This window comes from Anopheles ziemanni, chromosome 3 (genome assembly GCF_943734765.1).
Source record: "Anopheles ziemanni chromosome 3, idAnoZiCoDA_A2_x.2, whole genome shotgun sequence".
Lineage (NCBI taxonomy): Eukaryota > Metazoa > Arthropoda > Insecta > Diptera > Culicidae > Anopheles > Anopheles ziemanni.
The window spans coordinates 68476105-68595017 of NC_080706.1; the positions used below are offsets into that span (position 1 = coordinate 68476105).

Consider the following 118913-nt stretch of genomic DNA (forward strand, 5'->3'; position numbering starts at 1 on the left):
ACTACGTTCACCAAAAAACTGGCAGCGAAAATGGATACTGGCTGTTCGTGAACAAGCGCAACACGGCACAGCAGAACCGGGACATCGCGCGCCAGCTATCCTCCGCCAGGGAGACGGAGGTTGTGGCGAAAGATCTATCGAAGGTGGCGCAAGTGGAAACTCATGACCAGCTGCCTCCTCAAGATCCGAGCGTCTGCCGGTGCGACGTCTTCGAGTGGTACATCCGTGCGGTCAAACGCTGCCAGCGCCCATTCCTGACACCCGATAAGTTCAGCTCAAAGGTCGGCAATGTGAGCATGACTCGCTACAACGATCCGCCGGAAATTGGGCACATCGAAAATAGTGCCGCGGACATTGCGAACCGGATGGCAGACGAGCGGTTCCGCTGGTTCGTGATCAAATGCATCGTGTTTTCCGTCGTCCTCGGACTCCTCTTCTACACCGTATGGCTACAGTTGGAGCGCAAAACGGAAGAATCGTTATCGAACAACAATGAACAGTAGGCTTTAATTAAAAGTCATATTCCTTATTCCTGCACTGCCGCTAGTCTTATACACACAAAAACACTCTCATGATCACAAAACCTTTAAGGCTGCCAATTGATGATCTCTCCCTCAACATCGTGTTTCGATTGGTCTACAAAAATGAGCAAATCACATAATATGCTAGTTTGTTAATGTCAGTTAGGGTTTTCATATGCATTTTATTCCTCTATTGGTAAATTACAAGCGCTCCATTAATCGTGATGAACAAAGCACATCTGTAAAACCCTTATCAAAATAAAATAAAATGGATATTTTTGTTTTCATTCAGGCAAAGGAAGCAAGAAGAATTTATTTGCAATTATAATTTCCCATACGATACTTAACAAATTGTTACTGCTAAGTGTTTAAACGGAGCTTAGGAGTTTTACGTTGTTGTGGCTGATAGATCCTCAACATTCAAAAAGCTTGGTATAGAGCGTCCATACGTACTTTCAGCAGCTTATGAAAGAAAAGCAAGGACATATAAAATTTTATAAAACCTGAAATAGGCACTGTTTTTTTAATTTAGTATTTTAATTTTTTCTCACAGTAATAAAAATGGTTTTTTCTCTGATCCATATGTGATTTTTAAGAAGAATAATGGAGATACAAAAAATATTTACAGTGCATTTGCTTGGATTTGATAAACATAAAACAAAAAAAACTTCGTGGTGGGGTCTTCATCATGCCGGTCACTTTCGTTTCCTAACAAAATTTTAGCAACAAAATTGAAACAATGATCAAATAGGACAGTTGTTGATCAGGTCGTGCATGTAAATGCTATAAGTGGAAACATACATATCATATTCAACGATTTGTTTTGAAGTTTAATTACCTTTTCTTTACTTTCAGATATTGTTTATTGGTTTGACGTAGCAATATAGAATCAATTATTAATATCGTTCAATCGTATCGTATACGTCTGTGGCTTCGTTGGTTAATACTTTTAACCTCAGTTGGTCGAGAATGGAATGCGGTATGGAATGCGAATATAAGCAATCGGTTGTTATTAGCTACCTTCCAACGGCAAAGCTTGCGGTTCTTATCGCAAAACGATATTACGTTATAACCTTTCAAACTCATGTCTATGGGACACACATGCACGTGTTGTAAGCACATAAATGCACCAACATTTACTGAATGATAAATAGGTTGGATTATGGTCGTGTACATGTTTTTGTCCTCTCGTATCGTTGCAGGATCTGGTGCTTGAAGCGTGATTGAACCTCCGTGGTACGCAGTTGGGCCGGAATTCCTCGAACTCTCTTGTGGACGCCGAAGTGATCAATGTCGTCGTGTCCTCCCGTGCGGCTGCCGGTTGTAATCTAGTCGTCGTGGTGGTTTTCGGGAAGCACACGCAACTCATAGACCCGTCCGGGAAGACATGCTGACGTCCGCAATGATGCTGATGCTGGAAGATCGCACCGGGACGGACAATGGAGAGAACGACTCGACGTCTTCGGCCACCGCTTTCGACGACGACGAAGTGTTTGGCAATGTGGTGTACGAGGAAGCGGCGTCCGCCTTCACTTCCCTGCCACCGCCGGACTACCCGCCCGTACATCACCACGCTCCAAGCGTCGCGTTGAGCGATTTTGAGCTGCTGGAAGTGCTCCTCAACACAAGCTCCAACGGACCGCTCGGATCGCTCTGGAACGGCACGGGGGCGGCGGCGGCGGGGTCCACCGAAACGCCCTACACGCCGTACGAGATGCGACCGGAAACGTACATCGTGCCGATCCTGTTCGCTGCCATCTTCATCATCGGCGTGCTTGGCAACGGGACGCTCGTCATCGTGTTCCTGCGCCACCGGGCGATGCGCAACGTCCCGAACACGTGAGTGTTGTGTTTGATTTCAATTAACAGCGAGTCCCACGGAGCTGCTTACTAAGGAGTTAAGCCGTTCGGTAGGCTTGGAAGACTTGTGCAGAACATGTCTGCCAGATGGGAAGCCGGATCAGCATATTGGTTTCAACAAGAAATTCGCGGAACGCTCTATTCGCGATTTTTAATTAGCCTTCAAAAGGCTGTTGTGTTTCCATTCCAAAAGGCAATACAACAAGAAGGCATCCTTTTTGCATGTTACAGGAGATCCAATAATGTACTCCGAAGAATCCTTCCATTGCCGATCGCATGTATTTGAGTTTACATAAAACCTCCCAAAATGTTCGGAACATCTATCCACACACTCCCAAAATATTCGGTTGTTCGTAAAATGGTTGTATGTGTTCCTTTAAATATCAGTCTCTCGAAAGATTACGATTTGTTACATATTCCGTTTGCTTGTACATGCCCTTTAAGTCTCATTTTTAATGAACTCTTGGTCCACCGAAAAGATGATTGAATAGCATTAGGAATTTCAAAAATCCTCTTTATAATAATTTATGAAGTAGAGGCAAACGAGGCCGAATGCTTAGAACCTTAAAACTCAAATGGAATATTATAAAGAGACGTGTTCTAAATCCTAAATAAGTAAGTTTTAGTGAATTATGAAAAGGATTTGACTCTGCAAAACTTTTCTACATTAACACCAACAGAGTCAAAATAAATTAGGTAAAATAGTACAGTATCGTTTTAGTAAGTTTCAAATTTCTTGTCTATTTTTAGAGCGGCTTTAGAGCGAAATCCAAAAGTAGAACAAACATCTGAAAAGGTTCTAAAATTGTTGTAAGCAATTCTTCTCCAATATCCGTCGAAAGATGGTAACTCATTAGATAATTTATAGGATGGAGAAATGGAAATGCAAAACTAAAATTGAGCAAGCAATCTTAAAGACAAACTTCGATACTTTTTGCTCATCGATTTGCTTACAGTGAACTTCCATCCGCAATCTGATTGATGCGTACGTCGCCCAAGCCAAAGAATGAACAGGCAACAGCTGGTCGAAAGCATCTTTCTGTCAAAAATGGATCTTAATTGATCCAGACAAAACCTTTACCCTACGTGATAAATGAATGTCCCTCGGTGGGTGAGAAATGAATTCGTCGGTAGGCAACGAAACCGTTGAAAGCAATCTTTTATTTTGGGCACGTGCCGGCAGCTTGATTGAAATGGCTGAAATCGTTGAATTCAATCATGTCAAATACAGCTGATTCGATGGTTTGCCGCAAAATGAGCAAAATCTCATTTGATTGAAACGCCGCCTTGTGCCATTTAATTTTAATCGCAATTATTTTTGGCCCTGCTGGGTACGATTTCGCATTGGGTTTTTACTTCATAACTTTCCACTTGACTTGGTGGGAGATTCGAAAAATCATTCCACCATATTCAAGAGCGGAAGCGAAAGACCTTTACTAAAACATGCGAACATTTCACCTTCCGTCACGAACAATTGAGCTTCGAGCCCGCTGGGACAACAGGAAGTTGTTGAAGTTCGAGTGATGTAATGCCAGCTTCCGTCGTCCCATTCCCATCATCGTTAATTAGAATCCGTCTGGTTAGTTGGATAGTTGCCAGGAAAAGTTATTCGTGCAATGTTGCCCCATGGCTGCTCTTGTCACGACATGATTTACATGAACTTTCATGCTTCGGAGTTCATTAATGTGAACCATTGGAGGACGATAATTAAAACGCTCACAGCACGAGTTGAGGAAGGTGCTTCGTAAAAAAAGGGTCCGGATTCGAAGTTTTGGATGTTTTCGTGAGTGCTTTGACACTTGTAACCTGAAACTCTTTTTTGAAAAGCAAATTGCTTTAAAGGACCAACTAGTTTTAGTGTTTTTAACTGTCTTTTAACCTTATCAGGCATGATTACTTTTTTTTTAAATGTACAGCTTTTATGAAGTACTAACGGTTTTTCTTTTCTTTCTCAAAAGCACACACATATTTCGGAATCCCAAAATAGAATAAAATACCTGTTGAGGCGATATGCATCAACAAACACTCCTTGCGTCACACTGAGATTATCCGCGAGTGGGGGAAAATAAGAACGATGGTTCTTTCGAGTATGCTCCAAACCAACGTTTCCATCTGCATCCGTGACGAACGTCGACCTTCACTTCATTATCCTCCGGGGCAGATTTTTCGACCGTGCCGAAAGAGAAAAATGAGCGCCGAGTAGCAAAAGGTTGACGCCGTCATGTTAAACTTCCCGACAGCTCAATGAAGCCTATAAATATCAACTTTGCTTCGCTTATTTCGTTTCGCCAGTAATGTGTTTCCTTTTTGCCGCCAGAGGGCGGAGGGCCCTCCATCCATCTTCGGGTGAAGGGCCATATTTCCACCGAAAAAAACCACGTAAGTGCCATTCACACCGCCAGCGAAGCGTCCAAGAATCGGCGCAAGTTCTCGACCGGGAAAGTACGATAAATCAACAAATTTTCTGCACCATTTTTTCCGGCTTACGCAGTGAGTGTTCCGTGGTGGACAGAGGGAAAGTCAACAATGGGCGTCGCGGGTCAATCATACGAAAGCCGAAGGAGGGAAACTTTGGGAATTTTGATTACCTTTGTGTGGTAATTTAGCGACGTTCATCTTTTACTTAATTTAAAGTACCTCCCACTGGTTAGGCGAAAATTGATAGCACAGATACGTACTTTATTTCTCTTGAACGGTTTGTTATGTTATGTCCATATAATGTAAAATAATTCATTCAAGCACGTTTATTACTTTTTATATTTATTTTAGTTCTATTTTATTATTCATATTTTATTTATTTTTATTTTATTATTTACTAAATTTTGTTGATGTTTGTCTTATTTTAAAATGACTTATTTTTTATGATAAGAAAGCACAAATCAATTGATTCTCAATCAAAGTGATATTCGTATTCGCTTTCGTATACAAGCTGGCTTCTTCATAATTTTCCACTTTCATTTTCTTGTCAATATGTTGCATCTATTCACGTATTCGATCTCCTATATGAGCCGTTTTCCGCACTTCCACAACATTTGCTACGTGTTAAAGAAAATTACGCTCACAATTATTTAATCTCACCGAGTACAGCTTCCACGAAAAAGCCCTTTTCAAGGTTAAAGCTGAACCGATTCATCGACGAAAATCGGTGGCGTCGAAGATCCCGTCCACCCACCTTTCATCCCGCTTGGGTGCCGTTGCCTTGCGCTCAATCAACAAATTACATCTTCCTGCCAAAATCACGCACTCCCTACCACGGGGTCCCTTCCCGCACTTCATTACGCTGAACAATGCTTCATTATCTCGGCGAGGCCGCTTTGGTTGATTTCGCTCGCCCTCGAGCTATGAAGAGAAGCTTTTGTAGTTTTCCCCCCTGCATTTCCTACGGTATGCGGAATATTGTGACAAGTGTTTGTGGGAACATGAATCTCTGGTGTTATTTATTTGGGCGAAGTTTCACCAGTTTTCCGAGCGATGCGGCTACTTGTTATGGAAAAGTTTGCTAAGAAACTCTCGGCCGAGCTCCATGTGGGCATGTCCTGTGATGCACAAATTTCAGTCAGAAAATTGCCGGTAGATCAAAAAGAAGAAGTGCTTAAATAAATTTAACATAAGATCGTTCATTTCGATTGTTCAAGTTTGACGCACATCTGTTTGACCACAGTTACTTTCTTGTGCATTCTAACGGTAGTATTTCTATTCATCTCTATCCGATGTGTTCAGTTTTTCTTTTGTATATTTTTGTAAACTTGTGGAAAGTTATTTTGTTAAAACTTGTTGAAAGTTGTGGACGTTCGAAGAGATCATGCACGATGATGTTCGATTATCACAGAATTAGAGTGAGCATCTTGAGAAATGTCTTTCGATTATTTTTATTAACATGAAAGCAAACCATAACGCGAAACTGTTCCAAATTCAATTAGGAATTGATATCGAAAAATACCAGCAACATACAAATAACTTTCAGATATCACTTACACACGTTATCCACAAACGAACCTCAAACCGGCGCCTAACTGATTCACAAACAAACTAAGAGTGATATGCTACGTGGTCTTGTTCTGCGTGTGAAACAAGAACAAATTAATGATAAACACTTGGATTTTTGGTTTGCAAGCGTGTCCGGAAGAGAGAAATTCAAACAAAGTGGTTAACTCTCTTTCAGAAAGGAAAATGAATCATTCCACCCACAGTCTAGCTGAAGACCAGCCAAAATTAAGTCTCGGTGTTATCGGGACAATTGCTCATGTTCAAGCGGGGCCCAAATCTGCTTTCGCTTGTTGTGATCGGTCAAATAATTTTTTTTTTTTGGCACGCAAACAAGTTGTTCTCATCAGTTGTCGTTTTCCCACGCTCCGATAATGAGCTGATGAGACAGTTTCTATTCTCTTTTCAAATGATCCGCATCCGAATGTTGCTAATGAAGCGCGAATCGTTATTATCAACGAAAACAAAAATAAACCTTATGCCAAACAGTTCATTCAATGCAGACAACCCCAGCACTCACTTATCTAAAACCACATCCTCGAATAAAAAAACATCCGTTTTGCAAACCATCTTAAGCAATTATTGCTCACAACAAGAGGGAGCTAGTCTTGCTCCAGATTAAGAAGGAACAAGTCGAGCGATAAAAAATTTGCTTTCGGGTTTTATCGAATGCCTGCATAAAGAGTTTCGCTTTATGGAACATTGCGGTCACCTTAGCCGCTCAAACTAGGCGTGTTGTAAGCAGTCGCATTCGAGATAGGGGCAACATTTAGGGAGAACGTTCGCTTAATGTTACCAGAATGGAAGTCCACATGTCCATAGTGTTGCAGTTGCAGTCACTAGCTTCATTGTCGTTTTGGTCGTCATCAAGGTTTGACACCACTGACTTGTTTCATATAAAAGCGAAACTATCCTTCAGCGATCTCAGTTGCATTTGGTTGTTCTTCATAGCTACACAAGTTAGCAGGGAATTTTGTAACCATGGTGCGTTCGATCGCCCGGTTGGCGATAGTTTGTGGAAGTTTTTTGTTATTTTGTCAAATGTCATCGAATGCTGCAGACAGCCTCCCAGCCAACTCTAGTGAGCAGTCGACTGCTGGTTATGGATTCGAGGTGATGATGGCCAAGCTAGACTACCTTCAGTATAAGCTGCACGAAATGGAGCTCGACCGGAAGGAGCGTGACGAAGAGGTGACGGAGAAGCTGACCAAACTGGAGAACTCGCTCACCGGGGTTCAGTGGGCGATAAATCGGCTCGATCGGGATGCTGGATACAACCTTACTGTGTTGAGTGCACAGTCTCGCAAGATGATGGCTCAGCAAACGGCGTGTGCAAACCACGAACAGATGCGGAAGGAAATCGCACAATTCGCGTTAAATACAACGGACCCTGCCAAGTATCTGAACTGGTACAAACAACAACAATTGGAAATTGATCAACTGCCATCCAATACAACGAACTCTGCCAACGATACAGTTTGGCAAGCGCAATTAACCTCGGTGTTGGAAATGGTTCAACTCCTCTCAAATAAAACCTCGTTATACTTCCAAATGAAAGGACCTTACAAATCATGTAAGGAAGCACCTGCAGGCAAAACTGGAGTCTATTGGATCCAACTGGATGAGAACCAACCCCCATTCGAAGCATTTTGCGAGCAGAACAGCTTTGGTGGCGGATGGCTGGTCATTCAATACCGGTTCAATGGAGCGTTGGACTTCAATCGCGATTGGACAGAGTATGAAAACGGATTCGGGAGTTTGAATCAGGAGTTCTGGTTCGGATTGGAAAAGATTCATCAGCTGACTACGCAAAAACCGCATGAGTTGATAGTGGAAATGAGAGATTTCAGTCAAAATTACATATATGCTCGTTACAAGGAGTTTGAGGTAGGAAATTCAACTGAGCAATATGTTCTGCAAAAGGTGGGGAGCTATAGTGGCACAGTAGGAGACTCATTGAAACCAGAAATGGGTGGAAAATTTTATACTAAAGATCGAGACTCTTCTGGTGGTGCCTCAATCGGACAAGGAGGTCGGTGGTACGCAGGCAATCATTTTAATTTGAATGGGAGATATATAAACAAAGACGACCAATCTTCTATGTATTGGTACTATTACAAAAAATCATTCCAGGGACTTGCATACTCCAAGATGATGGTTCGTGAAATTCAGACATAATTTGGTTTGTTAGTGTTAGTTGACACAATCTTTATTTATCTGTTCTATTTTTCAGTTCACTTTTATTATTACACTTTTTATTTTCCAGTTTGTTTGAAACTATAATATACTTATGTATAAGTTGATAAACATGTTAAACATAGTCGATTCAATCTGCCAACATAAGTTTGCTCCATTAAGAATGTTTAAGGTCATCCTGTTTAAATTTTATTTGATAAAAAGTTGCATGTTTTATTGCATAAAAAATACTTACAATGGTATTTATTTTGTATATCACAAACCTGGCTCAACATTATTTATGATACGAATTTGCAACGAATAAATTAAGATTCCTTGTTCAGCTTCATTGTCCCAGTCAAATCCGGCTAGTTTATATTTGATCGATTAAATCTAATCCTTTGGAATACTTAAAAAAAATGTTTTATGTACAACTTTTTCTGTATCAACTTGATTGCAATAAGTTTATGTTTGCTCAATTTAAGTGTATTTTTACTATTGTTATTTTGATGTTTAGCCACATTTTTCATTTCCTTTTCCTCAAGACATCATGAAATCAAAGTTCGCCAATGCTGTGCCGCTTGTTTGACTAACATTCCTAACGTTTGGTAGCTTCCGCTAGCATGCAACAAGAAAAACAAAGAATGTTGCGGACGGACGATAGGTCTCGTTCGAGTTGAAAAATCGGTTCTCAAATTGGCATGTCAAAATATAAAATTTATACACAAACCACACAGACAAGAATTAAAGTAAAGGAAGGAACAAATAGCCAACAAAGATGGCCATAAAATGCTTGGATTGGCCAGAAAAGGTTGTTGGTTTAACACAGAACAACCACGAGTAAAGTTTAGGACAAACGCAAAAGCATAAAAACAGCGATTACCGCTGTCGTTGCACCAATGCAAACTCGCATGTAGATAACGGTAAAGGAAACGATTGTTACTTTCGGTACCAAGTACAATCGTGGATCAAAATACACATGACTTCCCGGATACGATTCATCGGGAACGAGATGTGTAAGCATACGTGCAACGACAGCGCTAAACGTATGGCGCGACAAACATTAATAATTAAATCAAAACATGGCTTGCTCAACGCGTGGGAGCAAAGACCGGGAAAGCGGGATCGCTTAAGACTACAAAGTCAAGACGCCACACGTGTGCGTACGCGAAACAAATTTCACATAAACAAAATCCAACAATAACATTGTAGAACGAACGATCGCGAGCGGACGCGATCTAACAATGTTTTAACAAGTACAAAATTCAGCTAACCGAATTTCAACAAAATAACATTGTAGAAAGAATCGCGAGCGTGCACGATCTAACAATGTTTTATCCAGTACAAAATCCAGATAACCGAATTCCAACGATACAACATTGTAGAAGGAACGATCGAACGTAGCGAGAGCGCGTTGACGAACGTTGCGCTCCGATCGACCTCGTAAACAATCTTCAATTGTTTACGCGATCGACATAAGTTCAAGTACATGGCCAGCATAAGATTCGAATACGTGACCAAATCATGCGAAAGTCAGTGAGTCAGGCCAAAACATAAGCATCTAAACCAAAACAACAATGTAGTTACAAAGGCCAATGTTCGATTTCAAGTTCAACAGAAAAACTGCGAATATGTTCGAACGAACATGAATGAACAAGTTGGAACAGGAATTTACGTTAGTTCAACGCAATTCAAACAAATCTGGATTCTGAAGCGAGATCTTCTAACTCGCTCGCGCTCTTTAGTCCATAGAAACCATTTAGGTATATAAGACGCAGAAATTCGGAATAAAATCAGACTTTCATGGGAATCCATCCGAGGCGGTCACCTTGACCGTCTTGGTACGAGGCTCGTGGATGTTCTCATCATCTTAACCTCGACGTTTTAGAGGAAAGGAAGTCCGGTCTAATTATTTTTTACCCTTTCAGCAACCTTACCCTAAGAACTTGGGAAATCTTGAGAGCGTCCCCTCCGGCGTCGGCATAGTCACGGCACGGACCAAACTCTCGGGAAATCCACAAGTTCAATTTCCTCCTTACCCCAAGGGCTTAGGAAATTTCGAGAGCGTCCCCTCCGGCGTCGGCGTAGTCACGGCACGGACCAAACTCTCGAAAAATCCGTAAGTCCAATTCCAACCGGTTACGATTTCTCCGTTGTCGGCGTAGTCACGGCGCGGACCGATCGTACCAAATCAACCTTTCTATCCCAGTCCGAAAGACTTAGGAAAATTCGAGAGCGTCTCCTCCGGCGTCGGCGTAGTCACGGCACGGACCAAACTCTCGAAAGATCCAAAGTTCTATCCCATCCTCGGTCGCGATTTCTCCGTTGTCGGCGTAGTCACGGCGCGGACCGATCGTACCGAAAAGCCAACTTCCTAACCCTATCCGAAAGACTTAACGATAATTCGCCAGAATCTCTCTCCGTTGGCGGCGTAGTCACGTCGCGGACCGAATTCTCGGTTATCGTCAAGTCAAGGTTTTAGTATCACACGTTGTTTTCTCCGGTGTCGGCATAGTCACGGCCCGGACCGAACACGTTGATACTAAAGCCGAAGGAGTCGAGCGCATTAAAAGGTGTTCGCGTTGGAGACGACCAACGCACACGGTCAAGCTACCTTCGCGCTTGATCGGACAATTCCACGTCGTTACAAAGAAGATAACATAAACCCAACCCGATAAGTCCTTGTAACACACCGATAGTGTGGTTGAGGGCACTTTTTTCCGCCCATCCATTTTCCAGACACGGCAAGCGCCGATCGGATGTGCGGTAGCCACAATGGGAATTAATGTGCAGTGGTTTTAGCCACCAACACCGCCAACCGGTTCGTCCCACACCCGCCAAACCCGACGCTAATGTGAGCGTTTCGTATAAACAAGCGCGATAAATGCAATTTACGACCTCTCCCGTTTGTGACACTTTTTCCTAGCGGTCCGTTTTTCAACCGCTTTCCCGGTCGCTTTCCGTCCTACCGCCAGCATTATGCGATGTTTAATTTTATTATTCCTTTTGTTACCACCGCAGAGCTTCAGGACAGTTCGGTTGGCCCAGCTCGATTTGGACGAGCTTTTTTGCTATTCTGCCGTGTGATTAGATTACAACAGCGTGTCCCGTTGGGTGGCAACTACGACACGACATTATTTTCCCCCTTTGCCTCGTTTCGATGGAAAAACAAACGGACTGTCACTAATGAGCCCAGATGTACGGTGAAACATTTCTTGGGGAAAATGCATTTTAACTGCTGTTTTCCTCTTCAAACTTTATGTAACATTCACGAACAGGTTTTGGTCGTTGGTTGCCAAAAACAAACTCACAAATTTACAGATGTTTTCTTTCGGTTTTAAAGTATGTATGGAATTATGTTTATATCAGTACCAATTCTGCGCACTGCAAGAGTTGATTGAGAAAACAATACAAGTAGCAAACTAATGTTGATGATATTTTTTAACGTAACTGTTGTATTATTTTTAACACGTTTTTTTAATACAACCCCCTAAAGTGGGTGACAGCAGCAACTAGTTCTAAAAAGTTTGTGACCCATAAATAAATGAAAATGCAACATAAAGATTATAGTAATATTAAAAATAAGTTATTTGGGAAGTTAAGTTTTTGCTTGGCCTTCGAAAACCATCGGTTTAACAAATTTTATAAACAAATTTTAATTAAAAAGATTATACTAAAAATTGTGCTTAAAGCGTACTAAACGTAAACAAAGTAGTTTAGACCATCCAAAGATATAGATATAGATCAAAACATTAAAAAATACAAACTCGTTTTCTTTTCCTACGTCTTATGAAATTCTGCTATTTTCTTAAAATTAACTGGAAATGGAACTTTGTTGCAATGATATATTTAAAATTCGCTGAGCAAACATGTTTACAATTTGAATTTGAATCACGTGCTAGAAGCGAAACTAATTTAAATTAATTTGATCGATATATTATCGATACAATGAATTGTTCATACAGTTTATCTTCGTTAGAGCAAAACATTCTCGGCTCAAAAATATGTGAAAAATAATTGTTCAAATTGAATATATCGATTAAATTGGCATTTTAACATCTAGAACCGCGTTCTATAGTAATGCATGTAGAACTAAGACAGACTTACCTAATTCGAAGTTTGAAGGAAGTACGTTTTACGAAACGAACGTTCATCATCTACGTTACGATTACGAGGAACCCATCACACATTGCTGAAAATGAAACGCAACCGAACCGTGTCCGCGACGGAAATCCTTAACTTTTCCTTCGTCAGATAGGATCTTTCCGGTTGTCTCGTTCCGGTTCGAATGACGGCGTCACCTCGTAATTTCATCAATTATCTACGGCATCAAGCCGTAGTCATCCGTGACCGCAGGCAGACGACCGCGAACCGGTGTGCCCTCGCTCGGTGGATTGTTGTGTTTGCCCCCCGGATGTTGTAAATGATGCTATCCGTGTCACGTAACGCCCATCGGAAGGTGGGCGATTTCCGCCACCATTTCCCCAAACCGGTTTGCGCTCCGGTGCAATCGCACGCCATCGCATATCCTCACACCGTTTGATGTTTGTATTCAATTAATTAATTTTCTCCTCTTTTTATTTCATCGTCTCTTTTTCTTGCGCCTCTACTTCTCAACCGGATGTCCATCGCTGCTGCAGCTACATCCTTTCGCTCGCCCTGGCCGACCTGTTGCTGATCGTGACGACCGTGCCGTTCACGTCCATCGTCTACACGGTCGACTCGTGGCCCTGGGGCAGCCTGCTCTGCACGTCGTCCGAGTTCATCAAGGACGTGTCGATCGGCGTGTCCGTCTTTACGCTCGTCGCCCTGTCCGGCGATCGCTTCTTCGCCATCGTGGACCCGCTGCGAAAGTTTCACGCGCACGGTAGGGTGTTTTGTTTATTGCCTTTCTTGTCTGGGTTTACCTTTAGCTGTGTGCCCAATGTATCTGCCATGAAATTGGTTGCTTTTACTTTGGCTTTTCAAATTTTTCGTTTGGATTCAATTGGAAAGCTCTATAATGTTATTTATAATGTTATATATATTTATTTTGATACGGTTTATTTTCTGTAAACTTTCAAAAATAGATAAAAATTGCAAAGCAATGGTTCGTTAGTGCTTTTAAAGTAAGAAACACTGAATAACTGTTTATATTAGTCAATCTTTTCGCCATCCACAAAGCAGTTTAAGTTTATATATATATATAGTTTATATATATATATATATATATATCTTTTTTTTTTTTTAAAAGCTTACATTGTAAGGATTCTCTTGGATAATTCATTCTTTCGTATCTGCTATCGCTGTCAATGTTTTGTTTTTGTACATTATACTCTACTATTATCGATTATCTGCCCTTCACGAGGGAGCACTTTGTTTGAACTTTCTTTCTTTTTCACAACTGTTCTGTATTGTTCACGCACACACCCACAAACACCCACACACTCATAACAGTAGATCCTTTTCTAGGGGGAGGAAGGCGGGCCACACGGATGACCATCGCCACGGCCATTCTGATCTGGCTGCTGGCCATCGCGTTCGCCATTCCGGCTATTATTGGTTCGCACATTAAGGTACGTACATTGGCTCGCTGCCAACGCTGGCCAACAAACAATCCCGGCTGTCATGGTTTACAATAACTAGCTGTTTATGGAATCATTACGATACATTGCTGCGAAATATTTATAAACTGTATGAAGGAAAAGACTTGAATAATTGTTTTTATTGTCGGCAAACTAGTCCTTCGAATAATTCGTGAATTTCTTCAATCCATGTTGTTGAAAATCATCTTATTAGAAAATCATATTTTAGAAATTTTCATTTTATTATTCTTTATGATATATCTTTTTTTCTCATTCTACTTCTAAAACTTTCCAATTTCATAACGTTTGATCAAATCCTTTGAGTGATGTCAATAAAGATAGGGATGTTTCCCATGTTTTTTTCCAAACTTCATTTTCAAAAAACTCCACACTATAATAAGTACCCTATACTCAGCAACATCATTTTTCCCCTTTTCATCCTTTTTTTCCATTTTTCTATCTTTCACCTGAATGGATACTGCAGGCGATCAACGTCAACAAGGATGTGTCGTTTTACTTCTGCTATCCGTTCCCGGACGAGTGGGGACCGGAGTACGCCCGGGGGATGGTGTTGGGCAAGTTTCTGATCTACTACGCCGTGCCACTGTTCATCATCGGCATCTTCTACGCACTGATCGCGCGCCATCTCATCCACAGCGCCAAGCACGTGCCGGGCGAGATGCAGGGCACCGTACGGCAGGTAAGTGTGGCGAAATGGCGTCGGTATGGACGTGGCCCTAGCTCACATCCGACACTGATTCGTGATCCGTCCGCTAATGCGACGGCGAGTAACGTGAGAAAATTGTTTACGTAGGGGAAAGTTCAGGCTTATGCAACGATGGGGCCAAACGGCACAACTACGATTTAAGTAGAATGTTACCATAGTAAATAAAATGAATTAAAGGTATTTTTCAAGTAAGAATAATCAACGCAATTGGCTCAGGAAATCCAGAACATATGCAATGCTTGTTTTTTGCCTTCAAGAAGAAATTTGGAACAAACAGCAACCAAAGTTACATCAAGAAAAAACAACTAAAACTTGTTTATGTTTTGTCTAAAATGCTGTTTTAAAAATTCCGTATTGCAGAGTGAATCATAACAAAATTGATTAGTGCAAAAAAGGTTCCAAAACGAATACAGATTATAGGTTTTGCAAGCATTGGTTTTAGAATTTACATCGCCTTGTTTGAGAAATAAAAAAATCATATTTCATATATTCTGTTGAGAGTACATTTTAGAACACTTTTCCCTACACACTACATTCTAAGGGCAATAGAGGTGTCAAAAGATTAAATAAAAAATAAACTCCTCTTCCATCTAACGGCACGTAAGAAGATTTCATTCTTCGCCTCGATAAACCTCCGACATCAAACCACAGCCGGGCCACGGCTTACAGCAAATAGGAAAGCGAGAATGAAGGAAATCTTATTAAAAACTAAATCAAAGAGACATTGCAACTTACCGGAAGCAAGCAGTTTACTCCAAAGCGCACAGTCGCTTTCCGCACTGCAACCACCGGCATGGCGTGCAAAGGTGGGGAGAAATAATTTATACTACGACAAAGAACCACCGGAGATTGCATAAAGCGTGGGAAATAAGGTTTTTATATTAAATTAATTTTTACTACCATTTTGCCGTATTCCATTATCGTTCCGGTTGCATGGTTGCGCCGGGGAGATGGAGATGAATGCAAAAGTGTGTCTCGCACGTTACGTAAGCGAATGGAAATGTAAGGCAGCAGCTCCTTTTAAATGCATCAGTAAAATTAAACGAAGAGGAAAAGAATTTAATCTGTTTTCTTATGCATGGCAAAATGTTTGATAAAAAGAAACCGTAGAGAAAATGGTACAATAAATTTATACTCAATTATATTTTTAACTAATGCTTTTCGCTTTTTAAAAAAATACGTATAAAATCAAAAGCATGCTGGAAATGTTATCAATAGCTCTTGGAGAAAATCAAATTCACATGTTTATGGGCTGACCTTTCTCTTGTCTTTGTCTTTTCGAATTTACTTTTCTTTGAAAATTGAAACATCAGCAGAAAAGCACAATCATCGTTTGATTAAAGTGCATCGCAGTAGGCACAAAGAAATCGATTACTTTTGCCACCATTAACTTAAAACATTCTACGGAACCTTAGTGCTTTTCTCTTTTCACTCTCTTCATCCATTCCTTTGCGCACAAAACGGAAACGGAAGCGTTGACCCGGTTTCCAGTTGTACAATAAACGATAAACATTTGCAATTTTATGGATCCGTCCCAGCTGGAAAGAGTCCTGGAGAAAGTTGAACCTTCAGCTATCCAACTCTGAAAGTGGAAGATTGTGATGGGACCGTTTGAAAAGAAAACTAAACTTTGTAATTTATTAGCGGCGATATCTGGTGACTTTTTTTTCGAATTTGTTAAAATATAAAACCTTAAGGGTAGTTTGCGAAAACAAAGTTTATTGGTTTGTTTACATAAAAGTTTTCCGTAATGTTTAAAAGTAGCCTCATCTATTTCAATTGTTTTTCTCATCAGCTCATCTAATGTATTGTTTTTCTTTGTTCTCATTTCATGTATCGTGAAATATTTCGAATTCTCCGACGTTGGGGACATCAATTCAACATAACAAAACTGAATAAAAATTACTTCCAACAAAATTCTACGACTCACGAAGATCAAAGCACGGCGGAAAGTGGCGATCACCGTGCTGGCGTTCGTCGTAATATTCGGCATCTGCTTCCTGCCTTCGCATCTATTCATGTTGTGGTTTTACTACAAGTAAGTACAAAATAAGTTCTTCTCAGTGCACCCGAAGGATTGCCATGTTTCGGTTCCCGTTTGTTTTACTCTTACATCTTACGTTCCACTGCGAATTAGGTTTGGCGATTCCGCATGATGATTTTTCCATTTCGAAGATAATCTACATCGTCTTGGAAAAAACAAGAGCAGGTTGCATTAAATAATGCATTCGTTACGTTACTTTTGGTTTATTTCAATCAAGAGAATTTATTTTTTTCAAATTCAGAACTGTTTATGACAAGTACTAACTTTTTTACTTTTCTTTTTAATACGAACAAGTATTATACTTTGTTTTCAGAAATGAGATGAGATCATACAATTTCGTATTTTAATAGTTCTACTGTAGTTGACTAGAGTAACTAACACTTGTGGTCATAGACCGAGAAATAATGATGCAGGAAAACTGTAAACTTTCGTTTAGCTATGCAGTTATCTGAACGTTTTTATTTCTCTTTGTCTGCGCTGAGATTTGTTCGTTTCCAAACCACCGCATGGGACATTTGGTCTATTTTAATGACCACTCAAAACCACAACTGGACTGGTACGACTTCCGTTTTCCAGAGTAGAAAACCCCGTTCTTCGGTGGCACATTCGAAACCTACAACAAGGGCGAGGATTTCGAGAGGAGTTTGTTAGACACTGGGGAACGATTTACATTCTCGCGTTACGGATTCTGGGAACGTCTCAGCAGAAGTGAAAGTTCCATTAAATATTATTGCTAATTACATTAAACCCCGCAGGGAGGCTGGACCCAAAGGGGTGGCGGGAGTCTTCCCATTTGTTTGTTCCGCTTTAACCTGTCTTTTTCCTAATTCGGTTGAAGATAATTCAAGATGATTTCAATATTATGCAAAATAATTGCATGTAATATGTTTGCCAACGGTTTTACATAAAAAAAATCAACTGTTATAAGATTGTTTGGACTACTCATTGTCTTTTTTGTTTTGCATCAATCTCAAGCCTCTTGAAAAGATTTTTTTTCATAAATTACGCCACTCGTATGGTTTTGAACGTTTAAATAATGTCATGTCATGAACATAATTTCCACACACAACACGTGGAAACGTATGACAGAAGGAAAAGCATGTAAACGTTATGGCCCATCAGCATAATTACATTTCACTTCGTCCCTCTTCGTCGACGGGCACGTAGCATGTTTGTTATCTATCTCGTTCGGTGCCGTAAAGCTTTATTATAAACCCGGGAGGAATCATATCCTTCTTTCTCCGGTTCCCAAAAATACACCACAAAAGCAGCATCACGGCATGATGGATGCGCTTCAAACGGTCCTCCTGGGCGTGATTTGGCGGATTCCGGCCAGATTGTGCTGCGCTTACTTGGAGTGCGATCAAACGAACCGTACCGATGGAGCAGTTCCGCTTCGCAGTCTCTTCTCCGTTGCGTAAATCCGACCCCGTAAAATCCCAGCCAAAGCGTTTCCGCTTTCCCGGAAAGGGGTTGATGAATACGTTTGCGCGACCTTTCAACAATGACATTTTCTTAATGTTTCCTTTACCGAAAACCGGCGACGGAACGCAAGGAAACGGTTTTTGACGGTGATGATGAAGAGGGCTTAAACGACGGTGTACTTCGCCGTGCTTTTTTTCTCGTCTCTTGCGTGGGGATAACCGCAGTCTAATGATTTTACGGCACGAGCACCTTTTTGACGAGGAGTTGACGGGGTTTTAAGGAGGTTTTTGGAGGGGGCTACAATTTATGGTTGCATTCAATTTCAGGCGCGTGACAAGCAAAGTGCGCAATGTCATGATGATTTCGATTGGATCGAAACTGCCTCGCGCTTAGCGAACGAGAAAAATGGGACTAATTATGTTTACAAGCTGTAATGCGAATCGAAATTCAAATGGGCTTGGTTGTTTTAAAGAAAAACAATCGAAAAGAGCATGAGAAGGTATTTAATTAAACTGCTGTAAAGTATTATAGCACCTGTGTTTTAGCTCAAATGAATTAGATTGAATGAATTCATCAAGCATAATGGAATTTGTGAAATATTGTTCCAAGAATGAAGGAATTTATATTCTCTGATAGCCGCGCATCGCGTTATCTGCAGCTTCTGGTTGAGTTTTGAGGCGAGATTTATTTTTCATGCTTCATCCTAATGATGGGTAATTGAAGAATTTTCTGCAGAGCACAAAGTGCTCATTAATCTAACGCACTTTTCCAAATTACTCCGCCCCCCTGGGTCTTCTATAATTCATGCACCACTCATAAACGTTTCTTATTTATTTAAATTCACCAACCTCGTAAATATTCTCCGCCCATTTTATGTCGGAATTGTTTTAGTGTAGGATTTTTAGTTGCTTTGAACTTTTTACCAATACGTTACCATCTTTTGGGCATTTTAATTAATTGGTAAAAGAAGCCATGCTAAGCATTCTGAAAATCAATCTTATTTTGTTTCTATAGAACTATTAATTAATTGTAAAAACAAGCCTTGATAAGCGTTCTGAAAATCAATCTTAATTTATTTCTATCGAACCGACGTTTTTATCTGGTGAATTGGAACATAAATTATTAGTGTGACTTTTATGTGGGTTTTATTGGTTTCCGATAAAACCTTTTCTATTCCAACACATAAAAGCGTCTGCCTAAAATTTTATCTACAAACCGGTGTTGAATTGCAAACAGGTCAACGTTTGCCATCAATTTCACAATGTTTACTGTGGCAAACAAATTCCAGCCCTGTTTCTTATCCATCATTTTTATTGGGTTTCGAATGGTTTCTTTTTGCTTTCTGGTGATAGACATAGACCCTACCATGGCTTTTATTTCATTGGTCGTCCGTTTCCTTTTTCTCGCTTTTCAATCTCCTTCCAGCCCAAACTTCAACGAGGACTATAACGGTTTCTGGCACGTTCTGCGAATAGTTGGCTTCTGCCTGTCGTTCGCGAACAGCTGCGCCAATCCGGTCGCGCTGTACTGCGTCAGTGGCGCATTTCGGAAGCACTTCAACCGGTACGTATTCTTCGGAGAAAAGGCTCGAAAGAAAATGGTTCCCACTCGTGGCAGCATGGGTTTTTTTTTCGGCGACCGTTAACAACACAAAAGACCCATCGGCCCATTAAGTAACCTGGTTTCCGCCGAACTCCGGGGACCAATTTTTAGCCATCGCATGCTTGATAGTTTTCAGCGAATCTATTACTTTGGGCGTTTAGTAAAATCCATTCTAACGGTTTTAATTTTGTTTCCTTCTTCAGTTATCTGTTGTGCGAAGGTTCTTCGAGCAGCCGACGGCGGCACGGGGACAATCTCGCACCGAGAGACACCTCCCTCACCAGCACCATGTCCCGCCGGTATACCAGCAAACGGATGCAGTCGTTGCGGATGTAAGTATGTGTGCGTTTTTCCACGAGCTTTTTATCTGTGGTGGTCCAGTTTGCAAAAACTAAAAGGGTTTTGCTAACGCCTCATACTAGCTAGCATAAAAACACACATGACTTTAACTTTGGAACCTATTTTCGAATGGCCCAAAAATGGATCGGTAAGAGGAATTACCGGTTTGACTTTCTCCAAAATGAAAGTCCAACATTCTTTGACCCTTGCGAGCCGATTTTTTTTCGATCGAATAGGATAAGCTTTGTCTTGCAAACCCCAAAGCCTAGCATGGAGATGGTCGGCACCACCCTAAGGGTGCTTTTTCAGATCCCACTCGGGGAGGATCCCTTCACGTATCATTGCACATCATGGAATCTCAAGCAAGGTGGAAAAAAAGTTCCCCCGAAAGGAACGGTGAGAATGTAAAACATATGATTGCACTTTCGAACCAACAGTGCGTAGGTCGCAACAAAAATAACCCATGTCCGTTTTGCAAATAAAACTGGAATGAAACAAATGTTACGGACATTGGTCGGCCAGAGTAATATTTCATTGATTTATTATAGGGCTTCACAAGACCCGCTCGACCCACTCTAGCTCATTAGGGGGTTATTTATTGCATATACAATTTTCTCTCTGTACACAAACTATTCTCAGAAGTTGTGAGAGTTGTTATAATTGGATTGCTGCTTTCCCTTTATTTTTGTTTTATGGGCGTAATAGGCTTTTTAGGAAATAAAATAAATGTAATGTACCAATGAGGAAATTTGAAAAACGTTGTTTACATTATAATTGGTATTTTAAAATGTCAGGGAAATTTATCATTGCATATGTGATTGAAAATTTCCATCTGAAGGCTTGAGATACTTTCCAAGAATCTACCCATTTACATTCGAAAGCAGTGAAACACCAGGCGCCTCCATTGCACTCTTCTTTACCGGTGATTACTGAATAATCTCTTCATGTTTCACATTCCAAACATGTTTTTGCTGTTCTGGAATACTTCGCTTAACCACATTTGCTTGCTTTTACAACACGCTGAAGTCTTCATCATACGCAATGATGATAAATTAGTTTACCAAATCACAGACGCCCCCCGGAAAAGCTCCAACGACACGCGAAAGAGGGAAATCACTCCAATTTGCGAACGACCTACAATAAACCAGCATGATGACATCATCGTTTCGAGTCGCTGAACATGCCAGTTCGCACTTTTGTTCTCTCTTTAATTTTCCCTGCCAACGTTGTAGTTTCACGATCGTCACAAGTTATGGTTTTGAAACCATAGGTTTCATCTCCGACCGACAAAACGGAAAACTGCTAGAAAGTGGGTGGGAAAGAGAGCAGCTGGGAGGCTGTATTTGGGAGAATTTGCTTAAGTAATGGGGTATGGAACGAAACGTACCATCATTAATTTAGTCCCGGCGTCCGGCGATGCTGTTGTTGCCGGCGTCTTTCGGCCGAAACTCTAATCCCTAATGGTATCTGTCACTTTTATGTGTGTGTGCGCATCGTTCTAGGGTGGTGGCCTTGATTTGCCTCCTCACCGCTTTACCCTGCCGTGTGTATTATTATTCGGTATGGTAGAAAAAATGAGTGATGTCGTTTCCATTCCGGTTGAGGCTCGCTATCGCTTCGCCATCCACCCGCTCACATCGGATGGATGTAATTCATTACAACCCCACCCACCTCGACCACCACCGCAGGGTGGGTGAAAGCCTAGAAATAAAGAAATGCAACCAGGACCGGAGCTTCTGTGGAGGCACGATTTTTCACCGACCTGCCGGCGAAGGATCATCCTTACGAGGGTTTGTGGAACGTGACAATTCACACCGACGAAGAAAATGGTGAAAGGAAAAATCACACCGACATTTGCCATAAGTCTGCACGACCCGACACACTCAGCCTTGGACGGTCATAGTGTGAGCATATTTTGTGGGACAAATAAAAATTGCCAGCTTTTCCCTATCGGATGTGAGCTAGATACACATCTGCAGACATATATGGCATCGATTTTTCCACAGGATTTTTGTTTTTCATTAAATTTCTGCCTTGGGCTTTGCAAGAGGCACGAATGTTAGGCAAATCTATATTTCACAAATGCATCAGAAAATAGGACCGTTATTATTTAAATTTTCGTATTCTTATATGCTTGATAATTTATTAAATAAATTTGGTTTTCTGTGGACTTTAAGTGAACGCTACAGCCCTCATGTCTTGACTTTTTTATTTAATGTCTACATCGCTTTAGAACTTAGAAGAAATTTAATGTCCACATCGCTCCAAATTTTCCTTGTAGAATTATATGGAGATTTATATTAATAAAAATAAATAATTTATACTCAATACTAACCTAATCCAGCACCGTAAACCAATAAACTTCCTCTTCTTGACACAAAGTGACTTGAATTATTGTTTATTATCACAAAATAACGATTTGTGTTCTACAAATCAACCGTTCTATCCTTAATTACGGAAAACAATATTGTCGGAAAGAAAATATTCATTTACTTTGAATTTAGTGCAACATTTAAATGCTTCGTTATCAATTTAATCGATTTCGATTGACTACAAAACCATGGATAATTTACAAACTAACTGTGGTTTTCAAATGTTTTATGATCTTTAGATCGATCCATTTAGTTTCAAATCTTCAATGCATCTTAGCAGTTGGGGGACTTTTTGCTTACAGTTTTAAACTTAGCGTATTGGATTATAATATTGCAAAAGATAAAACCTGACAATACCTCAAAATATAGTCTGTCCTATATTTGCAATACGCGAGTAAAATGTTACAGCCTTGGTTTCCAGTTTTTATTAAGAAACAACAATTTCAAGTAAACCGTATATCGATAGCATTGAGAAAAAGGGAATAAAACTAAAAACCGAAACTATCACTTGGTAATACAATCTATTTTTATTTTAGTAACTCTAGCTTATTTCATTGCAATTTCTTGCGGCTCTTGTTGGCTTTAAAATAAAGAACGAAAATTGACTACGCAAAAGGCAGCACTACGCTCTTATGTTTCATGTCTAACAGGTTCTGTTTTCACAATCTGCCATCCATTAGGCTGATCGTACCTCACAAATTTGCCCCAACTTGTCAAGCGATATCGACAAAAAAACAAAGCTATCGGCAGCATGATATTAATATTAATATTCTGCTGACGCGTGCTTACTTTCACCATCGGCTCGAATACTATTGTTGCCATGCCAGAGCATAAACTCACTTGGCAACACAGGGCGGGTAGCGGAATGTGTATTTCCAATACATGTATCGCTATCGGTTTCGGAAGTTAGCAAAGAAAGCTGGGCTGACTCATCAGCGGCAAATATGGTATCAGATGCTACGCTTTTTTTCTTACTAGCAAAAAACTAAGGAGAATACGAGATCCGAGCCGGTCTGGTGTCGTCGATCACGTGAAATGTATCAGCTTGTTCCGTTTCTTCTTTTTGTTCTGGGGTATCCTTAAAAAATGACACACTTTTCCAAGTAGGCTTGGCTTGCTAAGAAAAGATTTGGCTAAGCGATTTTCGTACTGGAAACCAATAAAAAGGCACACGTCTAATGTGATGTTAAGGAAAATTGAGACATATTCTGTTTGTTTAGTATTGTCTTCGCGTTTCCGCGCACTGAAATGAAACTTCCAACGCAACGCTTGTCACCTTGTTTAGAGCACCAACAGTCATCTTCTTCCAACGTCATTAAGGAGGAAGACTGGAACAAACGGGCAAAATTAGGCATGCCATCATCGCCATCCGGAATAAGGCGTGTTGCCAACTTTTGTTCCTTCCTCCTCCTCTTCCATTCGTTACGGCGTGCGTCATATGCTCCCCTCTCTTCTAGGCACATTATTGTTCCGAATGACGTTTATTAGCCCGCTTGTCATGTGCAGCTGCGATGGCAGGACGAAACTCTTCCTCGCAGACGCAGGAGACAAACACTGACACGGAGGAGGACTTTTTTAATGTTCGCAATTTGTTAATTTATATTACGGTCTGCCTCTCACAAGCAGACAGGTGACAATATTGTTCGCCTTTTTGTTTTTACCGAATATCGAACGTGGAACCACCACTTTCCATTGATGGCGCGTGCTTCACGAAAGTTATTGTCTATTGACGTTCTGTTATGTTTTCCTTCACGCGTTATGGATCTTGATGAGGCTTAATGAGGCAGGCAGGTGAAAGCAATTAAATGGAGCATAATGTCCTATAGCATGGCAAAGTTGTACACAGGCTTCGCACTTTGTTGAAGGGCAAAATGGGAATTGGTAGCAGTCTTTTGGGAAAATATTTCTAAAGAAACGACATGCCTGGTTGTTGTATAAATAGGTTTAATTGAGGTTTCACTTCTTTGTTTTTGTAAGCACTTCATTGGTTCAATTCAGTAGAAAACAAACGAATAAGTTAAGTAAATGCACTAAAAACGCATCTACTTTTAAGATGTGTTTTAATTACAGCGAAGTTTACATGAACCGCAAAAACACACGTGCAAACACAATTAAAAACAAAGGAAAAAAATTCTTCAGAAAACATTTTCCTTTGTTACTCGATTTTTCTTTGAGTAAACGTAAGAAGCCTTTCGTTTTTCATCAAAAATTGAATCCAAGGCTACGACCAAATCAAGCTTCTTTGTATTGAGTTAAGTTAGATGAAAACTTCTTAACATCAAATGTATCTTATGACGTCTGCTTTGCTACACTTTTCCCGATTCCCATCCCCATTTCCTCGCTTTTATAGGACGGAGTTAACCGGAACTCGTTTGCCAAAATCAAGGGAAAGGCATTTTAAAAACCAAATTTCTCTGAACGGATATTTTTGTGCTCGGAGGACGGTCAACTTTGATGTTGTCCCCATTCGGCGGCGGGAAAATTCCTTCGCTACCCGTGATGGGTTCGTTCGTGGTACGGAAAATTGGAAGTTCGGAAGGAAAAAGGAAACCCCATATGCACAACTCATCCTTCGCTCGAGTACATGTACGTGATGTGTGAACCGTTTTGCAGAAGGGCCTTCCGCGGTGAAGCTTCCGGGAAAAATGTTAGCTAGCGTGGGATTCTCGGAACGCCGAACGAGCATTCCTTTTCCGGCAAATAGATTCGGCCTGTGTGTTTTGATATGTAGTGTAGGATGGAGTAAAGCTTTCTTTTAGGCTTTAGTATCTTAGCATCCTAGCTTATGAGAGGCAGGATAATATTTGAATCAAATATTCATCGTTTTTTAATTTGATTTGTTTGAATCTCACTAATTCGGACTAATTTGGAAAAAGCTTTCCAAACTTTCTTATAAATTTTATGTTTTGGGAAATTGTTTTACCATCCTAACATCACTTCATCTCGTTCCGTTGCGAGTTTGCCCTACTTCACACTCTGTGTACCACTTTAATTAAACGATTCCACCTACATCGAAACTTTGCCATAGAACCGTGGGAATGCGTGCACTTGCTAGATTTCAACAAGATTGTATCTTTTGGGTTTTACATTTTATGTATTTTATTTTTGAGACTTCTTTTTGAGAACTTTGAAGCTTTGAACTTCTTTTTGAAAACAACTTCTAAAAGGCATTGAAAACAATGTGTTAAAATTAGTTGAAAGTTGAAAAGAACTCGAATTTGATCGGTTTTTGCTTTATGCCGAGCTAGCGGAATGATGAATAGGTGCATCAAAAATAAAATATAAAAATGCCAAAAACTAGTCAACAAATAAACTAAAGACTACATTTTAATATTTTTAACATTTTATTTTGAACACCTTTGAAATTTAAAATATCTTTGAAAATGACGAAGTTGTAGCGTGTTAAAAAGAGCGACAAAAAAGACCGCTAATTGGCATTTTAAACATTGTATTCTAATAGTAACAGTTACTACAGTCCTTTAATGTTCAGATAGGATTAAATGTATAACATGTTCCAAAAATAAATAACGACTTTTTGCTTGACAAGTATATTTAAAAGAGCACATTTGGAAAGTTTATACAAATTTGCTCAATAATAATCATTGAATGCTTTATGAAAGCTTTTCAGCACATATTTTAGACAGACTTCTGACCCGGAAAGACTCCAGCTCGGTGATAATGAACGGGTGGAAGGGAAAAGTGTACGCTTCTGAAGTTTATCGACACCAAAATACGCGCCCTACACCGCGTGGGTGTGTCGCAGGCCTGAAAAGCTGTCAAACAAACCCATCAAGGAAGAGGATAAACCCTATCTTACGAGGGATTACTGCCTTCCCACAGGTGGCTTAGCAGGATAAATATCCTGTCCGCTCCTGGAAGGCTCGTCGGCGTGGTCGTCGTCGATGGTTGACCTTTCCGATTTGCCCGAGGCGAAGGCTGGTAGCAGCAAAACTTTGATAAGACTACAACTTTCCCGCTTCGTCGGAATTTATTTTTGTTTTTCACGCTGAGCGTTGGCAGGCGGTAGATTACAACAACATATCCTTTCGAAGTAATAGAAACACACATGTGTTGTAGGTGTTCTCTTGAGTGAACAAATGTATTTTGTTCTCTACATATGCGTTTTAAGTGACATTTTCGAATATCTATTTTTGGATATGTAATTCAAACTTGCTACAAATTAAAACGCCGGTCTTTTTCTTGATTGAAGGTTTTAGAAATTAATTTAATCATATAGGAAAACAATCCCAGTTTTGATTATTTGCGCCTAATTAGAAAAAATTATAGATTGACTTTTCAAGTTTTTGTGTTGAAACATGATTTTTATTCAAGAAACCCTCAATATTTTGTTCATAATGGCAGGTATCAGACATGGTAATCTTTTGAGGTATAAAATAACTTTAACAAGAGCCTAAGCCTTTCATTCGCATCCCTTCCCTAGTTCAGCCTTATTTTTCTTCTGTTTTTCTTGTATCCCCCATCCTCCAAACCGGGCTATTTCTAAACCCATACCGGAGCTTGTTCCAACATTAGCTAAAAAGCCTGGCTCGAGCCTTCCGGGGGCCCATCCAGCAGTCTACCGTAATTAATTTTCCCACCATTTTCTTCCACCAAACGACATCACGACTGGAGTTGAACAGAAAGGCAAACAGAAAAAAACATAATAATAAACCCCTCAACATCCTCTGCGAAATGTTCCAAATCCGCTAATCTCTTTGCTTGATTAAATTTGGTGAACGGCGCTAATCCTTGCTAAATTCGGTCGGTCTGCCATTCTCGTCAACATAACGGTGCCATCATCCGGCCGATCCGGGGCCACAATGGGTAAGAAGAAAATGGGCCCAAAAAAGAAAAACAAGCACACGAAACATCACTTTAAGAAACGTCACACCAACCAAACGCGCCATCCGATGGCATTTTAATGAGTGCCTACAGGAGAGCGGAGGCTGCTGGTAAAAGGGGAGGAAATGACCCGATGCCAATGGGACGGTTAAAGGAAATGAGCTGCGCCGTAAACGACGGGCTGAAGGATAACCGATTGAGCGAATCGATATTTAACGATGCACTAAACGATCCGCGCTCGTAACCGCTCGAGAGCGATGCAATGAGCTATTTAATTGACACAAATCACTCGATAATCCGCACGGAGGAAGAAGTCAATTTCCCTTGTTCTTACGGCGCAAAGGCAGTGGGGGGTTTCCATCGTTTTTCGCAAGAAATGGAGCCACTTGCTGCCGTTCTTTTACGGCTTGAATTAAACGTTCTTACTGTTTGCGATCGAAAATGAGCAAATGAGTTGAATAAAACAGTGGAAAAAGCTTAAGGAGAATCATTAAAAACAACAAAAAACTTGTTTTTGTTCTACTTCCACAAAATGGAAAGCTTATCAATTATTACTTTCTGATGCAAACATTCCATTTTTGGCCTACTTTTCTGTTTGAATTACTCTTTTTATGTTTGAATATGTTTTTGTCACATTCTCTATTGTGTGTAAAATAATTAACACATCGTAGTTAATTTGGTTAAAGTCTTCATAGAACAACCTTTCGAACGATAGCCGCTTTTGCTCGCTCCAAAAATTGTGAAAGGCATTTCAAACATTATATACTAACCATATCTTTACTGGAAAAGGCTGCTTAAAAAATGTAAAAAGTTAAAAGCAAAATAATTCTACTAGAATTCAATATTGTGCATGAAACTTAACCGAAATTAAACAATAATAACATTCTAATGGCAACTAACATCTCATATAAAAACAAAACCTCTTTTTATAAATTATGTAACAAAAATTGTAATTAACACTTTGCTTGTTAGCTACTCCGAATAATTGTTTTACTCTATTAATTGAACTGTTTAGAGTTTTAAAAATATAATTGTTTCATTGGCAATTTCAATTCCTAGATATTTAACATCATTATTCTAACCCATTTGATTGATATGCTTTTATAAACAAACCATAACACGATATAATAAGCTACAAAAGAAGGAATGAAATGATGCAAGAACTTGAAAGAAACCAAAACATGATTGGCATAGAAGATTCTACTAGCTTCGAGTCTCGAGGAATGTGGTCCATGGAATAACTTTGCTTTTCCCTGTTGATGTTTGAATTTGATCCGCTCAGTCTCCTTTAACAATACTGACTTTCCTTCTTCTTCTTCTTCTTTCCTTCCCCACTCGCCCCGCACAGAAACATCCAGGAGACCACAATAGTGATGATACCGAACGGCAGCTCCAAGTCCGACGGCACCACGCTCGAGAAGGAGATGGTTTGCCTGTCGTAACGGCGAAAGCGCCATCTGGCCGGCACCGGAAGCCGAACCCGGAGCGCCCCAAAGCTAGCGCCAACCGACGAAGTGTCGTCCCCGTCCGGGCCCGGTGCCGGTGTTGGCGAAGGCAGTGGTGGTGTTTTTGGCGTGGACCACGAGCCGAGACCACGAGCGGACCAGGACGATCGAATGGCAGCGAGTGTCGGCTTCCGGTCCGTCCTGCGGACATCGGGCCGAGGCGGGAGGAACGTTGTCGGCATGAGCATGGTTTGATTTATGGCCTGTTCCGAGCTGTTTGTGTAAGTGTGTGTAAGTGTGTGTGTGTGTGTGCGTATTTGGTGGCTGCTGGCCGGTCAGCAATCCGTCGTCTGATTCCATTTGCACCGATTGACTTCGTTCGTAGCAGCTCGATTGTGTTGTCAGAGACGGTGACAATAGAAACGATAAGTTTGTGGAAGCGATTCAGAAGAACTCGTCTCAATACGAAACGTGACGTGTGGTACTTATTCACTTTAAATAACACTTTACATTTTTACATATTAGATAGTTTCCTTACCTTTCAAAAGCACATTTCAAAGAGAATACAGTCCTGCAAATATTTGCAAACTATTCCCGCAACCGCTGCATTACAATCGATGTTCATAAGATGGTGGCGGCATCCGCCGAGCTGGCATTCGTCCAATTTGGTTAACAGCATCTCACAGCAGGGATGCCAGCGCTCTGCTTGTGGTGAATGCTGATGAACTGCTGCACAAATGATGATTACGTTCCGGCTGCATCCGGTAAGAGATTACCGCGAGACGGCAAATATCGATGCAAACCGAATGGTTGGAGAGATATTCAATTAATTCGATGCAACTTGCCGAAATTTCGAGCAAGTTGACAGAAATGGAACGCACTGATTTGATGGCACCACGATAAAGCTGGTGGTCGTCTGCAGCTAATTGCATCTTATCTTAGTGCGATTGAGATGATTTGGTTTATTAAGATTGGCCTTTGTGTAGATAAATTGCTCCAACCCTCTGCGAAAGTGATAACATAACATTTAATTATTGTTTCGTTGTTTAAAGCCAAATGAAAACAGATAAATTTGAAACACACTAATGAAACAGTTGAAAAAAGTGAAAATTAAACTTGTTAAATTTCTTATCACTAAGACTTTATAAAGAAAGGAACATGAGTCGCTTGAAATCTCCTTTCTAAGCATAAAATAAGATGTGTGAATTGTCTAATTAATAATCTTTAATAGTAAATTTTTTCGATACTATAATCGATAAAATCTCATTCAGTGAATAGAACAAGGCTTTTTTCACAATAAATACAGGAAGATCTTCCAAGAAACAAGTTTCAAATTCGAATTAGGCTATTATTCAATGCATTACAGATTAAACTTTGTGGAATCACCTGCCCTACAAAGGCAAACGGTACAATCGTGCCCAATTTCCCTAAACTTTTGACTTATCCATCCAATAACCAGAATTTGATGGGAAATTCAAGCCTTTCTCGGAATGTCAAGCTTTAGTTTTTAGGGTTGGTCGAAATGGTTATATTTTTACCCTTCCCGGAAGGACAAAATCATCGTCTACGATTGTTCTCGTGAATCGATGTGGATCGATAAGGCTTACCTTCGATGGAGACGATTATTGTGTTGATTCGATGAAATCTGGGATTTCAATTCCGTTCGATGACGTCAACCATTCAACGGTAGTTGTTTGACACTGTGTTGCTATTTCACCAATGAGGTGTCTGGAAAAAGTAAAACAGATTTTTATTTTTGTCATTTTACAATGTTACACAAAATTTCAGAATCCAAATGCAAAACCTTCAATTGATCCTACACATACATTGTCCATGACCAAAATTAATATTGCGAAAGATGTTGTAAGCAAACGCTGAACTATTTTTCGCAAAAGAGATTAAAAAGGAAGTATAATAACTTACATTTGGATTTCTGCAACATATAAACATCAATGGTTTACTTTTGTACTTTTGTTTCGCTTAATAACTAATTATTGGTAAAATATCTCTTTCTTTTTCACTTGGAACTTTGCTTCTTCTTTTTTTGAAAACTACTAATTACATGTCACTGCCAACTGCTCCTTTCTATTGCCAAATTTTCCACCTCAATGCACAACCGCCAAGAGTGGCCCATTTTCATCAGACTTTTCTACGATTATCTCGAGCTTTATCTGTGTGACTAAAAGAGCGTGGACCGCGGACAGGACAAAGTGGAAATCCCAAGATCCAACCGTTGAGCTTATCTCATTGTTTGGATGGACGTGGAAATAGGATGAAAGGAAAAAAACAGTGCGGTGGTGAACAATTCGTTTGCACAGACACGAAAAGGTAAGGAAGATATCACTAATTATACGCCGCTTCCGTAAACGTGCTGTTTCGGTTATTTGCGCTGGCCAGACCATTGGCAAACCCGGACTACTAAAGCTCCATTTGTTCATTTGTGTGTGGCGTGACACTCGGACGTTAGAAGCGGACTGAGAAGTGAGACGAAAGCAAAACGCAATCCGGCACCCAGGATGTCGCCATTGTTCGACTTCAGGGAAGGAAAAAACCACACTCGCTAGTTGCTTCATCTTTCGCCGCCCGGAGATAAGTTGTTGGGTGAGGTTGTTGAAGCAATTAAGACAACAATAAGGCCACCGGGTCTGGTCTGCCAAACATGTCTGCCAAACCGTGCCCGGAGGACTTTGTTTTGCGAAAACGCGAAGGAAAAACGCTGCTACAAGATGTCAACTACAACGCGAGCGAAAGCTATGCCCGAACTGTTTAAGAAGCAGTTCGCTGGAGCCTTTAACCATTTGCATTTGCTTATGAAGATGGTGCTTTTACAGTCGCGTGAAATTAACATTTGCGCGATGGAGATAAACCCGTTGGTCAAGGGTAAATAAACTGTCAGTATTTTGTTTGTTTTCTGTTTGTAAGAGTAAATAATAGACCTTTGTTCTTATTGGAGTGCAGCAGGTAGTTTCTTTTTTTGTTTGGTTTAGAAATAATCTACCATGAATGATAAATGGCTGCTCTTAGCTTTGCTATTGTAAGGACCAGTTTGACACTAGCTTAGGTAAATAACCGTTAAAAATCTCCAAAGGTTCCAACTTAAGTCTGAAGCTACTTTATGTTACAGATATTAAAGTGTTAAGTAGCTCTTACTCTATGAATCATACCAAAACATTAGATTTTAAAGTTCATTTTGAACAAACACTTTTTCAAGTTCTTGCAGCAGAAAGTTTGTGGTACCGTTATGCACTTGGAAGCCTGGTAGTGTTAATTCCTACCCACGTACTTTAATCCCACATAACCACGACAAAAAAGGTGCTAATGTTCTGCCAACGCTGGTGCATTTAGACGCGACGTGTGTGGAATCCTTTCCAACCCGCGAAGTTCCATTGAAAGAGACAAATGCGAAGAAAATGCGGAGAACCCGCACCACAAAAGTTGCAGCACAAACAATTTAATCCTTTTGTGTTTTCCTCCTCATGTTTGGGTATTTCTTTTTTCCGGTTCACATTACGTTTTCTGTAGTGAACAGTTTTGTTCATTTATTTCCAAAACCTACTACGATTTTTTCGTTGAATCACCATTCTGCGTGACTAAAAAGCCATTGCTTTACAAAAATAATGATCAAATTAACAAATATTTTTAGTAGAAACATACGAGAATTTCGAATCAAAACTCTTCCACATCATTTTTATACGTTTCGCAGATCTAATGTCAATTGAACGTGAATCCGTCCCTGATCCAAAAACTTTTCATGGCTTGCTAATCATTTGTTATCCTTCTTCACGACCAATCATTTTGCAGCTATCACATTTAGAAAAGGCAAACCAAAAGCCACACACACACAAAACCCACATCAAATCGTCAAACCCAAAATACCACAAACAAAAAATAGCAGAAAACCAGAGCATCCCAAAGTTCGCAGCTCACCGGCGTTCGGACGGAAAAAACCGACGTGCTCATGAATTTTTCATCACACTCTCTGGCTCGTGAAAAAATCATTCTTACGACTGCAGACGGTCGGACGGCTGTTTCGAATGCAGATAAAAAACTTTTCCGAAATCGGTCCGCGCGACGGTTTGCTTTAAATTTGTCTCGAACCAATCGAAATCTAATCACGAAATCGTGTCTAATAATGTGAGAATCGTTGCCCTCAATTATTCATACCGATTATGTTTGGGCCGTGTGCTTCCGAGATCCGGCTGACATGGAACAAAGTTTGCCAAAGATCGATATGCCGGTTTTAACGGAAGAAAAGTTGGCTTGACATTTGGAAAAACAAATCTCCGACAAGTGAATCTACTTTAAGTGCCTGGCTTCGGTGAAATGTCGGTATGTTTTAGGACAGCCTGGTATTTAGAATGAGAATGATCAATATTTGATTAATTTTCTTTTGAAATGTCAGCTTGAGTATTTGCGATTGTCAGTACTTTTATTCTTGGACAAGAAACAATACAACCATCTTGCTTGTGTTATTAAATTTTGTTTATACTCAATTTAATAACAATTGAAAATAACGAGCATACTTTACTTATTGACTTTTATCCGTTTTTAACGTCGTTCAATCAAAGCTCCCTAATACTTATCCCTCCCAGCTCTGTGTTTGCGTCATTCAAAAAAGCCATTTCACATTTTCTTCGATCTCTGGCAGTGAGTATTTCGGGACGAACATAAATGAAAAAAAACGATGACGTGCATCTTCCGCACTGCGAGAAACGCCTAAAAGGTAGCTCACTTTCTTCTCCTTCGAAGGTTTCCAGTAACAATCGAAGACAATCTTAGCTTTGTCAATAATGACGTAAATGTGCTATTGGGCCCCAATTCTGGAGCATTGATTATGTGCACATCTTCCCATAATGAACTTTCAAATACGGAGGACACATTCCCGTTAACGTGTGAACTTTCGATAAACCCTCGTATCTATGGAACCTATTCTTTTAACTACATCATCGATTTACGCATACCTTTCCCAAACGTGGGCCGTATTTACGAGGGGATGGAATTGACGTAAGCAGAGTTGATTAAATAAACGGAAATGGATGAACAACCAAGCATAGATTTTCAGAACATTACGTTATCATCTTTGATTACGTTATCGATGATTTTTACTAACGATTTCAATCCAACAATAGATGAGATTTTTTTCTGTTTTTAACCATCCATCCGGAAAGTCTTCAGAATCGCTTCCACAACATTTTCCGGATCATTGGTAAGCTGGTTTTCTTTTATTAAGTACACACTGAAGGAGAATATATTTTTGCTATGATAAGATCGACTTTACAAAACAATCTTTGACGATACATCGACTTGTTTACGGTGGAGGCAAGAAAAGAAAATAAACGATCCAAAATACATCACGATATGCATGCAAAGTACGACATAAATCAAATTATGCTTGACATAAACACGTTCTCACAGAAACCAAAAACACAAAACAAATATCGCATAAAAGCCAGGACAACATAAGCGCAAATTATGTGTAAATACATCCCATGTATCCTCGCGCACGGAAAACCAGAATAGAAGCTGTACAAAAATGTGTATCTAGCACCGAATAAGGATCAATTACGCAAGATTATGCGGCTACATGTTCGGTTGGAGGAAACGTCTTGTAAGAGATAACCAAAAATGGTTGAACAAATAAGAAACCCTGTGGCATCAATAAGCGAAGGAGAAGGCATCAACCACAAACATGGATAGATGGCACCACGCCTAGCACGTGTATAGGAGGCATATTTATTTACTTTCGCACACATCCCTTCTCAGCCTCACGCATTAGCGAAATATATGTCAAAAATAAGGCCACATGTGTATAGAACCCATTGAGAGGAGGGAGAAGTATGATTCTAAGTCCCAATTAGTGCAATAATCAATCGCTATGCCAGTGATTTCTGGCGATCACGAACAAATATTTAGGTAAGGGTAAACGGAATTGACACTAAAACGAAAAGCGCGTTCGATGCTCGAAGTGCGCGAACAATATTTCTCATCAGTGCTGTTGAAACGATGGTTGGAGAAGTTTATGAAACAAAGATTTTCAAAAAAAAAGATGGTTGGCGATAATGGTTTATAATATGTACAGTGTTGTTAGAAGCATTTCCCCACCAATTTATAGATAATCCCGCAAAATGTTTCACCAGAACGCGAAGCCAAATGCTTCTAGTGTACGTGGATTCCTATTTACATTCAGTTACATTTGTACATTCAAGAGCAACCTAGCGATAAGATAAACCAATCGAACCAATCCTAGTGAAACCGCAGATTGAGTATTTAAATGCTGAAAATTTATTGACCTTGAAATAAAATGATTGAAAACCCAAATTTGATGTTTTAATTTTACGTAAATTGGAATTCTAAAACAGTGCTGACAATTGTGTAGGCGAACCGTTTTGAACCGAAATCCCTTAAAGTAGGCAATTGTCACGAACGTTCTGCTGAAACGGCTGCGTGCGTAGTGGCTGCGTCCTGTTTGTCTTTTTGAGTTATTCGTTGGAGGAACGCAGGTCAAAAACATTCGAAAGAATGTTGTTTCATAAATTGTTTAGTTTTAAATTATTTAACTTTTTTTTATTTTTTTGGGAAACATTTTTGCAGATATCAAACTTTATTAAATTTCCCTTTGCTTTTGTTAATTTTCATCCAGTTTCATTTATACCCAAATCAAATCTCTTTGCCCAAAACCATCGAAAAAAAAACTCTTGACTCGAACAGAACTTAGTGCCGAAGTGGTTTAAAACGTAAATGTATATTTTTCACGCACGATGAGTTCAGCGTTTCAACTTGTGCGCATGTGTGTGCGAAGCCCAACTTCTAACAGCTTCATTCCGCTTTGCCAACCGGCCCTACATGTCGGCCCAAAACATGCCGGCGCAGAACGCACCTGGCTTTACTTTGTCGCCTTCCGCTTCCATGTTTACTCTTGGCTTCTCGCTCGCTCCAACGCCTGTTTCCTTTATCCGTCCCGCTACAACCCTCTTGCATCGATACCTTTTTACCTACCCTACATTTTCGCCCTTTTTCCGTCTTGCGGTTTTCGGGTTTCCTTAGGGGTGATAGTTTTTTTTTTCATAAATTTACCAAAACGCAAACCTGGAACTGCACATGTGTGTTTACACATTTTATCGCGTGCTCCTTTCCCTCTGGAGTGGTGTTGGTTAGAGGATGGGTAAATTTTTACCATCAGAGTGAAATTTATCGATGTCTCTTTTTCGTTCCGTTCGGTCTCCGCGGGGTATTCCATTCAACATCCGCTCGAGTCTACGACAAAGAAGGTTCTCGATTGAACAATTTGAGGACAAATTTTGAAGGTCACAAAGAACAATTTTATGTAGCAATATTTTTACAGCAAACGTCGTTTCGCAAATCGTTTGCCATGTTTTATGATGTGTCCTTTTTGCTACATTCCGTAAATTGTGAACGGATTAATTCTTGACCAAACCACTCGGTTTTGTCAAAACTCGGATAAACAATCAAATGCCCCGCTTTACCCTTCTAGACTTATAAAACAGACTCCATAGTTTTTTTCCTCCATAAACGTCATAACAGTGTACCACCGAAATAATTTACATTTAAATTAAATAACTTATCCCTGCATCCGTCCACCGGAACACGATCCAACCGGAAGTGGCGCATCGGATGCACTGGTAAGAAACGAATGACAGCAATATTTCCCAGAGCGGGTTAGAAGTGCAATACAGTTCTTTCATTCTTGAGAGGAAATAAATAAAGAAAAGAAAAAACCATCGAGGAGTTGTTTTCTCTACGAATGACAAAGTATACTTCCGGAGCAAATGCAAATAAGCCAGCAAAATAGGGAAGCGGAATATAAACTCAACGATTCCGATCCATTCGAAACGGGGTAGATGGTCATTTGTGGAAAAAATAATCATTTTGCAATGCGATGTTATTCGCAATGCTATTTTAAGCTAGACATCAAGACGCAAAGAGCTCTCAACTGGGGGGAAGATGGCAAAACCAAAGATATTTCCACTCCCATAAATAAACACTAAGGCTCATAAAAATTGTTCGCCCCGATCAACATGAAGTGCAGTGTCCTTCTACCGCTTGCCTCATTACGAGAGATCCTCACAATTGCAACACACTTTTGATGTTTGACGGTTTCCCTCAAAACTGTTTTCCTCGCCCATATGTGTCCTCAACCCGGGCGGAATTATCCTCTCCGTCGCACACTCCTTGAGATGCACACTCCATCATGGCATCTGCTGCATACCGGTGGTGCACCCGGTGGTGCATCTTGCATCTCTTTCCCTACCCGGGTGAACTGCTCAGGAAAAGGAAGCCGAAACAAACATCCGCCTGTCGTGTCCCAGCGTCCCTTACCAAACGCATGTGCATGTGCATGTGCACTTTCCCCTTGGCGGGTATAATTTTGGTACATCAGTTATTCTTTTCTCTTGCGATAGTCGGTCCTTTTCATCGTACTTCATCCCCTTGGTGTGCGTGTGCAATTCCTGCGTTCAACATTGTCGAATGCCCTGGCAGAAGGTAACCGATGTCGTTTTGATGTTTTGCTTTTTTTTCGTCCTGTGCCTGGCTGCCATGTGCTTTCCTTTCTTGAGGGCATATTTTTCAGGGTAGCGGCTGAAACACTCATGGTCGTGGGTTTAGCACAATTCAATCGGCACAAAACGTCCATCGGGAGGACGACTTCGGAAAGGATATGCCTCGTATTGACAAGGAAAAACGAAATATAAATTCGAAATAGATTCAAAGGTTGATGTGTGATAATCGTATGCAATCTTTTACGTTTACAAACTATTCTAATCGAATTTGTAATCGGTTTTATTGTACTCATTGTCACTTTAAAACAAGTTGTTTGACACAAATACATTTTCAGATCCACAGTCTAGGTATAGTATAAACAACTCAACATCCTGTGTCGAGGTGAAGTTTTATCACCCTTCTTGAAATTTTAGCAACTTTGCACAGCGAGGAATTTAAATGGTTCATAAGGTTTGCATCTTATTGTAGCTTTTCAGTCAGAACACTCTTTTTTTCTATTGATCGTCTTCAGATCGAGCTTCGTAGAAAAATAAATTTTCTATAAAAAAAAATCGCCTAAATACTGACATGGGTGACATACCAAATATTTAAAACAAATTTAAAACATCGTGAACTTTTACTCGTCTTAGTTACGCTATTAATTTTCAAGATACATTCGCCCGTTTTCCTTATTTTTCAACACGTATTAGATTGATGTTGGTATCAAACTTATATTGTTTATATTATATTTAAACATATTATTTTTTTTATTCACATTTACCTTTACTTTAAGAGCTTTTATGGTGAGTTATAGTTTGCAAATTCAGTACGTCATCAAGTGAACCAATTCGCTGTTGGCTAAGGTAAAGTTGGGCCTTCATCTGGCTCAAATTGCGTCCACTAGTGAGAGAGAGGAACCCTTATCCACCAGCCCGGTGTGCCTGAAACGGAAAGGTAACAGACAAAAAGGGAACCGAAAACCATGGCAGAAGCGCGAGGCAAAAGGAAGGAAGATCCCTACACACTCCGCTGAACACATGCGTGGGGATGCATGCACGATCCGGCAGCCGGCCGGTAAAACCGCTGTGTGTGTGTGCGCGCGCACCGTTGAGCCGGCGTTCGTGTTCGCGCAGATGTTCTCCGCGGTCCACCGGAGCCCACGGCCTGAAGCCCTCGGCATAGCCAATCTGACCGGCGTCAGAAGCGCAGCCTATTTTCGTCGAGTTCCGTAGCTTCGTCTCGATCGCGTTCTTTCGAGCAACCTTCCCGAACGTGTTTATCCCGCGTGCGTACGTGTGTGGCTGTGTGTGCGTCTTGTTTGTAGCTCTGTGTTTTGTGAATATTCGCCGAAACAAGTTATTCGTGCCCTCTGCCCCCATCCACCCTCCAAGTGTGTGATGCTGCGCGGGGAGAGGCTGCAGGTGAGGGTGGGCGATCGGTTAGATTCGCGAAATTGTTTCGCGATAGTCGTGACGTTTTATTCTCGCGTTTCTTTATTTACCCATCTACTCCGTTTCCAAGGCGACCATTTTTGCGTCCCTTCCCCATTCGTTTCATCCGTTCGCCGGTTCATCGATGGCATTTCTTTCGATAATCTCGGCGCGAGATCGCCCTCCAGATTCCCTCTGACATCTTCCCGATAGTGTGTATTGGTGCTTTTTTCTCTTTTGTTTCGTCTCGTTGCCTGGCGACGCGAAGGAAGAAAACACACAACAGCACGCAAGCAAACCGAAAGCGGTGGACGAAAGGGAAAGAGTGCAGCGTTGTCGCCCGGCGTTTGCAAAAACCCAAACTCGGAAACAGAACGCGCGGAGGAGATACATTAAAACAAAAATAAAGGAAACAAAATGGATGACCGATAAAAAAGGCAGAAAAAATTTGCAACAAGTTTCAGTTCCCACGGTTTTGGCCCCGTGCGCCAAAAATAATACCGAAATAATAAAAAGACGACCAACGGATTGTGCCCCCGGGGGGAAGGAGACACTCGGTTATTTAATTTTTGGTTTTTTCTTCCTTCGGAGTAGTCCTACGGCCATTAACATTTTGTGGATCTAGGTGTCCACGGCTTTGGTGTGCACTGTCCGGGAAGTTTTATGAAGAATCATAAAAAGGAAGTTCTCAGGTGAAAATAAACGCCATCGGATACAGCAATTTGCTGGAAGAATAATTGTGTGTCATCGAATACGACCTTTCGACATTTCTTTTTGACAAATGCGCTTATCAAAGGATGCTGCGTGTTTAATGAGCAGTGGTGAGAAGATGATAAAGTGAATATCTTCAACCGGTGTTGTCAATTTCAATTAGCGACTGCAATAAACTGTGTTGGAATAACATTTTCTCGAAATCGAAAACCAAATTTATTACTTTTGTGAGCAAATTGTGTTGTATTCGAATTTGATTTTTCTTTCGTAAATGTGCTTGATTTAATCAGCGCCGATGGAGGCCATTTGTTTACATTGATTTGATGCTTATTACACCACGGCCTTTTTTAAGTGAATAATTTCCCTGATTGAAGCTGCCCCCCGTGAGATGAATCTTGTTGTTTTCTCATTTGTACACTCAACCTCCAAAAGGGCAAAAAAAAATCCGTGTGCTTGCGAGTGAAAAGCGTTCGATCTGCCTTCGTTTTACAGTTTGTTTTTAATGTTTTGTTTTCTACCCCCCCGTTTCTCCTTAGCCCCGGTTAGATTCCGCGGTTATTATTTGAAGGCATAATTAGAGAAAATAGTGTTTGATTACCATATTGCGGCTCACGCAGCTTCGACTGCTGCGAAACCGATCGAAACGAAAAAGTGAAGTGATAATAATAATCATAAAACCATCGATGGATCAAGCAAAGTGTGAGAATGAAGCTGGAAATCAGCGGTGAATGTGATCGCAGTCGAATGGAAATTGTGCACTAGAAAACGAATCAATCCAAAGTCAGATCAAAGTGCGCGGGTGAGAAACCAGTGCCTGTGTGTGTGTGTGTATGTTAATAAAGTGATAGTTTTTTATTTCTCGTATTAATTCATTACCTTCGATTGCCCTTTGAGTGCCCGGGAAACGTGTTTCGTGTCCGTTAGACGTTGGCCCTACGAAGAGGGTGGAGGAGCAAATATTCCTCAAACCCCGCTGCTGGTTTGTTGTACCGAAATTCTTGGCCAATCATTAACACCATCATCATGACGCAGCCGAAGGCGCTAGAGCAGCTCGAATTATCGTGCAATATGTCTACACCAAAAAGGGACCGGAATGGCCTTCCGGGGCGACTTTCCGTCGTCGGAATTATGGTCCTCGTCATCCCACTGCTGAGCCTGGCGCTGGTTCCGACCGTCGATGGGGCCGCCGTGGCGGCAAGCAAGCTGGAACCCGTCCATCACCGGTGGAGCCGCTCGGAGGCGATGGACCCGAACGGGCTGTACACGCTCGATTGGTACGTCGACCAGAAGGACATCGTCTTCACGGCCACGGCCAACACGCGCGGTTTCATGGGGCTCGGCTTTTCGCACCGATCGGAGCGAATGGCCGGCTCGGATCTCGTCCTGGTGTGGGTGGACGATCGTACCGGCAAACCCAACGTGCTGGTAAGTTCGGGACGATTAATATTAATTTTACCCGAGAATGCTTTTGTTGAAATTAATTATTTTTTCCTCATGAATTTACGATGATTAAATTTGCACACAATACAAAATGCTTTTTGCGTACAACGAAGGATATAAACAATTATGTCACATCTGTCCACCATCACCGGTTCTCCAATGCAAATTATTCCATTTTTCAACAACACAAATGTAGCTCCATTTCTCCCACAAATGCGTCCAATATATTTTCAATTTGCGTTCTGCGTTTGCTTCACCTGCCGGCCAGCGATGGAAAAAGCGATGCGAAAAATAAATCACACGTTGTTCCGATCTCGAAGTAGTACTCTGCCGTGTAGCTGAAATCGAATTTTTAATGCCACTCAAGCATCCTCCCGGGACGGAATACCACGAGGTTGTGCAAATAACAAAAAAAATCATTCACGTAACTTTGTCAACATATAGAGACCATTTGATGAAACCGTTGGGAAATCATGGAAATCCTCGACGTTGCGAAACAAATGACTGACTCAAATGATTTCCTTCTTTTGCCAAGAGCTCTCTACCGTTTCTATTTGATGTAGGACATTCGGAACATTAATAAAGACTAAGATTTGTTTCTCAAGTTCTGGCTAGATTTACATTGATTTACAGTCAAGAAAACCCAATTCTTGTTTCCCCCAGTATTTTGTGAATCAAACATTGAATTGGATTCATAAAGGAGCGAGACTCTTGAAACAAAACTGATTTTGGCGTAAGCCTATAAATTGAATTTGTTTTAATGTGTCCTAGTATTTTATTAGCTTTATTCCTTTCAATTAATCTGCCCGAAGATGACTAGAGCTTCTTAGCCGCAGAGAGAAAAGAAACCGATTGAACGAAGCAAAACTTTATAGAAGGCATCATGAAGCGTCGCGCTCAATATTGAGCCGCTCGCAGATTAAACCCTTGATGTAATAAAAGACAAATCAGATGGACAAAGGCCCAACTTTCCCAAACACCTCGCAGCGAACGGACGAACTCCTGCTCAAAGCCCAGGCCACAGACAGCCCGTCTGGCCTCCACCAGCGGGCAGGGATGAAATGTAATAAACTGGTCACCTCCTATCCTGGGGAGCTTTCCAGCGATATTGCGCGCTCTAGTGTCGTTTGAGTTTGAGGGAGAATGAAAGTAAAGATGGAGGAAGAAAAGGATATCAACGATACCAGGCCCCGGACAGAGCGATCGATTGCACAGTGTCGAATGAAAACGAACGAACGGAAGCGGACTCCTTCCTTTCTGTGATTTGCAAATTAAATTTCCCATTTGATTTCCTTTCTGCTCTCGCCCATCCCAAGACACGAGCTCGGTCAGTTTAGCAGTACGATGGCTTTGTTTTGTATCTGTCTTGCTTTGTTACTCAAGCTCTCTTCGACTTGTTTGTCCAAAGATTTTTCCCACTTGACCTTTAAGGTTAAGCCATCGGTGTCAGAAAATTGTGCAATCGATTCCGGGAACTGAAAGAAAGGACTCGACGATGGTCAGTCGATGCCCCTCAGTTTGCAGTGTCCTCTCGGGTTTGTTTTCGTTTCCTTCAAACAGGAGAGTGTGGTTTTCTGATTCCTTTTTATGTCTTATCGATCAGCTTTAAGAAATGCTACGTGGTATTTTTTTAAATATTCTGTTAATAAGTTCAAGGTACTTTTACTTTATTTATATCAAGAAGACAACCATTATAGCATTGTACTAAACCGAATTCTTCCATCATTTTTCCAACTTTACAAACAATTTTCGCATACCAGCCAGAAGAATAACATTCCCAAATTAGTTAATTTGCTTAGTTTTAATATTCAACTCATCGTGACTTCTTTCCCAAGCTCCCAACGGCAACTATTAGCACACGCACAATAAGTGATCGTTATCGGGAATTACAGTAAAAAAAAGGTTACTCATTAAGATGCTTGCGGATAAAACGCGAAGCAACTCATCGGAACAAGAATGAGAAGATAGGAAATCCTCTTCCGCCGGAGAAGAAAACTACTGTAGACTCTAGACTCATTTTTCGTCCCCTTAACCACCCGCTCCCCAAGACCGTGAATTTTTTACGATTCACTCCGCTTTGTTTATTTATTTTCCTTACGTTACTGGCACACGACGAACCCCCCGAATCACACTCCTCTCCTCTGGGAGGTGGGGGTCTGGAAAAATCGGTTTTAATTTGTTCGTTACATCTTTCGCCGGGGAAAGAATCAATTTCGTTGCGCTGCTCACGGGCGTGGAACGTTCCGGCTCGCGATTCCGGGGGTTTTTCCGGCTGCGGCAGGCGGAACCGAACTGGAACCGATGCCTCTGAATGACCTCAGCCACGATCGAGATTAGTCAACCCTTGTGAAAAAGCGGTTTTGTTTTCATTTCATTTGTCTACCGCATCAAAATGTGTACGTTTTTCCTTTTGCTTATTTGATTAAAGGGAAAATTTCTGGCCTTTTTTTTGCCAATAATTTCCCTCTTTGTATGCTCAAAGGTATTCAATTGTTTTTACTTATTAATGTATGGCTTTTTAAATATTAAATATGTCAATATATACCCTTCAGCTTGTTGATGTCTGTTACTAGTTTTTTTCGAAATTTATTCATATTTCTTTACAACAAGAAAAGAAACTAATTTTCACTATTTCTAGTTTGTTTGCACATGTTTTGATGACTTCCTCTCATAAAATTTTGTTAAATAAAATGAAAGTTTATTACAATTATTCCTTGCCTTGCTTTTAAAAAAATAATTACACTCTTTCTATGCTCATAGGTATCCAACTCCATTTCCTTATTAATGCATGGCTTTTTGAATATTACAATATGTCCAACTTGTTGATGTCTGTTTCTAGTTTTTTCGAAATTTATTCATATTTCTTTACAACAAGAAAAGAAACTAATTTTCACTATTTCTAATTTGTTTGCACATGTTTTGATGAATTCCTCTCATAAAGTTTTGTTAAATAAAATAATAGTTTATTACAACTATTCATTGGCTGGGCCTTTTCCCCATCATCGCCTCTATTTGCAACACACATTGCGAATGCCGCCCCACAACTTGTTCATCTTTGCTGCATAATTTTACCGAATTTCAACACAACTTCTTCAGCCGCAGGGGGTGGGGGGCTTTCGTAGAGCCTCGCCTCTGCGCTGTTCGTTTGTGGCAGCTGCAGTACGGTCGGAATGCATGATGGCCGCGGCTCCTTGATGAACAGCTCGCCCGCACGATGAGGGCATAATGAGTGTGAAATCGGCTTCGAGTGCCTGCATACACCGCAACACAATGGCTTCGGTACCGAAAGCTACACTTTGGGCGCCCACACACACACACACTTTGCGTGTGCCGAAAGAGGATGCCACTTGGGATGGAAATTCTTCTCGCAACATCCCTCATTCGAGGCCCTTGGAAGTGCGGTGAGGAAGCAGCGAGATAGGCTGCTTACGAGCCCATGAATACGCAAAGCTTTTCTCGTCGACCAGAACGGAAAAAAGAGTGTACGTTTGGCCACAACTTTGTACACCATGTGTGCGGAATGAAACGGTATCCGCCTTATAGGTCGTCGTATGTGCTTCTATAAGCAAAATTGGGCAATGGGATGGATACGGTGGAAGGCTCGAAGGCGCTCCAAAAAGGATGTGCCACATGTCCGCCCATATGCCGGCATTTCCGCTTTGCTACGCAGCTGAGCTTCCGGGTGCTTCGCTTTCTTTTTTGTTTATTAGCTTGGATTGCACTTTTTAAATATGGAAAAAAGTAAAACCAATTATACATTTGTGCCAATGCTTGTGAATTTTAGTTCATATATAATACATTTTATTTACCTCTCATTGAATTATTCTTCAATAAAATATAATAGATTTATATTGGATATTTCATTTCAAAAACTTAATAGTCCATTTTGATGAAAGATATTGACTTGCTGACAGCCACTAAAAAACAAGATGACAGAAGTGACAAACATCCGCCGCATTTCGTCGTAACCTAGGTAATCGACATTTAAACATGCGCTTTTTTCTCTTCCCATTTCTACCTTTCTCTCGTGTGCCTCGCAAGACTTTGCAAACTTAACGATACCATCAAATCGATAGCTTTATTTGACATTTTGTGAGCAATGGGACCAATGCCAGAAGCTGTGCTGATCTGCTCTTGATAACCTGCTGCTGTGCTGAATGGAAATGTTGATTGGATTGCTCCGATATGATTCGTTTAGTCCTTCAAGTTTTTCCCCGAAGCGGATGGGAGTTCATGTAGCTCCCATGCGATGTAAAACTGAGAACACAACAAAAACCAATCGGCAGCATTAAAGTTATGTCGGTAATAGGTTATCGATCACTGATTCATCATTAAACCTTTTTTTCAAATGCTTCCTTATACAAAAATGCCTATAAACATTGATTCTTGTTTCTTGGAAATGTGAGATCAAATCAGTTTGGATTCAATAAAATTAATAAAACTAAGTGTTAAATTTTTTTTTTTTTTCAATTCCTAACAATTGATGGAGGTTTTCCCTTAAAATTTAAATAAAAGAAAATTACAGTTGAATGGCTTAAAAATACAGACAATGTGTATTGTGGACAAATTTTATTTTTGTAAAAAACAGCCTTTGTGTTACAGATATTGCAGGTCTGAAATTCATCGGAAAAAGGTTGAGATTAAAGTGAGTGTTTAAATACATAACAAAAAACAACATTTCCAACGGTTGACTACAAATATCAACAAAAACGGGGTTGGTTGTGTTGTTTGCACACACGGTTAATTGAATTGTGTTAAACCAAGCATCATGTCGTATGTTGATTTAATAATTTCCCCCTGTTGGAGGAATCACGGTTCCGGTGAACTCATGGTGAGTTAAAGCTCAATAAACGAGTCGTTGGAAGGTGATTTTCCACACGTAAAAGTGCGGTTGCAGAAATTATTGCATTAACGACGAAGTTGGCCTTCCGCAACTCGGCAAATTATAATGAGAATTGATTTCTCCCTTTCTTGAATTGATTAGAATGTGCATTCTGGCATTACTCGAATATCACTGAAGTCTATGAGAGCAAAAGTACCAAAATTAAACGATTCCGATACAGGAAAGCTCGTCCGATCGAATGTGTTGCCGTAGGGCTATTTTTTTTTCATTCGCTTTTTTAAATGAAGGAGACCGCGGGGAGAACTGTACCGTAAAGTTTGAAGAAGGGACAGCAAAAGGTAGCCGAAAAGATTTACCTCCTCAGAAATCGTTACAACCACCAGGGTAAGCGACCGGCATTAGGGACACCACACCCCATGCAGAGGTGCTACGCCACGAAGCAGAATGCCACTTGAGCCGCAAACCGAGAGCTCGACCATCGTCTTAATCGAAAGCACATCTTGAATACTAAGCACCCGCGTTCGGCGGTAGGAAGCTTCCCCCACATAATAGGCCCTCCAGAAACCGAACCCTCGCGAGCCTTAAACTTGGCGGACTGTAGCACCTGGGATGTGCGTGGATGACGAACCCCGCAAAATGCTCGGAAACCGCAACGAAATCCTTGGCCTAGGTTGCTCGATCGGGTGCAGCATTCCAGGCACCCTGGCAGGAAGGTTAGGCGGGGCGAATTTGGGGAGGCAATATCCGCGAACGACGAGCTGACACCTTGTTGACGTGCGGTGGAAATGGCATTCCCGGAGCCATTAGCATTCCGGAAGCCTCCGCGAGGGCTGCGAGATTTGGTACTTAAAAGTGTAATACCAGTTGCGGGCGGTAATTCGGTTTGGCACGTCGATGTATATACACCCGGTAGAAGTTTTCATCTGCCATCCATTGGCAGCACAGTTGGACGAGAGTGGATTCCATTCGTAAATCTTAGCCTATGCCTGGATAAATCCTGCTGGAAAGGGGTTCTAAATACCAGAAGATTTTTAAGTGCTGTACTAACCAAATTCAGCTTCCAACTACGTTTGGTGAACGTTACCCAGGTCAAACAGCACGTTCGCGACATTGAAACCCGAAGGAAAATAGTATGACAAATCGGTTACCTCTAACATAAACCCTGAGACTCATCACGACGCATTCGGGGACATTAATAATTGATTGCACGGACTCAACGCTCCTCCACACGGCACATCGGCATTCTTCCCTTTTGCGTGAGCTGGAGGAATTTGGTTAGCGAACTGTTTGATGAAGAACAAAACGCAAACGAACGCCCATCCAGAGCAGGGCATTCTTCTTCGGGAGAACTGCTGGGAACCGCGGGAACCGTTATCAAACCACCATGTGCGCTGGGAATATGTTGTGTTGCTCTTTTACCGTGAAGTTTTTTACCGAACCCTCCGAATGACGCCATTGTGGGTGCGTGTGATGCATGCGTAAATAGGAAGGAAAAGGCTACAAGCCTTGCATTTTTGTTTTCTTTACAAAGTTCGGAGAAAGAAAGCCTTAGCCACAGACCAGAATGACATCTGGAATGAATTACTGTTGGTGCGAGGGAAAGCTTGTTAGCTTGGAAATAAAAAGAAAAGAGTTCCTAACCTAATACAATCAAATCGGACCTTTCTGTAGTGAAGGTTTACCTTTTACTCGAATGCAACAAGACGGATGGCTGATATGGAGATGTTAGCATAATCCATTTATTTTGTCCAGAGAACGATTGAGTCCTGATCCGGTTTGCGGATATATTTTTGTTAAATAAAATAACGTCTACTTATTACATCTGTACTGACACTTTTCATAAAACATGCGATAATTTTAACTGTAAAAAGGTTTTTTTCTGGAGCTGTTAGTTTGCAAGGTATTTATTGAAACATCGAATTTGAAATTTTTAAAAGATACAAATTAATCTTACACCAATTAAACTATAGGAAAGTAGACAAATGGGGATATTATTGGTATTTTCTGGTCCGTAGCTGCAAACTTGTCCTCAATCAGACTTTTTAAGGCATGACATTAGTTTAAAGACCCATGCCATAACCATTATCTTTTTTATTCCATTTACTGTTTTACTTTCTTGTTTTTTTTTTATCCGCTTTCTGCCTTAAAATGGTAAGAATTAAAGCTTTGGTTTCCCGAATCAATCAAACCAGAAAATGTGTTTGAGCAAGGTTTTTGATTTAATTTTCCCAAGTTTTTTCCCCCTCGTGAGGTTAGGCAGAACTAGGGAATTACCCAAATTGTCAGAAGTAATACCTCTGCCATCACTTGTCCATCTATTTTTAGCTTGATTTGGGTTACTTGGGAGATGTTGACTCAACACCCGGCACCCCCTAATATCCTACCTTAAATCAGGACGCTTCCTTCCCCAACTAAAGCACCGACCTCTCCTGCAAATGTTGTTTCCTTTTTATTCCCCCACAAATGGCTTCCCATTACCGGTGGCCGGATTGAACCGGTTCACTAGCGCCGCAGAACGAGGCGTAAAAAAGGACCAACAGGCAAAAATAAAAATACAAACCATCTACCATCCGGTACGTGGTGAAGAACAGGTGTTTTCAATTTTTCAGTGACACCTCGGTTTTGTCACAGGACGAACGGAAAAGGCAATTTACGGTGTTCAGCGTAACACGTACCCGGTTGAATTGGAGTGTCGGTTTTTAATTGCATGACAAAGCTACGGTCCTACTCGTCCCGAGATCTCGCGTGCGAAAGGGCTTCAGATAGGTTGTTGGGTTTTTTTGTTTTGCTTTTAAACAGCTACTAAAGCACGTGCAGCAAGTAAGCTCAACTTTAATTAATGTCATGGCAATGGTTTGCTCGTGTCGTTTCATTAGCTGCCGGAGCTTGATTTGCATTTAATTAAATCATAATTGAATCGTAATATACATGCCATAAAAATCGTTGCCGAATAACGATATTCCAATGAACTGAGCATGTTAATTTAAGAGCAGCTAAATAACTGGTTCGAATGAAGTGGAAAGGGGCAAAAAAATATTGAATATTAAAAGATACCAGTTAAATGATTAAAAATAAATGTTATGTAAAATAGACAGCAAAATAGATAAATACTCAATAAGATAAAAACAAATAACAAACAAATAAGAATTTTTTAAACCATCTGGAAAACCACTTTCAAATTAATTGCGACTAAAAAAAAAATAAATGCGAAATTCCTTTCCGCACCAGAATACATATAAAAGGAATGAAAGCATTCAACATGCTTACATCCGGTCGAAATTTATGCTTCCTTTAGTCAGCCGCTGAAAAACACCATTCAGTTCATCGTTTAAAACGCGTTTGCGCCAAAAAGGGGTTTCGGGGATAAAAATTATCACCGGCAGAACTTCGAACTTCTTTGTGAAGCTCTGGCCCGCCGGGACATTATCGGGGTCCGGCCTTCGATCGTCCATCGTCCGTCGTTTCAGGTCCGTATTTCAAGGCGAACGACGGTAGAGCAACGGAAAATTTATTGTCTCCTCATTATTGGCCTTTAATCGATCGTTCGTTCGAAATTGGTTCGTTTTCTTTAAGAAATATTTATCTCGGGCCGTTTCATTTTTTTTTTGTTGCGCTGGAGCTAAGAATTAAAACTTGCCGATCCGCGGCTTCAGGAGAAGATGCTGATAAGATGACCTTTTTTCCATTGATCGTCTCTTGGGCCAAATATCGGCTCACGCTAATCGAATTTTCACACACAAGATGCATTGGAACCTTTGCCACCAGAAGAAACCAAAACAAACACAAGAAATCCCGAGAAAGATTTACCCGACGCTTTGATGGTTTTAGTTCCGGTCCATTATGCGCGTCCAGTTAGTCGCGGACTTTTGGGCGACACAAATCACCCCGCACCCCGTTTTAATAATACGTTTGCATCACGGGTGGAAAAAGGAAAACATTCAACGATTCCTTCCTCCCGGGCGAGGCTAATAATGGATTTCAGGAGAAGAAGGTTGAAAAGAAAGATTAATTTTGATTTGTTGCATTCCACGGCGAAGGCATCGTGGACGGCATCGATCACGCTCGAACGGAAACTCTCTTTTCAAGGTTTTCCTCCCCCTGGATGCGCCCAATATTGATTCGAATTAAATTACCAAATTATTAGACCGAAAACTTTTCCTGTCCAAATTAGCAGATTGAGTTATTGCTATTCGTTTCTCTTCGGTTGATTCATTTTATTGATCTAAATTAAGCGCTCGTTATATGTTGCTTGACGATTTTCCTTATTGGATGCTTTATTTTATTGCTTAAAGTTGATTATATAATTGCACTTTAATATAAATATAGTGTTGCTGATTTTAATGACATTTTACATGTTGTTTTTTGCAATAATTAGAGTCAGTACCATTAACAAATAATTTATGAAATTCATAACAATATTTAACTTTTTGTTGTGAAAGATAGATCAATGATATATCTTTTGGATGAAACGCAATTCTTTCTTTAAAAAACAAAATAACTAACGAGTTTTAACTTTAATCCTGTTAAATCAGAAGCCATGATTTTAACAAAAGGACAACAAAACCAACAATGGCATAATACACTTTCAACGATTGCTTCTGATTTAGAGAGCAGGTGCTTCTGCCTGCATAAATAATCCCCCTCGAGTTGCCGATTTCATAAGATGCGCCTAAAAGAAACCTCAAGAAGGCTTTTCAAAAATTCCCAAAAGAGGCGCCTGCGGAAAATGGATGAATCAGTCTCAACGGTAGCATACGAGTGTGTGTTTTTTTTTTGAGCGACTGGAAGAACCATTGAGAATGAAATCCACTTAATGAAACTCGACGACGTAAATCCGAGATCATTTCGAAAAATCTTGGTATTCTGGACAAGTTAAATTTTTTGTTGTTATACACAACATCGATATTATGTTATCAAAACTGTAGTGCATGCCAAAAAAGAACCCGGATCCGTAAGCAAACCAAGTACCATGCGCAAGTTGGAAAACAGGAAAAAGTGTAGCACCCTCACGTGTAACATAAAACTGACGCACTTATTGACGCCAAGACCCATAGTGTCCCGAATTGACGTCGCTCACTTCCGCACTGAATGATTGATGCGCCAACGTGGTAATCCCTGGGATGCGTCACTTCTCCCGCCATGCTCCTTTTGCCCACGGCAAAATCGGGAAGAAGAAAAGCTCCCCCAAATCCGATTATGCATAGAAAAGTTTGGAAAATTGCCGAAATCTTTCATCTGCTGCTGCGATCTACTTCTTGAAATTGGGACCATGTTGAGTACAATCGAGAAGAGGGAAAAAGAAAGAAAATTCGCGAGGCGAAGACACTGATTGGTGGTCTTTAATTTTGCATGTTCATTATTCTCCTGTGTAAAGTTGCGGGCGTAAGGATCATGGTAACTGAGTGTGTGTGTGTGTGTGTATACGGGCGCTTTTTCCCAAAGTAGGTTATCATATCACGGGAATGCCGTAGGATTATACATGGTTCAAAATTTCCCCTCGGGATTATATGTTATCCTGCGTTGATAAAATGTGTGCTGCACGATTCTCTGCCAGCTCATTAAATCCTTTGTACGCATCCGGATCGACATACAGAAGGGAAAACAATGTAAAACCTTGATTAGATTTTGTTACAATCATTTTAACAAATGTGTATGTAAAACCAAAAAACCTGTTTTTGCATTTAACCATTTTTTATGCATTCTTAACTTAAACATACTTTAAAGCAACTCGTACAATGTTCAGCTTTATTTAAGAACAGTCACAAGGTGCATGAAAAATATTCATCATTTTTCCGTTTAACTCATCGAATTATGAAACATGCATAAGAAATCAAATCATCCTCACTTCGCATACCACAAACACACACACACACACATATACGCACAAACCAGTGACAAGGATTTGCATATCCTTTTTCTAGTGAATTCATACTTCACTCCTTTCCATCGGCAGGTAACAATTTTCCGTGTAACTTACCACGATTCTTTTTTCCCCACTCTCAAAGTCATTTGCATACCACGAGTGCCGGGTACGGTATGATTCCGTTTCCGTTCCAGATTGGCATCGTGCACCGTTCATTTCGCATCTGTTGCCAAAAGTTATTCAATTTCCTACGCGACTGACTTCGAACGTAGCACGTTCGGCACGTCTCACCTTGTGCATGTTTGTACGTTCGATGGCAACTATACGGCATATCATTCGAGCAAAGGCAAATAAATGGGGCTTTAAGAAAATAGTGTAACCATAGATATTTACGGCGGGGTGGTACGCATTGGCAAAGTGAGCCATTTATTATGGAAACAAAATATTCAACCATGTTTAACCGTTGAGAAAAGTTGGAGTATTCTGCTGGAATGTACTTGATTAAGCTGATACCATAATTAATGTTCTGCTTTTTTGCTAAATGTCATTGAATCCTACCCATAGGATGATGCACTTTAAAAATCGTCTACGATTCGCCAAACTCATTTTACTCTTGAGAGACTGTGCTTCGAATTTCATTACTTTCTTTATCATTGACAATTGCCTCTCACAGCAGACATCGATATGGTTTAAGCTTATTATTTTTGTCTAACCTCTTCCATTTATTTGATGCCGCTCAACAGACACCAGTAATATAATTTGAATATATAACGCTGTTGTCGTCGTATGATTAAGTTCCAGCTTTTATTCCTATTCAACATAGCTGTGTTGCTTTTGATGCTTTCCAACGATGAGACTACGTTACCTAAACAGTTTTTTTTTTTTGGTCCTTTAACTACCGACTGTCTGTCCAATGTCGGCGATCGATGTCTGCCCAAAAATAGTAAACATTTTTTACCCTTTCGTGAGAGAGCACAAAAACTATCGAAAACATTGTGCACTGTTGTCAGATTTTGCTTCTGAAGCTTCCGCTTCCGTTAGTAAATCACCAGCATATCCACTAACCCTCCGGTATGGAGTGGATATCTATGTCCGAATGTCCGAGTCATGGTGATGAGTCACCATATTTTTTATTACCTTTCTGCACACCCACAATCGATCATTTGGGTTTTTGGTCATATTTCATCAAATCGAACCCTGTACTTGCATCCATTCCCAATCCGAGTGGCGCTTGGGAACCTTTAGGTTGTTTGTCTTTTGAAGTGGGTGGTTTTGAGAGGGATAGCCCTTTTGGAATTTTGTCTGCCAATAGAATCACAAAGAACCTTCCTTTTTCAAGAAAGCTAGTGATGTTTTTCTTCCCAATTTATCTTTGTTTTAAGAACTCATGCATTGATCTTTACTAGTTTCGAGGGAACATTTTCTGAACGATTTTGTACGTAACATTTTGCGACAACTTTTATTAAGTCCTAAAGTGAATGTTTATTTTTTTCAAAACTTTATCCTTTTATGTTGTTCTTTATACAGGATATCCAGTTCAAGTCTTTTATCCAGTTTCTGAGTTCGATTTTTTTTTTCACTTGTTCCTGTGTCCTTGCGAAAGCTGGATGACGTTTCACATTCCTACAATTTGAGAACGCAAAATCGGAGAAACTCTTCGGTCATTGTGGTCGCTGTGGATCTATTGCCAATTGACTTGCTTTATTGCTTTCTGTTTGGGATTGCATAACAAGTACAGCCAAGATTAATGGAACGAAGGTTGGCTGTTTAGAATCCAAATTTGAAAGTCCCTATCGTCAATAAGCCCCTCGAATGTGCATGCGACCCGAATGGTGCAGCGCTCATAAATCCAACTCTACACAGCCCGAGTTCGTGGAGGCTTTTCAACATCGACTCTGTAATCCGTTTTGACGCAAGATTCAGCGCAATAACGAGCGGTACTCGGGTGAATCAGCTCAATTGGGACGCATTGGGGCGCGTTGGTCGAATTACGTCCATCGTTAGAGACAAACCAGGTGCCCTGTGGTGTGTTTGTCTGCATGCTGCTGCGGCATCCTGAACAAGTGTTCCTGCACAGTGTACGTCCATTGTTTCCACGAAAAATCCCACTACCCCGGGATTCGATGTCGTTGGTCGACTTCAAGCAACACGAGTTTCTCCTGCTCGGGCAGAGCGATTCGTTGATTAATGCTAACTATAGGCTACTGCCAGGAACCCTCCAGAGGACAGCGAATTCGGGGCAGAGGCGCTGTTGCCGAACGACCGAAGTGTTCCGCCATCTGCTTTTACCGCCAAAAGAACACAACCAAACACATGCCCTCGGTTTGACCTATTATCGCAAGGGAAGGACTTCTTCGCTGGAACTTTAATTATTCGGCACGAGACCTTCACGTTGACCCCCCGCCCAGGCTGGTTGGAATTTGGGCGATTTTCGGACGACGGATGCGCCCTAGCCGTGCTTCATTAGAGCGTCCTTGCCTCGGCACTCCCCGCCAATCATCCCTGCTGGTCCTGGACCGAGGTCCAGCTTTATTCTGCGTCATTAGCGTCGGAATGGGGCATTCCGTGCACAGCTCACACAGTTTGGGGTGTCAAGCTTTTGACTTCGGATAGGAACGACCGTCAGGACGTTACAAAAGCCTGCCGAGTCGATTAACGGTCGCTCGGCCGTGGGCGCCAGCATCCGCCGAAAGGACGCTTCGTGATTTATGCACTGCCCAAAAACTGTTGCAATATGGCGCGACCGACGGAAATAGAGGAACTCGGTTTTCGGGGGAGAGGAGGAAAGAAAAGTAGAGATAAAACAAAGGAATAGTGATGCGTAAAATATGATAACATCCGGCTCTTTTCTCGTGCCGTTGCTTACGCAATGAGATACGAGATATCGGACGGTACGAGGTGGCGCTTCCAGCGTTCTGTGTCGCCTTCAAATGTGCCACAATTGGGTGGAACAAACGCTATAATCGGAAATTATTCCATCGTTTATCATTCAAAGTAAATCGATACACCAAGCGTCGATTGGGCTACAGACGAAACTAAGTTGCTGGAGACGCGGGGAAAATCATGTTGGTGTTGTCTCTGGTATGGATGAAGAAGGGTTTTCGTTACTCCGAAATTGGAATAGTGATATGTTTTTGGAGCTTGCGGCATATCTTGGTATCAGCAATTTCGTAATGTTTCAAAACAATCTGCTTTACTTAGCTACTTATTGTATTGATGCAGGTATCCTTTTAATTTATAATACAAAACAGATTATTTAAATATAAATGTGTTATAGTTTGAATGCAAATTAGACAAAATGTTTGCAATGTTTTTTTTAAAATCCCAACAACATGCTTCCGCTTCTCGTGTTGTGCGGTTTAATCGGCAAGCCACCGGCGGGCTTTTCGTTTCTCGGAAAAAAAACCCCTGAACTCACACGTCGCCCTCGATCAGTTTGGGACTCTCCAAAGGACTAACCGACCGTGTATATACCCCGTGGGATGGATCATGAATAGGATGCCAAACAACAACGGGGTTTTCGAGGAATTATCACCATCGCCCGGCGACGTGCTTGTGGCGGCCGCCCAACACACCGTGCCTTTTCGACACCGGGTTGTTTATCGTTTACGATCTCTCAAGGCGTCGACGTTTTCTTTAATGTTCCTCCCAGTTTTTTTTTTTTTTTCTAGTAAGCTTTACCACCTTTTACTTGCGACTTGTTTTTATGCACTCGAAAGTTCTTTTCGACCACCTTTTCAGCTTGCTAGCGAGCCAAACTGTTCCGTGGAATGGATGCTTTCGTCCTTCTCGCTTCGGTTTAGTTTTCGTCTCCTAGGGAACTCGTCGGAAAATCCGCTTACCTTGGGCTTCCGCTTTATTCCGCATTAAAGGACTCCCGATTCGAGGCGCTTCCAATGGTGATGATGATTCGCCTGGTGCCAAATGATGCGTAGGCAAGACAAATTCGCGGAAGTAAGCAATGAGAATGGACGTAAAAAACGCAGGGAAAAGCCCGCACCTGGAGCTCTCTTCATAGCTCCCCTGCGCCAACATGCAAGTAAACATTTTAATGGAGTTCGATCGATCAGTTCAGTCCTCCCTTTCTGGCTCCAGTTCGTCCATTAGAAACTGCGGTTTATCAGAGGTGTTTTTTTCAGTATGCAGATTTGCTCTCTATCCCTTACCCAATGACAAGGCGAAAATTATTCCAAGAAAATTACTAACTTTTGCGTGCAATTTAGCTGTAACGATTTTCTTGTCAGTTTTGTGGTCGTGCGGTTTTTTTTTGTCTCATTATTTACACCTTTTGTTTGCCGCAGAACACCATTTCGTGATTACGCGTTTGGGTAAGGACAGCGATCGCAAAACTTTTCCCCATCGAGGTCAAGTTCTATGAAAACGAAACGGTAGGAATAAATCAAAAGTACGTTGTAGAGTGGGAAAAACACGTTTTGAGCGTGAAAAATTTCCACGTAACCTCGAAATTGGTGAAAGCTTGCCAATTGAATAGATATTACATTAATCAAAATACATCATTTGTCAGGGAAGTTATTGATGGTCAAAGTCATTATGAACCAGAACGGTTTCTTCACGAACAAAACGAAGAAATAAACATGAAAAAGCTGTAATATATCGCTTTGAATAGTTAAACTTTAAATCCCTCACACCAAGCATATTGTTTCTACAATTCCTCTGAAGTGTACAATAATATAGATCGTTGTAGAACAAAATTTATTTCTTGAATTTGAACAAAGCTACGAATAATGATAATCGTTAAACCTATTAAACCTTAAACTTGTTTAAAAAGACAGGAAATGGAAAAGCTATGCAGTACGCTTGCTTCCATTTTAAATTACTGTGCTTAGAAACTAAAAGGTACCATTTATTAAACCATCTCGAATCAGCTTGAAGTCATTGAATTCCAAGAAACTCTTATCGAGCACCATTTTTCTATCGCGGAACAAAGACATTCGGCTGTTTTCCCCGCAGAGTAGGAAGTATTTCCCCGATTGGTTAAATTATTGCCTCATGCAGGAAAATGTTTGTCGGTGACGAGTTCAGGAAGCCCTAACGTAACCTTATCGCCGAGGCGTCAGAGAAAGTCAATCCCGGTCGCTGACGTGAAAGATGACAACCGCCGCGAACGCCAACGGGAGAAATAATGGCCAGGTTTAAGTCCACCGAGTCCTTGCTCCAGGCGTTCTGTGACAATTTCGATGCCAACATCGATGGATAAGAGGATAATAATGAGTGAGGGATGAAAATTCGCATTCCCGAAAGCCTCCAGGACCGAGCAAAGCGTTTGACCAATTTCCCCGAAATAGGAGGAATATTCGGGAAAAATATTCTCCTGCTTCACTTTTCCTTTCTTTTGCCAAGACCGTCGAACCGGGAAGCGAAGAAACATTGGCCGCCCAGAATGTCTGGCACCCATTATCTTCACCTCTATAATTGTTAATCAGTAGTTAATTGCTACTTCGGAACTGACTTTCAACCTGATTGCGAAGAACGTTGGCCAAACGCGTTCGCCACACGAAAACGTGGCCAAAATTTCGCTTTCATCCATTCGCGGTGGAAAGGTAAAACCTAGACTCTTCCCGGCGAACTTTGGTCATAAATAATCTGCTTTTGAAATTAATCCAATTAATCCCATTACGAGCCAGACTCGAGAAATTTCAGCTGAAAGTGGCCGATAGTATCAAGGATTTCGTTGTTATCAACGAGAAGACTTTAAGATTGTATAGAACATGTACTAATGTAGTGAAGCATCTGCTATGAATATATTTTTATAAACCCGCTCAAAAACGGCTTTAATACCTCTGATAGTTATTTCTTTGTTGTTAGTTTTCCCAAAGATCTTCTTATTTATATCGCAAAATTAATCTTTGTCGTTCTTTGGTCCTTACTGTTTTCGTATTCATTTTTATCTTTTTTCGTATCCATTTTTATGTTTACTATGATGAAATCAGTATGTTCGCACGGATTGAATAAAATACAGTCTTAAGGATCTCTTTCCGAGTGCGTTAACTGGATTTGCATGAAGACAGCAATATTTGACGATATTAAATAACATAGCGTGAATTTATGATTTGTTGTATAGTTTTTCTAAAACTTTACAATGACTGTTTCTTTTGCATCTACTTTATACTATTTCAGAAGTAGCCAATTTCGTAAGATGGAAATGGCAACCAATTATCCTCATAAGTAAATTAAAATATTTTCCACTCTCGAATTCGTGAAATTCGTAAACTCCTCCGAAGTTGCTGCACATAACTGTCGGGTCGCAATGGTCGAATTCCCGATCCGTGTAGCGAAAACCCGAAATGCGAACTCATTGAGGATGTTAAAAATCCCACGATGACCAGCAAAAATAAAAAGAAGAAATTAAATACAAAGAAGAGCTATATATTCCCAGCCACCATTCCAAAAGTTCGGAAAGAACGATTGGAATACGCAAATTTGGTGGCGTTGGTCCTTGTCCCAGTGGGAACGGAAACGTTCGTCGAAATGTTTCGCTGTTCATTTTCGTTTCGAACGGTGCAAAACCAGTTTCGCATCCACTGCAAATAAAGAGCACGATGTCAATAGCAGGACATGGCAAATAAATTAGAGGAAAACTAATGTGCTTAAAGATGTATCGCGCTATCGATTACGAGATCGACGAGGGAGATCTTTTTAATGTTAGCGTCGGTTAGGCCTCTGGCAAAAACGATGCATCATCATCTGCCCGGGTTGTGGACTGTGTGCTTCTTCTGCTAGTCAACCGTCGTCGTGGTGGGGTACACACTTTTTATCCCAAAATCCCGCTCGGTTCGTCGCGGAAAAGGAAAAATAATTCTCTCCGTTGCTTCCATCCGTTCGTTGCTATTAGTATCAAATTACAAAAATCGACGAGATGAGATTAATCGATACGAAGAATCGGTCGCCCGGCTGAGGTTGTTCGCAACGTGTTGCCACGAATCCACCGGAGCGAGCGATTTTCCAACATTGCAGCACGTGTAGCCTTTTTTTGCTGCAGATTGCTTTACGCTCGTTCCCCCGAAACAATGACGTGTGTTTTATGGTACAAAAGTAATTTATTTTATTGTATGTTCTTGGAAACAGGATGCAGGAAGCGTATCGTCGCGGTTTGTAAAAGAAGTACAGCTAAAGATAAGCTAATTGAAAGCGCTCAATCATGCGATTCATCACGCTCTTTAAATTTTTTATTGTTTTAGAAGGATTTTTTATTTTTAAATCCGTTCAAAGAGACACATCAATAAATCCTATTCTTTTTTATTGAAAGTTATTTAGAGTAACCATTCACTCCCGTTAATATCTTTACAGATGAGTCTTAAAGCAATTTACCGATTTGATATGTTGTTAGCCTGTTTTTTTAACTAACTAGCAAGTACGTTAAATGAAAGTCGTTAGCAATAAGAAATACCATAAGAGGCAGCGATGAACAAGATTTGTGCGAGCCGTATTTTTAATTCTTCTCACGTTTGTTTTCGAGCATTTTATCACTGCAGCTTCGTTAGATTGTATCTTTTTTCGTGACGCAATCGTTAGAATTATTCTTGGATAGAAAACATGCGAAAATGATTTGAATGGGAATGTTTTCTTCCATTTTTTGCCCGAATGGTATGCAAATCACTGTCGAAAAATGAATTCGCAATTTGGGTGCCAACGATGTCCATTGCTTCAGCGTCTTTGATTAGGAAGCATCTGCCCAACACGTAGCCTTTGACGAAAAAAAAGTAGCATTTCTTCCGAACATCGTCGGAAGCGAATGAGTTCGAGTTTTAAATTCAAAACCCATCTGTGCCTCCGCAGAGCCGAGTTCCGGATATCCCTGGAGCATGTGGTAGGATGGTTTGAAATCTAATCAAGGCTCGAATTGGCCCCCAGAGGAACCGATATCTGCTTCATTTGGCGCCAATCCGATGGCATTGATCCGGAGAATCTGATTCCTTGCTTAAGAAATATCGTCGACAACGTCCACCGGACGTTCGAATTGTAAACCCATCGGAGCATAGCAATAATTTCCGATTGTTCAAATTTATCAAAAAATGTTACAGTCGATAGATCCGACAGAACGCTGCTTGGGTGGGTATTCATCCCAAACCATAATCGGCCTTCCTGAAAATTTCGCTTTGAAGAAACTCGAATGGCATCACGTATCGTTCGGCAACCGTACTATCCCCAGAAGATGTCCGCCCGACAAGGGTTTTGGTCAATCAACAAGCTCTGTACATTGGAACGTCCTGTTTTCGGGGAAATGTTCATCTCGGAATGATTCTAGCTTTCTAGGTTGGTGACAACAAGCGGTGTCCATTTCAAAGCAATATTTATTAAAAGTCTTCTCTCAGACTTATAAGCTGTCTCTTGGAATAAAATATACCACAAGAATCGTGTGTTTTTTGTTAGCGTTATATCCTTCCTGTATTTTGTACAACACCCATTTGCCTACCATCTCCATATGACGCAGTAACCATCTGTCTAATGTAATTTGGAAATAACGCAGTCACGTGTCAGCAGATGTAGAGCTGGACATTTTATTCTCCATTTGTGTGAGTTGTCACCGCCTCCTGAAGTCGATTCCAACCCGTAGTGAGTGGTTTTGAAATGTTAAAAATAGTGTTACTTACCCCCAAGAACTGAGGATTGCCACAAGGCAGTCTATTAAAGTTGGTCCACCGAACGATGCAGTCCGGTCGCCAGTTGGGAAAACTTTTGCCCAAACCAATGATGAATATTAAACCACTCCATCAACGGAGGATATCCTTTCCCCTGCATTGTGAACCACCGGAGAGCCACCAACTTGGCAACCGTCCGTTCCCTATCGAGCGTGACGGTTTTGGTTTCGACGATTTTTTCTCCTGTCGTCGATGCGGGTATCTGAACGGCACAGGAGATAGATAATGGTCACCAGTAGCCATGTTTTCCTTGTCGCCGTTGGAAACGAAACCGTCCAACTTCGGAGGCACGTGTTTTGCGAGCCATCCCAGTCCCAGGCCAATCCTCTGGTCCGGTGCGCACTGTACGATATCATTAAAATCTTCACTTACATCCGGGAAACATATGGCATTCTTTGCACCGGACCGCCATCATCGTGCGTCGCAGGATCTGGTAGTGACGGCATCTAGCATCGAAATTATCTATCTCCACTATCAGCACTTGGTAGCCGTGTTCCGTTCCATAGTCCCTACGGCAAAAGGCGTTGGAGTAAAAGGATATGTTTAGGGTACATTCTGGTACTTGTTATAACATTCGAAGGGTGGGTATCCTGTGAGACTCAGTAGAAAACGTCAACCGACGATATCTTCATTAGTTCCAATCGACTTAGACATGCTGAAACCAAAAGCTTCTTCCTGGTATTTCATTTTAGGACGAAAATCAACAAGATAATCTATTTTAAAACGTTCTTCAAATTTATCATGTAGTTATGAAATTGATGTTTTCTTCGCTGGAAATCGAGATAAAAAAGAAAACAATTTAACGAGGAAGCAAAACTAAGGCAGGATTGCAAAAAAAGGCACAATTTTTAGACGTACTGAAAACAATCTTCTAAGTCCTAGCACGTCCACTAGAGCTAACCACAATACTCTTTTACGAGTATTACTCTTTTTTCTCGTACACGTTGGCATATTCACAAACATCTTTTCTCTCACAAGGCATGGACATCGTTGGCTTATCCTGTAAGTTGACTAAATTTGTATATCACTGGTTTTAGTTCATTATCTCGACGTTGAAAACGGATACGACACACCGACAAGCTGCTCTTCACTTTACCACTTGCAATTTCGCGAACCTAATCCGCTTCTCACATAACAGCAAGCGGTGCGGCACATCCACTGACGACGTGTTGAACCAGGATCGAAGTAGTTGTGCTCGGTCGAGCTGAAAAAGCAGAAAATCCGGTTGCAATGGGTAAAAACATGCTTTCGAGCAGTCCTTCCCACAGCACGCTATGCCGTTCAAGTGCTTGGCACATTCCGGCATCAGCTGCGTAGACGGGCGCTCTTTCACTGGCGCTGCAGCAGAACGTTGTTGTCCGATGCAATGCCACGAATAAATTTTGCGTTATTTCCTGCTAGACACCGAGCTTGCTGTTGGAATAGAGAAAAAAAACACAAACTGAACACAAGAAATTGTTACAATCCAGTTACAACGGGGTGCGAAGCGCAGTTGGCTGTGGTAGAAACAAAAACAAAACAACAACGAAGTGCTTGTGTCGGAAAATGTGTTGGAAAATGGTAGAAAAAAAGTGATTCTCCAACTCGATAGTGCAGTGCGTACTGGAAACTGGCGCCAACGTATGAAACTTCACTTGCCACCCTTTTCTACGGTCACATTCCGCCAAATCCGCAGACTATGGTCGTGTTTTCTGATGTTGATTCAAGAAGTTCACAACTCCTAAAGTCAACTATGATCTCGCAATGAAAAACACACGGCTGTTGCTTTGCGTTGCTGATTCTGTTCAGGGTCGTCCAAACTATTACACAACCCTGTTTTCTCCCGGTTCAAGGGTATGTTGGTTCTTTCCAGTAGTTATTCAACGTCGTCCGACTCCACTTCACCGCAAGTGATGGATGTAAGCGACGAGGTATTTCATATTCATTTCTCTTCGAAGTTTCCGCCGTACGTTGGCACACACAACACACCGATGGCTTGCCTGGTAGAACACCTCAAAGGTAGTTCTTCGCCCGTTTACCAGCAAGCTGGGCTCGGACGCCCTTTGCTAGCCATCAGCAGAGTCGCACCATGCTCATTGATATTCTGCGCACGGAACATCGCGCTAAAAACCTCCTCCGGCCACCGACGTACCATTTAATCAACGAAAATGAGACGGAAGGACCACCGACAGGCGACGGAAGAAATTAAAATTAACGAGTCCCGGGCGACCGACTTGGATGAGTGGCGGCAACATGGCACCTGTTAATTGCCCCCCGGACACAAACGCCAGATATCACTGGGGGGAGAGAAAAGTGTCCGATCCGTGGCGTAGGAAATCTCACCGAATCACTGCCAGCGTTTACGGTGGCTGCTTCTGTTAAATTCTGAATGCCCACCCGAGTGTCTTTACGGTGTCGTCGCAAACTTTTAAGGTAGCTCTCAGGAGATTCCCCTTTGGAACGGTTTTCAAGCGAACGCTACAGAATAAATGTCATACGCGTGGAAACATTTTGACACCTGAAAGCGTAACTATCTCATTAGTGCACCCGGGTGACTATTGCCATTCTCATAGTAGTCGGTGACCTTTGCACCCGGGTGGCAGGAGTCAACGGAGTATCGGTATCAAAAGGGTAAAAGGCCACGAAAGAGACTTCCATCCATGCAACGATTGCTAATGAGCGTTGAGAACGTGAGAACGATTCCAGTGCTAGAACTCATTCCCCACTCTAATTCCAGGTCGGTTTTCGTTGCTGTTGGATGTGTTTGTAATTCTAAAAAGCTTAACTTAAACCTACCAAGAAACTCAATGTGCTGTGACTGCAGAACGACGGCAGAGATCTCGATGGGTAATGAAAACGCAAGGAATACGTGCACAAAAGGCACTTATTCCAAGCTATTGGTATAACAAGTAGTGTCAAACGATTGAGGACATGTATTTAAAAGCGTAAGGTTCCTGCTGAAATGATGAGGTAAATAGGGCTTGTAAATTATTTCTTCGACGGAAAATGGGTCCCTTGGTCAAGAGCTATTAAATTAGCGTCCTAATGTTTGCTAATTTCATCAAGGATTCTTTCACAATTTGCAGCTAACAAGTGTCTTAAAAGAGTACCAAATTTAATTTTCAAAATGATGTTTAATTGTATTATGCAGTTGTCGTTTACAATCAAATTCATCATATCCAATACCGTACTTAATTTCTTTTTTTATATTTTTACAGATAGTTTACAAAATGGTCGAAAATAAATAATTGTCACCTCTTTGTGAATATTAGAAACATACTTTATTAATGAAACGTATCATCAAAATAAATGGAATTTACTTTGTGTCTCTTTTTGAAACTCATAATATCCTTACGGTTACGTAGGCTTACCCTAATCAAGTGTGTAAGTTTTGGCAAGCTACGATATATTTTACTTACTCCCTACATTCCGCCTCTTTCCGCCGAGACCTTTGGCTTGAAATCTATAGACATCACCGGGTGTTTTGTTGTACCATCAAACAACTATTAGGTCAACCAACCGGGACGGCAATATGTGTGTGAATTCTACAACCTGCCGGAGTCACAACGGTGTAGGAAAGTTTTCTTGCAACTTTGCGCCATTATCACTCGGAACCCGACGAGGGACTTGGAACTTTTTCGACAAGATTGGGCTCGTCAAGTATGTGTGCCATGCCGGTACGCCACCGCTTTGCTTCAATCTGATTTTATCTCACATCGGGAATGCCGTGGCGAAGGGCAGGAAGGGAAGTAAAATATGACAGGGCAATAAATTTAACCTTTTAACAAAGGACGAAAAACTAGATGCTAAGTAATAAATTATTCCACTGATTGAAACTTTTATTTGATGGTGGTAATAATTAGGTGTTTTGGTCTGTTTAAAACAACGATGATCAAATGTGGTTGAATTTTATTTGAAATACTTTTATTTATTAACGTTGTTAACGGTCTCTTAATGTTTTAATTATCGTTTTACATCCCCCATTGTCAATTTACAATGAGTTCTCCAACGTGGCTGAACTGAAATCAACAAGTCATCTGATTTCGCGTGTTTTTTGTAACGCAACTTTAAATCTTTTAAAGCCCCTTTTATTGCCGTCCGCAACATAAAGCAAAGATGTTTATCAACGCAATGGTCAAAGTAATCGAAATTTGTGAGCTGTTTAATGGCAAGCTAATAAAAACGTTATCGAATATCGATCTTACCTCTCTGGTTGTGCTTTTCTGGTTGTATTCAGTCCATTCTTTGACAGACCCTCCAATGTGGAACCATTGTTTTCATGCTGATTGCACTTTAATTGGAGGAAATCAGTGTAAAATGAACGCTTTATCGTTCGTGGGAATTTGTTGAGGTGATATTATTGCATGGCTGCTTGTCGACAATAAACCGGAATCGGTCCACCCAATAAGCTTCCACTCGAGAACTGGTAAAAATCAAAACCGCAACGTAAAGGGTCAAAACCAAAGGGAGAAAGCTGCCTACCTAATGCGCTCCCCCCCGCAAAGTGTGCTAATATAGGTTATTTCTGTGAGGATGTATCCCCCCTTTGGATGGGTTCAATTCGGTACGCTTCGTCCGGAAAAGCGGCTCAATGTTACAAGGTGTAATAAAATCCGTAACAAATAGCTCCAACGGGCGACCGCAGGGCACAACGGGGGGGAGGATGATGGTGGTTATTTTTATTCTTCTTCACCACATGTGAGCGGTTAAAGGGAGCTATTTATATTTTGCATATACAGGCAAACCGCGAGTTTTCCGCGGTTCATTGTAATAAGCCAACGTACGTGACGGCACCGAAATGATGCCACTGAGGCTCATTTGAAGTGTCAGTTTGTTTGCTTCTTTTTGCGTTAAATTCAGTCAGTGTAACAGAAAAAGAGAGAGATAAACAGTTCGTACAAAAAGAGCGTAATAGAAGGGAAAATCATTTTGCAAACAAAAGCATCACCCTGCGGCAACCGGAAGCACGCTTCAAAGTGGCCCTCCAGTGCCCCATAGAACCTCCCCCGGGCGGAGGAAAAGCGATGGTTTGTTCGGCCACCGGCACCGAGAAGGTAAAGAGTTCACCGTGACGAAGAGATATTCTGTGCTCGGCTACCAAACCGAAACCTGGAATGGAGCGTTCTTTTTCGATGCCATTATGCGAAACAGGGCAGGTTCTAGCACGTCACTATATGGATTTGCACTGCGAAAGATGCTGAAAGCTCTGCCGGAGGAAATTCACGGTCTAGTGAGTCCATTAAAAAGAAACACAATTGTGAATTTCAGACTCAAGGGTCAATTCCATAAGATATCTGTTATAATGGCTTTTTTGTCGTATCTTGTCGTCATTTTTTGTTGGTAGTCGTGCGAGTTAAACAGTTGGCCGCAATTAAATGAAGCACATGTAAGGATACACCAGTGCTTTGTAAATCATAAAGACACCACCAAACCTCCCTAAAGTTGGATCAACTCGCATCATAATTTATATTTTTTCACACAAAAAATCAAACACACTCCAAACAGTATTATTCTGTTGTGAAATAACGTTTAGATATGAAAACACGCCACAGAAGTCGACTTGGTTTCGGCTACATACCAGCTATTTTGGTAACATTTCCATATTTAAACGCTCGCGAATGTACAACAACGTTTCTTTTCTCTCGTTTACTCTCGAGAGAAGTCTGATTGAATTTTCCAATCGTGCCTCTGGGTCCTTACGGATTTCCCCATTGGCTTTTCTTCGCCCACTCCACGGAAAAATTGGAAATTTAGAAGCTCGTCTCGTAGGCCATATGTCATCACAATTTGTTTCTATTTTTTTTCTTTCTACGTCTTGCGGGAACACCTCGGCAGGACTTTAGCAGCGACCGTGCGAACGTCACGTAGTTCAAGGATATGGCAATAAATCGTTTCCCGATGGCACGTTGACAAGGTGGTGGCGTGCGTTCCGTGTTTTTTGCTACGTTCTCTTCCTTTTTTTGCCGGAGTTCTGGAGTCATCGCAAACGATCATCGATCCCAGGGGGAAGCAGCAAGTTGAAAAGTACCTACTTTGCGTCATTCGAATGTGTTTATGTGCCAAAAAGCCCTCATTAATAGGAGCAACATTTTCGGAAAAGTCTGCACAAGTGTGATTTAGGAAAATGGTGTTGGGGTAGAAAGTGTTTCTGAGACTATGAAATCAATGGCCTTTAATGCAGCTAAAACACCTTCGCTTGGAAGTTCTTTCAAACAAATCATCTCAAGTATGATCTCCGCTATGTTATATGAATTTGAAGATTACCCTAACGTTCACTTTTTCGCTTCTCCCCTTCCAATTCCGTCTGATTCTGATTTGTTAATACGTTCTTCAATTTACAGCTGCCAAAGAAACAATTTCTCCCACAAACACATCACACCAGACAGTCGGCGTGCTCTCAAATCTTCAAACAGGTCCCCTGCCTACAATCATACCGGGCGTGTAAATCCAATCGTGCCGGAGAAGATCATTCGATTACCCATCGGGGACCGATCGGCAGTTGATGTTCTGTGATTTGATTTTCCCCTTCGTACGCAAACTCTAAATAGACCCTCCGATGTGGCTTTGTCGGATGGAAACAAATCGATAGTGAAGCTGTAGAATACCATTCCAGCGCTTAGCTGGATACGTGTTTGCCTAGGATAATGTGTAAGCGATTACCATTGCTACCGTTTTCAATTTTCTCCTTTCTTTCCAATGTCGAACCTCGTCGTCTAGAGATGGTCTTTGGCGATGGGAAGTGTTTGTAATCGCTCCGAAATGCGCACTAAGGCACCATAATGGCACGCCATTGGGCAAACCTATGCTAAATTCTGCAAAACAATCAACGGTCAGCAAAGTGGAGCGTGGGATATGTTTTGCATGAGTGAATCGAATTGGTGGGATGTTTGCAGCTTGATTTGGGTATTTGGCCTATGTTTGTATTATCTTTACATCCAATCTTTGGACCCAGCGAAGTTCAATATTGATCCTTTTTACGTGTAGCTTCTTGCTGTCACCGATTTTCCAAACAAAGATTAGTCGCAGGATGTAACCGTGGAACAACCTAATCGTTGCTCTTCTGAGGTAGGTTACCTTCCGAAGTGTAATGTGTCATAAACTTTGTGGATGATACGAGGATCGACTATCTACAAACTTCCAGTTAGTGAGACATTATCTTGCATTTGATTTTGATTTATTAAATTTATGCTAAGGAATCGTGAATGTAATGTGAAAGTAAAATGAAAAATTCAGATATGAAAATCATTAAATTATCTCGCTTGGTTATCCTGGTATTCGTCGTAGTTTCCGACACATTTGGCCAAATAATGTCAAAAAATGTGTAGAAAAATTGTTGAAACACCATGAAGTTCTGTTTATTTTTATTCTGCAGTCTAGTGTGCAACGTGGATTGTGTGTTAAATATTGTGTTGGAAATGAAAAGTTTCGCGAATTCATCAAAATATTTTGCGAAATTCATAAAATATTGAACGCTCTTTTCATAATTTTCGAACGAAGCAGCAAATGCCGGCTGTAATTATTTTTTCGCTTAATTTTAATTGCAGCCCATAGAAGTTAAAAGTAGAAAGAAGGAGAAAATTATAATTAATTCAAACAAACTCGGTTCAATTTCGCAAAAGTGTCAGATGAAACCTTCGGTTTTGCTGTCAAATGATAACGTTGTAGGTTAAGTTGTCACTACAGACAGCGCGAACGGAGCAAATGTTCGAGGCACATCCTTTTAATGATCGCCTTTCACCTCACAAATATTAAACTCCTCGCCGGCGAACCGGTTTCCTGTGTTTTGGTGCTTCAGCCTTTTGGTAATTTACGGGTTCGTGGTTATTTGCGGTTTTTCCCGTTCACTGTTCGCGCACGGATGCACCACGAAATGCAACTCTGGCTTGTTTCCAAGGAGAAGGGTGCGGCTTATCATGCCATAATTGCATCCCCAGGAAATTCGTCATGGCGGACTTCTTCGAGTGATTTTCGTATTTTGTGGAAAGCTCACGCCGAAAACGATGAACGGTTGAAGAATCGTGCAATGTTTCGTTGGTCCCGTCATCCGCTTCAACCCATTTAGGAGTTGTGGGTCAAACCCGGGGCAACCAGTTTCCGGTTGCGCTGGATCACCCGCACCTGACCACAAGGGATCTCCGCAAGGTGGGTTGTTTTAATTAATATATTATACCGATTCCGGGCAATTTCGGCGAGCCCGTACTCGAGCGTTTAACGGTAATGGTGGAATAAATTTTCAAGTAATGAAATGGATTCCTGTTGGCTTTTGTTTTTGCTGGCGGAATTTGCGGATGCTGTTATTTCTTGTTTTCCTTCAAGCTTACATTGCAGACGATCCCAATGGCAAGCTCAAGGCAAGGAAATTGATTACTGGGTGGAGTTTTTTTTTTGAATAATAATTTCCATCTGAAGGGGAAAAGGGACACCCAAAATTCAACGGCTTGAGATGATGGGCTTGTGGTTGATGGAGTTTTGTTTTTTGGTTATATTAGGCCCAACATGCGTAAAAGGATCGACGGTGGGCTCGCCAAAAACATCAGAAGCTCGCCATCAGTCGTACCGACTTGTATGAGCAATTTTTTGTGGCCGAAGAAAAACCCAAAAATGCACCGTTATCGGAAAGTTTGATCGATGACGGTATGGTAGAGAATTGACAGGCGGTGGAAAGCTGTCAGAACGACCCAAAAGAAGCGTTGCCACCAGCGACTTCTTCAAGCTGGTATCTCTTCCACCAGTAGGGGCGGGTATCTGCAATTTAAACGATTTTTTGGCCACCGACAATTATCATCCACCCAAACCCCCAGACTTGTCGTTGCACACCAGGACCAACTGCATATGGTGGTGACTCGTACAGGGCAGGATGATGGATCGCACTTAATTAAAATCCATCTCCACATACAACGGCAGTATATATGATTGGACTCAGGACTTTTGAAATTGTTTTCCCTCTGAAAGTATCCAGCAGAAGCAACATTAACATGCCACTCAACCTTTCTCTTCAAGGATATTTCATGCAGCGGTTGCTTCTAAATCCATTATTAATTTTGAAACTGTTATAAGACGTATTTATTTTCTTTTTCCTCTTCTGGTCATTTTGCTTACTTTTCTCTTTATTTGCAATGTTTTTTTGTTATTATTTTTCGACCAGTCTACTAAAGCTTTTCTGTACAATAATTTGTGCGATTTACGTCTTTGTGATTCATCAATATTCCATTACTTTATTCTTTTACGTATTCGTTACTTCTTTCGAAATATGGTAATTAATTAAAATAAAGCTTTCATAACTGTTTTGATGTTATATGGTTTCATGACATTTGAAATTTCACTCAAATATGATGACTTTCAAATGTGGCATTATTATTTATAGCATATTATTTTCTATCTGCTTCTACGATTCCCCGCTGTGTGATACCGTTTGTTTGATCTTCTTTAAAATAACTCACTCTAGCACCCTATACTTTCGCTTATCCGTGGCTCGTATCGTCTGTCGTTCCGTTTCCAACGTTTATGAACTCATTTTCCTGGGAATGAAAAACTTCTCATCGGTGAAAAATAATAACCTGCCACCTGCAGAAGCTATACCCACCGTTTTTAAGTTATTTTTACTCCAATGGTGGCGGTAATGTGTGGGTGTATGATGAGGTACCTGAGGTAAGGAGGTGTGTGGTTTGCAGAAAATAAACAAAAAAGAATTTTTTAAAAGCGTTACAAAATTTTTCCATCATCATCGTCAGCTGCAGCAACAGAATCATCGAAATAAATTCACAATAAAGCTTAGTGAAAAGTTGAAAGTAGAAAAAACAACCCACACAGAACCAGTGTGAAGGGAAGTGAACGAGCGTGAGAGATATGAACAATTTAACCACCCAACATTCGTATCTAAAAATGGGATAAGAAAAAGTATTATGTACGCCATAAAACGGATGAGTGAGGTATAAAACTAAATAAACTGGAGCTAAAAGCTTCCCGCTGCTTCCAACGACGAGTCACTAAACGTAACACACTCGGAGTATCCTTTACAAGTTACGTCCACCAGTGTTCCGCATCCTGTCGATGCTTTATTATTTTCATTTGTGCCTGGCACTCCCAAGGAGCGAATGATGGAAGGTTTCGATGACGGAAGGAAGAAAAAACCTGGCAGGTATTTTCCTTAGTCCCATCGTCGTCCCTCCACGGCGTGATCCATCATTACTTGACGGTGGATCCGTTTTAATTGGGTCGAGTGGAACGGAACAGAAAACAACATTTAACCGCCAGTTTCTTTGCTCCGTTTCCTGTGGCTTCCCGCTTCCGCGGCGTGGTTCGAAGTTTGCGATCAAAATTGAGCTTACAGAGGTTGTTGCCTTTTTCCTTCCATGTGTGCTTTGGACCGCCACCGGTTTATCTGAATGTGTTTTCAATTAATGATCCTTTTTACGGCGTCAAGGGTTGGCTGCCGGAACCGGAAAGATTACATACGATCTCTCTTGCGTTGATGGCTTGCCAGTTTCGTGGCGTTTGATTGGCTTTTAAGAGCTTAATTTTAGCTAACATATCTGCGATGGCTATAATCGTAAAATTTCGTTGCCGGTTTTTCTAAATAGGAGTTTTCTTCTCAACGAAAAATAAACGCTTTCGGGTGTTAAACATAAGGTTTATGTTATGAACCGCATAATATTCAACCCTGTATCAAAATGCTTTTCCATTTATTAAACCCTTATTTTTCTTCAAGTTGTTCAAATGTTTTCTTTTACTTCTGACTCCCAGACCTCAGCATTTGCAAACGGCATGTTATCAGCGTATTCTTCACGTTCGTGAAGCCATCTTTAACATTTATCCCATGTTACTCGGCTCTACGGGAACAATTTTACTGAAAGCTTGACTGTTTTATTTTTGCCTGCTCCATTGCGGTAATCCGATCCGTAATCCCACCGGATGGCTGTATTCGACCCAGACAGTGCGGGATTTCGCTGCCGGATAATCTACTATCCATTCCCAGAAGGGACCGGAATGTGTATGTGCAGCCTTAGCCTTTTATCGGTCCGGTGGCGTTAAATTGGATCAGGAAATGAAAAGGATGTGCGAAAATCAATATTCGATATGATGTTGCAACGGAACTTTGTTTTACCTTTTTTTTCGTCTTGAAATAGATACGCAAGGATAGGAATGGAAAATATTTATTCCAACCCGAGTTGGGGTTTTTGAAGATGGTAAAGTCCATTAAACATCTATTGACTTAGTAGGAACACTGGGTACCCGAATACTAAGCCAAACAGTATGATGAATACTAATTAATGGAATCTTAACATTAACCTCCATACCCATTTCCAATTAAATCCTCGCACTCGCTGCGAACGTTGGTAAACATTCCAATGGCTAACTTCAATCCTTTCATCTTTCGAGTCAAAAAAAAAAAAGGGTAAATATTTCTACACAAATTTCTGGAAGCGCCCAAGATAAATCGCTGTAAAATGAAATAAAGCTCTCCCCTCGTCATCTATTATCCCAGCTTTCCCTCTGAATTACCCAACCGCAATATGGAAGGATCGTAAGAGAGAAGATAGGACAACAACCAACAGGAGAAGCCTAAAAAAAGGGTACAAAAGTATGATGGTGATGATAATGTAAATATGCTTTTTTTATATTTCCATTTTCTTCCTCCATACCGATGTTATGTTCTCGATGTGCGCCATCCGATCCGCGCTGGAAACGCAAGAATATGGTTGAAAGTGGTCCCTTGGGAAGGCAATTTGTTCGCAAAAACCAAAACCACCCGAAACGATTGAGACTGTGATTTAATTTATGGGTCACAGAAGTCGAGCAAGAGCTTTAGTATACGGAAAAACTTGTACGGAAACAAAATAAAACAAATAGGGAAAAAATTGAATAAATTCACCGTATATCATCGGAGTATAGGTAGTTCAGTTTTTCTTGGTTCTATATGTCTAGTGAAGGAAAAGCGATTCTTAGGACAAAGTAAGAATGTTGGTTGATTAGTACTTTTTTGTATACAGATGGTTTTGTGCAAAACAAACATAAGCAAAGTCAAGATTTAAACAGAGCGAGAATTCAATTAATTTTATATGAATTGGTTTCATCCAAATTCGACAAAAAATATTTTTTAAATTCCAGGTACTCATAAGAAAAATTGGTGGACGTGTAAAAACATATTTTTAAAACACCTCCTTTCAAATAGGTGTTTATAAAGTGTATACTGTAAGTTGGAAAATTCGTCATGTAGTAAAAAGTTTAGTTTGGTTTAAGTTCTCCTTCGAAAAACCTCCTTCATCTCATCAAAACCAGGCGATAAACAACACTAGGTAAAAGGATATTTTTTTATTCTTGAATAAATGTTTAATACATAACAAAACCTGCCCAACAAACCAAACTGCAGATGCTGGTTTAACATAAATTAAGTGCCCGTTCAAGCCTTTCACAGGCTGCGGTATAAGTTTGCACGCAATGGCTCCAAACCATAATTCCAGTTGCCTTCTCCCGATAAGCCAAATTTTTGTCGCAAAACCCGAGCCTTTGTGCATTTTGCTCCGTGTCCTCGAAGACTTTTGCTGTAATTGGGAATGTGCAAGAAAATTGCTGATGCCATCGCGAGCGCCGCACAAAAACTCATTTCGCCGGTAGGTCCGAGCGCAAGCCCAATGCTTACGGACCGATAGGATCTTGCCCGTTTTCCTCGCCCGGGAAGTTGTGCAGGTGAGGATGATGCATTTAGATGCATGGAAGTTGCACATCAGTTTGTGCTGGTGATTGCACTCGGTCCAAAGTTTGCTGCTGCTGCTGGCCAGGCCGGTGGCAAAAAAAGAGAAGAGGCAGAGCAGATGGATGCCAAGGAAGGACCTACACAATCACGCAATCAAGAAACATTTTGGCGAGAAGACCGTTGGGCTGGGCTTTCTTTTTTTTTTTTGTGGAAAAAACCGTCTTCTCGAAGAGGTAACCATTTTTATCTTTCGGTGGCTTCTGGTTAAAACCGACCACGCACGCAAGAAATATGGGAGCAATCATCGCGAAGCTCACCTGTACACGTTTTTTGTAGGTCTTTAGGTGTATTTGGAGAAACCGGATTCTGAGACAGAGGCAGATGCAGTGAAGTTCCGGACGCTGATGGCAATATAATCTGCCCGAAATGATGGGCACAATTTTCGGAGATGTAGTTCTGCGCTTCGGGGCGTTACTTGTTCCTAATTTGCTTTTGTTTTACACAAGTCGTTTCCATGAATCGTTCTATCGATTTTAGTTTTAAAAAAGAGTTCGATGGCAAAAGTTTCCTAAATACCTCCCCATGTTGCATGCAGAGGTGTTCTTTTTAAATTTCCTCAAAGCTTTAAAAAATATATCGCTCCTCTTCTCATTTCTCTTCCATACTGCAGTCTTGTTATGTGTTCGTTTCAACGATGAATGAATTCCTCCCATGAGCGCATGAATGATTCCATTCCGAAGTTAAACCCGCTCGTCCACTTAGGTGCATTCAGTAGTTTTGCTTTTTTTTCCCCCACTCGACGTTCCAAAGTTTCATCTCGACGTTTCGTCAGTTCCTTGTCTTCGTGCTTCTTTCCTCCCTTTTTTTTTATGTGGTGCGAATTTTGCTCCCATAAATTCGATGCATTATGAATTGCTCCACTCGAAGCGACGGTGCAGAAGGCGAACGAAAAGTTGCAAACCTCAAATGTCCCGAAATCGGATTAACTTAACCACGGCCAAGCCAATCATCTGCGGAATAAAAGTGCACTCCGAGTGTGGGGTTTTTTTTTAGTTCTTTTGTTCCATAATTTTGTGGTATGAAGATGCACCACAGCGAGAGGTAAAGCAAGAGTTGAACCTTTTTTTTGCAACCGATTATGGAATGAGGTTCATTTTGAGAAACTGTGGTACAAAATTATGAGATAGATGTTTTAAAACTCCGTTCGATAAACTTTTCTAATAGTGTTTAGGATTGGCGATGGCATTAGTTTTGTACTAAAACCAGGAGAGAGAGAAGATAAATGAAAACTACTTCCCAAATTAAGTTTCTCTTGTTAAGTGTGTTTAAAAAACTAGGAGCTAATAAACTCCAAAATGGGAAACCACTCTCTTTTTAATCCTTTCTAAATTAGTTTAGTTTTTGTGCGCTTCGAGCAACAGGATCGTGGATAGGATCGCACAGCACAGGGATAGGATTGCTTGCTTACATTTCGTTTAATTACTCACCGACCCGTCATAAAAGCCTTCCTCACTCACTGACCACGAAATCGACGGTTTCAAATGAGTCAATAAAACTTTCCCAATTCCACAAATCATCACCCGTTAGGGTTATATAAGCATCCGGAAGCGGAAGTTTGATCAAAATCGAACGAGAACGATATCGAAACGTCGAAAATATCCTCCACAATTCTTTCTCTTTCGACGGAGCAAAGCATGAAAAATAGATCCATTAGGGACGGCACAGTTTCTACAACCCGAGCCGGGAAAACTTACCCCAGCGTGAGTGAAATCGTACACCTATCCGACGGTTTCCTCCACGCGGCAACGTTGGGTTATTTATGATTGTGTGCCGAACCGGGGCATCCACTTCGACCGGGAGTTTTCTTCCCGAGCGGAAAAATACAATCCCGAATTTGCAGATATTGATGGTTGGCAAAACAGGGACCCCGCGTGGTTGGCCGCGTGGCCGAATAGAAACGCTAAATCGCTGCAACCACAGCCCGTCGTAAATGGGAACAGTTTTCCGGCCCGGTGATCCCTTTTCTCCTCTTCAAACAGCCCGTCATGCTGTGCTGGTTCGTGTTCTACCAACTTTTGTGTGCTCGCGAAAAGTGTTTCGAGAAGTTTAGCCGAGTCCAAGAAGCGGCTCAAACAGTTCGCAAGGGAAAACAATTTTCCGGGTGATTCGCGACGCTGGCCTGACCATGAACTTGAAACCAAATGGAACGAAATGAAGGAGATTTTACTTCTCGACGAAAAATATCTATGTCGATTCTCGAGTTAGAGAGGGTGGCATTGCGCAACGTTAGTGATGGTGATACATTACCGTGGATTACACTTTTGTTTAAGTACACAATTTCCACTTATTTGAATCTGCAACGGCAGCAGTTAAACAAGTAGATTCGAATGTAATGCTTTCGAAAAAAAACTCCACCATAAATTCGTCCATTGAACCGAGAAACAGTGATGTAGCACAAGCAAAAGTAAACTGTGTAATTCGAAACTACCACCGAATACCCGCCAGTCAAACATCCCCCCCAAAAGAAGATGAATTGAGTGCAGCGGGCGTTAACATTATAATCGAATATCGACCTTGTAGAGCATTGGGTTAATACGATTTCGGAACCGGGCTATGCACTTTTCGCTAACGTTCGGGAAATTCGATGCATCCAAACTGCATTTTTTCAATTAGTGATGATGGAAATAATCGAATATCCTCCAACTCCACCGATGGGTTGTCAGAAAAAAATAAGGAAGCAAAGCTTCAACACGTTCCACTGTTTAAAAGCAAACAAAACTGTTGAGATTGATCTTGATGATTATAAAACAATCGAAACATTGGAAAAAAAGAAAAAATAAACGTATACTTTTCTCTCAAACCACTTCTTACGAATTATCCACTTTTTCGATTCTCATTCGATCGATGAGGTGATTGGTTATTTAACCTTCAATGGACTTTTTTGGTTGATTGATGAAAAATTAAATTAGTTAATTCCTTTCCACTGCAACGTACTGCAAATGGGCTTCATAAATGGGACTTCTGTGTTCTGTTAGGGACAGATTAGAAAACTATCTTCTAATAGCTTCAAAAATAAGATATCTTTTAGTTTATTAGAGTAAATCACAAACCCGGAATGTTTAAATATTGATAAACAGAAAAAAGCTCATAAGAGTAGGTTCCTATGCAAGCATAAACCAACCAAAACTGGGAAAAGTGCTATTTGAATGATTTTAGATCGAAGTTTGTGTGGTATCCCTAAGAATAGCAACAACAAAATCATCGTATCCATCTGAAACCAACATAACCAACAGCCCGTGAAAGCCGGAAGTAAACAAAAAAAACAACTGCTGGAATCAAGCAGCGCTTTTTTCACCTAGTTTTTACTTTCTGGCGTTACGTGCTGGGCGATATTTTATGACAAGGAAATTTATTTACTCTCCCCTTCATCATCCTACTTTGATATTGGCGAGGTGGAGTTGGTGCGACCGCATCGAACAAGAAGTTTCGAAAAACAGTCTTGTTGAAACACCGAAACGCGAAGAAAACGAAAAGAATAGAAGGAGAACTTTGATGGAATCCTAGTAGGCTTACGTTGAAATGCCAGGTTGCGTTAAAATGTGCTCTCGACAGACGACTTCTCACCCACGTGGCAACAGCAATGTAGATCACGTGGAAAACGTTCATTCCATCCGCCAACGCGGGTCACGTGGAAAAATTGAAAATCTAAATTAATGATTGTGTATATAAAAACGAAACTTTTTACTTGTTTTGCCCGTGCGAAGCCAAAATGTGTGGCTAAAGAGCAAGCGCCAGGTGAACTAAAACGAGTAAGTTTTCTTTAAGAAGAAACATTGAACGAACATGCAAACTTGACAATAGTTAGCGCGAGACGGCATATGTCACAAGGGTTCAAGCTTTTCGACTGCCTTTCGGGCTAGTCACAGTGTAGAGTGGAAACTTCAATTTATTCATTAAAACTCGAAATACATCAAGTACCTCGTCATTACGCCGAGAGGTTGTTTCTTGAGCGAACTTTATTGTACAGTCGCATCTCGCCAGTGCCGCGCGCGGTTCCAGGAAAATCGGGTGCAAAAACCACCGGCTTCCGAAACCACGGGCGGGAACTGCCGAAGGCCGGAAGTCCCGGAGCGGTCCCTCGACGCGCGGGAAACAACAAAAGTGCAAACTTTTTCCGCCCGAACGTTCCCTTAAGAAAAAAGCTCGCACGCTGTTCGTGCCGGAAAGCAGGAAACATTCTGAAGAGCGCGAAAAGTTTTTCGCTCAAGCATTCACTTTCTTCGTGTTCGCCGCCAGTGCAAGGGGCGATGGCTAACGATGGGCTTGCGGTGGACCGTACCTTCGCATCTCGTCTCCCAACGTGAAATCATTGTACACCCGCTTGAGCGTGGGCGTCGGAGCGTGTTGCTACAATTATTGGGAAACTTTATTCCGACGCTCGACTCGCGGTCGATTGGATTGGTCGTATTGTGGAAGAAGCATCGAGGAGAAGATAACCGATGGAAAAGATTGTTGTTCGACAAATTTGAAAACGGCCGTTTTGGCTTCGCATGATTTACCATCGAACTTGAACATTATCAGCCAATGAAGTTTGACAATCGAATCGAATTTTCACGCCATCAATTTGGCGAAGAAAATAACTGCCTGCTGAAGCAATCGCAAATGGTGAGACTTTAAGAGCACCCACCCCTTTAACCACAATCTACACTTTCTCAAGTCAAAGGTCCACTGAAGCGTATCTTATTTCTTACCACCCAAAGCACGTACGACGACCCATCCCGAATCCCGTTGTACAGCAAATAGAAAACTAATTATCCTCGCCTTAAGCCCTTTCCCATACCGACACATTTCTCGCCACACATTTGATTTACTAATTAATTACGGTTACGAAGCCTCGTTGAAATTTCGGTCGACTTATTACAAACTGGCCTCGGTAACCGGAAGTGGGAGTCCTTCATAATTTGTCCGATTTTATGTTGACTCTTTACTCCGCTCCCGAGCTTTAGTCATTTAGGAGTTTGTTTACGCTTCTCCTGGAAGTCGGTCGAAAATTATAACTTCCTGGCTCGGAGAAACTTTAAATTTCTGGAATCATCTTTACTGCCCACGCTGAGCCACTTAACCGGGAATAAACGGGATTGCATACCGGGAACAATAATCAACTGCCTTAAATTTGTTGATGGAAAACATTGTCATTGTGTAAACATCCTTTCGTCCAAGTTCTCCCATGTCTTAAAGCAAGTTCTAATGTAATATTGTAAACGATGGTGTTATTTTTCTTCTGATTCCAGGATTGCCATGGCTCGAAGGATAACCACCACGTGCCGGTGCAGGACGATACGCAAAACTACCACATCGAGAGTGGATTCCAGAACCTGACGCATACCAGTGTCACCTTCCGACGAGCGCTCGAGACTTGCGACCCACACGATGTCATCATTGGGGTAAGGATGGGGGCTGCATTTTAACTTTTATATAACTGTGTTATTTTTCTAAACTATGGAACTATTATTTATTTAACAGTTTCCTAGTGAATCAAGATCCACCATCAGAGGAAAGTTATATTTTATATGACTTTGGTGAATCTCGTCAGAGGCCTTTAAGCACTCCGTTCCAGAATGAATACGGTTCTATTTTTTTTACCGGATGTAAAACAATTTCTCGTTTTTTTTACTAAGAACTTTGTATGACATCAGGATGGTTTTTGCACCCAGTTTTCTATTCCGTGTTTAATTTTCCACATTTTGCTTCCTACTCGTTCACTGTGTTTTGTTTTTGGTTTTTTATCTAACTTTGTAACTACTCCATGGTGGTTTGGCGACGCAGAGTAGGACACGGTTCAAGAGGTCCTTTTTTATGCCGTCCCTTGCGCGAAGTTGCAATTCCTTATCATTCTGCAGCGCTCTCGGAAACGCCACGATTTCGAAGTGGAATGTTCCACAAATGTACATAAAACATCCGAGGCAAATAAAGTGTCCAATGTCCGGGACGCCTACCGAAGCCGTATACGAAGACCTTTGGTTTTACTTTTTAAGCTTTTTACTCCTTTGCGCTTCCTTTATTTTTATCTCACAACGTCTATGAAAAGTGTTTACCGTGCAACTGTGGAAGGGTAGAGTCTAATGCAGTGCATTTGTGGAAGTGTTTGTAGGGAATATTGTGTGTGCTTTTGTTTTATCAGTTTATGTTTGTACATGGTTGTCCACTCGGAGCAATTTGCACTCCGTAAGAAATCCTATAAGAGTTGATTTTCCATCTGTTTTACACCAAAAGTTGAAGTTGTTCAGTTGAATGCTGAAACAATTTAAGAAATTCATTTATGAACTTTGCATTTCATTTTCATCCCCGGTTATATACATAATTTAAGAATATATTTTCTTAAGTTTTTTCTTTAACACGTTTAAGGGAATCATTCCTTTTTCGATTGAAATACATTTTCCAAAGAAAACAACAACATCTTTGGAACATCCGACGAACACATGAATAGACTTTTAATCATACAGCCTGTTGCTTGAAAAAGAGTCCAAGGAAAAAGCAAGCGATACAATTGAGCAAACAATTTTGAAAGTTCATCAAATAAATTTACTCCCCATTTCAAAGAAGTCTGCGTACCTTCGGAGTTTTGGCACCCTATTTACCGGATACTGTTTTTATGGCGAAAACCTGTTGCTTTCTCGTGTCCGGAAGGAAAATGAACGTTTTCATCCACAGCTATGTTTGGTGGGGAGAAAAGTTTTGCAAAACTGATCCAAAAAAAAGTCAGTGCGGTACATTAAAAGTTGTGTTATTTCATTCACAATAATTACGCTTTCGTCAGGCTATTTTTATTTAAAAATAGGTATAGAATAAACGGAAAAACCTGTTTGATTCTTTTCCATTGCAAGACATTCAAGATTCGGTTTTTTTGATTTTATTTCTATCAATGTTCATCTTTGGGAGGTAATTTAGGAAAACAATGACATATTTTTATTAAAATTAAATAAATCAAGTAAGAACATATAAACATATACTGGTCACAATCATATGTAAAACCAACTCGTACCCAAAATTAAAAACAATGATGTTAATAAAATAATAAAAAGTAAGGGTGAAATGAAACGTAAAGTACTAAAAAGCAGTGCGCATTCCAAAATACGTACAAATTGTTTGCTTTCATTTTCAGCCAACGAGTTTTTACACCGTATTTTCTTCTTCTTTTTTGCAGACGGATACGATGAAAATACTCTGGTCGTACGGCGATCGGGACCCGGTGGCGGGCAGTCTGAAGGGCCACGGGAAAAACCGAGGCGCCCGGTCGATACACTTCCTCGGGCCAATGTTCCGCCGGCCAGCCGACGCCCTGCAGCGGGATGACCTGCGCCAGTGGGACGTCACGGTGAAGAACGTCTCCATCGATGCCAGCATGGACACGCTCTATTGGTGCAAGATTCTCAAGGCACCGACGCTTCGCGAGAAGCATCACATCATCGGCTACGAGGCACTGCTGACGAAGGAAAGGTACGAACGTGAAGCACGGATTCTACCATAATACTTGACCGAAAGGCGCACTCCTTGTACGGTATCTGATAGTCAACTGCTTCCGCTTCACGATCGCCGTGTTTGAACAGCACTCATTTTGCAATATTTTGAGGGCCTGGATGTTCATGCTTTTGATTTCATTTTTCGCCACAAACCAGAAGATTTTTTGTTTGGAAAAGTCCCTTTCAAAATGCGTGGTATTCTAGAGAAGCGCAACTATCAATATCACTATCAATCCATCATGCAATTCTCCCTGCACATGATTACAAGATCTACACGGAAGTGTTTCTATATCAATTATAGTCATGGTTCATTTGGTATTTTAGATTGAAAAACTGACAAACTGATAACATTACCCAATCGATAAGACCCATCTATTGCGATTTATCATTACCGAAACTTTATTAATTTGATATCCAAAACCCACCTTGTTCACAGTCATTGACATTGACTATCAGATTGCAAATGATTGATGCTTATGTTAATTATGACGGCAGAAATGCAGTTTCGGATACTATTTCACATCGGAATAATACGGTGCTCATTAACGGTGTCCTGAAAATTCAGTAAATTTTCCACTTAGGCTCATTCCATAGTTGGACTGGATAGGGAATATCTAATGCAGAACTCTGCCGTAGTTCATATCAGGCATACCATCAGATATTAATGAATGCAAACAATTTCGCTGCATATTTCGTGCCGGTAGCGTAATTAAATATTGTGTTTGCGCAACACTTGTCGAAGCTAATGTTGAGTTGATTAAAATCTGATTGATTGGAATGTAACGACTTAATCAACATGGCTAGGTTTTGCCGAACAAGAATCATCCTTCATGCATCAACTAAAAATAACATTAAACTTTAATTCGTTTTATTCAATAGCTCCACCAAACAACCGCTCGTGCACCATATGACCCTCTTCGAGTGTTCGATCAACTCCTACCCCGGCTCGGACCCTAACTCCTGGGACGTTTGGGTAAAAAGCAGCGGCGCGGTGTGCAACAGCAACCTCCTAACGCCACGTGACTGGGAATCGTGCATTACACCGGTGGCAACGTGGGGCGTTGGGGCATCCGGTCAGTTCCTGCCCGAGCACATTGGCATCCCGATCGGGGGAGACAAGGGTGCACCGAAGTACTACATGCTCGAGGTGCACTACGACAATCCGCGCGCCAAGCGCGTTCTCGATCACTCCGGCTTCCGGCTCCACTACACACGCCACGTCCGAAAGCACGACGCCGGCATCATGATATCGGGCGTGTCCGTCTCCGACACGCACATGATACCGCCGGGCCAGAAGCTGTACCGTAACGTCGGTATCTGTGGCCCATCGTGCACCGGAGCCGTCTTCCCGGCCGAGGGCATCAATATCGTGTCGGCAGCACTGCACTCCCATGTCGCCGGCCGTAAGATGGCCCTGCGGCACGTACGCGATGGTAAGGAGCTACCGCGGGTCGTGGAGGACGACAACTATAGTCACAACTTCCAGCAGATCCGTCAGCTGGAGAACGAAACGAATGTACTGCCCGGAGACTATCTAATCACCGACTGCGCCTACGAGGTATGCAATGTGCAATGCCCGAAGAAACCGAGCGTTGTTTAAACTTTTCTTTCCTTCCTGCAGACCGTTGGACGACGACGGCCCACGCTCGGTGGGTACTCGACCAAACAGGAGATGTGCCTGTCGTTTATTACCTACTACCCCAAGATTGAGCTGGCCGGCTGCTACAGCATGACCCCGGTGAAGGAATTCTTCGAGACGTTCGGTGTGTTTCAGTTCTACGCGATGAACATGACCGACGTGGAGAACCTGTTCCTCTACAATGGCAACTTTCTCGATCTGCTGCCGACGACCGTGTTCCCGAACTTTGCCCCCGGCGGTGACGTAGACGACGAGCAGAACCAGCTCGCGATCAAGGCGCTCCAGAATGCGAAAGAGTACAGCATTGTCGATGAGGAGGACATCCTGTACCGGGAGTCAATACTGAACCGATTGATCATCTCCGACCCGGTAGAGTTCCATGATCGTACCTTCCTGTCGCACCTGAACCAGCTACCGTGGTCCGAGCCACTGTTTACGCGCCGGGTCGAGCAGAGCATTCTCACCGGCAAGCATATGACGTTCTGCCGGGTGTCGAGTGCTTCCCTTTCGGTGGTAAGTGGTTTAAAATTAAATTTTTCATCGCATATTCCGGTATAATTCTTGTTCGAATTTTAATGCTGAATTTCTATAAGCATACTTCATTTGGAATAAAATCCTAACCATTTGAAACATATTTGCATCAATTATTAATAATTTCCCACTACTCTGCTTCTCTTTTCAGGCCTCGGAAATATTCAAATACCCTGCCTTTGACACGTTCGTCAAAGAACCGAGCCAGTGCCCGTACCATCTGTTTATGGAGCTTGCGAACCACGCTTCCACGGCCACCGTGCGCACGATGTCCAGCACGAAACTGCTTATTTTGGCCCTCGTGCTCGTCCTTTATCGACGATTACATTCCAGGACCGCCGCGTTCCATCACTAGCAGCAGCCACCGCTCGCAACATAGAGTTTCTTCTTTTTCCCGGCTCACTAAAATCGGAACAACGCCTTAATGGCCACCTCCAAGTCCAAGGAATTTGGGTGAGGATTGTGTCCCCGGGCCGGGAATTATGAAAACTCTAGCAACAGCAATTTTGCCGGCCAACCGTTTGGCAGTTTCACACTCTTATTTATTACCATTCCCCGTTCCCGTTGCAAGAGGGCTTTCTTTTCAGCGGCCTACCTGTGTGCGGCGTTGTGATGACGCAGGTCTTGTCCATGTTGCTCCTACCGAAAGGGTAGCCACGAGCGTGCTCTACGCGAGGTAGCATAAATCACGCCACGCGCATATTTGGCCCCTGTTTCCCGCCCCTTCCCTCGTTATAATGTTATTTAATAAGCTGTACGACTATAATTTCCTCTAATTTATTAACTACCGCCACGTTCTATTGTGTAATTCGCGTATTATTGCTTTCGTTGCCTTTTATTGTCATGATTAGTCTTTGCTTGTGCCGCTGCATCTACACGCGCTTGCGGAATACGCACCAGATTCTTTTTTTTTTATTTGCTAGAATCTATTCCGTTAAGCACCAGACCACCCCGACCAGGGCTTCCCTATGGCACGATTATATTAATCTTCGTTTTGTTCCGAACAATTATTGGCATTGACAGGCATCTGATTTAAGGACATGCCCTGTTCGAAGTTCTCAGCAATGCCGGTACTGACCATCCAAGAAAATCATGCGAAGAAAACAAATGTATGAAGCTACGGAGATGGTAGAATGGATTTTTCTATTCATCAGGATGAGCTATTGGTCCATTTCCTCGATGCATTATTAATTTGTACAAAGTCACAGGGTATGTCGTCCTACGAGTCCTCGGAAAATATGTGTTTACTTTGTAAACTACGGCCATAAATTTGGCCAGCTAAATTTTTACACGCTTATCATACTGACCACAGCCACTGTTCAGATCGCATGGGAAGTTTTGGTTGGGAGTGCGGTTTAAGACGTAACGGATTAGAAATGCCAAAGGTTAAATCGTTATACATACATCCCGCTAAAGGATCTTGAATGTAAACGAAGCATTAGGTTAAGAAATCTCACCCATTAATTGAATAATCCCAACAAACTATCCATAAGACAGGACACATCGGCTGTAGATAAGTGAGTGGCAAATCTGTCATCATCAGTGCGTTGACGATCAACGATCAGGCCCATACAGTATAAGTTAAAAACGTAAAAGCTGCTGCCGATATTCTTCCCCCGGGAGCTCTGTTAAAATGCCCCAATGGGGGGAGGAAAATGCTAGTGTTTGTAAGTTGAGTTTAATAAGTGATACTAGCAAGTCATGAAAACATTCAAATGCATTTAGAATACTTTAGGAACAGTATTTTTGTGTAAAATAATCTTTTAATTCCACTATAACATAAAACTTTAGCTTAAGTCATCTTTGATTGTACAAGAGAGAAAATCAATAAAGACGAATAAAATAAAAAAACAACCCATAGTTAATTTCTGATGATGGCTTCTGGTCATTAAAAGTTTTTTCGTGCTACAGTCTGTTCTCGAGTTACGCGGTTCTCGACTTACGCGGATTCGGAGATACGCGGTTTTCAAAATTTGACAGTAGATTTGGTTTATTACATCGATTTAAATTCCCGAGATGTACAACCACACGAAAAAATGTGTAAATTACACATTTGCATAACTTACGCTTTTAATTTCGTTTGTTGCAATTTATGTAGTTTGAATACGCTTGCATTGCATTCATATTAATGGACAAAGAAAAATTTTGAATATTCGATGATACATGTACACAATAGCTCGATCTCTTAACTCCTAATATAAACTATGTGTCAAGCAATATTCGAGATACGCGGAAATTCGAGATACGCGGATTTCTGTGGAACGCAAAAACCGCGTAACTCGGGAACAGACTGTATTTTATTTTATGGAACAATCGTTTTGTTAAGGGTGAGTTTAGCTTCAATGCCTTGCATGGCTTTAAAAAAAATCCTTCCACCCAAGTATTGTTTTCGTGCATCGAAACATTATATCCAATGAGCTACATCTGCACGGAGTGTTTTAAGCGAAGTCATTTTAGTTAAATTAAACGTCCTTTTCGTCCGTACACACAACGTTTGTTTGCAAATGATCGAACGAACGAATCATTTAAATTCATCAGATGACAACAGGTCGTTGTGTCATATGAAACTAGTTTCAAAACCGAGCATCCTTCCGGAAACTCTAGAGTATAAACATGTTCTGTTCTGGCCGGTGTTTGAGCTTTCAAAGTTTTGTTTACAAGTGCTGAAAACTTCGTATCTTCGCTTCGTTTATCGTACCCTTTGCTCGTATTTCCCAAAACTTTTACTATTTAGTGGTGATACTGATGACAAAATGGATCTTTTGAAACCCCGAACGGTTCCGCTATCCGAAGAGACGATTTTGTGGTTTGAATTTCTCTTGAAACCGTCTCTGTTGACAAAGCATCTGACTAAAGTCAATCCTGGTAAGCCAGAGTGTATGAATTTGATACTTCTCATATCAGTGCAATATGGTTTGCTTTTCACCCACTAGATCCTTCGGCCACCGACCTTATCACGCAGTTCCTTACAATAGCACCAGAAAGTCAAAACCAAACCGATGTCTCCACGCCGGACCCGGATGGTGGCCCAAACAAAGCCGAAGGACTAAAATATAGTAAAAAGCAGCTTGCACTGAAGATTCTTGCACTCAAGGTAGCGGCCTTCATACGCTGGGATCTGGATAAGCTGGAGCGTTCCCTGACGGTAGCCCGACAGGTCCAGTTGCTAGGCGATCTATGTAGCATTACTGCTGGAAAGATGGTAACATTACCACTTTCGCTCGTACACGAATCGCCGGCCGTCGGTCCAGATGGTTCGAAGCATTCGCTTACCTTCGCACTGACGCTCTACCATCGATGGGTTCTCCGGGCTCAGGTCATTCGAGCGGCGGTGATCAAAAATACGAAACCTTTCAACACACATGGGTACGCAATGGTTTGTGTGAACATTAGTGTAATGTTTAAAAAAAAAAACAAAATTGTTTACCTTTACAGTCCAACCATGCCAGATCCGGCGGCGTTTACCTTGCGCGATGAGTCTTCAATTTCCGCCCTGGAACCGTTTACTCAGCTGAGCATTGATTTTCTCAATCAACTCGCCCAAGATCCGCATGCTTTCCGTGTCCTAACGTACGATTCGTTCGTACCGCTAGATTCTAACACGGAAAACACACAGCAGCGGTTCGACTCAGCCATCGCCATCAAACCGTGCGAACTGCGTGCCCAAATCCACTATGACCTTTGCCAGTACTACCTGTACGTGCAAAGGTACGAGCTGGCGCGACAAAACGTGCTACTGTGTAAGGAAAACTATGCTCAGTGGCAGCGCGAGGAGATTGGTCGCACGGGGCTTCCACCGGCCTACTGCACGGTCGACACAGAAGGCCTTAAGGGCTATCTGTTGGCCTGTGGCGTCACGGGAGAACCGGACGGACTGCTCCAACGGCTGCATGAATCGATTCTCAACCACTACTCGGATATCGTGATGATCCTGAAGGAGGATAACATACGTAAGGAGATTCCAATGACGCAACGCAAACTGCTCGAGCTCAACATTGAAGGATACAACGCGATCGGGAGCACCGACGGCAACCCAATTGAGCAGATGGAACTCGAGCTCGCCGTGGCAGCGCTGAACATTATCCGTTACGTGATGGACGGGGAAAATATTCTCAGCTGCAATGTAGCGCTTCAAAAGTACAAAAATCAGCTTCCGAAGCTAATCGAATCGTTGTTCCAGTACGCAGACGAACAGTATGAACAGTTTTCACTTGCTGAGCAGGAACATTTGAAGCGATACTTTTTCAAAATCATTTCCCTGTATGGTGAGGAGCAGGGTGCCGCCATCGAGGGATTTGTGCAGACGTACTCGAAGGTGGTTTCCGTGCAGGAGTTGAAAGATTTTCGCTTGCAACGGCCTTCATCGGACATCCAGCTTTCGGGTATTGCGGTGCAAAGTGATTGGATCATACCGGAATCAAAAAGTAAGTTTAAGAAGATTTGCCAGAGAAAGTCTTACGAATCAAAGCAACCTTGAAACAAACCTACCGACTAGATGGTAGGTGGTACGAAACATGCTAAACCGTTGGTTTGCCCTTTTTAGATCCCCGTTTAGAACTAGGACAGTTGGAGCGTCAACTCATCTCCTGCACCTCGGCGAATGCCATTCGGAAGCTGTTGGTGAAAATAGCTGGCACAAATCCATCCAAACCGCTGTTCACCATCAACCCTAGCTGGTCGATCCCCTATGCTCTGGAGCAAATACTTATCCCTCTACCGCGGGGCTTCCTCCAAGATTTTGCTTACATTCTGATCGGTAAAGCGCGCGAGCTGACTGCCCGCAAGGATTACCCGACCGCCATCACGCTGCTGACGGTGCTAAAAAACGAAACACAACGTCCCGAGCTGGTGGGCAACCCGCTGGTGGCGAAGCTGGGTAAAATGGTATCCTGGGAAGGACTGCTCGTGCAAGTGCAACAAGTCCTAGACGAGTGGCCCAAGAAACCGGCGGACCTACCGCAGCTCATACGCAACTGCAAGCAGTGTCTAAATGCGTCCGTGGTATCGAATAGTGGCGCCGGAGATCTGGTGCCCCACGCCAAGGTTTTGGAGCACTGTGCAGCTTTGCTGCTGAATTTCAACGAGTGGAACTCACTGCTTATCCAGCCGGACAAGCGCTTCCCGGGCGTCGAACTGTGTTCGGCGCTTACACAAGCGTTCCTTGACATCGAGAAGTTCAAGGGCACAAAGAAAACGAACCGAGAAGCATGGGAGCTGGTACTGCCGATGTTTATTAGCCAACCAGGGTCCCGTCAACGACAACTTGCGCCAGACAGTCCGCTGGTGCTGCTGATTGCTAAGCTGCGCGACCCACTGGTCATATCGATCATGCTGTCGCTGTTGGCCAAGCTTCACAACATTCTAAAAGATGAGACGAACCTAGACATGAACGCCGAGTACATGTTCCTATGGCCAACAAATGTTAACAAGTAAGTGTAACAGAGGATTCGTATTGCGTTTAAATCTATGGAAGTAGTAATTTAAAGTCATACTTTAGTTTCCGAATTATTGGGTAATTAACATCTTTCGTGCATTTGATCATGTTCTACTTTAGCACATCAATCTACAGCATAAAGCTGGTCTCGGAAGCCCTCAACCTCCTGCTCAATCAAGCTCTCAAATACTACCCGAACAATATTCCCTGGCTGAAGCTTAAGGGTGACTTGGAGTTCGTGGCGAACAACCACGAGGCGGCCATGCGGTTCTACGTGACGGCGCTAATATCCGGCACCGAGTACTGTACAGTGCACCTCCAGCGTCCACTGTTTGATGACTTCCTCATCCGTCGCATGGTGAGATGCAGTTCAGCGCTCGGTTGTTTCGTGCAAGCGGCCGTCCTGTGTCAGTTCTTTGATGAAACCGACTACGGGCTAGCGTTTAAGAGCATAAGCGAGAGGTCGGCAAACTTTGCGGACGCCATGGATACGTATTACAGCTGCATTTGGGACCCGACGCTGCTCGAGTTTATCGTCAACTGGCACTACAAGAGAGGCGAGCACAAACGCCGTCTGCAGACGGTAAGAAATGCATCCAAAACACTTTAGAGTTTATTATACACTATATAAAACTTTGATTCTCGATATTTCGTTTTTAGATCTCATTCCTGGGACAGCTGGAACTGAATGCCAACAACAACGAGGAAATCAAACGTGAAGCGGCTGCCGTGCGGAAAAATCGGTTCCTTCGATCATTGGCTAAACAATACATGTGTTAAATAGATCAGAAATAAGTGTATGCAACTGATTGATTTAATAACGTTAAGGTTTTATTGATAGGTTATCGATTGAAAATAAGAATATCGGTTCGTAAACTACACATAATAATCAAGAATTATTTCAAGAACATTCGAACACCATTTATTTTGGCCGGCGACCCCTCGATGCACTACCACCGCTGGTTTTGGCTTTCTTCGCCGAAGAACCACCGATCGGTTTCTTATCATCCGGTTTCCGCTTCGGGGTTCCGGTGGACGGCAGCACCTTAAAGAACGAGTCCAACCGCCCCTGGGTGGCAGTATTTTTGGTTTTCATGATTTTTTTCGCGCCGGCCCGAATTCGATCCTCGTTAAACTGCCGGTCGCCGCACAAGAATTTCACCAGCCCCTCCTCGTCCGGTTCGGACCACTTCAGCTCAACCGATTCCCCATCCTGTACCTCCGGTTCCTTGAATAGCCGGCGCGCTTGCTGATAGTTCCAATCCTCCGGTACAATGTACTTCTTCGTGTCGATGTTCTCTAGAATTTTTTCGATCGTGCGGTGCTTGTTGATCAACTCGATCGCCTTCTTCGGGCCGATGCCCCGTATCGTGTCGCAGTAATCGCATCCAAGCAAAATACACAGATCGATAAACTCATCCTGTGTTAGCTCGAAACCCTTCAGCACTTTTTCGTAGGTAAACTCTTGGACTGGCATTTTCCGTGCCTCGCTGAACGTGAGACGCCGCAGCAGAACGGTCGAACCGAACGTAAGCGCATCCATATCTTCGGTGGCCGTCGCATACACCTTCCCAGCGCGCACCAGGGCGGCACACTGTGCCTCAGCCTCGCAAGGTGCCTCCACGTAAGGAACACCCATCAGGCGCAGCAGTTCTTTGGCCTCACTGACGTGCGTCTTCGTCACCTTCACCAATCGGCGGTTGAACTTTTCCATGTCCTCTACGGCGCCAGCCTCGGTTGCTTTGTCCAGCGCCTTCTGGGCCTCTTCGCGGCGCTCCGCACGTTTGTTCAGCTCACCCGACTTAAGATCCGGCGGTTTACCATCGAACACATACACCGGCTTAAGGCCGTTCTCGAGTAGCCGGATGGTGCGATAGAATGTTCCCATCAGGTGAGACGTCGTTTCGCCATCGACCGACGTGAGCTGGGCGCCTTCAGCTCGAACAGCGATTAGAAATTGGTACAAGCTCATCGACGCATCGATGGCCACTTTTCGTCCTGCAACGAATTAGTGCACCACGTAAATAAGGCATCCGGAAGAGTTTCGATAGTGGACAATAAAAACGCTTCAACATACCGAAATATTGCTTCATTTCCCCTTCCTTCACCGCGAACGGTGCTACATCGGCGATTAGTTGCGAGAGTCCTTTAATTCCCATGATGGTTCGATTAATTACCAAATTTTTTGCGACACAAAAAAACGTAAATAGTGACTGAAACAAATATAAATCCACGGCGAAGAAAGCCGCCGAAATGCGGCGGTTTGTATGCGTCACAAAGCGGTAAACAATTTGTGCGCCTTTTTTGACAGCTCATCGTGTTCCAACATTTGACAATTCCAGTGCAAAACGCGTACCATGCAGCAGATAAAAATGAACTGTTTTACCTTCTCTTTTACTTTATTTTCGCTTCGAAAAAAATTACCAATAATTTTAGAAATTTTTAGATGCTCCTATTTACATTTTACTCAACATAGTAACATAAGCATCATTGAACACGCCTGTTGGTAATGTTCCAAAGTCTGCAGGTTTTGGACAACAAACTGCCGAGGTGGATGTTTATCACTCATCAGGCAATACAGTTTTGAATTCTTCAAGTTTTGATATTTTGCTAAAACATGTCGGCAAACGCCGATGAAGAGAAGAAACTATCGAAAATGGTACGTGTTTTCCGGCGAACCCACGCCGAAATTGTGTCGCATTAGTTGGTGGGAAGCGTGGGCCAGCGAGTGTAGCTATTTATTTGCGTATCCCGGCCGAAACAAGCGGATTAAAGTGAATTGTAAAATCTAGGTTTTCCGACGGTGTACCAACTTTTCCGCTCCCAACGCATCAATCATGTTCTATCTCGCTCTCGCATGTTCCGAATGGACCTGCTTCGGCTACCGTTAGATGCTGTTCACGTCGATTTCTCCTAATGGCGTTGTGTTTGTTTTCTCGTTGACGAGATTTTTTTTCCTACCTCGCGTCCGCCGTTTTCGGCAGCTCACGGCCAATATTTGTGGTGCTATTTTTTGTTTCCTCTGCGACCCTTTGGATCAACGGAATTAATGGAGGGAAAATAATCCTGTGCAGCGGATAGTGTCTCCGTGTCACTTTCAACGCCTGCTTGCAGATGCGCTGCCTCTCTTCCGCTTGTCGTGGCCGTGCACAAATGTATGTCACACGCTTTCCCGAGAGCAGCAGCCGTCGATTCCAGTGAAAAGCACACATTGACCGTGATTAAGTAATCGCCCGACAAATTATTGCTCCATTTCTTAGGAGCGCGTCTACCTGTTCGCTGGAATTTGAAAAATGTGTTTAATTATTTTCAAGATTTTCTTCGTACTTTTTCCCCGATCGAAATTCTGTTTATAATCTAAGCGTTGCTGTGGTGCGTATTATTAATTTCATATTTACAATTTGTTCCATATTGCACACATGCACACGTACATACGCGGTGGCGGCGCTTGTAATCTTCCGGGATTAGGCTGAAGAACGTGAGGACGGGAAGAGCATCGAAATGCCGGCAGCAACAACGGGTGGCGGTGCCGCTGCACCTGTCGATGTTGGCAACAAAACCGATAGCACGGCTACCGGCGCAGATAAGAAATCATCGACTACGGAGTCGGAAGATACGAACAATGAGTCCAAGAAGACCGCGGACAACGATGGTAAATTCAAAACAAAACCGTTTCGACTTCGTAACCATGCTGTTTTTCTAAAATTTTCTTGTTTGCAGGCGTGGAAAAGGTAAAAAGTGCAACCGATCTGGAGACCGACGACAAAAAGAAGCCCGTTGACACAGTGGCTGAATCTGGTGAAAATGGCAGCGAAGTGGAAAAACCAAAGGTGGCTGAGGCAAAGGGGAAAGGACGCAACGGTGCCAAGAAAACGGTCGGTAACGACGACGATGAAGACGATGGTGATGGAAAAGAGAAGGAAGAAGGAGATGACGATGGGGAGGATAAAAGCCACGGCAAAAGTTTGGGCTCGATTGCACTGATCGAGGCAAACATTGGTAAGGCGAAGGCCGACGCGCTGCAGACGCTGCACACGATCATTTACGATGCTCCGGGCAAGCCGATGCTGCTGAAGAAAAACCTCCGCAAGTTCGATGGGTTCGATTTCGCAGTCGATTCGAGCGAGTACCGAAAGCGGTTGGCTGCAACGGAGAAAATGGATGTCAAGAAGCTCGCACTGACTGCCGAAATTCTGGCACTGGACAAGAAGGGTAGCAAGGAAGAGCTTGCCAAACGGATTTGTGCGTTTCTGGTGAAACCGGATGGCGATGAAGAGCTCCCGGAGGAGGACGATGAAGAGATGGGCGAAGAGGAGGGAGAGGACGAAGATGGGGAAAATGAGGACGACGACGAGGAAATGAGTGAAGAGGAAGAGGAGACACCAAAGAAGAAAACCCCCGCCAAGCGCGGAGTAGCGTCTGCTACTCCAGCACGCGGTGGCCGGGGTGATACGGCGTCTTCAAAGTCCTCCAGTGGACGCCCGAAGCGTTCTACTGCCGGTCGTGGTTACCAAGGTGTGTGTATGACTACTATGTTACAAACATGTGGCTCCTACGTTTCCTTTCATTTACTTCTATGTAGAATAGTGATGCTATCGGTTTTAGTTTTTCTTTCTCTTTATTTTTGTTCTCTTGCTTGATAATCACTCCAGATAATTCCTTATACGTAGATTATTCCACCTCGGAGGAGGAAGAAGAGCAGACGGTGAAGGTGGGCCGCGGACGACGGGCACGCCGTGGATCAGACAGTGGTTCCGATGTAAGTTTCCAAACCCATGAAGTTTTTAACATCCAATATTGAGTAGGCATTTCTTTTTCGTTTATCGTGTTCTAGTACAATCCATCTGCCGGATCCGATTCAGATGCGGGCAAGCGAAAATCATCCCGAGCACCGGTTCGCGGTAGTCGCACTTCAGCACGGAACACTCGCAAACGCTATAGCGACGATGAATCTGAAGAAAGCGTCAGTGAAGATGATTTCAGTGAGGTATGGGACGCTTATCTTACTGAGGAAAGAAGAATATCCGCTTCATTATTCACATCGTTTGTGCCCGCTTTTTTAGGATGACCGGCGGAAAAAGAAGGTCACACCGGCTCGCGGGGGTCGTGGACGACCCAGTACCGCTTCTACTGCCGCCGCTGGCCGTCCTTCCCTACGTGGCCGAGGACGCAAGCGAAAAGCAGAGACCGAAAGTGAAGAAGAAGAGTCTGAGGAAGAGGAAGAAGAAGTCGATAGTGAGGATAGTGAGAAGCCGAAGCGTAAATCGGCTGTGGTCGCTGGAAGAGGAGCAAGTAGCCGAGCAGCGGTGGCCAACAGTAAAGGGAAAAATGCAACACCAGCTAAAGGTACGAACGCCTGTTGCTTGGCGACAAATCCGATACGTGTTTGCTGATTTGAGATGATTTAATCTTTCGATTCCTCACTCCGTCAACCCTAGGGCGAGGACGACCAAAACGGGCAGCTGCCGTGAACAGTGCAAATAAGAGAAAGCGTGGACGTGCCGCAGCCAGCTCGTCGGGTGAAGAGGATGAGGAAGACGAAGAGGAGGAGGAAGACAACGAGGAAGAGGACGATGAGCCCGAGCCGGAAGACAATGAATCGGAGGACGAGAAACCGTTAGTCAAAAAGGCCAAACAGGAAAAGGAACCAGAAAAGGCGGCTGCACCCCCGAGCGTAAGTCAAACATGAGCAAACACATGTGTAAAGCTGTGTTTCTAATCGTCTATAACATTTGTTATCTTCTAATGCAGGAGGAGGATATCAAAGAGTACCTCAAAGAAATCCTGGAGGAAGCCAATCTGGAAGATATCACAATGAAGACGGTTTACAAGAAGGTATACGCCAAGTATCCAGAGCATGATTTATCACACAAAAAGAATTTCATTAAGGCAACAGTCAAATCTGTGAGTTTTACCACCAACAATATTTTTTGTCTGGATAATCTAAAGATTTTTTTCTTTTCCATTCACAGCTAATAACTACGTAAAGCCTACGGATGTTTTATCAGATTCGAGTATGTCATTTAAATATCAGTTTCTTTTAAATATTGTTACAAAACACAACCGACCAGAAGAAGATGCGGGCACTACAATGTGCACGGATAGTAACCGATTGAAAATGCGTTATGCGTGAAGCACTTAGTTTGCCACAATCAAAGTAGAAGTAGAGGAACAATACACAACAGGAGCAAAACAGCGGCCAATGTGATACGTGAGCCTTTTTGCATCGGTAAATCCACGTAGCAGCATGTAAAAGGTTGTATTGGATGAGACAACTGAAACTGCAAATGAACACTATTTGTTTAAAAAGGCGAAAGCAGAATCATGTTGTTACACCAGCAGAAGCAACAAGAGCAGAAATCAACACAAATACTGTATAGAGAACGAAATTTTCCGAGCACATGCTCGCCAGTTTAGGACACACAGTAGGACGGCGTTCTGGTTGGTCGGCGAATGTTTTCGCAGGTAGTATAGAGGGTAATGGTGATCGGTTTGTTCAAGCAGCGAAAGGAAAAGCGATTTTTTGTCAAATCAAAAGAAAATCCACTAGTACACACGGTCCCCTCTTCGTATTTTGCACACCGATACATTATTACTCACAGAAAGGTAAACACACAAGATGAATTTAAAACGTGAGGGTAAAACACGAGAAACAAAGTTGTTAGGTAGCCATTGAGTGAAGGAGCACAGAAGATTTATTGCACTCTCGGACGCCGGTAGCCGCCTAACGATAGGCTCGAAGGAAGGCAAAATGAGAGAAGCGTATCGGGAAAGAAAATGCACAGCAAATAGAAGAGTTTATTAAGGCTTTAATAATAATTGCACGATTCTTAGACAAAGCAAAAAACATAAACTAAAAGGAAGGTTTGACGACACAAATTACACCACGTTTCGTCTCCGCCGATTGTAGGCGTGAGACTCAGTGGTGGAAATAAAATGAAAATATTAAAGAATAGCAGACAGGGACAAAGGGTTTTTAGATAATGACAAAATTCTAACAAAAATTCAATCTAGAACACGCGCGTTTTAGAACTAAGGATCGTATTTTCCTTCAACCCGGCTTCTCTCTCCGGCATGTAACATCACTGCAGTGCAAAAGTGGTCAGTGGGATGAATTGATAAATGTAATAAATGTAACGACGTTGAGTACAACGTGAAAGTATCGTAGGAATGGAGTGAGTGTGCTTTTTAAAACATACGTCCCCAGTATCGTTTTCTATTTTTCATTAACCATCACATTTGTAATATGCATACTACAAATACAATGAACACGAAATGGTTTCAGAGGGTAGATGGTAAAGTGTGGTTGAAACGACGGTCGGCAATTGCAGTTATTTAAATTGAATAACTCTCAGATATGTACAACACAATGAAATGGCGATTTTTAGTCGTCTATTCAACCGGTGTAACATAATTTTGAAAATTATTGTGTGTTCTAATGCACCAATAACTCTTATTAGTAAAAAATTAAATGACACAGTTCCAATAAATATTCTTCATGTTCTCGGAATAAATTCTGCCTCAAACTGCTTGCTTAAAATTTGTAGCAATCCGATGTAAAGTAGGAAACAAGGATAATTACACCACGGTGCCCAAACCGATAATACAACGCTATAGTATAAACGGATATGGACCGATTCATCTGTCAAAAGATCCTTGGGCAAATGTGACAGCTAATAGGGGTGGTCCACCATAGTGATGGGAAAACTGAATCCCTACAGGGATTCGAATCTTTCGATTCAAATCCATTCTGAGATCCGGATCTTCAAATCTGAATCCCAATCCGTCATATCATACATGCTCATCTAATACCGATTTGTCTTATGATGTGTTTAATTCAATGAATGATTTACATAAGAATATCAGTATAGTTGACATTATTCTTCTAATTGTATTCAAACAACACGAACAATTTAGTCCTTTTTGGGAATATGCAGCCTAACTGATTTAGCCGAGTTCATTCCAAGAAGAGTAGCATTTATTATGTTTTAAAAACAATTATGACAGCGTTATCATTCAAATTGAATCCATCGTGGGTCACTGAAACAGTGAAGCAAGTCTTTTGTGATATTTTTCCGCACTTTCCTGGCGGGCACTTTATCGCGGAACGAACATGTATGATGCTCTGATAACATTTTTCACAAATAGCGCCTCAGACATGGCTGATATCATGTATTTCAAGCTAGACAGGTAAGTAAACTGGTGCTTTGCGTCCATTAAAATATATCTAACGTATTTGAGATATTCGATTGGCTCGAATGAGCTGTTTTATTCACAGGTCCAAGTTTATAAGCCCCCCACTAGCTCACTTTTTTCGCCGCTCTTTTTTGGCGGGAAAAGGCGAATTCTCTCCCAACATTTTTAGAGATCCGGGCGAAATATGCTCACGACCTTGCCGCGAGAGGAAATTTCATCTTTTCTCTCGACGTGAGCTGATAGAATAACTAGAAAAGATGGATAAAATGTAATATGTTCCTTGAGACAAAATTACTCGTCTTGCAAAGACCTTTCATTTGAGGGGTCATTTGTGGAAATCGGTCAAGAAACTAAAAAGTTATGCGAGAATTGGCTTTTTTAACCTAAATTGCCAATCGACCTGATTTACCTTTTCGCCCCCTCGGGCGAACACATTCCCACCTGTGGTTTTTATCAAAAACAAGAAAGTACGGAAACATCTACCTTCAACACAAATGCGCGTCTTGAAAAGACCTTTCATTTAAGGGGTCAATCGTGAAAATCGGTTGAAAGAATCAATAGTTGTTAACAAATAGGCAGATTTGGCTTTTTAGTAATCGAGGTTTATCAACCTTGTTCCCAGTAGAGTGCTGTCTCTTTTCCACACAATTAGTTTTCTCAAAAACTAGAAAGTATGGATGGATCCATTGTTGTACAAAGTTGTGTGTTTTGAAAAGACCTTTCATTTGAGGGGTCACATGTGCAAATCGGTTAAGCAATCATGAAGTTATTATCAAATTTGTTATTTCAGCAGAAAATACGAACCAAGGTATCTGTACCTTCGTCCCATTCAAAAGTTTATTTCATAAACTTCGTTTCGAGGTGGAATCTTTGTTGTATCAAGATGTTTGTCTTCACAAGACCTTTCATTTGAGGGGTCAATTGTGGAAATCGGCTCAGAAACTAACAAGTTATGCGAGATTTGGCAATTTTAGGCAGTGCAAACAGCGGAAACATTTTGTTACAAGTAGGCTTCGAAATATTTCAAAAAAACGTTAAATTTGCAGCTTCCACACGCACACACTCACCAAAAGTGAAACTTTCGACCGCCAACTTTTTTCAAGCAAATACTTGCCTGATTACGTTCGATGTAAAAGTTTCCGGTATACATTTGTTGCTGTTCTATGATAGAACAACAATTTGTTGAGAAACGATTGCGTCACCGTGCCTTTTAAAGTTTAAATCCCGTTAATTGAATCAATCCCGGTTGGTGTCCTTTTGCGTAGCACCGTAAATGGAGGAGTGACAGTTTACTTATTGTGTTTATTATTGTTTCCAGATAATGTTCCGAGAAAATATTAAAAATTTCACGATCCAGTCGGAGGCAGAGGGGGATCATACGGTAAGCAAACTAGCATCGCAGCTGGTTGTTGTGGCAGCTCCCGAGGAGCAATCCCGGGACCCGAGGTCCTTTGGCCCGTGATGATGGCAAGCGTGATGAGTTTATGAAATTTCGTTCGTTCGTTTGTGAATGAAAGTACAGTGAGTCCACATAGTATTCCTGTAGAGGAAAATTTGTTTTTAACATGTTAAGATTTTCGTTTGATTCAATGACACTTTTTAGCCTACGTGGCATGGAATTGACCTAATTTGCCGTGCCGGTGGGTTGTATTCTGTTCCATTCTTCTTGCATTGCGTGTTTCAACTCATCCTTGTCCGTTTACGAATAGGATCATGTCCGCAAATCGAGTTGTGAATCTTCCTTCAAGTACGAACTTCTTAAAGCCTTTTTTACCGTTGTCTTTCAAAATTTGGATGTAATGAAGTGCAACTGCCCCACTGCTGCTGCACTCATGCACCTCCACACCATTTCGGAGCCTTCACCTTTGTTTGCATTTCATTTTGTAATTAAGAAAACAGCTTTATTACAAATGCTTCGGGTTGACTGGTTGCCGAACAATTAGTTAGTTATATATCCGACCTTTTCGCTGCCTATTTTCGAGTGTTTTTTAAACGGAGAATCGATCAATTACCGATTGAGCATTAAAACGAAGTCAACCCAAAAGTTTTGCTATCTCGTTGGTAGACTTGCATTCATTATACAATCGTACGATTAGTTTTTCTGTTCAAAGGTTATCTCTGACGCCTTTTGATCTATGTCACTTGCGTGATCTGCCATCAATTAGATTCGGAAAAGCGCACAGGAAGGCGGTAAATTTAGATGAATTCTTATGCGCTAGCAAAATATCAATCAATTCCTCAATACAAATGTTTGGTTTAAATTAAATTTCAATTGTTTTTGGGGCCATTCATTTATAGCTGCTTGGGGCCCCTGGAACCGTTAATACGCCTCTGGTAGAGGAGACACTACAAAAGCAGGAACAGCAGCAACAAACACAACAGAACCAAAAGAGGCAACTGCCAACGCAGTCATTGCTAAAACAGCAACTGCAACAGGAGAAACAAAAGCAATTTCAGAAGCTTCAAAAGCAACTGCCAACGCAGCCATTGCTAAAACAGCAACTGCATCAGGAGAAACAAAAGCAATTTCAGAAGCTAAAAAAGCAACTGCCAACGCAGCCATTGCTAAAACAGCAACTGCATCAGGAGAAACAGCAAGAACAACAGCTAGTGCAACAACAGCTATTGCAACAACAGCTACTGCAACAACAGGTATTGGAACAACAGCAACTAGTACAGGACTTGATGAAAGAGGTATTTTTTTCACTTCAACTATTATTTTTTTATCTCTTTACGGTATTTTCTGGTTCTACTAATTATCTGCTTGTCTGTTGTAGGTTGATATATATAAAAACTATATTAAAAACCAGCACCTGCAGCTGGAATTAAAAGACAAACAGCTAAAACAACAGCAGCAGCAACTAGTAGAGAAAGATAAACTGCTGAAAGAGCAGCAGCAGCAACCACCGCTGTGCAGTTCTTGCGGGTATAAAGTTCAGCAAAAACAGGTATGGTATACCATATATGTAAGTTATGAGTTTACTCGTAACAAATTTATAAAAAAATATAATTTTATTTTGTTACCGCTTAAGTCGGTGGTTGGAAATGAACTGAAGTTACAATTATGCTTAAATTATGCCCTGCCACGTGTTCACCGTCGTCTGCCGTGTAACTTGTATACCAGAATATTGGGAGCTTTCGGATACGTTTTGCTCTATCGATCGATATGGTATATCGTCCAACAAGTTTTCAATTTTAGGATACTTGGATCACAAAGCAATCGCGAACGTTGGAAGTAATCCATCGATATACTATAGTATCAATGGATAAAACGGCTGTCAAACGCGAACAAATTTGTTGAGCAGTTGCTATATCGATAGATATTGCTATCGCGAACGCTAGCAGATGAACCCTATCGATCGATATACTATCCACTGCTATGGACCAGTCGATAGCGAGTTAAAAGTTTATTTTTGATAACTAACACCAGTGCGCATCACAGTTCCTTCCACAAAATTCACTGATTTTATTGATTATTTCTTTTCCATTTATTCCATCTGTTTACCAAATGTATCAATTGAGCAGTAAAAACAGGATACTTGCTTCCAGCAGGATGACGGTTGTCGTCCATGTGATTTTAACTTCCATAGAAAAGTAGCTATTTGGCAGCCAGAAGACAGGTTTCTTTATCGACTTCGTTCCCGATAGGGGTCATTGTTTTTATAAATATGATTGAATCAAATTATAACGTGCTACGCGATAAATAAGGTTCGTGGCCTTCATAGCTAGCTAAAACGAGCTGGGTTACGATCGAAGTACCCAAATATCTGGTCGCAAGCATTGTTGTTCTGAACACGAGACCTTCTGGAATCCTTAAGCGTTCCGACGAGTTCTCTACGCCTAAGACGGAGGAAACAGTGGCGTAATTCTAACCCTTCGGACTCGCCCTTCATAAGGCTCGAGGCTCGAACTTCAGCTCCGAACCTGGTCAAGAAATTGATGAAATCTGTTAAGGAAAAAAACCTTACAATCGGTTCAGTACCGAGCCAGTCTAAGCCTACGACGGAAGAAATCCAAATTATAAGCAGTTGGCTAAAGGAGACACAATTATACTTTCAGACTTGGACCTTGATAGAGAACAAGGTGTTGATTTCTTACTCCACGAGTGTCTTAATATGACCGTCTTGGAAAGAAACTCCATGAAAGTATATAAAACTAAAATCGCTCCTATCTTATAAACAGCGTTTGATAGATGGAAGATCTTGCTCCAGAATCCAAATCCATGCATGCCTGAATCTTTTTCAGCGTAAACGACTTCTCTCTCTCTAACTCCTACGCGTTAAACTTGTGCAACTATCTGTTTGAACATTCGCGGGCCCTTGCTCAATGCGGGTCCTTGACTAAGCCTTCCGTTAATGGTTTAGGATCACGATTGCGATCATTACCGAGAATTTATATGCATTCTGTTACTTTTGGTCTACGATCTAACTATGTGCCCTCGAGTTTGCTTGATCCAACACTAACAAACAAATGCAATATCCTTGCAAGTTTTGCGCTAGACCACTGTACCTTTTCTGGTATATTTCAAACAATTTATGACCCATCTTTTGGTTTTTTTTTGTTTCTTACTTTTAGTTCTAATTTTTCCTTTTTTAAATTAACAATTTTTTTTAATTTTAGGACGAAAACATCGAGTCCGAGTTTATTGAAATGTTCCGGGTACTAAGCTGCCTTTGGGACGAGAGCTCTGCAGATTTTAAAAATGCAGAAAAAAAAAGACGCCAAGCTGTCGATAATGCGCCACTGTAATTTAAAAAGCCTCAAACAAGTTGACAACAAAATTCGCCAATTGACATCCCGATACCGTAAGGAAAAGGATCGGTTGGAGAGCTCGAAAAGATCAGGCTGCGGTACTGATGATTTATACAAACCCACGTGGCAAGGGTTTTATAAGATGGACGAATTTTTGGGCAACACTTTCCATGCAATAGGTCCTTGGAAATATCCTAGGCAATGTAACTTGGACCCGTATCCGAAGATGGTAAGTGAAACACATTTTGGTTTTGAAAATCATTGGCAATTGTTTATACATATTCATACATTTTTATTTTCAGAAACCTGTGAAGAATCCAGCAACCAACAGTTGCCCTATAGAATGGAGGTCCATTCATGGGTAGGATACGGTGGGAAAGTGTTGCCCAAAAATTCGTCCAACTTAGCAAACCTTGCCACGTGTTTACATATATCATCAGTACCACAGTCAGATCTTTTGGAATTTATACGATCGTGTTCCTTACGGTATAGGATACTTAACTGGCGAATTTTTGAACCAGCTTGTACATATTATGTTATTCAGATGGCAGTGCTGCATAATCGAATGCTTTGCGCCTTAGTTTTCGGCATTTTTTAAATCTTCATATTCCTCGTCCCATAAGCAGCGAAATATCCGGAACATCTCGATGAACGCGACCAGTTGGCTTTAACACCTTGCCGTCCGGAGACCCCATATGGGGTCCAAAAGCCGTATCGGTTATCTTCTGGTCACATCATTGTGGTGTGCTGTCAACGGTCACTAGATACCCGCCACATCCAATTAGTTGTAAACAAACATCAAACGGAATGTAAACATTATTCATAGGGCGCTTTATTGTAAGTACGTACATTAGAATTAAGAAACAAAGAAAGGGCTTAAATAGGGCGACTAGATACGGAGGAACTGGTGCAAACGCACCAGTCGTAAAGCGTTGTGACACCGTGAATTGTACGGATGTCAAAGTGTTAAAAAAGAAAAGCCTAGTCACAGATGGTGGTGCCACATACAAAAAAATATTAAATATTTGAAAAATGAATATTATGTATATATGTATATAGTTATGAGTTAGTCGTTACGATTTGTTTAAAAAAATACAATTTTAGTACTACCGCACCAGTCAGTGGTCAGGAATGAACTGACTACAATTTTAGCTTAAAACTTTTTCGTGGCACGTGTTCACCGTCGTCTGCCGTGTCACTGATATATACATGTTTGAAAGTAAAGTAAAATATTTAGTGTATTCTAGGGTATATAAATGAACTGCGCTATAAAAATACTAAGTTTAGATTTACAAAGAATATTTGCTGTGAAAAAAATCACTTGAATGTGCTATGGAAAACATGTACAAATCCTAAGGTATCTAATACAAATTATAAATATAAGTCATATGATATCTAATATAAATTTGAGCAAATGAAGAAACTATTAGACTCGATCTCAACGAAACTAGGTAATGTAATACAAATATAGCAATTTAGCTCAAAGCAATATAAATAAAGTAAGTCAGTGGGAGCGTGGTCCTAATGCGCAACCGACCACTTCACCATAGTAACCATTATAAGTTGTATTTTGCCTATTATTTATTGAAGTTTGATTTGATTTGGTGCAGCCTAATCTACTTTACTAATAACTAGCTGATTCACCCGATTTTATCCTGAAAGAAACAAATTCAGACGAAAGAATGTTTTCATTCAGTATCTTTAGTTTCACACTCTTAAATTTTATCATTTTTGAAATCAGAAAACAATGGAATAGTATAACCCTAATGTGATATCCCGTGGAACACATTGATACACCAGGGTTAAACACGTCCGTTCTTTATTCCCGTTCTCCAACGACTGACTCCAACTCAGCTCTCTCCACTTGATACTTGTTCCGCTCGCATCACCTATAACCCTAGGTATAATACCTAATGCCTAGTAGCTACTACACTGCGTCCCAAAATGATAGCCTCACCCAGTTTTTTCGCTCATATGCTATTTTAAATGATCGCAAAGTAAAATAAACGATAGAAACATTTTCCTTAATCTAAAAGAAATGTGTTTCACTTCTAATTTATCAGAAAGAAAAATTAATTATAACATTTTGGTCAAAAATTTAAAAAAAATGGAGTGTCCCATAATGACAGCCTCACTTCAAAAATCGGTAAAAGAGTAAATGAGGCCCCGGCCGCCATGTTTTCGATCGTGGCTACACCTCTTGTGGACGTTTAAACTGAATGTATGCAATTGGTGATACATTAGTTCGTTAAATTCAACCTACGAGTATTTGAATCGTAGTGTGTACCGTTAATTTCGGCTACGCAATCATCCTAGCGGGTGCAGTATGAGGGGGGCCCACGGGCCCCCTTTATTTCGCAAAAATATAACAAACTCTCTTTTTCGGTAGACCTAGCGCAGTCCGCTCGCTGCGCTCGCTGCGGGCGCGCCGCCGTTTCCAAATCATTTCTTCGGCTAAACTCATTGTTTCATGCTGTCCATCATGTGTGGTATAGTTTACTTACTAGTAACTTAACATGTAAAAGTATGTTAACCCGCATTCAACCTCCACTGCGTGATTAGTTTAAACCGTTATGTACTTTTAAGCGAACCGTTAGCGTTCAAAAATCGAAACGAATGCATGTGTCGCGCTTTGCATAGCTTCAGGCGCTTAATGTGAACCAGCAGGAAGAGGAGAATCTAGCCCGGGGCCTCATTTACTCTTTTACCCAAAAATCATTCAAATTAACAAAGCAACCCAGTTCATAGCTACGTTATCAGTTGCCAAAATTAATTTTTAAGTTCTCTTACTTTAATTTGTAATTTAATTTGAACATTGGAAGCAGAAAACAACTATAGGAACGAGAAAAAAGTCAAATTGATGCTTATCGCTTTAATGGCAAGTCAAATCATGAGATTGTTGTGCTAATAAATATATTCACAAACGTCATTAACGATTATGCAAAAGATTCCAGTTAATATGGGCTTCAGAAGTCTCCTGGGCGTCTTCAAAATCTTTCCTCGCGTGATAATCGGAGGATTTTTTAAGTTGCTTTCAATGCAACCAAAGGTTGCCGTAGGACAAAAAACGATTTCTGGTTGAATGTGCACAAAAATGCTGTGTTGCGTGCTTTGAATTCATGTTCTGATATTGTAAGAGAGTCCATGAAGAAAGTTTCTGCCCTCAAACTTCACCAAAAAGTCGCTAGATTGGATTTTGCTACAGAACATATGACATGGAAGAATTAGTGGAGAAACGTAAGTTGTCACTTTGTAGTCTTGTTGAAATTTTAAATTATTAATTCATGTTAGGTGGATTATATTGATGGAAAAAAGTTAAATATTGATGGATCGGATGGTTACATCCATTACCGGCGAGATTTGAGACGAAAGTACGATTTTTCTACCGTCGCAATTTTGAAGGTGAATCAGTCATGATTTGGGCTGCGTTCAGCGGTCTTAGTAGAAGTGAATTGGCCATTATACCAACACGTATGAACAGCGATATGTTTATCGACATCCTGGACAATCATTTAAAGCCTTATCTGGAAAATCACAACACTCAACAGCTCATTTTTGAGTAAGAAAATGCTGCCGTGCACGCAAGCAAGACAACAAGAACTCACCATGCACGATCTAGTATCGAAACAATGTCTTAGCCAGCCTCTTCCCTGTGATATCCACCATTATACTGTATTGTTGTAACAACGCATACTCCGCGAGTCAACAGGCAACAGTCGCCACACACGACCTTCTTTATTCGGAGTCCGATCCATACTGACTGCTCTATCCCTGTCACCCGAAACCTAGGATGCCACATTCCCCAGACCTTAATCCAATAGAGAATGTTTGTGGAACGCTAGTTCAAGAGATTTATGAAGATGGGAGACATTACGAGACCCTAAAGGACCTTAAACTTGCTATCTGAAATGCTTGGCGTTCCTTATCAGTAAATACGTTAGAAAAATTATCGGAGAGCATACCATCAAGCATTTTCCAAGCAATAAATCGTAATGGAGAACCAACTGATAACTAAATCATGACTTTTTAATCCATTTATGCTATTTTTGTTGATAATTCGATCAAAATCCTAAGTGAGGCTATCATTTTGGGACACCACTGATTTTAGTTTTTTGGACCGAAAGGGATTGTTCATTCGTTTTTTTCAACAATATTTATGCAAAGTAGTCGTTTTATACTTACAAATATTTGTGAATTTTTTGGAAAAATGTATATGCTCGGTATTCGCCCTGCACAGAAAAAACTAGGTGAGGCTATCATTTTGGGACGCAGTGTATACCACACCTAAGTCGACAGGAAATCTTTTGTAAATGCAATTTGCATTTATTGTTTGCATCTGAGCACCCTACTGCTTGCCTTTAAAATTATTCAATTGATGCTAGCATGAGATTATTGATTCCCTACCAAATTTATCTCTTTACTCTTGATTCCCTACCAAAGAAGCAGGTTTGTTTTCAAATCCAGACTTCCAGAGCACTTTATTGTCTAATTTTTTCATTTTGTAGAATTGTAATATGATGGAAGTAGTTTGGTATCAATATTGTGGTGCCCACCAAATCTTATGTATGTCAGTAGAATTAACACTTTTTGGAGCCAAGAAACACCATTATAATTTAGCTTTTTTGTGTATGGAGTTTTGTGTACACTTAAAACTCGACCAATACTAAATCGATCGATTCTGAAACAATCCACACATTAAGTTTAAGCACCACAGATGTTGTTGAAGGTTTGTTTGATTGCGAGTTTTTGTAAAAATCATCTAAATTTTATAATTGAAACTCCGGTTTACTAACACAAACAAATATGTCAAGGTGTATGCATCAAGACGTATACAACTCTTCAGCATCTTTTTGAAAATGAGATGAAATATTAATTATTTGTATGGAAATTTTTGGTATGCAATCGGTTCTATTCATGATAATAATCAAACAACAAAAGCTAACTCAAACTTGACAGATTTTTATTAATCTAAATATTAACCAACTCGGTTAAATAAAATCAAAAGAAGCTAAATTAGCGGTCAATTCAAAAGACTAGCTTGAAAAACTGTGAATGTTGGGAAATGAAATGTTTCAAAATCAAATACTTAACAAAAGGATCACCAATCCTGTTGCACATACTTCATTGTATTTGTGAACTCCACGAAGCGTCGGTTTATCAATGAATTCATTCATAAGCATTGTTAATGCTGTCCAGAACCAGAAGTATTCTCTAACGAGCAGATTCTTTGAAGATAATTAATTATCATCACCAGTGATTGATCGAGCAATTTTTCGTTGATTCGAAGAGCGAATATACAGTGGATCTCGGAAAATCACGGAGGTAAGCATAAATTACATTAATATCAGCTTCAATGAAGTCCGTAACGGTGTATTGCAAAAAGCAGCAGTTTCGAGGATTGGATACTCCTCAAATAGGGCTCCGCAATGGGGAACCTATATCGTGCAGTGTATAATAGGTGAAAGTGATTTACTTGTTAACAGCAATTTAGGATGAATAATAGAAAGATCCCCCTAGGGCTGCTCGAAATATCATCCTAAAAACGTCCTACGCGCGTGTAACGAGCTGGTTGTCCGTTGTGGTGGTCTGGATCGTGTGCGTCGGTAGTCTTCAACGCGAAAACCTTTTACTCTCTACTCAATTCCTTCGGGTTTAGTATCAACGTGTTCGGTCCGGGCCGTGACTATGCCGACGCCGGAGAAAACAACGTGTGATGCTAAGACCTGGACTTGAAGATAACCGAGAATTCGGTCCGCGATGTGACTATGCCGACGCCGGAGGAGACGCTCTAGAATTTTCCTGAGTCCTTCGGACTGGAATAGGAAGTTTGTTTCGGTACGATCGGTCCATGCCGTGACTACGCCGACAACGGAGAAATCGCAACCGGGTTGGGAATTGAACTTGCGGATCTTCCGATTGTTTGGTCAGTGCCGCGACTATGCCTACGCCGGAGGAGACGCTCTCAAAATTTCCTAAGTCCTTTGGGTAAGGAGGGGATTGGGACCGCTAAATTTTCGGATTGCTACAAGTGTCATGCTCACAAGTGTCGAGGTTGAGATGATGATTTATTCAATAATTTCGTCGGCTTATATACCTATAATATATAGTTTTCGCGGGTTGAACTTGACATAGAACTGTGCCATGATGCGTGGTTTACTTTCTAACTTCTAAGGAATTGTTCATGTTTTACTTTCTAACTTTCTTTCGTTGTTTAAGTTTGATTCTTTCCTCATTCTCTGGCCTTTTTCAACATTGCTAGCGTTGCAAGTTCCTTCATTCATTTCTCAATTTTCAAGTTCGCGCCTGTCTGTTTTGGTTACGAACGAACATATGGTCCGTCCGCTACAGCGCTAACAAACGTCCTACTTTTTTGCTATCTATGAACAGAGGTCGATCATTTGAAATTAGTGTAGAGATAGTTGTGTTGTTGTATTTGATTATTTTCATAAACTTCACAATTCTACAGCTATTTTTGTCAGTGTTCATTTTCTTCCAGTTTGTTGTCCATGCTAGATTCCTTGATTTTGAATGCTATTTTTTACTTTGTTAGCGAAGTTATTGGCCTGGTTTTCGGAGCTAAGTTTCTTCTATTTTCTTGTTATCATGTTTCTGAGTTTAATTTTAGCTTTTATGTCATTGAGAAGAATTTGGTTATAATAACCAGCGTGCATTAATGGGACGAACTTATTATGAGCTTCATTTAGATTTATTTTTCATAGATTTAAAGAGAAATTCTATCATAGTATGAGTTGGGAAACGTTACTAATGTTACTCAAGTTGAGATTAGTTGAATCGATTTTACTATCTATGAACATTCAAAGCTCTGCCCGAGAATAATCCGGGATACCTAAACGGGAAGATTGTCGGAATCAAAATTCGTAAAAGCATGTAACTGAGACAAATCGTGGAAGTTGTTTGTAAGTACTAAACCGAGAAACGAATTAGTTAAATTCATATACTAAACAGTTTTTCTTTGGTAAATAAGGTTCTCCGTTTTTTTTTTTCAGTTTTAACATTTTATGGCCGATTTGCACCAACTAAAGTGTGAAAAACCTTTTTAAGTTTTATGGTGATGTCAGGTTCCTTATTCTGTATCGGATCAACCACCATATTTGGTCATTTTATAATGGTTTTATCACAGCTTTTAATAAGAATGTTTCCTCTTAAAATTATACTAAGTGATTCGGCATCTTTAGAACCATGATAAAACATAAAAATTACTTGGGTACATTATATTTTTGGTAAAATCCCAAATGAAGCCCCCCCCAGCCAAAATCGCTGTCGTGGCTACACCATTTTTGAGCGGGTGTACCTTAAAGGTATGCAATTGGTGTAACAAATGCCGTTGTGTGAACCGTTTGAATTGAATGTCTCGTTAAATTAAAGATTTTGATTATACTTAAAAGGATGTACAGCATGAACTCCCTCATGCATTACTTGCATGAGGTTATGAAAATTCGGCTACGCAATCAACCTAGGGGCGTGGTATGAGGGGGGCCCACGGGCCCCCCTTATTTCACAAATTTATAACAAACTCCCTTTTTCGGTAGACCTAGCGCAGTCCGCTCGCTGCGCTCGCTGCGGGCGCGCCGCCGTTTCAAACTCATTTTTTCGGCCAAACTCATTGGTTCATGCTGCCCATCCTGTGTAGTATAATTTACAAGGTACCTATATATATAACATTATATTAACCAGCATTAAATATCTACTGTATGATTATATTATTGTTATATTTTGCAATTAAAGCATGCTGTGATTAAAGACATTTTATAAATTTAAGTCAAAAGTTTTAAAATTTTCTTTCTATCATCAGGGGACAGATTCTATATAATATTTAAATTGTTTTAAAACTGACTCGTATGTCTTAGCCCTTTGTAATATTAAAAATTTTACATTATCACAAATGACATAGAATGCATTAATTACAAATCCTTAATCGATAGAAAATTTGTGTTTGTCTCGCTTACGCACACGATTTTCTTTTGAACTGAACTATACGATGACTCGTTAGCTGTTATTCCTACATTTGCAAAATCTGCGGGAAAACTCTTGATGAATGTTACTAAAGATTGCAACAACACTGATCCTTGCAATAGTTCACATTCAACTGTTTGAGGCGTCTTGCTTGTAGCATTTATTTTCTGAAGCAGCGTGTTCCAAATTACGGCTATTAAAACAACCTCATATTTACTCATTGGATGGAGAAGCGTGTTTGTTTCATCTATTGTTATTGCTTTTTCATCTTTACCGTTACAAATTTTTTGCAATGCATTTTTGATTTCTCCAAACCCGGGTTTTAAAGCTAAGACTGCGTCGACTCTAGTTGACCACCGAGTCATTGAATGATTGTTTTCCTTTTTCATTTTTTTTTTTTTTGTTACAATTTTCCAACGATGGGTTGAAGAGGTAAAAATGCGTTTTAGCTGAAAAAATTGCACTGCTGCCTTATAATTTGTAGCTGTAAAATTAAAAATTGAATTTTATGAGTGATTTGCACATGGTTAATTCCACTCATTGTGATATTCGTGTGTTATACACGTCCGCTCTGGTTGGAGTCCAAGTACAGAATGCTTTATTGTTCATTTACAGTTCATCATGTGGTTCATCTGAACCGGTACAATTCCACGTTTATATCTGTAGTTCACTACTGTGACATCTTCCCTTTCAATATTTTTAGTGATACACAAAATCGTTGTTCCGCTTTACCCGCACCTCTCTTCCACTTCTTGTTCTGATTGTACTGTCTGGTGTGATCGCAACGTCATGCGGTGGGGCTATGGGAAGAGGATCAACCTGCTGCTGATGACTCTCATGCTGTTCTTGATGATCAACTATGGCAGGGAATATCATCCTGGATTCGGTAGTGCCTTGTAGCGTTTTCCTTTCTCTGATGTCTCGTACGTTTCTGCGCCATACTTTTCCGTTAGCTAATTGTACCATGTACGACCGTGGCTGATGCAATTGCTCCTTGATTTTGCCTTCCCTCCACAGATTCGATTTAATGTCCTTCAGCATAACCGGTTGTCCCACTGCGTATGTTTTGGGATTGATTGTACTTCTATCCGCATACTCTTTTTGCTGCATCCTTTTCTCCTTTAAGTTTTCCGCTACTTGTTGTATTATTCGGGGTTTCAGCACTGCATTGGTCGCTGGAATGGTGGAGCGTAGGGTGCGATTAGATAATCTTTGATTCGCTGACTGTAACTCTTCATCTCTTGGTGTGTTTCTTAACAATAGAAGAGCCAATTGTAAATCGGAACCATCCTCTGTGCATCGCTTGAGCAGATTTTTTGCTGTCTGAACGAATCTTTCAGCGAGACCGTTGCTTCTAGGAAAATGTGGGCTGGACGTGATATGGTCGAATGACCAATCCTTGCTAAACTTAATGAATTCACTAGCTGAATATTGTGGTCCATTGTCGGTGTGCAGTACTCTAGGTATGCCATGGGTTGCAAACCATCTTTTAAGCTGTTCGATAATTGCTGCGGATGTGGATTCTTTCAGTTTTACAAAGTCGAAAAATCCGGAATAACTGTCCGCCACTAACAGGTATTCGTTGCCATTGAAGTGAAATAAATCCGACGATACTATCTCAAACGGAAGCGTAGGAATTTCGTGGTTGATCAACTGATGTTTAACGTTTGCCCGTTGGTGTTTTTCACAAACTGTACAATTTTCAATCATTTGTGTGATATCCGATGTCATACCAACCCAAAATAAGGATTGTTTTGCTCTACGTATGCATCCCTGGATCCCGGTATGACCTTTGTGAATCTCCTTCAACATTTTGTTTCTTAACTTTTCCGGAACTAATATTTGGTGGGATCGAAATACTAGCCCTTCATAGACAGCCATTTCATCCCGGAAGGACCAATATTTCCTCAAGCCTTCTGGAACTGCCTTTTTCTCACTTGGCCAGCCCTCCATGATGATTTGTGTAAGTTTGATCATTTCTGCATCTGTCATGCTTTCTGTAACAATCTCTTCGCGTGCCGTTTTTGACATCTGCAATACTATATGTACTTCTAGCTCTTCCGAATGTTCGTTTGATTCTGTGTTGTCTACATCTCTGCTAAGGATGTCCGGCAGAGGTATGTCGGATCCTTTTTTGTACGTTATTTCAGGGTTGTACTGAGTTACGTCCAGAAGAATGCGTTTCAGCCTGGGAGGAGCTCTGTCCAATGGTTTTTTGAAAATTGATTCTAATGGTTTGTGATCTGTCTCTATTTTGAGTATTTTTCCGTAAATGTAATCATGAAATCGGTTGCAAGCAAACCTGATCGCTGCTGCTTCTTTTTCTATCTGCGGGTAATTTTCTTGTGCCTTCGTCAAGGATTTTGACGCATATGCGACTGGCTTGCCATTCTGTAGAAGAACAGCCCCAAAAGCCTTCGAGCTGGCATCAACCGACAGTGTGACGTCCTCATTGACGTCATAGAATGCTAAGACAGGTGGACTTATCAGGGTTTGTTTGATTTGTGAATACGCTTCCTCTTGATCTTGATGCCATAACCACTCTGTGTCTTTTAGCAAGAGTTTCCTTAGAGGTTCGGTAAGTGTTGACAAGTTTGGTACGAATTTGCCCAAGTATGTTATAGTTCCCAACATACGCTGCAATTCCAGCTTGTTTGTCGGCCGCTTAAGTTTTTTAATTGCTTCCAGTTTCTCCGGATCTGCTTTTAGTCCAACCTCTGTGACCAAATGTCCCAAAAACTTAACTGTTGTTTGGTTAAACACGCATTTGTCCTTATTAAGTTTTAGCCCAGCACCCTGGATCTTTGTCAATACTCTCTTGGTAATTTCTTTAAGTTTTTCTTCGGTTTCTGCGTGTATTAGAATATCGTCCATGGAGCTCTCTACTCCGTCGATTCCTTCCAATAGTGAGGTCATCACGTTCTGAAATACCTCCGGAGCAGATGCTAATCCGAACGGTAATCTCTTGCATGTGAACCTTCCCCAGGGTGTACCGAAAGCTAAGTATTTTTTCGTTCGCTCTGATACTGGTATTTGCCAAAATCCCTTCTTCATGTCCAGGATCGTAAAGTTTTTCGAACCGCTGATTCGAGCTGAAATTTCTTCTACGGTTGAAAGCGGATGTATGCGACGTAGGATGTTCTTATTTACTTGGGATGGGTCTATGCAAATCCTTAGCTTACCTTTTTGTCGCACGATTACCATTGCGTTCAGTACTGGAGTTGGCTCGGTGATTTGTTCGATGACTCCCATTTCCATCATTAAGTCCAGTTCTTTTTTTACCGCCGTTCGCAGTGCGTGGGGAATTCTCCTGGGGGGGTCGTTTCTGAAGTTCGGGTTTTCTACTAGGTCTATGTCGTACTCGAATCCTTTTATGCAGCCAAGTCCACTGAATAATGATTTCTCTATGCACACTTCGTCGATCCGTGATATTAATTGGAATCTCACACTCGTTTTTCGGCCCAGTATTGGCGTCATGTCACCTTCGACTATTTTGAAGATGGCTTTTTCTTGGCGACCACGAACCACTACTTCGAGACTGGCTTCGCCCTTCACCTCGACCCTGTGGTTGCTATATGATATTAGTCGTTTAGTCTTCGACTCTTTTAACTTTTGCCCGAGTGTGCGAAAGATCTTCCAAGGCAACACGTTACAGGCAGCCCCGCTGTCCAGTTTCAAATATACTTTTTTTCCGTTTATAGTTACCTTTTCATACCAGTCTTCATTTGCATCCTCATCTTCACATGCCGCTACGAATAGATCTTCTACTAGGGGTTCATCTTGCTTTTCCACCGATTTTACATAACGACGAGTCGATCGCGATGGAACCTCAGGTGCCACATTGCTGAAGCACTGTTTGGCGAAGTGCCCCTTTTTTCCGCACTTCTCGCAGTTTTTATTGAATGCCGGGCACATTCTTCGTCTATGTTCCCGACCGCACCTATTACATTGGAATAATTCGTCGCTTTGTTCATTTTTTTTCTGTTTCCCATTTATCGCATCTACCTCCAAATCATGCTTTGCTGTCATTTCCCTGGCTTGCTCCATCGCTCGTTCGTGACTTCTTACGACTTCCATTGTCTTTTGTAAGTTATTGTCGTCGTTCAGCAGCTGTGGCAGTAGATCAGTATGACGCATGCCGGCAATGATTCTGTCTTTCAGCATTGAGTCGTGTAGCGCAGCAAACGCGCAGCGATTCGCTTGTTCGCGAACTCGTGTGAAAAACGTGTCACATTTCTCTCCTTTATTTTGTTCAATTTTCCCGAAAATGTACCTTTCGTAGGTCACACACGATTTCGGCACGAAATATTCTTCGAATTTTGTCTTCAACTCTACAATGTTCTCCTCCTGCGCCTCCGTTAATCCGAACGTATCCAGCACTCTGATACACTCATCACCAATACAACTCAAGAACGTCGCCGCTTGTACCTGTGCAGGCTTCTCTTCTAAGTTTGTGGCGACGGAGTACCACTTGAATTGTCGCCACCATTGCTTCCACTTAACCGCCATGTTTTCCTCTATGATGAGGGGTTTTGGTGGTTTCACTGCCGCAGCTTCGTTGGTGCTGGTTTTTAGTGGTTTAGCCGACGCTGCTTGAGACGGCATGACCTTTTCGTTATTGTTCTGCATTTTCCTACACTTGATTCTGTCTGCTCTTCTATTTCACCACTTCTGACACCATGTGATATTCGTGTGTTATACACGTCCGCTCTGGTTGGAGTCCAAGTACAGAATGCTTTATTGTTCATTTACAGTTCATCATGTGGTTCATCTGAACCGGTACAATTCCACGTTTATATCTGTAGTTCACTACTGTGACACTCATAGCACCTGCACTGTTCCGCTTAATGCTTGCGCGAAGGCTCAAGTATTTTGCAACGTCAAATGACTGTGCTCTACAGTTTGCAAAATCCATAATTATTGTGTTTTTACTTCTTGTTTTCAGTTTTTTATAAGATCTTAGTACTTCTTCCCAATAATTGTGTTTCTTTCCCCTTTCATTTATTAACTTTGTGTCTTTAGTTTGGGTTAGCGTATTTCATCGAATATAGTGCGCATTTGTTCTCAAATTAAAGATCGATCCAATACTATCTGCGCACAATATTCGGAAGTTACCCATTAGCAAGTAACCAAGATGAACTTCCCAATACTTTTGTTTTAGTTTAGGTGCGCACTATTCTCGTCTGCGCACCATACTCGATAAAATACGGTAAACTAAACCTTTTGTACAAGTTACAAATAGATGTGATGTGTTCTTTTGATTCTTGGGTAATAATTAACACTTTTGGTAGTTTCCGAAAATAACAACCAAGTGCTTTCTTCTGATGCTCCGTTGGTTTTTTAGTCAAAAATGTTCTGTATTGAACTTTCTGCAGTAAACGTCATCCTCATCTTTATAAAGAGGTTTTAGAACTCTCGATATTGCCATAATCTGCAGGTTTTTTTTCATTATGTGGTCAATGAAAACATCGGAAAGATTAGTTTTCATGTTCCAACAGTTTCAAAATCAAAATTTGAAGTTGAAACAATTATTTCAGTTTCTTGTTGGCTTTAAGACATGGTAGTTGTTTCTGGCCTAAGGATCTCCGGTGCTCCTAGAGACGGTTGAGGAGTCTGCATTTTCATTGTCAACCAAGTTCGAAGCATTTAAAATCTTATAAATTTACCCAAATCATTTTCTTGAAAATGAATAAATTCTTCTTCTTTTTTAATTTTCAACGATTTACTGCTCCACTTTCAAACCGCTTCATTTAAGTCGCTTGTTTTGCGTAATTTTATAGTTGTTAATTAACTTGTATGTCGCTAATAATTACCAAACTGAACATAGCAATATGGTAATTTCTAGTAAGAATTGCAAGAACTCTTCACTTCTATCGGTCGTTTGAACACACGATCTTGGTTAACTCTCAATTCTGTAGTATGTTTAAAGGGGATCTCTGACCGGCGAGGCCCTTAGCGGCCGCCAACTCCACCCATAGGATAATCTGCCACTGCGAATGATTTATTGTAGAAATTTGCGCACGATGCGCTCCCAGGTGGCACTTCCATCGACGTAGGAGTTAAGAGGCGAGTTGTCGCTTGTAGAATACTAACTTTATTTTTCGTTCGATACGCTTTTTTACAAATTATAAACCTGTAACTAGGTTACTTACTTGTTTATCGGTTTTTGCCCGGGTAACCGCTTCGCTTCGTCGGCGGCTTTTTTCGATCCCTACTGACCGACCTACTGGCGCTGCGCCTCGTCTACGGTTTCGCTTCCCTCGACGACAATTATCATATTCAAAATTGTTCATGACTTAACGCTTGGTTGACGGGCGCTTTCCGCTAAAAACAACGTTAAGCCAAGCTACCCCGAGAGTGCACGGGCCCCGTCACCAAAGTGTTAAGGCCTATAACTTGGCTTACGTTGTTTTTAATATTATAATATCGTTTGTGTCATTCAGGTTAATGGACAATCCACGGTATTTCAACATCGGCCGCATCTGTCCCACATGCGGTACGTGGAGCTGGCGGCTCGTCTTTATCCGAAAACATTTTTAAGCTATCTGAAGATGTCGCCATCTGTGTTCGGCTTGATGTGCAATCTTTGCGCGCCTTATATTCCACGAAAAACATCAGGTGGAATACAATTGTCCACACAGGAACAATTAGCAGCTACTTTGCGTTATCTAATAACCGGGCGAACGGTACCAGACTTGGCGACGTCCACATTCATTGAAAGACGCATGCTGCACCAAGTTATCGCCAGCTGCTGCAAAGCAATCCAAACGGCCTTAATGCAGAAATTTCTGCGCGTAAGTGCTAATTTCGAGACTGTTGTATTGCATGCCAAATTTATTGAGGTACACATTTTTCAGTTTCCACATACCCAACATGAATGGGACACAATTGCACCGAAGTTTGAAGAAAAGTGTTTGAAGAAAATGTCGGTGCTCCAGGTCGGATGGCGGACGGTCGGGTCTATCGATCCAGTAGTTTGGAAACTGCTGTGAAACGAATGCCACCCGTTAACGTGCCAGGACCAGAGGGAATTTCTAAGTATGTTCTTGTTGGAGACAAAGCATTCCAAGGATCAGAACAAATGCTGGTCCCATTTAAAGTTGAGGACACACCAGATCGGCGTATGTTTAACAAGAGGCTTTCTCGGGCGCGGCAAGTGGTGGAGCGTACGTTCGGCCAAATCACCAACCGATTCCGAATTATAAAAATGAGCGGCAAAAATTAAACAGCAGAAAAAAAAGTTCCCATTGTAACAACTTGTGTTGTTTTACATAACTTTTAAATTGCGACCGGCTAATGCAATTTCCGCGCAGACCGGTTAACAGAATTTATCCATAATATTTCAACTCTATGTAGAAGACGTTAATTTTCCCGATGATGAGCGCCCCATTATCACCGAAGATAAGCGCCTACAACGAGGCGAAAGAGTTAGAGAATTATTCGTTAAACATTTTCAATCCAACGTAGTTTCTTTTCAATAAGTTCAGTATAAAGTAACAGTAACTTCAAGCTCTAATTCCTATAACTAATATTCCATTGCCATTTTATGATTTGCAATCTGCGGTATCTGGTGTCTTGACTTCCATCACTTGTCGAAGGCTTGTTGATGAACATTCGCTGCTCTGGTGTCTTTCTTCCTTTAATCAGGTGCCAATATTTCTGTAGGAGTGTCTTTTCTTGCAAGAAACATATTTAGATATTCCGTCCTGGCACGTTCAGTACTATTCATGGCTACAGTGGTGACTGTCTGTTAGATGACCTGTTGAAGTATCCTTTGAGAATTTGGCTTCTTTATGTCTGCATAATTTAATGCCCCAAACAACACTATGAAATGTTTATAGTTGAGCCCATCTTCGAAGCGTCCCACGGCTGAAACACGGTTGTTACTCCTTCCTCGTGCAATCCTATACTATATTTTAAAATTGCATTAACTCAGTATCTATTTCAGCCTAGCCAGGATGACATACATAAGATGACTTCGTAGGGACGTCTGCAGCACCAGCCAGCCAGTCAGCCAGTCGGCCAGCCAGTCAACCTCCGTGTGTCATTATAGGGCAGGGATCAGCATACATTTCTTGAAAAGGGCCAGATGATAAATAGAAAACCGAAACTACGGGCCGGATACCTTAAACAATGACTTACACAAATGGAAAGATAAAATATTTGAATTTTTTTCATTAAACATTTTTTAAACATTTTAATTCTTATTTTCGTTGTATTTTGATGGTTTTTTCAACATATAACAGGAACACCTCGTTGAACAATATTAATCTTCATTTTTGGGAAGAAAACAAACCTGACATCGTGGACAAATCTTATGAAAAATGGGTTGAAGTTTTTGTATGAAACACTAAAATTTTATTACGGGCCGGATAAAATCGGTTGGCGGGCCGGACTTTGCCGACCCCTGTTATAGGGCATAGTTAGTCAGGGATGCGGCACAAGATAAAGTGTAGAAGTGATTATGGCTACTTAAGCAGGGATAGTGTACCATGTATTTCGTTAGGGTTAGGTTAGTTAGGACTCGTTTCAAACAAATTACTGATAGGGCAGAGCTAGTCAGGGATGCGGCACAAGATGAAGTGTAGGAGATACGTAATTATGGCTACTTAGGCAGGGATAGCGTACTATGTATTTCGTTAGGGTTAGGTTAGTTAGGAGGTTCGAGCATTTTCGAGGTCTTTTAGTTACTTCAAAGAGTTTTACATAGTCAATTTTGGTATGCCACCTATTTTTTCCTTGGTCAGGTACGAAGCATACGGAGATAGGAATAGTAAAAATGTACCACCACCACCTTTTCATGCTTAGCGACAGGCCACATCAAATTTTGATTAGGGCATATTTCGCCAGGGATGTCAGGATCTAGTAAGACCACTATCTTTGAACGGAATCAACAGTAGCTGTTGCGTGGCTAATATCTTAGTTAGGACAGGTAACATGCGAGGTTGGTGGTGTAAGAAACAGCTTTTTGCCGAGTTTTTTAGGGAGTAGTGAGGGATGCTCTTATGACACCTTCGAGTCTGTTCTTAGGAACCGCCCGCCTCTTTGGGTGCCCACGGAGTGCGTAAAATGCATTTTTCTTGGCTTTAACAAAAAAAAAATCAAACTAGCTGTCGTAGAATTCACGCAACAATCGCACCAACGTGTTTGCTAACTAGTCCGGGTACCGGGAAAAAACAAACTATCCTATCACCATGTTCATGATTGAATTCTACCCAAAATAGATGGATCCACTTTGCCGTAAAAGTTTACCAGTTACTGCCGCATGCTACCCGCGAAGTCCTTCCTACATACACGCTCCTCATAGTTGTACTGTGTTTTTCAACTGCCTTCGCTGCCATGCCGGTAAGTATGATACAGACATAATTAAGGATTAGCTCACTGTTCTAATTGCACTGTTCATCAAATACATTATTTTTACTTACATGGCCGCCTAGATGATCTTTCATATCATCTATTTGATGAATCTATGGGCCCGAAAATGCTCGCCGGAGGCTGCCGCATGTCATCGTTCTTTAGATGTTAACTGCCATTGCTGCCAGGCCTGTAAGTATGGAAAAAATGCACATCAGCCTAATGTTCCGATTGTTCATCCTTTTCATTTATGGGGTTACATGTACAAATCGGTGGAAAGAATCAAAAATTATTTACAAATTTGTTATTTCAGCAGAAAATACCAAACAAGGTTTCTGTATCTAAATCCCATTCAAATGTTTATTTAATAAAATAAGAATCGAGGTAAAATATTTGTTGTATCAAGTTGTTTGCCTTCAAAAGACCTTTCATTTGAAGTGTATGTTGCTGAAATTTACCAAGGCACTAACAAGTTATTAGCAATTTGGCTATCT

At 41.3% G+C, this 118913-nt stretch overlaps 6 protein-coding genes across 6 annotated transcripts; 5 read left to right on the forward strand and 1 right to left on the reverse strand.

Annotated features, from left to right (window-relative positions):
* Nucleotides 1–1908: 1908 nt before the first annotated feature.
* LOC131285348 (neuropeptide CCHamide-1 receptor-like) lies at nucleotides 1909–28897 on the forward strand. Its single transcript, XM_058314202.1, has 8 exons — nucleotides 1909–2360; nucleotides 13181–13407; nucleotides 13977–14095; nucleotides 14589–14804; nucleotides 16766–16869; nucleotides 19726–19863; nucleotides 20106–20234; nucleotides 28804–28897. The coding sequence occupies exons 1-8, from the start codon at nucleotides 1909–1911 to the stop codon at nucleotides 28895–28897; spliced, it is 1479 nt and encodes a 492-aa protein (XP_058170185.1).
* An 11771-nt stretch (nucleotides 28898–40668) lies between these two features.
* On the forward strand, nucleotides 40669–84539 carry LOC131285350 (MOXD1 homolog 1). The gene is made up of 6 exons (XM_058314203.1): nucleotides 40669–40965; nucleotides 78311–78463; nucleotides 80224–80516; nucleotides 81419–82097; nucleotides 82161–82691; nucleotides 82861–84539. Exons 1-6 carry the CDS (start codon nucleotides 40669–40671, stop codon nucleotides 83062–83064), a joined length of 2157 nt encoding a protein of 718 aa, XP_058170186.1. The 3' UTR covers nucleotides 83065–84539.
* Nucleotides 84540–85462: 923 nt separating this feature from the next.
* Nucleotides 85463–88940, forward strand: LOC131289536 (integrator complex subunit 8). Its single transcript, XM_058318816.1, has 6 exons — nucleotides 85463–85574; nucleotides 85643–86075; nucleotides 86145–87133; nucleotides 87253–88138; nucleotides 88264–88726; nucleotides 88804–88940. The coding sequence occupies exons 1-6, from the start codon at nucleotides 85463–85465 to the stop codon at nucleotides 88921–88923; spliced, it is 3003 nt and encodes a 1000-aa protein (XP_058174799.1). The 3' UTR covers nucleotides 88924–88940.
* Nucleotides 88941–88958: 18 nt separating this feature from the next.
* Nucleotides 88959–90417, reverse strand: LOC131289537 (flap endonuclease 1). Its single transcript, XM_058318817.1, has 2 exons — nucleotides 90221–90417; nucleotides 88959–90141 (listed from the first exon to the last, which is right to left on the reverse strand). The coding sequence occupies exons 1-2, from the start codon at nucleotides 90300–90302 to the stop codon at nucleotides 89066–89068; spliced, it is 1158 nt and encodes a 385-aa protein (XP_058174800.1). The 5' UTR covers nucleotides 90303–90417; the 3' UTR covers nucleotides 88959–89065.
* A 330-nt stretch (nucleotides 90418–90747) lies between these two features.
* On the forward strand, nucleotides 90748–95305 carry LOC131285351 (protein DEK). Its single transcript, XM_058314204.1, has 9 exons — nucleotides 90748–90802; nucleotides 91612–91795; nucleotides 91864–92649; nucleotides 92796–92902; nucleotides 92978–93130; nucleotides 93207–93489; nucleotides 93582–93817; nucleotides 93895–94047; nucleotides 94116–95305. The coding sequence occupies exons 1-9, from the start codon at nucleotides 90761–90763 to the stop codon at nucleotides 94128–94130; spliced, it is 1959 nt and encodes a 652-aa protein (XP_058170187.1). The 5' UTR covers nucleotides 90748–90760; the 3' UTR covers nucleotides 94131–95305.
* Nucleotides 95306–96301: 996 nt separating this feature from the next.
* Nucleotides 96302–101762, forward strand: LOC131285352 (probable basic-leucine zipper transcription factor Q). The gene is made up of 5 exons (XM_058314205.1): nucleotides 96302–96333; nucleotides 98505–98529; nucleotides 98638–99033; nucleotides 99117–99287; nucleotides 101718–101762. The coding sequence occupies exons 1-5, from the start codon at nucleotides 96302–96304 to the stop codon at nucleotides 101760–101762; spliced, it is 669 nt and encodes a 222-aa protein (XP_058170188.1).
* Nucleotides 101763–118913: the final 17151 nt, after the last annotated feature.

Coding starts and splice junctions, on each gene's coding strand:
- LOC131285352 (XM_058314205.1), top strand. CDS start 96,302: ATGGCTGATATCATGTATTTCAAGCTAGACAG. Junction 96,334..98,504: donor ATGTATTTCAAGCTAGACAG/GTAAGTAAACTG, acceptor GCCATCAATTAG/ATTCGGAAAAGCGCACAGGA. Junction 99,034..99,116: donor TACAGGACTTGATGAAAGAG/GTATTTTTTTCA, acceptor TGTCTGTTGTAG/GTTGATATATATAAAAACTA.
- LOC131285350 (XM_058314203.1), top strand. CDS start 40,669: ATGGTCCTCGTCATCCCACTGCTGAGCCTGGCGCTGGTTCCGACCGTC. Junction 78,464..80,223: donor CACACGATGTCATCATTGGG/GTAAGGATGGGG, acceptor TCTTTTTTGCAG/ACGGATACGATGAAAATACT. Junction 82,098..82,160: donor TCACCGACTGCGCCTACGAG/GTATGCAATGTG, acceptor TCCTTCCTGCAG/ACCGTTGGACGACGACGGCC.
- LOC131285351 (XM_058314204.1), top strand. CDS start 90,761: ATGTCGGCAAACGCCGATGAAGAGAAGAAACTATCGAAAATG. Junction 90,803..91,611: donor AGAAGAAACTATCGAAAATG/GTACGTGTTTTC, acceptor TTCCGGGATTAG/GCTGAAGAACGTGAGGACGG. Junction 92,650..92,795: donor GCGTTCTACTGCCGGTCGTG/GTTACCAAGGTG, acceptor TAATCACTCCAG/ATAATTCCTTATACGTAGAT.
- LOC131289537 (XM_058318817.1), bottom strand. CDS start 90,302: ATGGGAATTAAAGGACTCTCGCAACTAATCGCCGATGTAGCACCGTTC. Junction 90,142..90,220: donor GGAAATGAAGCAATATTTCG/GTATGTTGAAGC, acceptor AATTCGTTGCAG/GACGAAAAGTGGCCATCGAT.
- LOC131289536 (XM_058318816.1), top strand. CDS start 85,463: ATGGATCTTTTGAAACCCCGAACGGTTCCGCTATCCGAAGAGACGATT. Junction 86,076..86,144: donor AAACCTTTCAACACACATGG/GTACGCAATGGT, acceptor TTACCTTTACAG/TCCAACCATGCCAGATCCGG. Junction 88,727..88,803: donor ACAAACGCCGTCTGCAGACG/GTAAGAAATGCA, acceptor TTTCGTTTTTAG/ATCTCATTCCTGGGACAGCT.
- LOC131285348 (XM_058314202.1), top strand. CDS start 1,909: ATGCTGACGTCCGCAATGATGCTGATGCTGGAAGATCGCACCGGGACG. Junction 14,805..16,765: donor TGCAGGGCACCGTACGGCAG/GTAAGTGTGGCG, acceptor CGACTCACGAAG/ATCAAAGCACGGCGGAAAGT. Junction 16,870..19,725: donor ATGTTGTGGTTTTACTACAA/GTAAGTACAAAA, acceptor ATCTCCTTCCAG/CCCAAACTTCAACGAGGACT.